Source organism: Microtus pennsylvanicus, chromosome 2 (genome assembly GCF_037038515.1).
Source record: "Microtus pennsylvanicus isolate mMicPen1 chromosome 2, mMicPen1.hap1, whole genome shotgun sequence".
Lineage (NCBI taxonomy): Eukaryota > Metazoa > Chordata > Mammalia > Rodentia > Cricetidae > Microtus > Microtus pennsylvanicus.
In genome coordinates this window covers 108,563,295-108,704,364 of record NC_134580.1, presented here as the reverse complement: position 1 = coordinate 108,704,364, position 141,070 = coordinate 108,563,295, and the positions used below count along the sequence as shown (strand labels likewise).

Sequence of the window (141,070 nt, the reverse complement as noted above, 5' to 3'; positions counted from 1 at the left end):
GTACTCGCATATCTGAATAGCTAGGGGGTAAAGCCTCCGCAATACAAGCCTGGCAGACAAGGGAGTAAGGGACACAAGGTTTAAGGCAAAGTGAGGTAAAATGACCTCAGACTGTCTTATCCTCCTAGTCCTAAAAGGCATGTGAGGAGTAGTGCCCACAGGGTCCCACGTAAGGCTGTAATACCACGCACCCTTGCCCTCCTACAGCACCCATGAGCTTCTGTACCTGTCCAACAGCACCTGGATGGTGAGCTGCTTATATCTGTATTTTCCTTGGTTAAGGATCCAGTTGGCATAGTCCCGTTTGCCAGGGATCTGCAGACCATGTCTCCTGCCCCTTCCCCTACCATGCCCAGCTGTAAACACCCTCACAGTACGTATGAGGATACTGGCTATAGGTCAGAGGGATCCCAATGTGGTAGTCCCTAATAGCATTGAGCACTCGCAGGTCCTGACACATGCGCACAAAACTGTCAGGTGGAAATCTGTCAAGGAAACACTTTCCAAAGGAAGCTGCCTGAAAAGAACCAAAGAGCAATGGGGAAGAATTTCCCTTGCTGCCCAACCCACCCCATTCCCAGCACACCCTCCCCCAAAACTCCCTCCAGGCCAACCCTGAGCAGACTCTTTTGCATGTCTGGCTGGTGCTCATGTCCTGCAGCTTCAATGCACTGCTGCACAGCCTGGATGAGTTGCCCCAGCTCCTGGATCTCCCGTAGGTACTCATCTGCTTTCTGGCTCTCTTTCTGTGGGAGGAGGCCCAAAGATGGAGCGTCACATAGAATACCTCACTGTGGCTCCTAGCCTCTTGGGACTATGTAGTTCAAATGGAAATGATTTGGAAAGGCTGAACAGACCCTATCTACTCAAGCTACTGGAGGAGCCCACGACTGCTTATTGTGTGGGGATGGGGTGGGGGTGCTTGATACCTCCTAATAGTAGCACCAACTTGAGCCTGGGCATAGTAGGGATGCCTTGCCCTTCCCAGCCTGTTAAATGCGCTAGCCGTTGTCAGCTCAAGTCAGTATCTTACCTAAATCCCTCCCCTGCCAGGTGGCCCCTAGCGTATCATGGGTGCTCAGGCAGGGGCGGAGGCTGGTCTAGTGAGAAAGAGGACAGGAGAGAACATCATGGGGTCTTACAAGTCGGGCAGACTTACCTCATATTCCTTCTGGGCCTCCAACAGTAGTGCTCCAGGGGCCATTGAGGCAATTTTGAAGATCTCTTCGCTGGCCACTAGGGGAAGAATTTTTGAGTAGTGATGAAGAAGCATGAAAATTCTTAGTCTTGCCCCTAATACCCAGATCCTATTTTGGGCCATTGTCATAGGACAGCGTGGTAGTCTGTGGTCAGGAACACTGTACCCTTGTGGGAGCCTCACCTGGGACTTCATGTAGGAATTCATGGGTGCTGCGGGAGAAGATGCGGACCCCATCAAGCTCCGGCACTAAGTAGGAGTCCTCATCTAGCACAAACCTGAGTTTAGTCAAGGCAGCTACTCAAAGACAGGGCAACTCCCCTTTCCCTCCCTCTTCCAGCCCACACAGGAAGCGTTCCAAGGATACTGAATGCTTTCAGGCGCATTGCCCACCACCATTAGCCGTCTCTCCCAGGCCACCACAACAGCTCTTTCCTTGCTTCGAGGACGGCTACACCTATAGACAACATCGTATACACATGTGGGACACTCAGGACATCAGAGCCATGTCTTCTACATCATTGCTTACACCCCTTTTCCTTGGAGAGCCCTGAACATACTGTGTCCCTTAGCCCATTTCTCTGGCTACATAATGGCCCATCTGTTTCCCCTCTCACTTTTGCACTACCAGTCAAGTGGCCCACAGAGGACCACGGTTTCCTTTAAGGGTTGGCAGAGAAGAGAATGCCAAAGCTCCACTTAGAGTCTGAACGGAAGGCAGGATGACTCAAGCCCAGCCTTAAAGGATGCCTCCTCACCAGACCATCTGCTTTGGGGGTGCCCGGATGTTGCAGTTGAACTCGCACAGCTTCTCCTGAAATGGCACAGCTTGTCATGACCCTGTCCCAGCAGTCATCCTGCTGTTCAAAAGCCATGACCCTGTCCACAATAGCTCTTCCCTTGTTGTTCCAGAACCACACCTTGAGTGACGCTGTCCCCATCCAGATGTAGCCTGTGTCTGTGAAGAGTGCCAGGTAACGATATGTGAAGGATACAGCCATCTGTAGGAAGCTGCTCACTCCTGGGGCTAAGCCAGCAGGTGTCTGGAGCAGGGGCAGGAAGGAAACCAGATAAACTAACTTCCCAATGCCTTCCCACTGCTTGGCCAGCTCTTCCATTTTATTCCCACTTAGGTTCTCACCACTGTGGAGCAGGTGGCATGATCCAGGAGGTAAAGATCAGGCCCTACAGCCAGAAGAATGTGTGCCACTCGGTCGTGGCACAGTGTGGTCCAACATGAGGGTGCACTTTGTAGACCTGTGGCAGACAAGAGGATACTCTGGGGTGACCAGAGTCCACCGTGTCTGTCTCTGCTGGTCCCAGTCTAGAGGCACATCTGTGGTACTGAAGAGCTCTCTTAAGTATTAAGGCTTACTTGGCACCTCTGGCATCCGACGGAGTTTGAGGTCACCCACATTGGCACTCAGGGTAAAGCGATAGGCCCCTGTGAGGATGGCCACCCCAGAACCAAACTCAGTATGAAAGATCCGAGCATCCAGGACTCGGTTCTGAAGCACCTCCTAGCAAAAGGGACCATGGGTTAAGAAATCTACAGGTGATGAGGTCCACCTTCCCTCCTCAGGCTCCTGTGGCCCCTACATTGCCCATGCTGAAGTGCCTCCGGAAGTCTCCATGAAGCCCGTAAACTAACACTGCACCATCTTCTTGTACACAGAGCAGCTCCTCCTCCGCTGACCAGCCGAGGGCCACCACAGGCCCGCTCTTCCACTGCAGAGGAAAGAGGTTCCTATGGATTTCCTTGGAGTCAGCCAGCCCTGCCCATCACACTGTAGGGACAGGTCCTGTGCTTACCAGCAGGGTGGCCAGTGACATGCCAGAGGCAGAGTAGATCTCCAGTACTGGTCGCATGCTGGCAGCTTTCTCTTTTCTCCAACAGTTCCGTAGCAGAGCTGCATTTTGAGAAGGGACTTCTGCCTTAGATCCTCAGGGCCCAGGTGAGGTAAGCCTCTTGGATTAGTTCCTCACGCCCAGCCCGTGGGAAATCAAGCCTCATGAGGACCCAAATTAAAAGCATTTTAGCAAGGTAAACTGGCAGAGAACAACCTGAACCATACCCCGGGATCCCACAATACATAGTAATAGTAGAGGGGCGACATACCAATGGGACCTCCATAGGGAGCAGCAGCCACCAAGCAATCCTTGAGTTCCTCCTTCAGGTCCCAGTCCATGCTGTACAGTTCATATTTCCTGTGCACAGAGATAAACAGAGATTAGCTTCCTCTTGATCCTATATCTAGACAGAATAAGCCCCAGAGGAATGCCTAAAGCTGCCATTTGTTCTTGTAGTAGAGGTAGAGCAGGTAGTAGAGGAGAGTCCTCTTATAACACACACACACACATACATGCATACATGTATGCACACAAGCACGCACGTATGCACGCAGGAGGCAGAGAGGGGAATGATAAGACTAGAGACTGACCATATTACACAGGCCTGTGAACTACAGGTGAGGTAGCACAGGAAGGATGTGACTTTTGAGGCAAATATACAATATTGGTAGGAACAACTGAGATGCACAGGACACGTACAAGACACTGAAAAGGTGCTAAGGTTAGGTGCTGGCTCTGGCTGGAAACAGTAGGAAAGTGAGACCTTCAGAGGAGACCTCTCCTATCTATTTCTGGTTCCAGTGATGAATGATATTGTGCTCTTTATGTTTAGGGGTCAAACTACAGTTAGAGATGAAGCCAGTTGTAGAAGTACTGAGTTGACAGTGCCTCAAAGATACCCAAAATGAGCTCTTCAATGAGATAGAGCTAGAGAGGGTCTGGCTGATGGCGTTCTGTGAATCTTGGCTTACGGGAAATGATGAAATCACAAGCTTGACAGGAAGACTGCAATGCTACGCATGTGTATGCATGCATGCTGAATGATAAGGAGTTGAGGCTTGAAACATGCTATCACTGGATGGATCCTCCTGCCTGTTTCTGCCCCTCTTCCCCTTTACCCTCTGCACCCTGCTCTTCTATCCCTCTGCCCCCTGACCCCAGCACTTCTGTCCCTCTGCCCTCTGACCCCTACCCCTCTTCCCCTTTACCCTCTGCACCCTGCCCTTCTATCCCTCTGCCCTCTGTCCTCTGCCCCCTGCCTCTGCTTCTGCCAAATTCTGGGATTGAGGACATGAGCCACTAAGCCTGGCACGACTAGAATCTTTTAAAAGTTAAAATTTATAAATCAGGATACACAGACCTTGTCTTTAATAAAATAAATTAATATTAAAAAATAAAATATTCTAGTTATAATAACAATAAAACTTTTAAGATATTTAAGAATAAACTTCATGAAAAATGCAATAAAACCATACCAAATTTTCCTCAAAGATAATAGAAGACATGAATAAATTTTGTAAGATGACCCACAAATGCACAACTAATATTTCTTTACAGAAATGTATACATTGACTCTAAAGTTCATGGTTGGAAAAGGGACTCTTTGAAACAAAATAGTGGAAGCTATTTAAGAGCATTCAAAAATATAATATACACACATACATCCATGTTTATCATATATAAAACATACTATAGAAACTAATTAAAACTGCTGTTTGGGGATAGAAATAAGAAAACAGATGAGGGGCTGGAGGGTTGGTCACAGTTAAAAGCTCATACTACCCATACAGAGAACCCGAGTTCCTTCACTACCCCATCACTCCAGGGGACCTTATTCCCTCATCTGCATTGAGGGCACCTGTACTCACAATGCATGTACCCCCTATACATACTTTAGAAATAATAAAAATAATTATCAAAAAAAGAGTCAAGTACAGTAGTGCACACCTGAGAGAGTAAGGAAGGCAGATCTCTAAAAGTTCAAGGCCAGACTGGTTATATAGTAAGACCCTATCTCAAAAACGAAAACCTAAAACAAAACCAAAAACACATCAATGAAAGAAAACAGCGTCCAGAAAAGATCCAGAAATTGAGCATGATAAAGATGGTGCTTCATACTGGTCCAAAACATCCTGGATGTTGGCAGTACAGACTAATACCACCATGCCCGGTTTATGCGGTGCTGAGGACTGAGACCAAGACTTCAAGTATGCCAGGCAAGCACTCTAAAAACTGGGCTACATCCCCTAGCCTGGTCCAGTTGTCCTTTTTAAAAGAAACGTTTTTGAGTGAGTGAGTGAGTGAGAGAGAGAGAGAGAGAGAGAGAGAGAGAGAGAGAGAGAGAAATTATACCCACTTGAGATGGCTCAGTGGTTAAAAGCACAGGCCACTCTTGCAGAGGACCTGGGTTCTGTTCCCAGCACCCACATGGTGGCTCACACATGTCTGTAACTCTATTTCTAGGGGACCCAACACCTTCTTCTGGCCTCCATGGGCACTAGGCATGCACATGGTACACAGACATACATGTAGGCAAAACACCCATACACATAAAATAAAAATAAATAAATCTTTTAAAACAAAGAATGAGAACATCAGAGTTTTGGAATTTTTGTTTTTAGACAGGGTCTTACCCTGTAGCCCAGACTGGCCTCAAACTCAAGTTGATCTTCCTGCTTCTATCTCCTTCATGCTGAGACACATAGTGGCTTGAAAATTTAAAAATTTTACAATACATATACATTTGATATTTCATTACTAAATTCGCTGAATGAAAATATGGGAAAAATATTTTTCATTCAGACCTAGTGTGCCAGTTACAAACTGACGGCCAATCCTTCAAGCCTTTCTTTCAGTAAGCCCAATGTGACTTTCTCAGTAGAGGGCGCTAGAAGAACACTAGACCAACACACAGAACAAGAATTTGAATGCTTTCTTGTTGCTGCCTGCAGCCATTGGGTATAAAGATACCTGGTGGTGGCGCTCAACTCCACTAATGTGAATACACTGGAAAACACTGCCTAGGCCCTGATTACTTTCTCAGGGCTCTCTGCAGACACTACACTCCAACCTTTCTGTTCATATCGGCCATCCACTTGTCTGTACACCTTCATATCTGGCTATATACATATTTTGTATACTAGTATGTTTCTAGCCTTATAAAGGCTGTACATCCAGACTTTGGGTGTGACTTGCCTTAAGGATGCTGTATTCCAGGCCTCCCAACTGTCCCTTTCTCTCCATTCTTGTATGTTCACACCTTGCTTAGACTGGTAACTAATCATGACCTGAGCAGAAAGCTTCTTTGACATGTCTACGATAATCTCTTGTAGCTATACAGTTGCTATTGCTGAAAATCAACACAATTTTAATCACAACAGCTGAGTTTACCAACATAACATATTTTATGTGGAAGTTAGGGTACTGATCAGGAAACAATGGGATCCTGAAACCTAAGTGGGGGTATGTAGTTAGGTCCAGATGAAACTGACCATTTTGGAGCCTCTCTTCCATAGCTTGTATGTCATCTCTGGAACCAGCTACCCTCAACCTGAAAACCCTATCATAATCTCATTCACAGAAGATGTGATGGAAGTTGCCCTGTCCAAGGCTGAGCTGGCTAACACAATGCTGAGTGTTTAAAATATATCCCCACTATGGCACAATTTTCAAGGGTCCAATCTGCACTGGGCTCTGAAGAGGCAGAGATTTGTTCCTATTGGAACAGAGAAACATATGGGTAGATTCACCTTTCTTGCCCATTATGCATTTGCCAGCACTCAGAATCTCTTGACTTATAGACTGCTTTATTCACTATTGCAGAAATCTTCAAAGCACTGCATCTCCTCAATGAGCTCATATTCTCACACAGAGTTAAGAAGTCAGCTCTGGGCCACAGAATCGATTGGTCTTGCCATATATTCTAACCCCCACAGGAAGCAACCAAATGTCAGGCTGTCTGCTGCTATGATAGAGACGTAAGAGAGCTCAGTGGAAGAAAAATTTGATTTGGCTCACAGAATCTGTAGTGGGCTGAATGAGAATGGCTCCTATAGGCTCATATATTTGAATGTTTGGTCCCTGGTTGGTGGAAATGTTTGAGGAAGGATTAGGAAGTGTGGCCTTGTTGTAGATGTGTCTCTGGGGCCGCGGTCTTGCTCTCTTTGCCTCCAACTTGTGGATTATAATGTAAGCTTGTAGCTGCTGCCCCAGCACCATGCCTGCATGCCTGTTGCCATGCCTCCTGTCATGATGGACATGGACTCACCCTCTAAAACTGTAAGCAAGTCCCCAATTATTTTATAAGCTGGCTTGGTCATGGTGTCTCTTCACAGCAATAGAAAAGTAACTAAGGCATTATAAAAAGCTTCAGTACAAGGTCAGACTTCAGCTGTGAGACAAAGCAGAACATCATGGTGGCAAGAGCATGTGGCAGTGGCTGCTTATGAAAGTTAGGAAGCAGGGAAACAGGAGGGGCTGGGGACAAGATACATCTTTCACTGTATGCCTCCAGATACCCACTTCCTACAACTAGGCGCCACCTCCCACAGTTCTACAATCTTCAAACACTATTTCAATTTTGAATCCCTCAACATATGAAAGCATTGATTAGGCCAGAGACCCCATGATTAACTGCTTCCCCTCAAGCCTAGCTAGCAACCAAGCCCCCAAAACATACACAGTTAATGGGGAATATTTTATATCCAGACCACAGCACCAAGTTAACAGATAATGAAGTAAGCACTAACTGGAAGTCAAACTACCCTTAAGAATGGATTCTGCCTTATCCTTTGGATCAGAAACCACTGCAAGAGGCAGTTTTCTCCACAGAACACATGAGACCTGGATCTAAGGGTAAAAGTACAGTAGCTTCTTGTTCTGGAAACTGCGGTCTGTTGGCTTGCAGAGCTGAGTCTTCTAGGGGCTAATGGATCTATCAGGAGAGGCAACAATGGATTTACTGAATTGGAAGGTAAGAATGCCACCTTGAGCTGTTCTGACAACAGGCATAAAAAGGGGGCTTAATTTACTAAAGTGGGTTATTCTTCTTAAAAGGGCAGGAAGGACTATGCCTAAAGTCTGGGGGCTGCTTTGTGGCATCTCTTTGGGTTTTCATGTCCAATAGCAACGGTCAATGAGAAACTTCAAGAACCAAACACAGCAGCATGACTGAAGAAGGAAGGCTTGGTCACTCTACTGGGGAGGAAACAAGGACAAAGGATGTTCTGGCTGGGAGCATAGTTACAGGGGATACGCAGGAGCAGCTAAAAGCTGCAGGTAGCAACTGTGACCTTTTATGACTGATAATAGATACAAGACCGGTGTCACTTTGCACATTTCCTCTATACTAGTGATAGATATGTATGTATGTACACACTAGCCTTTATTTTCTTCCCTTTCTCATTGTACTTCTTATGCAGGATATGGTATACATAAGACAAGGGATAGGTGCATGATTATACAGGGTAGTCAGGTGAAACCTAGGCTTTTCCGTGCAATGACCTTCAGTTCTCGGGAATGCACAAGGTGAAATACAGGAGAAAGTGCAAGGACACTGATTTTCAGGATTTCTGAAGTATCTGAATCATTTACAATTGTTTCATCATGTAATCTTTCACACACTGAGCCTTTATGGAGAATATAGGATGACTCCATGAGACAAGACACAGGAGTCCAGATAAAACTGGGAGCATGGGGCCGGGCGGTGGTGGCGCATGCCTTTAATCCCAGCACTCGGGAGGCAGAGGCAGGCAGATCTCTGGGAGTTCGAGGCCAGCCTGGTCTACAAGAGCTAGTTCCGGGCACCAAAGCTACAGAGAAACCCTGTCTCAAAAAACCAAAAAAAACAAAAAAACAAAAAACCTGGGAGCACGGCTCTGTAGTAACACCAACCTGCCCACTGTGGAACCTTAGCACTCTGCAGCCTCGGCACAGATCCAAGGAGATGGTTCTATATAGCCAGGTATGACAGAGGACAAGAGTAAGAACAAAAATGAACTGTGTGACCATAGCTGTCCTCCTAGATACAGGGGAAAAAATGTCTGTAGCAGATTCTACATGCTTGAGAGGGTTTCAAAGCTGTCTGAACTCAATACTGTAGAGGTAGAGCAGTTCTGCACAGGCATTGGAGGGGTGAGAGAGGCAGGGAGGGGCTAAGGGGGGTGTAATCACTTGAATACAACTTGTTGGAACTGTGAAGCCAAGTGCTCACTTATGCTGCCCCCAAAGCAGCAAGAGCTGGGAAGTACAGGAAGCCATTGGGCCAAAGCTTCCAAACAGTCATTGAATGCGGTCCAGGGGTTTGGAAGCTGCAAAGACCAGGAGGGAAGGAAGAAGTGACTGGCATAAAGGAACTAACTATGCAGGAGGAAGGCAGGGGAGAGGAAAGCAACAATGGACAGATCACCTCCCAAAGCCTTCAAGGCAGACAGTGTTCTTGAGGACAACACATGCCTCCTAGATGACATGGGGAGCAGATGAGCAGAGTGGAGGGGCAGCCTCTCAGGAAAGCCTAGGGTAAAGCTCTCATGAGGACAGGCCATCCCTCAATGTAGAAGGCTACTTACATCCTTCTTTCATTCTCACATCCCAGAAATGGAAAACTCCCGCGCAGTAATACACGGATCCTAGATTCTAATCTGGGAACCATGAAACCTAGTACTTCTCGTAGCCTCCATTCCAGCCCCTGCAGTAATTGGTAAAGACCCTCTGGTTATGCAGGCAAACTTCTGGGGAAGCACTGTCCACCATGGTGTGAAAAGAGCCCTGTGTTTAACAGGCTGGAGATGCTCTGGGAAGGAATATATCAGGTCTAACATTAGGGAGCAATCCAACATTCTGTAGATCCCTAAAGGGGGGCCACTATCATTTCCAAAATCCCGTGTCTCCAACTAACTCAAAACTAAATGCTACTCAAGGACTCTTGGGTATGGCAGCTGGTTTGTAAAATGGCGTAACTGCTGCTGTGGAAAACAGTATGGCAGCTCTAAAAATGTAAACAGAACTCCCAGACAATCCAGTAATTCTATTTCTGGATATACACCCAGAAGAAGTGAAACAGAAACAGAGTCTGAAAGAGGGTTTTTGTTCATTCATTTCTTGCATTTCCTCCCACAAACTAAGCATGTACTCAACTAACCCTTCTAAAGACACACACACACACACACACACACACACACACACACACACACACGTGTTTACAGGAGCAGCATTCTCCAGAGATAAGGGGTGACAGCAACACTGCTTTGTCTAATGGTTTCCTGGTATTAGAATCCAGGGTCCATTTACTGCTGCTCACAAGATTTCAAAAATGTAGCTAGCCTTTAATATTGAGTGCATTGCCTGTCCTCCTGATATCTGCACCACCTGCAGGCTTTTCTGAGCCGCTGTCCTCCATTCTGCCATTTGTACCCCCATGTCACTTACTGACAGAACAGATAAGAAAAATGCAGTACGTACATACAACAAAATCTTTCAGCCTTAAAGAATAAGAAATTATGATATATGCTATAACATTAACCTTGGGGATATTATAATATTAAGTTAAATAATCCAGTCACAAAAAGACAAATGATAGATGTCACTTGCATGAATTACCTAGAATAGTCAAATACAGAGAAAGGGGAGTATTTGTTTAATGAGGAATTTCAATCTAATAGGTACAGAATTTCAGTTTTGTTAGATGGAGAAAACTTAAACTGGCTGTACACCACAGTAAATATATTCCACACTATTGGACAGTAACTAAAAAATGACTCAGATAACGGGCTGGGAAAGTAGCTCAGACGGTAGAATACTTGTCTAGCATGTATGGATCCCTAGGTTCAATGCCTAGCACTGGATAATCTAGGTACAACAGCACATGCCTATATCCCTAACATTTGGTAAATGGAGGCAGGTCATCCTGTGCTACACGAGAGCCTATCTAAGAAACAAACAAACAAACAAAAAACCAAACAAACAAACAAAAAAACACAAAAAAGGTTGGGAAGCCAGCTCAGCAGTTAAGAGCACTGGCTGCTTTTGCAGAGAGTATCCAGGTTCAATTCCCAGCACCCACATGTTACCTTTCAATGTCTGGGGCTGGAGAGATTGCTCAGTGGTTAAGAGCACTGGCTGCTCTTCAGAGGTCCTGAGTTCAATTCCCAGCAACCACAATCTACAATGGGATCTGATGCCCTCCCTCTTCTGGACTGCAGGCATACGTGCAAATAAAGCACTCATACATAAAACAAATAAATCTAAAAATAATAGTAAATAATCTCCTCCCTTTTAAAAAATAACAGGACTACCCAGTATCTAGGGAGAGAAAGAAAAACAAAGAAAAGAAAAACTACAAGAATATTTCCGGGAATATAAAATGTATTGTCATTCTTCTTCCTTTTACAAATTAACTATTTCTAAAGTGGCTGAAACTCAATGTGTTCAAATCCAAGTTCATGGGACTGGGGACACAGCTAATTCATTCTCTAATGTGCTTGCTGCAAAAGTGTGAGACCTTGAGTTTGATTCCCAGCACCACGTAAGATACAAGGCTTGGGGTGCTGGGAAGGTGGAGATGGGAGGATCCCTGCCCAAGGTCCAGTGAGAGACCTTATCTTTAAAAGCAGGGTAAAACTGGGCGGTGGTGGCGCACGCCTTTAATCCCTTTAATCAGGAGGCAGAGGCAGGCAGATCTCTGTGATAGACCTCTGTGAGTTTGAGGCCAGCCTGGTCTACAGAGTGAGTTCCCGGACAGGCTCCAAAGCTACAAAGAAACCTTGTCTCGAAAAAACAAAAACAATAAAAGCAGAGTAAATGGCTCCTGAGGAGCAACCCTCCACCTTCTCTTAAGAGCATGTGAGCCTACATATACCACAAACTTGAGCATAAACCACCACACACCAGTCCATCCTCTTCTCGGCCAAATTCACTTCTCCTTTTTCATCATCTTAAGCTGAGAACCCAAGTCATCCTTGATTACTTGCTCCCTCTCACCCCCAAGTTCAGTATTCCCCGTAATAACTAGGATCAAAGGTTGAGTCCTTATCCTCTGTGTCACGTGCTGGCTGTAAGACCCATGAATGTCAAAGGCAGACTCTATAGTCTATCTTACCCATCGACACATACTGAGTCTGGCAAAGATGGGGTCAAATTAATGAATGGAATCAGCTCAAGTTACAGTTTTAGAATTAAAGTGGCTAAATTTCTAGAACCTGGTAAGAGATGGCCACCACTTCTCTCCTTATCTTTCCAAGTCCAACAAGTTCTTGAGAAAACAAATCCAATGCAAAGATCCTGCCCTTCAGATGGGACTCAGCGAAAGGGCTTCGCTTGTTCACCATTCATTCACTCACCAGAATCACAGATTAGGTCTGGATGAGAATGTGAACTAAACCAAGCACCTGTTCTAAAACATTTCACACTGGTGAATGAACTAGAAATGCTTTTGCATTCTCCTGTTTTAAAAAAAGTCTGGGCTGGTTGGGTGGTGGTAGTGCATGCCTTTAATCCCGGTACTCAGAGGCAGAGGCAGGTGGATCTCTGTGAGTTCAAGGCCAGTCAGGTCTACAAGAGCTAGTTCCAGGACAGCTAGGGCTGTTACGCTGAGAAACCCGTCTCAAAAACAAACAAACAAAGGACAAAAACAAAACAAAACAAAAAAACCCAAAAAAACAAAAACCAATCTGGGCCAAGAGGGCTCAGCTTTGTAAAGCACTTGCGGCCAGCCTGAAGACCTGAGTTCAATCCCCAGATTCCATGTGGTGGAAAGGAGAGAACCAATTCCCCCTACAAGTTGCCCTCCGACCTCCAAACGTTTGTTGTTCTGCATTCGCACAAGCACGCGCGCACACACACACAAAATGTAAAATCAAAAATTCTGTTTTGGTTCAGAGCCTACAACATCCTGTTGTTCTTGGGGGGAAGGGGGAGCGAGGCTTTTCAAGACAGGGTTTCTACACTATGTGTAGTGCTGGCTGTCTTGGAACTCAATCTCTCTGTAGATTGGGCTAGCCTCGAACTCAAGAGGTTCAGCTGCCTCTGCTAGGATTAAAGGCATGTGCTACCACTTACAGAGCCACTTAGTTACTTAACCTGGACTTCCTGTCCCTCAACTTCCCCATCAGTAAATTAGAGCAAATCATGATCCCAATTCTATGTGGTGGGATACTTAAGAAAGTATACATAAAATACAAATACCTAGCATAGCGTCAAGTATATAAGAAAGTCTTATTTGTTTGTTTTTTTTGTTTTCCAAGACAGAATTTCTCTGTAGCTTTGGGGCCTGTCCCAGGCTGGCCTTGAACTCATACAGATCTGCCAGTCTCTGCCCGAGTGCTAGGATTAAAGGCATGCGCCACCACCACCTGGCAGAAAGTATTACTTATTTGCACTCTAGGACATATATACCATCTCCAGCAAGGCTTAACACTTTTAATTGTTTCTATGAGTGCAATGCAGGTAATGGGAAGTTAGCCACTTCTATGATACACACTCACATCTTTTGAAACTTTATGTATGCATGAAGCTAAGATTTCATACAATAAACAGGAGGAGCTCTGTTGTAATAAAGTCTTCTTTGCTTCTATGCTGATTTAAAAGTACTTTAAAAATAATAAATATTTTATTTTCAGTTCTTAGTTTTTTAAGCATGTGTTTTTGGGACGGAGTCTCACCTTGCCCAGGATGGCCTCCAATGTATGAATACAGCCAAAGCTGACTTGGCTATATACATATGTGTGTATATAGTAACATGATTACAGCAGTTAGCTGCTTGTTGACTTTCTTTCTGAGGTAAAGTATAAACTGACCAGTTACTAATCCTGATCCTCCTGTCTCCACCTGCCAAGGACTGGGATAATGGGTGTGACACCACACTCTGCTCACTAGTATTTTCAATGGGTGAAATCATTACCAGTTTCTGTTGATTTCAACTAAGTGTTTCATTTTTCATATTGCACATGTGTCTAGGAGGAATGATGAATAAACAAATGCAACAGATCTCTAAAAATTACTACAAGGCATCGTTTGTCTGGGAAATGCATCACACTCTGAACAACAAAATTTCATTAAGAGTTGGGTTATTAGAATGGTAAACAGCCTCATTAGCAGGAGCAATGTCTTCTACTGAAATACAACAACGGCTTCGTGATCTTCAGATGCATCAATAAAACATTCTTCGCAATTTTGCAACTAGTTGGGCAACTATTAGGTTTTGTTTATTTCTACGTTGCTTTTTTAAAACAGGGTCTTACTATGCTGCCCTGGCTGGCCAGAACTGACTACACAGGCCAGGCTGGCCTGGATCTCCAAACTGCTGGAATTAGAGGCATGGGACACCACAGGCTGGACAACTATTTGACAACAGGCTACATGGATGTGATGAGGGCCTGCAATTCTGTGCGGTTGGAACATGATTTGAGAATGGTTAAGATCAAACTGGAAGCCGCTCAGGGAGACAAACAGAAGTTGACCAATTGATGTATGTTCTACAAGTAGTTTGTACCTTATCTTAGAAAGAAACTCAACGAGACGCTAACTACTGTAATCACGTTACTACTTCAGACTCACAGCTCAGGGCTAACTTCAGTGAGCTGCCAATGCCTAGGGTTCTTCATTAATAGTGCCGGCTAGTCACCCCCTTCTCTCAGCTTTGGTCAGTACTGTCACCCCGCCCGCTGTGGCGATCCCGCCCTCCTCTGAGAGCCCCTGTGGTCTGACTTCAGCAGCAGTTTCCGGAAGGAGACTGGCACTGGCGGTCGCCGCGGGCGGCCTCCCTCAACGTGATCTGAGCATCCTTCCGGAGGCCGACAGACCTCGATATTGGGGTGTCTTCTGAGCTTGCCTCTGTTGGAGCAGAGGAAGGACCAGATTGCTGCCCCTAGGCAACCGTGCGTAAAGTGGCAGACGTTCGAGCTAGCAGCCGGAGGGGCGGACGTCAGCACCCGTGGTGACGGAGGGGGGGGGGGGGGCGAGCGCCGCTGGCTCCGCCGGGGGAGGCTCAAACCAGCAAACAAGCACGGTAAGCTGGGCAGTGGGCGAGAAGGTGGGGCGGCGGGCGGCTCACCGGTAAAAGGCAGAGTCCCCGAGTGGGTTCCAATTCGCTGTGTAACAGTCCATGTCTGGTACAGCTGGCAACTAGAAGCGCCTAGGAAACACCCGCCTGGCGCAAGCTCCAGGCCGCACTTCCGCTTCCGCCCGTCGGGGGTCACGTGGCGAGGCCGCCTTAGCGGCCATCAGCACTGTGGGCAAACCGCACTGAGCTATCGTTCTGCTCTTCGCTCCTACCCGGGCTTCGCGCCCGCCCTGGTGGGCCTAGGCCTGATTCCTATCCTTCACGGCGGCCAACCTCGCTGTCTTTCTGACCCCTCCGGCGTTGCGGGTCGCGCAGGGAGGGACATGGGTGACCGGAAGTGGGAGCCATGAGCATCTCCTCCTGGAGCTCAGATGCTGGAGGCGTTGGCTGGACCACCGCGACGCCCGCATGGAGAGCACTGGGCGTCGAGCTGCGTACCGACAGCTAACCTGGGCACCTGGGCTCTGCGGGGCGGGGTCATTGCAGAACCTACCGCCCTCCAGGGGCGCGGGAACATGACTCTAGATCAGGAGCCCGCCGTCGGCAAGGCGCAGGGCGCCCGGGCCTGCCCTACTGGCCGGTGAATCCCTGGAGCCCGGAGACTTGGTAACTGGCGCGAGCGGACGTGTGCGCACGCGCGGGGCCGCTGCTGACACGTGGCTGGGAGCAAGGGAGTCGCTGCTCGCGCGAAGCGCCATAGTGTAGGCCCTTGGTCCAAGCGACCCTCCACCTTCCCTCCGAGTGTGATGAAGGCTGGTGCTATCATGGGATGCGCCATGCGACCCCACTCTCCTCCCTATTACTCAGAGCAGCCAGGGAGGGGCCAGCGCGCATCTCTCATCTTGGGACAGACTGACCTACCTTGAGTCCCTGCCCTCCCTCAGCTTAGTGGCCTCTCCCTGCAGCTGGCGTCAGTGGCAGCATGGTCTTTTGTTTGGAAAACAAGGTGCCACACCGCCTACTGCGAAGCGCCATGGTCCACTTCCAAGCCTCCGAAGTCCAGCAACTGCTCCACAACAAGTTCGTGGTCATTTTGGGGGACTCCAGTGAGTGACCACTTAGGATGGCATTTCATAGTCCTATATCTGCAGCCTTTTCTTTATGTCTGCACCCCGTATCTTCATTTCCGTCTTCTCCATTTTCTACTGTTTTAGAACACTAGACTTGTATTTTTTTCACCTACGTACCTTCCACGGGTGCCCTGGCATATCATTTGTGCATTATTTTAGCCCATGCTTGTAGCATCTCCATGATTTTCTTAAAAGGAGCTGTGGGTTATGTTGTGTGTTTCCCTGGTGACAGGGCCGGCTTAATTGTGCCCCTTGGGTCTCTTGGGTCACTGTACATATAGGTTAGAGGAGATGCATCTGACTAGACAGAACCGAGCCGAGGTTTTTAAACCTCATCTTTTCTTTTCCTTTAAGTCAGCTCTTGAGCAGCCAAACCCTGGGAAACAAAAGGCCTTCATTTGGAAGGCTCTGAGAGGTACAGAGGCCTGCCTTAACCTTAGGATCCCTATCTCCCTGCAGTTCAGAGAGCTGTGTATAAGGACCTGGTGCTTCTGCTCCAGAAAGACACACTGCTCACAGCCTCCCAGTTAAAAGCCAAGGTGAGAGAAGCTTGGCAACCATGCCAGTGTTGGGTGGGTGCAGACCCTGGCCTGAAAAGGACCACCTGCCTGGCATGGATCTGACCATCGGGGTGGGGGTGGGTGGGTAGGGGGAGCTGAGCTTTGAACAGGATCAGCTGGTGGCTGGGGGCCAGCTGGGCGAGCTCCACAACGGGACACAGTACCGAGAGGTCCGCCAGTTCTGCTCTGTCTCTGGCCACCACCTTGTGCGCTTCTACTTCCTCACCCGTGTTTACTCCGAGTACCTTGAGGACGTCTTGAAGGAACTGTCATACGGACCGGCCCCTGACCTGGTGATCATCAACTCCTGCCTCTGGGATCTCTCCAGGTTCAGGCGAGGGAAAGGGAAATACTGGTTGGAGGAGGAGGTATGGCGCCATCCCTGTGCCCTTGCCCACCCTCCGTGTTACCCAACAGATATGGCCGCTGCCCAATGGAGAGCTACAGAGAGAACTTGGAACGAGTGTTTGTACGAATGGATCAGGTTTTGCCAGACTCTTGTCTGCTGGTGTGGAACATGGCAATGCCTTTGGGGGAGCGTGTCACTGGGGGTTTCCTCCTGCCAGAGGTGAGTGAGTGGGACCCTTCTGGACAGGGATAGGGTGGCTGTCTGGTCAAAAGGAGACCGTTTTAGAGGCTCCACTTTCTCCATTAGCTCCAGCCCCTGGCAGTTTCTCTGCGACAGGATGTGGTTGAGGGGAACTTCTACAGTGCTACACTAGCTGGGAACCATTGTTTCGACGTCCTGGATCTCCACTTCCATTTCCGTCACGCCGTGCATCACCGTCATCGAGATGGTGTCCACTGGGACCAGCATGCACACCGCCACCTCTCACACTTACTTCTGAGCCATGTGGCTGATGCCTGGGGTGTGGAGCTACCCAAACACGACCCTCTCCCAGGTAAGATCTGCCACAGGGTGAGTGGGTAGTGATGTCAATAGGACCTTTAGCACAGAAGGCACAGAGAACCAAATGCAACAGAGGTACCTGTAGAAAGTAGGTGATCCTTTGAAAAAATGGTGGTGGCTCCTGAGTATTCCTCTCTCACTTCCTGGGAGTGGTTAGATCATGGGAGTCACACGACTGTTCATCTCCTGGTTCTTCAGCTGTGTGATTCAGCTGTGTGATTTGAAGGAAAGTGTGCAAGTACTGATTGCAAAAGGCAGGGTCAAGGCCGGGCAGTGGTGGTGCACACCTTTAATCCCAGCACTTTTGAGGCAGAGGCAAGCAGATCTCTATGAATTTGAGGCCAGCCTGGTCTACAAAGTGAGTTCCAGGACAGCCAAGGCTGTTACAAAGAGAAATCCTATCTCAAAAAGCCAAAAACAAAACAAACAACAACAACAAAAAAGCCAGGATCAAAAGACCATACTCAGTGAGATGAAGGAAAGTTAAATTCTTTGTAGGTAGTCTCAGGTAGGAAGCGTGAGGTCAGATAATGGAGGAAGGGTGGTCCAAGTCCAAGTAGTGTTGCAGCGCCAGGAAAGCTCATCAACTGCAGAAGTGAGAGCTCCAGCCAGCTAGCAGCCTGTAGAGCAGAGACAATGTAACCTGCAGTGTCTTTGCAAGTCAGTCTCTAGGTGATACGGTTAGTGGACAGTAGCTCATAGGCTCCTCTCTACCTCAGGGTCCCAGTCTTCTCTGGTTCCAGCCCAGTGCAGTCTTCCCGACCCTGTTCTAGCCACTGCTGTAGGTGCAGAGAGTCCCACTGCTTCAGCTTGGTTTTGAGACACTGCTCTCATTACCTCCCTGCTGAGACCTTCTCTGCTACGGATCTTTTGTTTGCTTGTTAGTCTCTTAGTCCCTGCCGGCCTGCAAAGGAAACATCCTGACTTCATTCTCCGTTTGCTGCTCCTCTGCATCAGGTCACTTGTTGGTAGTTCATCCCCTCCAGCCCAGTACCAGCACAGATGTGCTGGGCTTCAGTGCCAAGAATACAGTCTTTGCTGAATTGGAAGCATGAGTTATCTTAGATGCTATTGTTGCAGCAATAGAAGCTGTGGGGGACACAGAAAGGCCAGGAATAGTCTGCCATTAGGGCTTATTAGCTAAGAGCTGGAACTTTAGGAAGGTGGATTCAGATGGATTATGTACTGGTTCCATTTCCTTTGTTTTGCTTAGTGAGAGAATTGGTCCTCAGTAAATAAAGGAATGTTTGAAAAGGTTGAAAGCCTAGTTTGTGGTACTTCACAGCTTCGGATTCCATCTAAGAACTGGAAATAGCTGGAGATGTGGCTCAGGTGGTAGAGTGCTTGAAGTTGGCAGCATGCATGAAGCCATGGGTTCAGTCTCTAGCACCATTTACAACCAGGCACGGTGGTGCATGCTTGTAACTTTAGCACTTGAGAAATGAATCGGGAGGATCGCTAACTATAAAGTGAGTTTAAGGCCAGCCTGGAAAATATGAGACCTTGTCTCAAGGTGGGGAAAAGGAAGTTAAAATTGTTTAAAGACTTGATTTGAAGTGGGAAGATGGGCAAGTGAGTTTGGTTAGGGAAGATCTGTTTGACCTGTGATAGCCACACTTGGAGTCATCAGTAGCAGAGGGTATGTGAGTGTGAACTAGGAAGGAGACAGCAGAGCCGTGCTCACACTTTGGGTTGGCAGAGAACAGATTGATGGGGAAGCAAAAGTAGTTAAGAACAGAGAAGTGCTTTCAGGACAGGGTGTATTGTTGATGTCATGTAGCTGAACTGTTGGAAAGGAGTGGTTTATTAAGCTTGTCAGACAGTTCTATTTAGTAGGAAAAGCATTGAAGGCATAAAGTATTCAAAAGAGGCAATACACAATTGATGAGGGGAAAAAACACGGTAGAAAACTCTCTGCGATGGTTTAGAAGAAATTGAGGACTAGTTGGAAGGGGAAGTTGGATCTATATATTTGACTAATTTATGATCTGTGAGGATGACTTGGGAAGAAGGAAAAACTAAAGATAAAGCCACTGCGCAGGAGCAGGCATGAAGTCAGAACACAGGCAGACATGAGTAGCCAAAAAAAAGGAACACGATTTAGTCTTGTCTTGTGAAGATGAATGAGGAAGGCTGGAGTAGAGCTCTGGAAGTGTGGATAGACAGCATTTGTGGCAACCTGGCATCCCCGGCCAACTTAACACAATCATCTTATTCCTAGCCCCATGGATTGAAGACTGGCCAGAGATGGATCATCCATTCCAGGGAAGCCATAAGCAGCCTCTAGACTTCAAGGAGAAGCTGGCCTTGCCCCTGCTCCCACCTTTCCATTTGCCTCCTCCCATGTCTTTTCCTTACCCACTTCTTCAGCCCTCCCCACCTCCCTTGTTCCCACCCCTGCACCAGGATGCCCCCTTTTCCCAAGGCCAGCCCTTTCCACCCTATGAATTCTTCAAACACAATGCAATGGAGGACTTCTCGATGCCTTCTAACTTAGGTAGGTACCTCTGTAGCCTCCGCCCACACCTTCCCCAGCCTCCTGTGCCCATTCCCCAGCCTAGCCACCTGTGTTCACATGAGCTTGGGAGTTGGGCGTAGTCACATTAGTCCCTCAGATTGGAACAGCCTCTGTAAACTCATTAATCTGCTCACAGTTCTTGGTCTGGTGGTAAGGGAAGTAGAATCAAAGTAGAATCCCCATCTTCGCAGAAGGGAAATAAAAGTCCAGAGAAACTTACCCCAGAGGAGCAGAGCTATCTGGTCAGAAACTTACTCTGATAATGACTGGTTCTTTTGTAGGATGTGGCCCTGGAATGAACTTTGTGCCTGGTCCCCTGCCACCGTCAGTGTCTGGCCCTGTCTCCCATGGTCAACACCGGGGCCCTGTGGTCCACCGGGGCAAGCCACGCTATGTTTCTAACAACCCCTACCATGTACCAAGGATCGGTGGGGCATGTAGGCAGCGACTCAGACACTCAGACAGACTGATCCACACATATAAACAGGACAGACGGGGACATGCCCATTCGGGAACATGGCCTGGGTAGACAAGATCTTAGGTTGGAACTAGAGTTGCCAATGACCCTGAAGGGTCTGCCTGATACCGGTAGCTGCTGGGCCGGGGTGTTCTTGTCCATTGCTGATACCAATAAAAGCATGGAAGGACAAAGTGACATTCCTGTGTGAGGGAGTGGTTCTCCCAAACCGTGGCCTTAAGGGTTGGGGAAGTTGCCTCTTGGGCCTTTGTGCAAACTATTCAAAATATATTTCAATGAATATTCTTCTAACACAGTTCTATCTTCACAAAAACATATGCAGTAAATATCCCTTGTTATCAGCAAGTCTTTTTGGGACTGGAAACAATCAAGGATTGAGTTAAACTGTCAGTATTTTAGGTGGGATTTCAGATTTGGCTAATTCTAACTTACCCTCCCCATTGTGGTTGTGTATAGTCATGTGTATGCTTAGTACTCATCTCTTCCTGGAGGGAGGAGGACACAGTCTGAGCATGCATTCTTGGCACATAGCAGGCATTTAGTAAGTTGTTAGCACCTACCTGAGAAGCTCCAAATGCAGGCCAAACACCAGTTAGGATCCCTTTATTTACTTGCTACGGTGTTCAGTAAGAGCAAAGCAAACACTGGCCAACCTTTGTTGGTAGTTAGGGGAAACAAGGGCTGACAGAGAAGACACCCAAGGTCATTTTCATTGCAAAGGAGGGGTGGTGGCAGAGTTGCTGTGCTAAACTGGTCACAAAGAAAAGCAGAAGTTCAAGGGCTCAGCTTTGAAATAGGGGAGGGAAAGGGCTGGAGTATGACAGTGATAATGGGGCAGAAAGTGGGTGTTTAAGGACCCATTAAATTTGAATTAAAAGAGTTCTTGGATTCATTTCTGTTCTTGTTAATGAAACCTTTGAAAAGGACAACATCTCACCCAAAGGAAAACAGAAAAACTGGTCAGAAAAATGTTGATCTCGAGCAGCAATCTGGTAGATTAGTAGAGGACGTGGTTAGCATACAGTGGTGCTAAGGAGATGGTCACAAACAGTGTGAGTTAATAAAACCCTCTGGAGAGCCAGGAGACCAGAAGCACCAGCACAGTGCCTGAGACACACGTAGGAATGCCTTTCTTATGAACAAGATTAAAGGGAGACAAAAATGAAAAACTTTTTTGGTTTGTTTTTATAGAGATAAGAATTAAGATAATTTTTTTGCAGAAATGGATTTTTTGTTTTCATTATCAAAAATTTGTTTGTAGAGAAGCTTTCTCCAGCTGCAGGTTGTCTGGTACCTCGTCACTTTCTGCATTTCCTTCCAGAGACTTTTGTATCTTTGATTCTCCAGTGTTGCTGGAGAAACCACACCTGCGATGATTTCCAGGGGAAAAACTGAGTTTTCCAGCCTCATGGGCCTTCTCTGTTCCTGTTCTCCAGAGTCTGTGTCACCTTCCCTCCTAAGCCCTTCTCAGCCTCTTGTACTTGTTTCTTGAATTCTAAACTTGAGAACTCACACTATAAGCCACCTCAAGACAGGCATGCTTAATATTGTCTGCATTCTTCCTATCTTCTAATTTCTGCCCTATATTTACTCAGACTTTCCATGCCACAACCCCTTTGTAAAAAATTACCTTACATTCTTTTAAAGTTTTTTGAAGTAAGATATACACTCACACTTTAAAAGTCTATCCTAAAAATAGGATAAAGAGATTTAATTTTGGTTGTCATACAATTGAAAAGTTAAGAAATAGCCTTATACATGAACTTACATTTCAGTTATTTCCTGGACTCTGTTTTAAGGTATAAAAATGATTAAAAGCTTAAGTTGCCCCAATAGAAAGGCCCACTGTTGGCTAATCAGGACAGAACTTAATTTTCATTGTCTCCAGAACCATTGATTCTCACTGCCTCGTTCACAGAACCATGCTTTTTGAAGGATAGGTCCATTCCATTCGAAGATACTACTGAAAAGCAGTACACTGTGTGTACTCTGGGGGGGGGGACTGCTTAACTAGTGTGTGTGTGTGTGTGTGTGTGTGTGTTGAAGGGGAGCGGTGTGCTACAGCACATGTGGAGATCAGAGGACCACTTTGGAGTCCTTTCACCTTTATGCGGGATCCAAGGATTGAATTCGGGTTGTCAGGCTCGTGCAGCAAGCCCCTTTACCCACGGATCTACCTCCATGACCCAAAGTTCTTGTGTGTGTGTGTGTGTGCGAGAGAGAGTGTGTGCACATGTGTGTGCGCAGGGGGAGGTCTGAGGCAGTTTGTGAGCTTCCTGGCGTCAGTGCTGGGGATTGAACTAACCCAAAGTTCTTTTAAGAAAGTGAAACTACTAGGGTTTTTTTTCCCTAGATAATTTAATGAACTGAAAGATTTCCAATAAAAGCGCTCCCCGGTTATGGAGAGTGTATGTACATCGTGCTGAAATACATCCAGACATAAAATTGTGAAAGTATATCCTTTCTCATCACAAGGAAGTAGAAGTTAAATAGCTATTAGATGTGATGGAGATATTTAAAGTGCACAGTTTGGTAAGTGCATCCGTAAGATTGTTGTCACCATCAGGGTAACCAAATTATCTTATACTTTCTCCCTCTTCTCCCTGCCTACAACTTCCCCATATTTCACTACGTTAGTCTCCAAGCAGCCATTGGTACCATCTGCTAGGATTTTTATATGAATAGAATCATTTGATAGGCATTCTTTTTAATTGGACTTTTTCACTCAACCAAATGAGTAGGATTTAAAAATCATTCCAATCTTTGAATTGATGTTTAAGATGTGTCCTTGTAAAATATGTGTAGCACCCGAAAGCTCTGAAGCTCCACTACCCAAAGGCAATCACACCCACCAGACTAGATCAAACTTCCACGTCGCACCCTTTGCTTATGCAAGCAAAGATATGGAGCTGTTTTTTAGTCACCTATGACTGGATTTTTTTTAATTAAAAAGAATTGTGTATGTGGGTGCACAGACACTGTGTATTTGCATTTGGGAGTTAGAGTTAGGAGTCAGCATTAGGTGTCTTCCTCTATTGTGACAGGGACGCTGACTAAATCTGTAGCTCACTGATTAGCTCATTGGCTTCCCCCCATCAGCTTCAGGGATCCTCTCCTCTCTGCCCTCCTACCCTGCATCCCATCACCATGCTGGGATAGCAGAAACATTCCAGCATGCCTGGCTTACAATGGGTGCTAGGGGTAAGCCTCGCGCCAACTGAGCCATCTCCCCAGACTGTTTAACCAAATCTTTATTCAAAAGAAATTGTTTCAAATCTTCACCATTAAACATAGTTTAGGTTACTATAGGTTTTTGATGAATGACCTTTACCCAGTTAAGAAATTTTGTTTCCAGCCAATGAATGGATGAAAAATAGCAAAATGAGGGCTGTATAGATGGCTCAATGGTTAAGACCACTGGCTGTTCTTCAGAGGACTTGGGTTTGATTCCCAGTAACCACATAGTGGCTCACAACCAGCTGTAATTCTAGTCCCAGGGTACCAGGCACACACATGGTGCACAGATATATGTACAGGCAAAATACACATAAAAATTAAAAGTAATAAAACGAAAAACTCCCAGTTAACATCATACTGACAAAAGAGACTGGATGCTTTCCCCCGAAGATCAGAAAGTATATCCACTTTCTCCATTTCTGTTCAGTGTTGTATTGGAAGTCCCAGTCATTGCACAGGGGATCTAAGTAAAAGTCATAGAGATTGGACAGAAAGAAGACTTACTGGCAGATAGCAGGATTGTCTATGTAAAAAGTCTAATGAAAATTACTTTAAAGGAAATCCAAGTATTATGTGAATTTAGCAAGTTAGTTACTGTGCACACAGGAAGACTTTGTCTCAAAATATAAGAGAAAAAGTAAGGAAACTGCTGGCACGACCACTCCACGATATGGTTACGGTTCTTATTGTAGATATGAGAAAACAGCCAGAGGCATCTGGAAGACTTTGAGAGAAAACAGACTAAAGGTGGCCTGCAGACTGGACATGGCCAGGACTAGGGAATCAGGAGAGTGGGAGGGAGTAGTCGAGCTAAGCAGACATAGAAACTAGAGCATAGGGAGAGCAAGCAGATGAGTGGCGAGAAGAGCCAGACAGTGCAGGAACAGCGGAGCATGATGACCCTTATAAGGGGTGAGTGGCTGGGGGAGGAAAGGGCCAGGAGGCTAGTGTTGGGAGGTTTGAAATACATAGCAAGTGCTTGTAACTAGGGACTGTGGGAGTCTGGAGGCCAGCATGGGCTTTGATATGCAGTCGTAGGTGCATGTCAATGGAACCATGTGCCCCTTCTCCCAGAGGTAAGGGAAATGACTCCTGGTAGACAGGAACCAGCTTGATAAATTCCTGAGGAATGTTAGTTTTACTCTGCCAGAAATCCTCCTATAGTCCATGCTGAGCTCATTTCTGGATATTTGGACAGCCTGAGACCTAACAATGGTGAAAGGAAAGAACAGATTTCCTCAAGTTGTACTCTGGCCTCCACATCTATGGACACACACACTAAATGTTAATTTTTTTGAACCGGAAGTGGTGGTGTACGCCTTTAATCCCAGCACGCGGGAGACGAAGGCAGATGGATCTCTGACTATGAGGCCAGACATACAAGTTCCAGGACAGCTAGAGGTGTCTGAAAAACCAAAAAGGCAATACCAAAATGAAACAAAGACAACAAAACCCGTCACCTTTTAAAAAAATAATTTCTTCAAATTGGTCTAGATATTCAATAGAATCATAGCCAAGCTACAAACAATTTTGCAAACGTTAACAAAGTAATTCTAAAGTTTGATATGAAGCAAAGGATCTAGAATAGCTAGTTAACAAAACTACATTCAGAGGGTAGAGACAGGCACAGATCTGTGGTCTAGAGGGCTGGAGAGATGGCTCAGCAGTTAAGAGCAATGGTTGCTCTTCCAGAGGACTCAGGTTCAATTCCCAGCACTCACATGGCAGCTCACAACTGTCTGTTCCAGAGGTTAAAAGCACTGGCTGCTCTTCTAGAGCACCTGGGCTCAGTTCCCAGCACCCACAGGGTGGCCCACTACCATTTGTAGCTCCAGTTCCAGGAATTCCTTCTAGCCTCTGTGAGCACCAGGCACACAAGTGCAAATAAGACATCCATGCAGGCAAAACACCCCTACACACAAAGGATAAAATAAAAACTTTAAAGGCGAGTTAGTAGAGGATAGACTTAGAAAGTGAAGAAATCACTGCATAGTCACCGGAGGAAAATGCATTTCAGTTTGCAATTCATACCATGTAAATACAGCTCAAAACCCAAAATGTAAAACTTAAAGTTACAAATCTAGGGAAAATAGCTGTAGCCTGTTGTTAGGTAACAAAGATGTTCTAGATATAACATCAAAAGTATAATCCATAGCTTTCTTATTTTAGTTTTTTAGAGACAGGGACTCTCTATGCAGTCCTACCTGCTCTGAAACTCGCTATGTAGACCAGACTGACCTCAGACTCACAGAGATCTGCCTGCCTGAGTGCTGGGACTAAAGGCATGTGGCATCAAGCCAAGCCCATAAAATAACATTTTGATATGCTGTTGCGCCATAAAGTCCAGAGAATGATCTCTGATAGCTGTATTTTCAATTTTGAGTGACAGTTTATTACTCTATAGGAAACCAAAGCAGAAGAATAAGTAGCAGGCTGGAGAGGAGCTCAGTGTTTAAGAGCACTGGCTGCTCCTCTAGAGATTCTGTGCTCAGTTTCCAGCACCCACGGGGTGACTCACAGCTGTGACTCCAGTTCCAAGGGATCCCATGCCCTCTTCTCCCTCTGCTGGCCTTTGTGGACAAGAGAACAGCATATGTGTACAGACATACATGCAGACAAAACACCATACACAGAAAGTAATAAAAAGTAATTTAGAAGAATAAATGGTGGTGGTGATGTATGAGGCCAGCCTGGTCTACAGAGGGAGTTCCAGGACAGGCTCCAAAGCTACAGAGAAACCTTGTCTCAAAGAACAAAAAAATAAGAGAGAAGTACAAGAGAGATCAGCTAACCCAGGTAGCATGCCTTTAACCCCGGCACTTGCCAGGTAAAGGCAGAAGGATCTCTGTGAGTTTGAGGCCAACCTGGTTCTACATAACTTATGTGAGTTTCAGGACAGCCAGGACTAAATAGAAAGACCCTGTCTCGAGGGGAGGGGCAGGGATGGGGTGGGGGGAGTGAACGAGCAAATGAAAGCTAACCATCAAACTGGATGCTCAAAACACCAAGCAGAAATATACTGAGGAAGCCTCAAGTCAGCCAGCTGGCATTCCCAAAAGCAAGAATCCTAGGCAGAACAGTGTGTTTCCTTGGGTGGGCATCCAAATAAAACAAATAGCAACAGAGGTAATGTCATCAAGTCAGGCGCAACATCCAGCAGAAACCAAGTGGGGAAAGTTGAGGCAGGCCATCAGAATACCCAATTGAACATTCTCTCCATAAATGAGCTTCCCATGACTGAATTTTCATTTTTTATGACATGGATAAGCATTAGTAACCTCTATTAAATAGTTTGCCTCCTAGATGGAATCTCAATCCCCTGGGAGACCCTAGCCAAGGCTGACCTTTCACAGCCAGAGCCACATATCCTCTCTCTCTCTCTCTCTCTCTCTCTCTCTCTCTCTCTCTCTCTCTCTCTCTCTCTCTCTCTCTGTGTGTGGGTGTGTGTGTGTGCGCGCGCACTGCTACATTGAGCACCATATTCCCCCCCACGCTGCCCTTTGGGGGATCTCCCTGATCCAGGCCACCTCAATGTGGAGCAGATACAATGTTGGGCAGTTTGGTAACTTCTCTCCCTCCATGTCACAGAAATTAGAGGTCAGTCCACCCTCAGACAAGGGGAAATTGGAAGAAACTTTGAGACAAACTTGCTTGGGTCCCAAATGGGTGTGGGGAGAGGCAACCCTGCTTCCAGAGCCAGCTTCTCCATGAGCTCAAACAACACACGACAATTCACAAGTGTAGTTCATTATAGTGTATTTCATTAAAATGTAAAATGCCTGTTCTCCCAAAAGCTGTTAAGAGAAGGCAAGCCGTAGCTGGGGAGAATGTCTTTACAAATCTTACTATCTGATAAAAGACATGTATCTAGGATTAAAAAAAAAACACCCAGTAAATTTAAGGGAATGCAAACAGTTTGAACACTTAAGGAAAAAAGACAGATTGTAAAGAAACAGATCAAAAGATGTTCAACATTTTCAGCCACTGGAAAAGAGGCAAATACAGACTATAAGAGGTAGCACCATTTGCTGCTGGAATGGCTAATGCAGGAAAGATGGTCTATATGATCCGGCTACTTCATCTTGAAGTGTTTACCCAGACAAAATGAAAACATGCTCATAGGAAGACTTCACCATTGCAATTTCAACAGCTGAAAATGACTCATGTCCATCCATCAACAGGAGAATTGATAAACTGAGTATACCACTCGTTAGAATACTACTTGGTTATTTTAAAGCGTAAACTGTTGGGCTCAGTAGGTGAAGTGCTTAAGGATCAGTTTAATTCCCAGAACTCACGTAAGAATGCTGAGTATTGTGGTGCCCACTTGAATCCAGTGCTGCTGGGGCCGAGACAGGCAGATGCCTGGGGCTGGCTGGCTAGCTGTTCTAGCCTAATGGACAACTCAGGCTATGAGAGCTCCTGTCTCATAGGACACAGCTGGTGTTCCTGAGGCCTCTGTGCATGCAGGCATACAGCAGGAATTACTGATGCGTACACCACTGTCTCCCATTTTATTTGGGGGCCTGACATTTGATGGCAGGGGAGAAACTGTGGTAGAAATAACAGATGTTAAACAAATCTCGTTTAAAACTGTTTTATTGCAGTACCGGGACTCAAACCTTGGACATCACCCATCAGCCAGGCTCTGCCACTGAGCCGCATTCCTTGCCCTAAAAATACTTGAGAGATATCAGTATAAAGGAAGCAAAGGTTTCATTGCAAAACATAAATGGAAATGTTGACTCCGCCCCCAAAAAATTTTACAGAGTTAATCGTATCCAGATTCTCACCAAGGCAGTTGGCCCTCTCAGGATTGTCATCAGCGAGCCCTCCCAGTCTTGGTTTTCTCTTGCTGGGGTAGCCAAGCTGGAGATTTAGGAAAGTAGATGAGGAGGCAACAAAACTGTCACTCTGGTGATACTAGACCTGCTATGTCTCCATGGCCCCCAAGTTTTGCCCCGCTCACCCTAAGGCTGGGTCCAAGCCTGCGGAATCCTGCTTCCCTGGGAGACCCTAGCCAAGGCCGACCTTTCATGGCCAGAACTACAGATCTTCACCGGGGTGCATGCATTGCTACACTGATCACCATACTCCCCTTGCTGGGATTTTGGGGCTCTCCCTGGTCCAGGACGGTTATCACTCCACGGGATGCTCATGGCCTTTGTATCCCAGGCTGAGCGTGGGACTTTATCAATGTCAGGCCCTTCTACACATCAGTTCACCTCAGTGCTTGTCAGCTGCCCTCATGACTCCTCTGCCCCTAGCCTGACAGGGTTTCCAGAGGACACCACCTAGAATTGCAGGTGTCTGCCAAGCAATTCAGGACACACCCCTATGCTAGTGATTGTCCCTGCCTCTGCCCTTGAGTACATCTGAGCATGCCTACCAGTGGTCACTCTCGACTCTGGGCCTCCTTCTGTCGCTTCACAGGTCGCTTCCAAGACCTGGATGCCGAGGCTTCCTCACTCCTCCCTTTGGCCAAGGGCCAGTCACCCTTGAGCACGTCCTCTAGAGTCTAGTCTTAGAATAGTGAGCCTGTAAAGTTTCCCAGGTGCTGCTTGTCTTCCTGTTTCTAGGGACCTCTTTCCTGTCAGTCCCGCTCAGTCAGGCATGCTCATCCGTGAGGACCTAGACACATGCATTTCCCCTCTGACCATCTTTAGAGGCCCTTCTAGGTCCAGACTGTTCCTCTTTTCACCCTGGACCATGAGGCAGTGAGAGAAAGGTTGTATTGGATACACACACACACACACACACACTCAGTATCAGGATACTGTGTTGGTGTGAATCAACTAAGCCATGCCTGATGGGTTTATTTGGCTAAAACCACTGGTGGATCCCAGCCCCTTATGCCAATTCCATGGAAAAAAAAACTGTAGATGAGACGAGGAAGGGCAGGCAAAAATATTCATCCAGTGGTCCAGGACATCAGGTCAGTTGGGACTCCTCTTTCCTCTTGTCCCAACTGGAAAGGCTTAGAACACTTTGACACCAGCATTCCCATTCTCCATCAGGTTGTATTTTAAAATCATTTAAAGTGGATGGCTTTGCATACATTATAGGAATTTCCGGAATTATGTTGAAACTGTTTTTTCTTTGCTGCAAGGTGTCTCACATTAAATCCCACTCCCATTTGCCCGGCGCTAGTCATGCGCGCCATTCTGTTTCTTGCCTTGTTTTCATGCAAAAAGAAATATAATTGTGCCTCTATACGTTTTAAATGCATGCCACGAGAACTGTATTTCATACTAAGATCTCACGACTGCTCCGGTTGCTTCCATCCCCATGCGTTGCCCTTCCTATCTCCTTGCCCCCCAACAACAGCACAGTGAAATCCTCAACCGTATGTCCAGTGCAGTGCCTCTCAGACACCTGTCGCCTTATGGGGTTTAAAATGCAGGCTCTAGCTTAGCAGGCCTAAGATGGAGCTGTCAAATTTGATTTGGGGGGGCAGGGAGTGTTTGCTTTTTTCTTTCTAGACGTGGTCTCATGTAATCCAACCTGGCTTCAAACTCGCTGAGGAAGGCCTTGTACTTTAGTTCTTCATCTCCCAAGTGGTAGACAGGACTATAGGCAAGAACTAGGCAAGAACTGTGTAGTGCTGGAGATCAAGGCTGAATGCTGGGCTAACACTACCAAATGAGCCGCATCCTTAGCCCCTGAGAGTCTACTTTTTGCTGTTAAGTTTTATTTCAAGTGCATGAATGAGTGCTTGCATGCATCTGCACCACATGGGTGCCTGGTGCCCACAGAGGAGGAGGGGCATCAGATCTCCAGGAACTAAAGTTACGGGTGGTTGTGAGCTGACATGTGGGCTCTGGGGACAGAACCAGGATCCTCTTGAAAGAGCAGCAAGTGTTCTTAACTGCCGAGCCATCTCTTCAGCCCCCACAGAGTCTCTATAGCTCTGAAGAGCTAAGGGATGACTATACTGCTCTTCCTGGGACCACATTTTGAAGATTGAGCTCTCCCTCACTCCCCGAAAACCTCTGCGAGAATTCATTTCTTTTCTGGGTTATAGGATGAGTGTCCCATGTGGTAAGGATCGCCCATCTGCTTGCCAGTTTCACTGCATCGCCCTACCCCACACCAGCAGGTCAGGAGGGTGGAAGATGTATTTTGATGTGAGGGGAGGGGAAAGGCCTTTTGTATTCTCACCTGCACTGTGTTCCCTGCCATCCTGTGCATATGGTTCTTGGTTAAAACCTCCTCTCCCCTTAATTAGAATGGTACCAGGTCTCTGGAGTGATGTCCCTGGCTAGATTAGTAAAAGATCCAGGCTAGGTTTCTTAGTCTCTATTCCCACCACAGACTACTCTGAAGTCCCAGCCCTCCAGATATCTAGATAACTAGACACATTTGACTTATGACATCACTAGTACTTAGCTTCATCTCTAATGTGGATTTCTCCTTAGTCACCTGTTAGAGTGATCTGGGACTCAAACAGCCTGGCCTTGACACTGAGGAGTTGCTGTCCTGATCCTGACAAAATAGTCACAGTGTATGTACATACGTATGGACATATGTATGTATGCATGTGTATATAGTGGTGTTAGGGGCTAGTTCAGGCACTTCACCTTGCAAGCCTAATGCCCCAAGTTGAGTGTCTGTTTTATGTTCATGTAGAAAATGAAGTTTAGAAAGACCTATCGGGGCTAGGAATGTAGCTCAGTTGGTAGAATACTTGCCTAAGATGCAGGGAACCTTGAGTTTGATCACCAGTACCAAATAAACCAGGCATGGTGGCACATCCTTGTAATCCCAGCCCTTGGGAGGTAAGAGCAAGAGGATCAGAAGTTCAAGATCATCCTCAGTTACATAGTGAGTTTGAGGACAGTCTGAACTACATGAGGGGTGTGTGTATATGTGGCTCTGTGTGTGTGTGAGTATGTGTGTGAGTGTGTGTGTGTCTGTGTCTGTGTGTGTGTGTGTGTGTGTGTGAGAGAGAGAGAGAGAGAGAGAGAGAGAGAGAGAGAGAGAGAGAGAGAGAGAGAGAGAGAGAAGAGAGAGAGAGAGAGAGATCCATGGAGCAAGAATGTGACAGGACTAGGCTTACAGCATAGTAACCACAAGAATAACAGCATCTCCATGTCTTGCCTTGACACATGGTCCTATTGCAGGGGGAACTACAAAGAAAAAGAAGGGCTGGTTTGGGATTTTAGACACTGAAACTAGAGATGTCTAACCAATAACATACAGAGTTCCAAACTATAGCAGGTTTTGGCCAAAGTGAACCATGATTTAAGGTGCACGAGTGTATGGGTGGCAGGAGAGTTTTTTGGCCTAGAGCTTCTGAAGCAGAGATTTTAAGGTTAGGTATAAAATAGAGTTGGGAAGCAGCAGGGAATGGGTAGGGGGTCGGGCATGGATAAAGACTGTTAGTTGGGCCCTGGCTGTGGGCAAACTATCTAACATGCCTGTCACCTTATCTGGTAACTAATGCTCAAAATTTTTTTGGTAGGGTCATCATAGAAACCACACTCCGAGGAAGTATGGATGATCCAAAACCTTCTGGGATGTGAGCAACTTGCTTGATCAGTTTTGGAAATCCCTGAGTTATTTTCCTACTCACACAGTTTTGTAAGCCTTTCCTGGCACCAGGCTCCAACCCCAAGCATTGCACAAGTATAGTTCACTATTTGCCTAGTTTGAGGTTGTGTGACACAGCCTTCTGCATTTGGTCCACACCATCCATCCTGTGCTAGCTATTTTAGGGCTGAGAGTCTATCTATGACAGAGAATTTCTCTGGACTCCTAGAGAAACTTGCTCCGTCATCAAGCTTCTGGATCAAAAGGCCTTTTGAACTTGAAGAATGTTCTTGAAGCCAAAACAGCTTAACTGCTTTTTGGCCTTACAAAGTATTTTTCATAAAACCAGGCATGGTGGCACAAATTTTAATCCCAGGTCTCTAGAGGTGGAGGCAATAGGATCAGAAATTTAAAGTCATCCTTAGTTAAATAGTAAATTTAAAGCCATCCCAGGCTTCATGAGATCCTGTCTCGAAAACAAAACAAAGTATTTTGTAAATAGATACTAACTTTGGATCATAATAATCCTATGAAAAAATGAAACACACTTAACACTGAGGTTCAGAAATAATGAATTGGCCAAACTGTGGGTGTCTTAAAAGGGACTTGTTCTTTCATAACAGATCTGGAGGCTCCGTATGTGTGTAGGGGTGGAGTGTATGCGGATGCACAAAGCCTTGGGTTCAATCTCTAGCATGCGCGTGCGCACACACACACACACACACACACACACGAAACTTACTACGATGACTGATGATTGGCTTATTTTTCATTTCTGGGAGTTGAGTGAGGTGGGGTCCCCATGGTTTTGGACCAGGACCACCCCTATCTATCTATCTTTCAGTAAGGCCCATTCCAGAGTCTTCTATTCTCCTCCTGGAAGCAGAGAGAGAGGATCCTTGACAAATGTACAGAGTGATAAGACCAGGGTTATGCAAGTGGAAACACCCAGGAAGCCTGAAGCAGGAAAGGCTGAGGTGGCAGGACAAAAAGAAGCTGCCTGGGAGACCAAGTGACGGACGTTACCACTTCTGTATGGGTGTTCTCAGGGGCTTGGTCAAGCTCTTGTCCTTGGCTAAACCATTTGTCCTGTCCATGACACCAACATGAGTTTAAGTTAGATGGCCCAGATGCCAGGCCCCCACATGTGCTTGTGATCGGGGGTTTGAGAACTGAGGGGTTCCACTGCCCTCCCTCCCCACAGGACTCAGGCCTTTGGCCGGGGCTCAACAGACACAGGCAGTAAGATGGGGTTGCCCTTCTATTGGTCCAAGTCCTGAGCATAGCCTGGGTGAGTCATGGAGGTAAGGAGGCCCACGAGGCTCAGCAACGTGGAGAAGAGCAGCAGGAAGGAGGCCGCGAAGAGCAGAGCCGGCAGGGCACTGAGTACCAGCAGCAGGATAGCTGGCAGCAGGTGGCTCCACACCACAGCCACCACAGGCCACAGGGAGCTCAGCAGGTAGGAGCCCGTGGTGAAGAGGGCATGACATAACATCAGGGACAGCAGCAGGTAGAGTATCCCCTCCAGACCCCATAGCATATGCTGTAGAGGTTGCCGCCAACCTGATGTATTCCACCACTGAGACCAGCTCCGGGGCAAGTGGCATGCCCACCAGCGCACCCAGTCCTGACGGGTGACCCAGGCTGACCAGGGCACTGCCCGCTGGGGTCCCTCGCCAGCCCCGATGATATCCGTCTCCACTCGTGGCTGCTGCATCACGGCTGGTGCACCTGTGGACAGGGCCAGGCCAGCTGCAGGGGCAGCTCTGGAGATGCCCAGGACCTCAGGATAGGTAGGGTTGCAGGGGTTAGGAGGATACCAGCACAGGCAGGATTGGGGTTTGAACTGGGGCCTAGGACTTACCTTTGGGCAGAGCCGCCTAAGTCATGATGCTTCCTGCTGTGCCCAGGACAGCCTGGCAGCCAGGTCCCAATCTCACCTTCACTCAGCCCACCATCCCTCAGAGGAGTCCATTATGACCCGGGCTGGGGCGGGGCCCAGCTAACAGGAGCTACTGCATAGTGTGAGGCTCTCTTGAGTCCCTTACTTATGGACACTCTAGGCTAGCAGGAGTGTTCAGTAAACTTCACAGAAACCATTCTCCTTGCTTATATGAAGCCTCCCCCGCTCCTGTCCCTCCTTGATGGCTGCCTCAAACTGCAGGGCTGGAGTTGGTTGCTGTATCCACCCTTTTCTCTGCCTTCTCTTATTGCCCTAAGCCTCAGCCCCAGTTCTCAAATGTCGATACTATGGAACTAGAGGCCTCTGAGGTTAAAGCTGAACACAATGGAGTATTCTACCCTCACCCCATCACCTTACCCTCATGCAGCTCAGCATGGAGGAGAAGAAACCTGGGGAAGCAGAATGGCTGGTGTATTTTTAGAAGGCATTCAGTTTTCGGAGGGCCCTCAGGCCCAAGGATGGAGGCAGAAAGCCAGGCCCAGCAGGGCTAAGGGTATACCAGAGCCTCCCAAGAACAGACCCAGGCCCAGGAACAGCAAAAGCAGTGCATCCTGGAACCTGAGTAGTCCTGAGACCAGCCCTGTGTGGAAGAGGGCAGCTGCCTGCTGTCCTGGACCTTCACCAGCCCCCTGGCTCTGACCCATTGGAAGAAGTCTGTGTGGTGGCAGGATAGGACCTGTGGGCCTGTGGAGAGAGAAGAGGGCAGGTCAAGGCAACTGCTCATCTGTCCCTGTGCTTGGGATACCCACCTGGCAGCCTCCTGTCACTTACCCATGGAGCAGGTCAAAGGCCAGGAAGCTGACCAGAAGTAGGAGCAACAGGGCTAGGCCAGCTGTCGAGAAGACTGTTGGAATTGTCGCTCCTAGTGCCCCCAGCCCTAGGATACTGTCCAGGAGCCGGGGCCAGCTGAAGCCCCAGGGGACACACGAGTCACAGACCTATTCTACCCCTCTCAAGTATCCAGACTGCTGGGAGGGTTAGGGTGGGGTCTATAAGAGCTTTGGGTATGTGTAAGCAGAGCTGGGGCTTGGAAGTATTAGAAAGAGCTAGTGCTAGGAGATTAAGGGATCAGGAAAAAGGAAGACCTTGGTTTACACTCAAAGCTCAAAGAATAGGGAACTAGGCTCTTCGTGGATGCCCTCCACCCCCAACTTCCACTCCACATCTTCACTAAATCCTCCTCACCTCCTCCCACTTGGGTTGACCATTCTGGATTTGAACACTGAGTCATTGTGACTTATTGCCAGGCAGGACCTTGAGTTAAGAACAGAACAACAGTTTGTCGCCTCATAAGCACTGGGAGCCTAGGTGGGGCTTAGCCAGCAAATCATTGTTTACTGAGAACTGCGACTCACCCTTAGTTATTGCCTTGGCTAATGATTTTCTGCCCTGGGGACTTCCCAAGGTTTCTGGGTTGTCAGGAAAGCAGGCTAGCAGCATGACTCCTCGGACTCCTGCCCAAGGGAGGAGAGGCTGCTTCTTCCTGGAAGGTCCTCAGGCTATGTGTCTGGGATGTCATTCAGTTTTTCTGTCTCCAGTTCTCTTCCCTGAACTTGAGTGAGGCCTGCAACTCGGGGGTGCGAATAGACTTTTCCAGGAGGCAACCTAGGCTGTGGGTGGCAGAAGAATGCCATTGGATGTGAACGGAGACTACACTTTCATTTCCCAGCTGCCCAGATCCAAATAACCACACAGAAGCTATATTAATTACAACGTTGTTGGACTGATTGCTCAGGCATACTTCTAGCTAGCTCTTACATCTTAAATTAGCCCATTTCTATTAATCTGTGCATTGCCACAGGACTGTGGCTTACCGGTGAGGTTCTGGCATCTTTCTCCTTTTTCAGCTACATAGCATCTGCCTGCTTGCAGTTTAGTTTTCCCACTTACCCATATTCTGCCCTGCCATAGCCCAGGTTCTTTATTAACCAATGGTTTTAAAACATATTCACAGCATACAGAGGGGAATCCCACATGAATTGGATGTTTTAAGCACTGCAGTTTTGGGAGATGTTATGGTTTCAGAAATGTTACAGAGAACTGGGCATGGTAGAATATGCCTTAATTTCAGTGCTCAGAAGGCTGAAGCAGAAAGATTGTGACTTTAAGGCCAGCCTGGACTATATAAATAGGTGCTGACTAGAGAAATTTAAAGGAAAAAAAAAGACAGAGGTTATGAACCTAAGAGGCCTACAACATTGTGACCCCAAGTTATTCAGAACCAGGAGTCTGTTCATGTGTCCCAGGCTGCTCTTGAAATCTCCAGGTAATGCAGGCTGCTCTCTAACTCTTGGCGATTCTCTGCCTCCTCATTGTGAGTGCTAGGATTGCAGACATGCACTGCCATGCTTTGCATACACTTCTAATGGGAAGTTAAGGCTGCCACCTAAGAATGAAATTAAGGAATGAACATGAAATAAACAGGTTGATCACCATCACTGGTGACATTTATTGAGAATAAACGTATTCCCACTGAATCTATGGGGGCAGTGGTTACAGAGCTACTAAATACATGGACAGTCTGGGGATGAAAGATGAGTGAAGTGACATAAATTTAAGTATTACTCATACTTTGAAGGAAAACTGATGGGGTTGGGATAGGGGAGACATTGACGTTATAGCCCCCAGAAAAAGGAGAGACTGAGTAAGAATGATAGAAAGGACATTGAGCTACCTCCCAGGAGGCCCTCCCCAAAGACCCAGAGCCGGTGGTCTTGGCATGTTTGGTGCTGATGGACCTGACACTATAGAGCCAATGTCATTTGCCCTTAACTCATTCACGAGTTGTCCTTCCACTGGCTTTTGTTTGCCTGGGAACTGTGTTTCACATATAGATTTGTCTATAGGGACTTAGGAGATAGCACAGGATCCTGTTTTTGTTTTCTGTCTAAGTCTTCATTGCCTTTGTAAATGAGAAAATTAGCATTTAGGTTTTAAATTGCCAGTTCTGGTGCAGCCACAAGATTGCATCCCTGAACTATGAAATTGAGAGTCACGTCCCAAGAGTCCTACAAAGAGGAAGTTGCCACTCTGCAAGGGATTGGGGCTGGGGTGTGCAACTAATACTCCTTAAGGTTTCCTGTGCCATGTTGTGTATAATTTGTAGGGGAGTTCTACTTGAAGTTTTCTCAATTTTTTTCATCCAATAATAATTTATAAAGTGATCCCCATGTGCCAGGTCGTGCGCCTATTGTTGGATTATGACTCCTAAGACAGACTAGGAGCTCTCATGCAGATGTTCTGCTGAGAGCTTGGAGTTGTCTTCAGAAGGAAAAAATTAAGAGATGAGAAAGGAGAAGGACAGGGTAGAAAAAAGGGTAGCACATGGTCTTGTCTGGGATCCAGCCTCAGCTTGACTTTGAAGATAGCTCTGAGAACAGTCAATTGTGCTGTAGAGTCGATCCCGTTATACCAGTCAGCCATTGAGGAAAGGGAAGAAAGAGAGAGAAGTCGGGGAACTGTAACTTTTAGTGTAAAAGCAACTTCTGTCTGCTGAGGGCTCTTGTTTGTAGAAATCAAACAGCTATGATTTATGCATTGCAAACAATAATGAGGGTGAGTGCAATGTTGGTAAAAGGGACCTCATGGGGGAATCAACAGCTACAGCAGTCGATCTCGTAGTAAAAGATTCAGCAAATCTGGATGATTTGTATCATGTTCATCCGTGAAAACTATTTGATTTAGGGCTGGAGTAGAGCCTGGTGGTTAAGAGGTCTTCCCACTCTTCCAGAGGAGCATAGTTCAGTTCCTAGCACCCACATCAGGGGCTCAAAACTGTGCGCGACTCCAGCTCTAGGGGATCCAACACCATCTTCTGGCAACTCTCTCTCACACACACGCACATACTTAAACCTCAGAACTGGTTGGCTCTATGGAGCTAGTCTCTAAGTCCTTGGAATATCCTATTCAATATAAGTGTCTATTTGCACAGAAGTCTTGAACTACATCAAATAGTCTATGCCAACAATATGATTTTCCTTGGGGACATAGACCAGAAATCAGGATTACCTTGGCCTTTGGAATGTTTGGACTATCATCAACCAACATAGGCAGTCAACTGTATCTGTATCTCCAAAAAAGTTCTGGACTCCAAAGGTTCAGTGAATTTTTCTTACGAACAGTGCTTGGTGCATGTTGTCTCACATACTGCTGGAAGGATTAGGTACTGGCAACCCGATTCCATTTTCATATAAACAATGGAAGCTTATACACAATCTTCCCTGTACCCTGCCGTGTACAGTCTTCTGTTGTGGGTTTTAATCTGTCCGCAACCTTTCTTTGTCATAATCTGTGAGCATTAGTATAACCACTTTGGGGAGTTCTTCTGATAAACCATTGAAAAAGAGAGTGGTCGGGCTGGAGAGATGGCTCAGAGGTTAAGAACACTGACTGCTCTTCCAGAGGTCCTGAGTTCAATTCCCAGCAACCACATGGTGGCTCACAGCCATCTGTACTGAGATCTGGCGCCCTCTGGCGTGCAGGCATACATGGAGGCAGAATGTTGTATACATAATAAATAAATAAATCTTAGAGAGAGAGAGAGAGAGAGAGAGAGAGAGAGAGAGAGAGAGAGAGAGAGAGAGAGGTGTCTTGGGGACTCCAGAACAGCACTGGCATCCAAAGTAGGATTCACCAGGACAGTGCTGAGTCGCTAAAATAGGATGGGATCACGAGTTGAGAGAAAGGACAAGAGGGAGAGACTTTGATTCCCAGATGGCTACTTAGTCATCCCCAGCTTGGAAATGAAGCAGCCCCATGATCAGTTGCTGGAGGTCAAAGTTATCAGTGGAATTTATTGATGACAGCTAACTCCTGGGGGAGTTGTTTAGGAAACTGTCCAGAAAGTAGAATAATTAACCAAAACCCCAAAGAATTGTTTTAAAAAGTTAACAAAAGTAGAGGATGAAGAATATTTGAAAGTTAGTTTTAGAAATTTCAAATAAAATCATAAAAGCTTTTTCTGAAGCAATGAACTTTATTGATGTTATTCAAGGGAATGGGGCTTTTCAAGCGCCCCCTTCTCTTATGGAGGCCTGGGATGAAAATTATGACAGGGGACATATGTTGGGGGTTGAGTTGGGAGAGGAACGCCCCAGCAGCCAAGGGCCTTATTCCTCCTTTCACGTTCTTCCTGGCGGGTGGTCCAGGCCTCCTTATTCCTTAGAGGCCATGTGGATCATAAGCTCCACCCCCTGCAGTTGTAGCTAAATTCATTGTCATTCCAGGAAATGAACTTGACAAAGTTGATATTCAGAGCAATGTCAGCCTCAGCATCAAAGATGAAAGAGTGGGTGTCACTGCTAATATCACAGGAAACAGCCTGTTCTTCCTCATATAGCCCCAAATGTCCTTACGGCCCTCTGGTATCTGCCTCACCACTTTTAAAAAACAATTTTCAGTTTGTTTTCTGTCTAAGGGTGTTTTGCCTGCATATATGTCAGTGCACCACGTGTGTGCCTGATGCCTGAAGAGATCAGAAGAGGATACCAGATCCCCTGGGACTGGAGTTACTGAGGGTTGTGAGTCACTTTGTGGGTTCTGGGAATTTAATTCAGGTCCTCTGTGAGAGCAGTAAGTGCTCTTAATCACTGAGCTTCTTCACCATCTTCTTGATGTCTTTGTACTTGGCAGCTTTCTCAGGTGGCAGGTCAGATCTACAACACACACACACTGTGGTTAGGAATATTGAAGACCATGCCAGTGAGCCCCTGCTCAGCCCTGACATGACCTTGCCCACAGCCTTGGCAGTGCCAGTGGATGCAAGGTTGATGTTCTAGGCAGTCTCACAACCGTCACACCACACTTTCCCAGAAGGGTTATCCGTGTGTGTGTGTGTGTGTGTGTGTGTATGTGCGCGTGCGCGTTTGATGGTAGTGATATCATGTGCTGTGGTCATGAGTCCTCCAATGATGCAAAAGTTGTCACAGATGACCTTGGCCAGGGGACATAAGCAGCTGTTGGTACAGGAAGATTTGCTGACAATCTTGAGCAAGTGCCATGCTTCTTTTGGTTCATTCTATCACAAACATGGCAGCAGCAGGAGAAGAGTTAGAGAAGATGACCTTTGCCTCCACTCCTCAAGGGGCCCTAGACCTCTCCATGGTGGTGAAGACACCAGTTGGCTCCACTGGTCTTTGGCACCAGTGTCACCCCATTTGATATTGGCAGGATCCTGCCACTGGAAGACTGAGTTGTCTTCCCATTGATGACAGATTTCTTATTCTCAGTTGTGATTATTCCAGGGAACTTGCTGTGGGTGGAATCATACTGGAACATGTAGACCATGTAGTTGAGGTCTTTGATGGCAACAGTATCCACTGAACCAGAGTTGAAGGCAGCCCTAGTGACCAGGCTGAACAAGGAGGATGAAAGAGCCTAAATCACAGAACTTTTAACAAAATGGGTGTGGTGAGAAATACATTCCTGTAATTTTAGTACTCTTTAGGCAGAGTTAGGTGGATCAGATGTCCAATGTCATCCTCAGGTGCATAGAGACCTGTGGTAGTTTGAATGTAATTGACTCCCCTAAGCTCATAGGGAGTGGCACTGTTAGCAGGTGTGGCTTTGTTGGAATAGGTGTGGGCTTGCTGGAGGAAGTGTGTCACTGTGGAGGTGGGCTTTGCGGTCTCTTATGCTCAAGTTATGCCCAGGGTCTCAGTTCACTTCCTGTTGCCTTCGGGTTGAGATATAGAATTTTCAGCTCCTTCTCCAGCATCATGTTTGCCTGCATACTGCATGTCCCACCATGATAATAATAGATTGGAATTCTGAAATGTAAGCCACCCAATCAAATGCTTTCCTTTGTAAGAATTACTGTGGTCATGGTATCTCTTCACAGCAATGGAAACCCTAACTAAGACAAGACCAGTCTGGGCTACGTAGAGCCCATATAGTCCTACCAGCTCATAGTCATGTGAAATTAAAATTACTGGTGCTTCCTGCACAGGAAAAGATGACATACATACAACCAAAAAGGCAAAATGGTACCAGAATTTTGCTTATTCATTATATTCTTTGTTTTAATGTTTCATTTTGAGATCAAGGCTTGTTATCCTGCCCATGCTTTCTTTGAACTCTTGATCCCAGCTTGTCCCTTAAACTAAAATCTCCTTTGGACAGCTGCCCCACCCAACCTACTAGGCTGTTCCCTGAAACATATACTTGTCCCTGTGGTACCCAAAGATCCTACATGATGCTCTTGGAGATAGAGACCATGCTATGCATGGGATGAACTTTATATACTTTATGGTATAAACTTGCCATTGTATCCCTGGGATGGATCATCATCATTTGAATCTGTGTTGAGGCCTCTTGCCTTGGCAGTCCCAAATGTCCAGTGGCCAGGGCCGGAGGCAGTAGCCTAGTAAGAGAGGAGTATGAGAAGATGCAGAGCAGCTCAGGACCAAGAGGGGCATGGAAGGAGGGAGGAGGGGCTGAGTCTGAGATGTCCTGTTGCTGGTACTTCTCTCTCCCCTCCCCTCTTTCCAGCTCTCTCTGGGAAACCTGGTTGAGAGTGGGGCTTCTGGTGGAAGTCCAGAAACCTCTGCCTTTTTCAGATACTGGCCTGCAATGCAAGGATGCACTGAGTCTGCTCTCTTGCATGTGTGCAGTGGCCCCGTGTTCACAAAGTCTGTGATTTAAAGCCCAGCCCGTTAGCGTCTGCTGTCAACCTGATGCGTCAGAGAGGAAAACCTCAACCAAGGAGCTGCGGAGATAAGGCTGGCCTGCAGGGAGTTGTCCTGATTGTTTGTGCATGAGGGCCTTGCCACTGTGGGCAGCACCATCCCCTGGACAGGTAGTCCTGGGCTTTATGAAAGCCAGTTGAGAATGGGCCTGATAGCTAACCAGCAGGGTTTTTCTCCTGTTTCTATTTCAAGCTCCTGCTTGAGTTTTGCCTCCACTGCCCTGGATGAATCTACAAACAAAAATAAATCTTCTCTTTCGCAAAGTTGCTTGTGGTGTGTGTTTTATCAGAAGTTTCCTTAAACATCTCTATGCCTCTCTTTGAGGAGACCTGGGCCTAGCACAGCTGCTCAGGTGGGGGTGTCAAAAAGGGATTTGGTCATGCCTTGGTTCTTGGTGATCACTCCTTTCTCAGAGTTCCCTGCCCCTCTCTCTGGAGTGTCACGGTTGGAACAGATGGCAGGGCTTGTTCCCTTGGAGTGGTCGCTTCTGGAGGTGGCCTTAGTTCAGGAGCCCCACACGTGGCCTTATGCATATCTGCCAGATTCTGGTTTTGTGAATGCTGCCAGAGAGGTGCCGACTTGATAATGAGGTTATTTAATTTGTTTACATAGACCGTGGCCCCTGTACCCTTTTGGTAGGGGTCCCAGGCTCCGGTGGGCAACACTTCTTGTGGGGATGCAAGCAAAGGCAGAACCACAGAATTTTCTTTTGGGCGGGTGGCTCAGGTCCTGGGGAAAACAGGGGTCCGAGGACTTGTGGAGGAAGATAAGAGGAAGAGGGGAAGGAGTTGGAACAGGGAGAACAGGGCGCCCATCAAGCTTTGGCCTCTCGGTTCTTGACGCCAACCCTCCGGTTATCAGCTCTGGCTGCCTTCCTCGAGTTATGTAAGCTCCAAAACGTGGCAGCCCAGGGAGGGAAAAAGAGAAGGGGCGGAACCGAGGGTGGTGGTGACGAGGGCAAGAGCTGCCTCTCTACACTCTATGGGTTGGTTGTCTTTGGGATTAATGGAGGACTTCTCATCCCTGCCTCCCCCCCCCCCCCCCCCCCCGCAGCCCTGAACCCTCATTCACTCCCGCTGTTTTCTAGCGGACTTTTCCGGTTTAGTCCCACACACCTCAGCAAGGCACCCGAGGTTCTGGATAGAGTTTCCTTTCAGGTTGTTTCCTCTCCAAAACTGTGCTACCTTGACCACATCACCTAGGCGCCGCTCTGAGCCTCGGTTTGCCAGTCTGTAAACTGAAGTTTGACTAAAATTCAGAGCACGTGCAAAGCGCCTTGCATAGGTGCCTGCGGTGGGATGGGCGCGCGCAGTCAAATGGAATGTGCGGTGGCTTCGCAGACTGTGACGGGCCGGGCACCGGGGAGGCTGCGGCACTGGGTTCCTGGTGCGGCACTGGGTCCCAGGGCAGCCCCCAGCCCGCCGCCGTCGCAGGGGTTCCTCGCGGCTCACCCGAGTCCGCCGCCACGGAGGGACCTCGGGGCTCTCCCCAAGCCGCCCGCCCCTCTCCAAGGAGGTCGGATTCCGGCGAGTGGCTGTGGGCGGGCCAGAGGCTGCAGAGGGGCGTGGGGCGGAGGAGAGGGGCGGGCAGGAAGGGGCGGGGGGCTCCGCGGGCGCCCGCAGGAAGGAGAGAACCCACCGAGAGCCTCAGCACCGTGGGCTCGCCGACCCTCCAGCTATGTGGGGCCTCTTGCTCGCTGTGACTGCCTTTGCGCCTTCCGTCGGTCTGAGTCTGGGGGCGCCCAGCGCTTCAGAGCTGGGCCTGTCGCCGGGCTCAACCCTGGCCCCACATAGCAACTTTACCCAGCCGTCCACAAAGGCAAATGGTGAGCTCTGGGACCCACGGTCGGCTGCTGGGCAGGTCAGACCCACTCCCCCAGCTGAGTCCTTCAGCCCGCTCTGTGAACTGGGACACACATACACAGCCCTGTGCAATGGCTGCTGACTCAGCAACCCCATTCTGGTCAGACCTAGTCAGCAGTTCCAGGGCAGGCCCAGTGGGATGCTGGCTGCCCCAACTCCAGCCTTCTCTTTTCACAAAGGAGGAAACTGAGGCCAGAATCTGGAGGAGCTCAAGAAAAGTGAAGAGACCCCAGACTAAAATGGGCAGAGTCAGCCTGTGTAGGAGAGTGTTTAACGCCAAAGACTGGAGGGGGAAAGAAAGGGCGGCGAGGCTGCGTAGGGGGGAGAAGGGTCACTGGCTCCTGATGGGTATAGGCACGCTGTCCGGCCTCCCAACTTCTTCCTGTAGGAAGTCGGAGCTTTGAGGCCAGGCAGGTAGGCCAAGCACGGACTTCAGGACAGGAGCTGAGGCCTAGTTTGAAGCTAAGGATGGCTTGGAGGATGGTCGGGGGAGGTGCAAAATCAGAGGTGGGAGGGAGCATTCCTGCAGAAGGGACCAACTGGGGCAAGGTCTAGAGGTTAAACACTGATCTCTAAAGTGACCCGTCTCTAATGGCTCGACATCGCTCTCCCCTGGATCAGAGTCGGAGGGCACACTGTCCAAAGATGTAGCTGTGTAAGAAGGAAGCACCAAGGATGTGACAAGAAAGGCAGGTTGGGAATAGGTGTCAGGACTTGAACGCCCCGTTAAGACTTCGGTGATTGCAGTGACTGTCCCATATGCTCTAATGCCTTCTTGGGCTAACGGACCTTTCATGACATCCCCCCACCCTTCATTGCCTCCCGGTACCCTAGAGACCTCAGAACAGCATGTCCGGCTGCGAGTCATCAAGAAGAAAAAGATCATTGTCAAGAAGCGAAAGAAACAAAGGCAGCCCGGTCCTTCAGTGACTGCCAGGCCTTCGGTGACCACCAACCCAGCAAAGACCCCCACTGTCCCTGAGAAACAAGAACCAGGTATTGCCTTTCCGGGAGGGCCCTGCCTAGCATGGGAACATGTCAGACTCATCTCCTGAGCTGCCCCGGTTCTGCCCTTTCTCTAATCCTGTCTTCTTGTTCTGTCATTACCCCAGGATGCCCCCCTCTAGGCCTGGAGTCCTTGCGTGTTTCAGACAGTCAGCTTGAGGCCTCTAGCAGCCAATCTTTTGGTCTTGGACCACACCGTGGACGGCTCAACATCCAGGTCAGCACCCTTAAGTGCTCCTTCTCTCCCCTCATCCTAGCCCTTGTCTGTTGGTCCCTCTGGTTTGATGACCATGACCTTTTGTCCACAGTCCGGTCTGGAAGATGGCGATCTGTATGATGGGGCCTGGTGCGCTGAGCAACAAGACACCAAGCCTTGGCTTCAGGTGGATGCTAAGACTCCTGTCCGCTTCTCAGGAGTCATCACGCAGGGCAGAAATTCCATATGGAGGTGCGGCAGGCTAACTCTTAGCCTGGAAGTGATTGGTGAACAGACACAGACGTACTGCAATGACGCTGCTTGAACAGTACCTCTGCATAGTATATAACTGTCTAATAATAGTTCTCTTTATCTCTGACCAGGTATGACTGGGTCACATCATACAAGGTCCAGTTCAGCAATGACAGTCAGACCTGGTGGACAAGTAAGAATCACAGTAGTGGGATGGACATGGTAAGTGTCCCCATAGTGACTGGGACCGGCCAAGGTGCTAGGCTAGGCTAGAGTGAGAATTCTCTGCATATAAAAGACAGATACCCACTTAGCTCCAGGAGAAAGTTGGTGTTTTTGCAGTGCCAAGGACTTTGTGCGTTCACAGGGCAGTTTTTCACCTAGCACAAGCTCCATTGGGATAGCCCCATTAACCACACCATGGGGTAGGTGCTGCAGCTTCCTCCTGGGCCACTCTTTCTGACCATGAGCCTCTGGCTTTTTTACTTCTTGCCTGCTCATGGCTCTGGTTTTCCGTCTCATGGACCTCTTTTATACAAGGCTGCAGAATGGGTATGTTGCTCTACTGAGCTGAGACCGTGTTAGAAAACACAGCTGCCCAAAGTGGCCCACTAGCAGGAGCTAAGGAAATTGGGGTCCCTGTTTGATAGCATGTATGTCTCCAGCTGAACCCACCAGGGAGGGTTGGCTTGTGAGTGTGGGAGCCTGAACTCCATCCCTGGATCTTGGGCCAGTATCAGGTCTGAGCATCCTCAGCAGGGACCCCCATATCTCCAGGTATTTCCTGCCAATTCAGACCCAGATACCCCGGTGTTGAGCCTCCTGCCGGAGCCTCAGGTGGCTCGCTTCATTCGTCTGCTGCCTCAGACCTGGTTCCAGAAAGGTGCACCTTGCCTCCGGGCAGAGATCCTGGCCTGTCCAGTCTCAGGTGGGCATCTGGGCAAAGGCTGGAGGGGCAGGACCTGACTTCAGGGACATCCCATGAACTTAACGTTTACCTGGAACTCACTTCCCACCAGATCCTAATGACCTGTTCCCTGAGGCCCACACGCTGGGATCTTCTGACTCTCTGGACTTCCGGCATCACAATTATAAGGCCATGAGAAAGGTCAGACACAACCACAGTGACCCAGAAAAGAGGCCTGTCCGTTTCTTTGCCGCCAGGGCATACTGACTGTGACTACCCACGAGTCTCCTGTCCCTATGTCCCACTCTCCTCCGTTTCCCTTGATCCCTAAGTTCTGCTCCAGCTACCTTTGTCATGGCACCACCCCTTTCTGTCCCTCCTGACCCGCTGTGCCTTGTCCGGATCATGCCATGTTACTCCCATCTGTGTGCACCCCTGGCTCTGTAAGTCCTTCCGCGGTTACTCGTGGTCTGACATCTGCGTGTGACTGCCCCATGTCCCTCTGCTGCCCAGCTGATGAAACAGGTGAACGAGCAGTGTCCAAACATCACCCGCATCTACAGCATCGGGAAGAGCTACCAGGGTCTGAAGCTGTATGTGATGGAGATGTCAGACCAGCCTGGCGAGCATGAGCTGGGTACTGTTTGATGGCATGGGGGGAGGCGAGCACAGGGCAGGCTGCAGTATGAGCAAGCTCTGAACTTCCATGTGTTTCCAGGAGAGCCTGAGGTCCGCTATGTGGCTGGTATGCATGGGAATGAGGCCCTGGGGCGGGAGTTACTTCTGCTTTTGATGCAGTTCTTATGTCAAGAGTTCCTGCGAGGGGACCCGCGAGTGACTCGGCTGCTTACTGAGACACGTATTCACCTCCTGCCTTCCATGAATCCTGATGGCTATGAGACTGCCTACCACAGGGTAGGCCACCTGGAATGAGGGCCTCCCTGTTCCCTCTGCCATGGTACACAGAGCCTGTTTGACTTGAACAAAGCCCTTTCTTGGCAGGGCTCAGAGCTGGTGGGCTGGGCAGAGGGTCGCTGGACCCACCAGGGCATTGACCTTAACCACAATTTTGCTGACCTCAATACACCCCTGTGGTATGCAGAAGATGATGGGCTGGTACCCCACACTGTCCCCAACCACCACCTGCCACTGCCTTCTTACTATACACTGCCCAATGCCACTGTGAGTATTTTGGGGACGGGGTGAAGGGCAAGGCCCCTTGTCTCTGTGTGCACCCCATCCTCACCTGTCCTTGTCCAGGTGGCTCCTGAGACATGGGCAGTGATCAAGTGGATGAAGCGTATTCCGTTTGTGTTAAGTGCCAACCTCCATGGGGGTGAACTTGTGGTGTCCTACCCTTTCGACATGACTCGGACCCCGTGGGCTGCTCGCGAACTCACCCCTACACCGGATGATGCTGTCTTTCGCTGGCTTAGCACCGTCTATGCTGGCACTAATCGGGTCATGCAAGACACAGATCGCCGACCTTGTCATAGCGAGGACTTCTCCCTGCACGGCAATGTCATTAATGGAGCCGACTGGCACACAGTTCCTGGGAGTATGTGCCCGAGAGTGGAATTAGTCCCGTCTCCATAACTACCTTGTCCCATAATAGTCTCTTGTAATGTGTAGTACGTGTCAAGCCCTACCGTGGGTGTCTCTCAAGAGCACTGGGAGAATGGGGCTACCTAACACTCCAGTGTCTTTGGCACCCCCAGGCATGAACGACTTCAGCTACCTACACACCAATTGCTTTGAGGTCACTGTGGAGCTGTCCTGTGACAAGTTCCCTCATGAGAAGGAGCTGCCTCAGGAGTGGGAAAACAACAAAGACGCCCTTCTCACTTACCTGGAGCAGGTGGGATCTGAATCCCCAGTTCCTGGCCTCCCCGAGTTACCCCTGGCCAGCCTGCTGTCCCGGAGTTGTGCTGGAACCTGGGCACCAGCAGTCTTAACTGGCAGCAGGTTCCACAACATTGTGGGCCACGTGTGACGTCAGATTGTCTTGGAATGAGCTGGACAAGGAAGGGCAGCTTGCTAGCAGGCTGGTTTCAGATGTTCTAAGGCAATGGAACTAGAAGCCAGGACAACCCGAGGCTAAGGAATGGTCCCTAGAATTGTCACAAACCTGTCGTTATCAGGATAGCTTTTCTCAAAAGATAATAGTCAGATGTGAAAATTGCCTTGGCGCAAAGTATTACATCCCTCTGCGAATGGCTCTATAAGAACAGCTTCCGTGGATTCTCCAAGAAATCTTTCTAGTGTAAGATGGCTCAGCAGGTAGAGGCACCTGCTGCTCGGCCTAACAACTGAGTTTAATCCCTGGGATACACGTGGTGGAAGGAAGGAGAGAGCTGACTCCTACAAGTTCTCTGACCTTCACTCATGTGCCATGGCATGTGTGTACCCACATACAAACATAGACCCACACAAAATAATTAAATGTAAAAAAAATGATTTTTTTAAAAGAGGATTGAAATTTAGATCCCAGCACCCATGTAGCCAGCTGAACATCCCCATAAATCCCTGTAACTTCAGCTCCGAGTTGGGTAGACAAGAATTGCTGAGCCTTGCTGGCTTCCAGCCTAGCCAAGTGTGAGCTCCAGGTTCAAGGACGACCCCGCTTTAGAGAAACAGCTGGAGACTGACAGACCCTTGATGCCCTCTTCAGGGCACCTGCTCATACCCGAGGGCAAGCCTAAAAACAGTGCCATCACACTGAGAAAGCCCAGTTACACCTGACTAGACCAGGGGTAACTTAGAAATTAGGAGATATTTTTTTTAAATAAATTTATTTTATATCCCAGCTGCAGTTTCCCCTCCCTTCTCTCCTTTGCAGTAGAAATTTGTCACCTAGGATCATAGTATAGACCTGACACCTTGTCAGGCTTGCAAGGCGACAGCCAGAAAGCTAATGAAGTCTCGCTCTTCTGCAAAGGGAAAAGTGTCTTTAATTCTTTTGGTTTGTTTGCTTTTTAAGTCAGGGTGTCACTGTGTAGCCCAGGCTAGTCTCAAACTTGAAATCCTACGTCCATCTCAAGGTTTTGATAAACTTTTATACAGACTGAGATGACTCACACCTGTAATTCCAGAACTTGGGAAGTGGAGGCAGGCTCAGGGATCGAGGCTTGGCTTTAAAGCAAAAATCTTCAGCTGGGCAGTTAGAGCGTGTATCTTTAATCCCAGTACTCAGGAGGCAGAGGCAGGTGGAAGGCTGAGTTTGAGGCTAGCCTGGTCTACAGAGTGAGTTCCAGGACATCCATGGCTACATAGAGAAATCCTGTCTCAAAAATCACAAACAAAAAACCCCACACACAAAAAACAATAAACAACAACAAAAACCCACTTAAAAAACTTCTGCTGCACAGGTGCGCATGGGCATTGCAGGAGTTGTACGGGACAAAGATACAGGGCTCGGGATTGCGGATGCTGTCATTGCTGTGGAGGGCATTAACCACGATGTTACAACAGGTGTGTGTGGTAGAGGGAAGAGCTGGGGCCCTTTCGACTGGTCCAAAGTTAAAGAACCCTGAACCCATCTGACCTCTCTCGTCTCTCCTGTCAGCGTGGGGTGGCGATTATTGGCGGCTGCTGACTCCTGGAGACTATGTGGTGACGGCCAGTGCTGAGGGCTACCATACAGTGAAACAACATTGCCAGGTCACCTTTGAAGAGGGCCCTGTCCCCTGCAATTTCCTACTCACCAAGACTCCCAAACAGAGGCTTCGAGAGCTGCTGGCATCAGGGGCTAAGGTGCCCCCAGACCTTCGGAGGAAGCTAGAGCAGCTGAGGGGACAGAAGAATTAACGTCTCTAGCTGAAGAGAGCCACATCCTTGGACAGGCTGGACCTGTTCAGAACTGAGGGAGGAAGGGGGTGGGGAGAAAGGGTAGTAGAAGAGGTACTATGGCTTAGTAAAGCTTCTGGTGCCTGAGAGTCCTGTTGTCTCTGTGTTCCAGGTCCTTCTCCGGGGTCTGCATGTACACACTAGCCGGTTGTGTACACAGACAATCCCACCTGAGCTCTTGTACCTGGGGCTCGGCAGAGTGATTTACTTCTGCCTGTGTTTTTCTGCCATGGGTGTTAGTATGTTCATTAATGATCTGCTTGGTGTCAAGTGTGCAAGCAGTCAAGGGTCGGTGGTGTCTGTACCCAGCCTTCTGGGCTTCCAGTTAGGAGGGGACAGGTAATATACACTGTGAGCTATGCCAAGGTGGAAGCCGGTTTGGTAGAGGAGGCAGGGTGGTTACACACACAGGAAATGCAGGTCTGCAGTGACTCAAAACAGTCAGGGATGTAGTCGAGATGGTTTTAGGAATTCAGATGAAGGTAGACCGGGCATAGGATATGGATAAGAACTAAAGATCAGGTGAAAGCATTTGAATTCACTCCAGCTATTTAGAGTACCAATAAATGATGGCTTCTTTCCTGCTAAAGGAGGAATCACATTGTGAGCCAAGGATACAGCCTGTTACAATAATTCCAGACAGAATTTTCATGTTAGAAATAAGTGTACTAAGATATTGAAATTACTGGATGATGTAATAGGAGCAGCGGGGCTGTGTCCCCGGCACCCCGGCCGCCTGGCTAGCTTATGCCCCGAAATAACAACACACAAACTGTATTCTTTTAAACACTGCCTGGCCCATTAGTTTCAGCCTCTTAACCCATTTCTAATAATCTATGTAGCACCATGAGGTGCGCTTACCAGGAAAGATTCAGCATGTCTGACCTGGTGGCTGGCTGCATCGCCATCTGCCTCAGAGAGCAGAGCTATCGCATCTGCCAGGGAGAGGGGAGCGTGGTGTCTCTGAGCTCACTTCCTCTTCCTCCCAGCATTCTGTTCTGTTTACTCCACCCACCTATGTTCTAACCAATAAAATGGGCCAAGGCAGTTTCTTTATTTTTTAACCAATGACCTTCCTCCATCAGGATGAGAAAAGGGGAAAGGGAATTTTACACAGAAAGCAGGAAGTTAATCGCTTTCATTTATTATTGCTGCTATTTAAAGTTTTCTTTATTTAGTGCCACATGCAGGGGAAATCAGAGGACAGCTTCGGGAGTCAGCTTTCTTCTACTACATGGGCCTCAGCCATCAGACGTCATCAGGTTTGTCACCTGCTGAACCACCTTGCCTGTCTCTGCTTCAGTGTTTGTAAATCTGTATTTGGCTATGTTGATGCTGAATCTAACTAACTTAGCTGTCAAGGAAATCTATAAAATGTAGGTAAACTTCGAGTCCCTTAGTCAGATAAGCTCCTTTTAGCGGTGGGCAGTGGCTAATGCAGACTCATTGCTTTTGCACTCACGAACCCACAGTGGCTATGGTCACCTGCACAAGGGCAAGCCAGTCAACATTCCAGCATGGAGGGGCAAGAGGCACAAAACCCCGCCCTTAGCTGAGGTATGTCTCTGGGTGTCAGAAGACAACCTGAAGGAGTTGGTTTGTGGTAGGTGCCCTGACGAGTGGAAGAAAAGAAAACCAGGAAACCCTCAGTGTCTTTGAGTGTCCGCTGTCTTCCCACACCTCTCTTGCACCTTCCTTCTCCTCCCTTCCCTGTTATCTTAATATTAAAGCCTCACAGTTTTAAGAACCCAATCAAGATGGTATTCACCATTGGGCCTGGAGAGATGGCTCAGTGGTTAAGAGCTTTGCCTGCTCTTCCAAAGGTCCTGAGTTCAATTCCCAGCAACCACATGGTGGCTCACAACCATCTGTAATGAGGTCTGGTGCCCTCTCCTGACCTGCAGGGATACGTGCAGGCAGAACACTGAATACATTATAAATAAATCTTTAAAAAAATGGTATTCATCATATACAAGAGACAAAACAAAAAAAGTCCAAAATATATCAAACTTCCGAGCATCTCTTTGCCTCTACAAATAATTAAAAATAAACTGAACTGGGCTGGAGAGATGGCTGACTGCTCTTCCAGAGGTCCTGAGTTCAGTTCCCAGCAACCACATGGTGGCTCACAACCATCTGTACTGACATCTGGCGCCCTCCTCTGGCGTGCAGGCAATGCATCGAGGCAGAATGTTGTATACATAATAAATAAATAAATCTTTAAAAAAGTAAACTGAACTGTTGGATTTGGGAACAAAGTTTAAAAAAGGGAAAAGCAATAAAGTGTGTGGCAGAACATGGGGCCGCATGTTAGTTTGGAGGTTTCTGTACTAAAGGGAAGAGCTTTTCTTTCTTTTACTTCTTTTTATTTTTTTCCATTTTTTTAAAAATTTTTAAAGCAATGGGCTGGAGAGATAGCACAGAGGTTGAGTACTGACTGCTCTTCCAGAGGTTCTGAGTTCAATTCCCAGCAACTACATGGTGGCTTACAGCCATCTGTAATGAGATCTGGTGCCCTCTTCAGGCCTGCAGCCACAGATGCAAACAGAACTCTATATGCATAATAAGCAAATAAATAAAATAAACCTTTATTTTTTTTAAAGGATCCATGATCCTCTACTCCCAAGTGCTGAGATCACAGGCTCATCATAACTGGCCTATTATATGAAACGACCAGTGTAGGTAAATCAGCAGATTCAGAAAACAAATTACTGTGTAGGGAAGGGCACAACTGGGGAGGAGTCTGAGAACAAAAATAAATAAGGTTTTGTGTTTGTCTTAGTGGTTCTATTTTTTGTCGTTCCCAGCTCTAAAACTGAATGTGTTGATCATGATATATACCTTTACAACTATATTGAAAACCATTGAACTGTATTGTTGAAACGAGTGAATTATAAAGTTGCCAATTTTATCTCGAAGCTGTCACAAAAAGTCTACACTGGAGGATATATAGTGCATAAAAAAATTGTTCGTATGACAAGAGCACTGATGAGATGCCAAGGGAGCAGAGCTGGGGAGAAGCGGGGTTCCTGCACACCATGCAAGTGGGACAGATGCTGAAATACTGCGGAATGGCATTGCAGTCTCCATGGTAACCACTGAGAAAGTAACTCAAAGAAAATATTGAAGGGAGAGCTGGGAACTCAAATGGTACAAAAGAAAGCATTTTAACACAGGAGGATTTAGAGAAAAGGAACAGCAAAGTGGTATCTGCAAATCTCACAGCTTAAATGAGTGGATCTCTTCCTCTAATTACACAGTGACTCAAAAAACACATTGTGTAGCTGAAGAGATGGCTCAGTAGTTACAAGCAATGGCTGCCCTTCCAAAGGTCCTGGGTTCAGTTCCCAACACCCATATGACAGCTCACAGCAGTCTGCAACTTCAGGGGAATCCAAAGTCCTCTCTGGCCTTTGTGGGCACACACATGGGGCACAGACATACATGCAGGTAAAAATACTCTTACACATAAGCAACTTTTAAAAAAACCACATTATGGGAGTGATTTTTCTGAGAAATGCTGTTTAAAGTTTGCCTTAACAAATCAAATGTTCATTCAACCTGTAACAAAGTTAACGCTGTGCTCTGAGAGTTTTTAGAACCCTGCAGTCCCTCTGTTGACACACTGGGTACTTGGCCTGTTTAGAAATAACTGACCTTTAAGAATAACAATGCAATCAATCTTATGATTTAATTAACACCTACAAGCTCCACTAAACGCATAGCTTTGATTTTACTACATCCCCTGTTTCTTTGTGATCCATTCTCGCCCCTTACTCAGAACAATGCATGCTTGCTTCAGATGTGGTGGCTGAACCTAAGACTATCTGCTGGAAGCGGTGAGGCACCGAAAGCAACTGCCCCCGCAAATGTTGAAAGCAACAAGTAGACACAGATTGATAACATCTGATTGCAAGTTTCTGAGTCAATAGGTTCAGAAAAAACAATTCCTCCCTTTATGAAACTCCTGTAAAAGTTCCTCATTCTTTCTGTGTATTCATCTGAAGTATTAGTCTCAAGAAATAAATATTAATGTATTTTTGTGCTCAAAATGAAACCTATTTGGAATCAAGAGCGAACATGACGAAGGTGTTGTAAGACTATGCTATATGTCTCCAGCTCAATACTCCCAAGTTAGCAAAGGCATTAAGACCATAGGCTCAGAATTTAACGCTAAGCCACTACCTAATAAGGTTTGCATGCAGGAAGGCTTGGGGAAACACAACCAATATATTGAACTGGTTCCTCCGGATTCTGTGAAGGTACAGATGTTTTAAAAATCATATTTTTGTAAGAAATTCAAGTGTGTGAAAGTAGGTTGTTAATTCAGACCTAGTCAGAAGGGGCCATTTCATAAACAGTGTCTCTATGGTTGGGATAATGGGAAGTTTAGTCATTCCTGTTAGTCTGTTGAGCTCATTGCTTGTTCTTTATACCTGTCATTTCATTATTGAAGCGATGATTATTTTTTTTAAAATTTATTTATTTATTATGCATACAATATTGTCTTGTGTATATGCCTGAAGGCCAGAAGAGGGTACCAGACCTCATTACAGATGGTTGTGAGCCACCATGTGGTTGCTGGGAATTGAACTCAGGACCTTTGGAAGAGCAGGCAATGCTCTTAACCTCTGAGCCATCTCTCCAGCCCTGAAGCGATGATTATTATTAATTTATAATTTTTGTTGAACTTTTTTATCATAATTGTATTTTTCAGTTCTAAAGCTTTTGTTTGGTTGGTTTTTGTTTTTTTGTTTTGTTTTGTTTTGTTTTTTTGGTTTTCGACACACGGTTTCTCTGCAGCTATGGAGCCTGTCCTAGAACTCTCTCTGTAGACCAGATTGGCTTCAAATTCAGAGAGATCTGCTTGCCTCTGCCTCCTGAGTGCTAGGATTAAAGGTGTGCACCACCAGCATCTGGCTAGTTCTAATGTTTTAATTAGCTTATTTCATACCTCTGTTCTCACTCTCTCTTTGTAAAAATTCTTTCTTCTTTATCTTTTCTTTTCTTTTCTTTTCTTTTCTTTTTTTTTTTTTTTTTTTGTGCCTTCCAGGAACTAGCTCTTGTAGACCAGGCTGGCTTCGAACTCACAGAGATCCACCTGGCTCTGCCTCCCGCGTGCTGGGATTAAAGGCGTGCGCCACCACCGCCCACATCTCCTGCTCTTTCTTTGCTAAGGCTGTTTTTCATTTTGCTTCAAGTGTACTCATACTTATTTGTCAATCACTTTAAAATCATCCCTGTTAATTATATTAATTCTGTGTTGTAGTCAGAGTCCTTTTCTAGTCAAGATTTTTTTAATTTGTTTTGAGACAGGGCCTTACTCTGTCTGCCTGGCCTGGAACTTGATATATAGGCCTGACTGGCCTCAAACTCACAGTGATGCACTTGCCTCTGCCTTCTGAGTACTGGGATTAAAGACCTGTGCCCCCATACCTAACAGCTTTCTATTATAACTAGCTTTTTTCTGAGGGATGATGGGTGCTTTGTCAGATGGAGGTAGAAAATCCAGGTTCCCCACATCACCAAGGTTGGTTCCTAAGGAGCTGTTTCTTTTTACTGATAAGCAAGGGTAGTAGTCTGGCTCTAAGTGTGATCACCTGTGACACACCCTGGTGTCAGGGAAAGGCTAACTATGGGCTATGGTTCTGACCCTTCATTAGGCTTCTGACAACACGAGCCCCAAAGGAAGACAGAAGCACTTCCTGGTGAACAGGGGTGGGAATGCTGTCCCCCCACCCCCACCCCGTGGTCTTCTCTGAGAAATCAGGAGACAATGTGGTGGGAGGAGGCTTCACTGGTTGGCATGGATGGACATCACAGGTCTTCACTTGATCTTACCTGACACTGCTCCCTGCAGCTTCAGGAGGGTGAAAAACTACGCTTTCTACCCGGCCTTTGCTGGTGTAGCCGGAAACAGGACAGTGTCGTCTGTGGAGTGAGCCGCGAATACTGTTTAATTCCTCTCTCCAGGGTTTTGTCTTAGAGCCCTCCTTCCCCATTAGCTCCCCTGCTCTGGGCTTCTCTCTCAGCACTTACCCTCCCAGAACATTCTATCTTTGTTCTCTGGGCATTGTCCCATGTCCCTTTTCTGTCATTTCTATCATCATCTCTATTAATCAGTGGTACCTAGAGCTGTCTAAGGGGGAGTGCTCATTAAGACGCTGTCTCAACAGTATGGAGGAAGAAATAGAGCGAGCCGGTTCCATTTGGTTTTATTGTTTTTGAGTATCCAAGGGCCAGGAGAGCAGGGCTTGATTGTCTAGGGGGACAGTAAGATCACCATCTCTTATCCTACCCTGGGGACTGACAGAGGTCACCTGACCTAGAAGGCAAGAGAGAAGAGAAAGGGATTTCAGCCTGTGTGACTGTGTTGGAGACAAGCTTTTGATCAGCTTTTAGTGATGTCTGTAGAACTAATGTAGACACTGCTCTGTGGTTTTGCCAGTTTGACACAAGCCTAGACATATCTGGGAAGAGGGAATCTTAACTGAGAAATGAGATTGCCCCTGGGGCATTTTCTTGCCCCTGGGGCATTTTCTTGGTGATTGGTATAAGTATGAGAGGGTCCAGTTCACTGAGCTAAAGGTCCTGAATGCTGTAAGAAAGTGGGCTGGACAAGAGATGGAGAGCGAGCCCGTAAGCAGAACTCCTCCTGCATCAGCTCTGCATTCGCTCCTGCCTCTAGGCTCCTGCCCTGCTTAAGTTCCTGCTCCAATTGTCCTCAGTTGTTGTGAACTATTCCTTTACACTGTGTGAAGATATACCACTGTGATTGGTCTAAGAAAAAGCTGAACAGTCGATAGCAGGCAGGATGTCCGGACACAGAAGATGCTGGGAAGAAGAAAGGCAGAGTCACCAGCCAGATGGAGAGTCAGCAGCGTGGGCAGAACAGAGTAAAGGTAATAAAGCCATGAGACAAAAAGTAGGTTGATAAAACAGGTTAATTTAAGTTATAAGTGCTAGTTAGTGACAAGCCTAAGCTATCGGCCAAGCTTTCATAATTAATAAGAAGTCTTCATGTGGTTATTTGGGAGCTGGTTGGCGGAATAGAAAGATATGCATGCACTTAGTGATAGAATTTGACCTGGGAACTGTAAGCTGAAGGAAACCCTTTCCTCCCCAAGCTGTATTTGAGGACAGCAATAGAAATCCTAACTAAAACTGACAGTATTATCACCCTTCCAACAACTGACCATTGTTGAGTCAAGTGCTTACTTGCCATCTGCGTCCACTTCTGTAGCAGAGCTCTGCCGGCCTCTTCTAACGTCACAAGAGGATGCATGCTCTTTGCTTTTCAGTGGCCTAGGATACATCCTATAAACTTTACCTGTAGTAAAAGCGGTGTCTTCACCACTCAGGAAGTGGCGATGGCACAAAGGAAGGCCTAACTCCTTTTCCTAGAGACACTAGGCAGATGGGCACAGTGCTTCCCCCAGATTCTCTTTGCCAGCTGTTCAGTTGGAGCTTCCGGCTAGCCCCTGCACAAGCGGAAAAATCCACTGTCCTACTTCCTCCGACCTACCCATGCTGAAAAACCTCTGAACAATGCAATGGTACCCAAGTGCCCACCCAGGGGCCTAGTTTTTGACCATATCAGGGCACAGTTCCAATTCCTGGCTGGCAGGTCATCATCACTCCTTGCCTAAGATCTATAAAACCTAGCTCAGAGGTGTGACTTCTCTGGCCTCATTCTCTGAGGCCTGTGAACCCATCCAGGAGTTGTTTTGTTCTCAATAGGCCTGTTGTTATATTTGTAATTGGCTTGATCCGGCTTACTGCGTCAGTAGGAAAACATTATCTGGGGAAATTTACCTGGGAAAAAAACACATCTAGGTGCTGAAACCTGGGAGGAGTTGAGCGCTCAGCAGGTGGGCCAGGTGTGGTGAGGCCGCTCCTCTCTATCTTTGCCTCCACCTGATTTTCGACTTTTTTTCTTTTTCTCTTTCTTTCCTTTTTTTTGTTTTGTTTTGTTTTGTTTTGTTTTTCAAGACAGGGTTTCCCTGTGTAATAGTACTAGCTGTCCTGGAACTAGCTCTTGTAGACCAGGCTGGCATCAAACTCACAGGGATTCACCTGCCTCTGCCTCCTGAGTGCAGGGATTAAAGGCGTGCGCCACCACTGCCCAGCCCTGACTTTCAACTTTTGACTTATGGTAAATTACCCATTTCCCAGTCATGTTCTAAGAGGCACCAGGTGCCTCATCCAGGATCCAGGACCCCAGGTCCCCTGCCAAGCTCCAGCTACACCAGGGCAAACCTGTGTCAGAACAGAGACAGTCTCTGGGAGTCTTTGGGTTCAGAAACATGCTTCCCAAGGCTACTCCACCCCCACTGTTGGACTCCAGGCTATCTCAGTCTTTCCCTAGTCTTTGGTTTCCGGCACAGGCTTAGAAATGGATAACACTGAGTATAAACCCAATCCTCAGTCATCCCTGGGGTGTCTGTTGCAAAATTTATCCAAATTGGGACTGTCTCAGACCATCCACCCAAGGCACCTAGTTTTCCTTTGTTTTGTGGCCTGGCCTCACTATACTCTAGATAACCAGTCTACATGGTAACTGTGGGCACTCTTGACCTTAACATTCGCCATGACCCTAAAATGTTTCTACATGTGCTTGGGCAAATGGTCTAAACTCCCTCGTGTCTGGGCTTTTGGGAACTGTGTCCTTGTCCTGTATAGCTGATGTTTCACAGCCCAGGTGCTACCAGCACGGATGGCCACGCTGGCAGACCCCTTAAAACCCAGACCTCTCCCAGGACTGAGCCTCCAGAAACTCTGACTCTCTCTCTCTCTTTCTCTCATCAACCTCCAACCCCAATCACCCCCTCCTTATCACCCTGTCTTCTCCCCTCCTTCTGCCCCACCCACTCCAATACCCCAGGCTTCCCTCTCCCCCATTCCTTCTCTCTTTTTCTGGTTTCCAACCTCCCACTGGCCTAAACCTCTTCAAGCATCAGCTATAGCCTATATACCATCAGATAATTGATCTAAATGGCGGCCTAATGGCTCTCTGGACCCTAATGTTGTTCAGGATCTTTACACCTTTTGTGACTGCACGGGAAAATAGAGATCTTTTGTGTCTCTGTTTTTTTCCTTTCTCTGCTTCAAGCCCTCTCTGTAGGCCTCTTCCTCACCATCCCACAGTCCTCCTTGCTTTCAAGTCCTCAGCCCCTCCCCCTGACACTTATGCTTCCGAAACTGGAACTCTGGCCTTCTCCCGAGCAGATGATACCCTAACCTCCCCCTCCTTCCGATTATCCGTTTCGTTCCCAACAATCTCCTTCGTCCACCACCCTCCCCACTCCTCCACCCACCCGGATTTCACCAAAGCCAGACAGACTAGCCTCTCTGACCTTGGCCCTCACTCCCCTCCCCCACTTCCTCCTCTCCACCTAGCCTGTGGTACTGAGGAGCCTGCCCAAGCCCACAGCTTCTCAGGTCACGTCCCTCAGGTCTGACCTTCAGTGGCTGCTCTAGTCCCCACTGCCCACAATTTCAGGAGCCCCTCGCCCTCTCCTTGCCCATCTGGTCCCCACCTGCACTCACTCCAGTGTTAACCTTGCCCACTCTACATGGCCCAGTTCAGCCCAGCTTGGTGAGGAGGAGCCACTGTCCCGGCCCAGCCTCCTCTACACTCCTTGTCCCTCTAGGGACCACACTTTCCTTGGGTTCATGTGTATGTTCAGGAGGGGAGTGCCTTGCTCAACCTCTCAGGGTTGTCTAACCTGAGCCACTCCTTCCCTAAGCCAGCCTCCCCTCAAGGTGGTACCCTTTGCCAACCCCCTTTGAAGCCCTCCCTTCTTCAATTCTGCCACCAGCTCAGTCTTCCCTGATCCCCAGGGATTTCCCTTTCCCAGGACTCCCCTGGACCCTCGGTTTTCCTTTGGTTATTCAGGGTCACCCCCTTCTATAATAACACCATCAATCTTCCATAAACAGCCATCTGGACACTCCCAGGAGGGTTCTCTGATGTAACCAGACCCTGTCTAAAAATCTCTCGTCCACAATCTCCCCATTCATCTCCCTATGATTCCAGTAACGCTGGTTCTGCAGCTAACAAAGTTTGTGATAATATGACAAAGTTTTTCATAAGCCTGACTTGGGCCGAACACTCTGTGTGGTCTTTCTCTAGGTAATAGTGGACATGGCTTTGGCCTCAGCCCTTACAGTGTCCGGCTGAAGCATGGCTGCCATAGCATACTCAATTATTACAAATAATAAATCATCCAAGCAACTCCAGAAGGCCACCGAGGACTCAGCGGAGTCCCTAGCCTCTCTCCAACCCCAGATCACTTCAATAGTGTTACAGAGTCACAGAGCACTGACCCTCTTCACAGAAGACAAGGGAGACACCTCCAGGTTCCCAGGGAAAGAATGCTGCTGCTACACCTATGAGTCTGGCCAGAAGAAACTGGGAAAAGACCTCAGGTGGTATGAGCAATCCACTTCCTCTCCCTGGTGGCCGTCCTCCCTTTCTGCTTGGCTCACCCTATTAGGGGACCAGTTGCTCTCATTTGTCTACTTTTCCTTCTAGTCCCTTGCCTTCTCTGCCTCCTCCAGGAACTGATTTACAGTCTCCAGGGCGGCAGCTGACCAGATGCACCTACCTTCGCCTGTACCTCCCTTTAAACACCAGCCCACTGACTCCTGACTCCCTCTCCCCATGCCAGTAGGAAGCTCCAGATCTGAACCTGTGCCCATATACCCAAAGAGGTCAGGATGTTCCTTGGTAGCTTCTGGCTTGCCCCTGCACAAGCTGAAAACCCCATCTGCCCTACTTCTCCCATCCCTGTCCATGCTGAAAAGCCTCTGAACAAAGGAATGGCACCCAAGTGCCCACCCAGGGACCTCACTTCTGATCATACTTGGGCTCAGTCCCAGCTCCTGGCTGGCATGTCATCGCCCCTTGCCTAAGGTCTATAAAACCTCCCCACCTTAGCTTTGAGGCCCGACTTCTCTGAGATCAGTGAACATACCTGGGAGTTGCTTTGCTCTCAATAGGTCTGTCGCTATACTTGTAATTTGGCTTGATCCAGCTTATTGCATCAGCAGGGAAACTTATTATCATAAGATAATGGAAAAAGACATGTCACCAACCAGAATACTCATCCCTCCATCTTGGTTAAGCACAGGCTAACTCTGCGTAGTTGTTTCCTTCTCCCAGGTATTGCCCATAGCCAAATGCGAGCTGCTTCACCCAGGTTACCACTCTGGCAATCAGCAGCCAATTACCAGGAACACGGGAATAGTAAAGCTATATCTTCTCACAAAGAAGAGCCTACTGTGGTACCTTGCGGCCTCCAGAGCTTGGAGATGACATTATGCCAAATTGCCCCCTGCCCTTTCTCTTCTTCCAGAGAGAACTTTCATGCATATCCAAATCTCTTCAGGCTCTGCTTCCAGGATCTCCTACCTCAGATTATAGTGCATGCTGAATAAATTATGGATAACGGCAATGTAGCACCGTCCCATCGGCTATGTGGAGGGAAGGGAAGGCCTTGCTGGCTCTTTCTCCTGCTACTGCAGGCCCACATCTAACACGCACCTCTCCTCACACCTTTGATACTGAGCTGCTTCAAGGGGAACCGGATTTGGAGTTCTGTCAACTTTAAGCATAGTGATGAGTTTTTTCATCGCTATGAAAAACTTTTTGGTTTTCAAGTAAAACCAACATTACCTCACTCAGCGAGATGTCCGACAGCCTTTTCTGGCCTGGCCTGACTCTACAGAGCTCCACGCTGGGGAGGCAGTGGGAGACCGACTCACAGGCCTGCCAAGTGTGGGCATTTGCAGCAGCTGCTCCACCACATTGCACCCGTGGCCAGTTTGTCTTGGCAAGGCGAACCTCTAGGCCCGGTTTCTTAAGAAGGAAGGGCTCCAAGAGTGGCCCAGAGAAACCAGCTTTTTACCACAGAAGCCAACGTTGGTCAGATTTGGATAAGGACCAGTTCAAAATGGTTGGGTTCTCCCCTGAATGGGTTCAGTTCTGGGGGAGGGCACGGATGCACAGAGGGAGCAGGCTCATGATAGCTACCAGGGCTCCATACAGCTGAGGTTCCCACCATTCCAGCCAGCCAACAACACACTGAGACAGCCTTCATTCTCAGACTGGCATAAGAAGGGTGAGAACTAAGATGCTAAAATGCTGGGCCCTGGGGCTGGAGGGAGGAGTCAGTGTTCAGAGTGAATACTGACCTTACAAAGGACGCGAGTTCACTTCCCAGTACCCATGCTGCAGGTGGCTCGTAACTCCCTCTCCAGGGGCATCTAACACCTCTGGCCTCCTTGGGTACACACACACACACACACACACACACACACACACACACACACACACTTTCACATACACCATAGAAAAGCAAAATAAATATTTAAAATGCTAAGTCTTAATGAACAGCAATCCTGTTATTTGATGGTATTTTCCCTTTCCCTTTTATATGCATGGCTTCTTTGTTCTCAAGGAACAAAACAATCAAAAGGAAAGAAGGCAAAAGCAGTCTTGTTCTGTTACTCCCTTCTGGGAAGCCTCGTCTTTACCTTCGTAGTCATGAAGTCTATTCTGTTCTATCTCCTGCTGAAATCTCTACACTCAAACCCTCCCACTCATCCTCATGCCAAGCAGTTCCTGTAGCTACAAACCCAGAGCCCCTCCTCTCCCCCCCCTCGGGTGCTGACACCCTATCAGAGCAAGGTGAGGTGCTTGGACACCTTTGCGCAGCAAAGGGACACAGGGACTTCGAGGCAGGTCACCCACAGGGATCTTCTGGGTCTCCAACAGAGGGGACCAAGAGCTATGTAGAGCACCTAGCTGGACTGGAATCACAGTCAGAATGGGACAGTAAAAAGATGAGCCACAGGGAGGCCGAATGACCATGAGCAGTTTGTTCTCATGTTTCCTCCTCCCTGGATTCCCCAGAGGCACCAGAAGCTAGCATGGAAAGAAAAATCGATATATGTGTAGATTTCTGTATTTTGCTTCCCAGAAGTCATAGAAACACATATTTTTATGTGCCAAGAGGTAGGAAGAACAAGAGCAGGAGAAGGAGAGGAAGAGAATGGAGCCTCATATTAGCAATTAATACGCCTGGGCAGAGGGCATGCAGTGATCCACCATTAAACACACCATTAAACACACCATTAATGCAATGGCTTAAGATCAGACATATAACTAATGTGATTCAACACATTAACAAAGTCATGCAGAAAATCACGGGATGATCTTAAGATATGCAGAAAAGTATTTTTTAAAAAAAATTTGGAACTCAGTCATAATTTTAATTAAAAAAATTAGATTTTATGATAACTATAAGCCAAACACAATACTTCATGGTGAAACACTAAAAGTCTGCCGTCCAGGATCAAGAATAAAGATGTTCACTGCCACTGCTTTTATTCACCATCAAACTGAAGATTCTAAGCAGTACATTTAGACATGAGACGGAAATGAAAATAAAAACTTCAAATGTTTGTAGATCAAATACTCATATACTCTATTGATAAATTATTACTAACTGAAGTGTGTTGCTGGATATAAAGATTATTTAAAAAAATCAGTTGTGCTTCTAAGTGACATTCACTTAAGCATTCATAACAAATACCTTCAAAATGAAATGTACAGGGGCTGGAGAGATGGCTCAGAGGTTAAGAGCATTGCCTGCTCTTCCAAAGGTCCTGAGTTCAATTCCCAGCAACCACATGGTGGCTCACAACCATCTGTAATGAGGTCTGGTGCCCTCTTCTGGCCTTCAGGCATACACGCAGAAAGAATATTGTATAATAAATAAATAAATAAATAATGAAATGTACAATTATATACAATACTTCATGTGATAGATGTGCAAGACTATCATGAGAAGTCTTTAAAATATTTTTTAAATTTATGTTTTACTTTTTGACATTATAATAGAATTACCTAATTTTCCCCTTCCCTTTGTTTCCTCCCAACCCTCCCATATAACTTTCCTTTCTTTCCTTCAAATTCATTAATCTCTACTGCAATGAGATGGAGGAAAGACAGAAAGCTTAAACAATAGAGCTGGGCAGTGACTATTCATTTAAAAACAAGCACAGTTGGTCCTTTGGTCACAGCCCAGATGATTTAGCTGGGTGTGGTAGTGCACCCCTTGAATCTCAGCACTCAGAGGCAGGCAGAGCTGTGTGAGATTGAGGCCAGCCTGGGATACATAAAGCGATCCTTACAAAAATAACAAATAGACCAAAGAAAAAAAATCAACCAACCAACCAACCAAACAAACAGAAAACCAAACACAGCTAATAATGCCATGGAAGAGAATGGGCGCATGGAAGAACAGAGAGGTAAGGACTCCAGGGTCCACATTTATGGTCCATGCTGCGCATTCATCAGGCTCTCATACTGATGGTCTTTTTGCAAACATTCTGCTCCATCATCCACTGGTTGTGGCTGTCATCACTGTGGTGATAGCAGAAGGTAAAGTGAAAAGGCATGCATAGACTGGAGGATGGTGGCTACTCCAGGCAAAGGAGCAGGACTTGAGAATCACAGACCTGAAAAGTCTCTTCTCTAGGGGAGAAAGATGCTGTGGACTGTGTCTGTTCCCTGTGTGGAAACATCATCTTAGAGAAGATAGAACTTGGGTCTATGTGAACCACCTAAAACGTGTTCAATACTTGTGTCTTCACACACACACACACACACACACACACACACACACACACCAATTAACAAACAAATAAATATAACAAGAAATTCAAAATCAATCAACAAATAAATATAACAAGAAATTCAAAATCAACCAATCAATCAACAAATAAACATAACAAGAAATTCAATATAAACCATGTGCCAGGTTGGTAAGACGGTGCAGTGGGTAAGAGCACCTCCATGCACCGCTGGATTCCACCGTGGAAGGAGAAAACAGACTTCTGAAAGTGAGTTCTGACCTCGACCACTGCACTCATACTGTGACACGCGTGTGTGTGCACACACACATATACACACAAACACACACACAGACAAATAATAATAAAGTTTTTATTTTAAATTAAAACATTAGTTGTGTCAGTGGGGAACAGACCATGGAGATCACTCTGGCAGAAGGATGTGTATGTTTCAGGTTTCTCATTTTGATGTAAACTACCTGGAACTGGTGTGTGTGTGTGTGTGTGTGTGTGTGTGTGTGTGTGTGTGTGTGAAGGGAGGTCATGTAAACTCAAATGGCGCAGTGAGTCCTGAGATGGGACCACTGAGGAAAGACAGATATCATATCTCATTTTATATCGATCATGGCACCTGACCCATTTGGGGGACCAGATGCAATCACCATCGTTACCAGTTGTCTCCTGTACAGATTACAGTCTGTAGAGACCTGGCCTTGAAGGCTCGGTTTGCTAAGAAAGGCTTGGGTAGACAGTCTTTGCTTTTCTATGTGGGCTTCCATCCGGGACAGCATGGGAGGCCAAGCACTGAGGGCGGGGTGACACCAATCGTGCATCCCAAGGGAAAGGAACCCTAGATTCTGTTCAAGAACACTAGAGGCCAAGTGGAGACCTCCAAGGACAAGACCAGCCTACCTGCTGTGACAAGGATATTTTCCCAGAAGGCTGCAGGGCATTGGTGTAGGGGGTTGGTAAAGACAGGGTTTCCAAATGCCTGAGGTCAGTCTGGGCATTGAACTTACTAGATAGTGGAGTTAAAGGGGGGAAAAAAACCTGGCTTTCAGAAGGAGAGAATGTGACCTTATCTAGGAGTGTGTTTCAGGGTCTGGGAGCCTTCTGGCACTCTGGGTGGGTGATTTGGCCAAGGAAATTACTATGCTCCTTTTAAGCTCTTAGGTAAAGCCAAAAAGGGGTCTGGGGAAGAGGCAAAGGGGGTTAATGCGATTTGGAAGGGCCTCCTGGGACCCACAAGCCACCCACCAAGCCCAGGTAGGTCCTCTAGCCCCTGAAACCAAATTTCTTTCTGCACCCCTACTAACATCTAGGTTAGTATTTTTTTTTTGTTTTTGGAGACAGGGTTTCTCTGTGTAATAGCTCTGACTGTCCTGGAACTCACTCTGTTGACCAGGCTGGCCTTGAACTCACAGAGACCCACCTGCCTCTGCCCCCCAGTTGCTGGAATTAAAAGCGTGCACCACCACCTGACTCTAGGCTAATATCTAACATAATATTTAACATGTTATGCTCCAGTTTCCAGCGATGTCTTGAAACCCTCATCTTGGTCTTGGCCAAGATGTACCAAGTTCTACATTCCTGATCTACGTTGGCCCCATACAACACTGTTGGGACCGAGTTCATCTAGGAGACACAAAACAGGGGCTGATTTCTCAGCTGATCACTGGAGATGCCTTAAAAGCCCGAGACACAAAGTTGCCCAGGAGCATGGATCAAAGTGGTCCTAGGAGAGCTGCAGAGCCGCTGAGAAAAGCAGACCAAGGAAGCAGGCGAGAGAGGCCATGTGGCCACCTGCATCTGGTTTATTGTTCTTTTGTCCAAACTCAGCAGAGTGTGAGGCCACCAAGGGGCAGCCAGGCTGATCTTTGGGGCCAACTAGAGTTAGGTGTGTGGTGGTAGGGGACAAAATTCATGAAACATCCATTGGGTAAGAGTCAAAATTCAGGAGGCCCGTCTGTGCATCTTCCATGCCGAAATCCCCCACCGCAAGGAGGCGAGATGGGATCTGCATGAATGTGCTACTCTCAAATGAAGTGGGGGCAGTCACTGGGGTCCAGTGGCTTGTGGGCAGCTCCATGGGAGCCTGAATGGGCCTCCTGAGATGGCTAGACGCCACCTTGTTCACGAGAGAAGGTGGGCTGCAAGGCCAGGTGAGGTGAGTCAGATGCAAGCAGGACCTCGTCTAGATCACCTCTCCCTGAGCTGTCCTCTTTCCTGTGGTTCCCAGTTCTTGCTCATCTTACCAACATCTCTGGTCTTTACAAAACCCATCTCTTACAGAGGAACCAATCCAGTGGGTAAGGCCCAACATCCCAACACCTCCCTATGATGCTCTCTTGCCAAGAGCATCCTCACAGTGCTGGGCTTCTAATGTGCCCCAAGAAAGGGAGGTAAGTATGAGGGTCTATGGGTATGTGGGGCCCTTGAGCACAGAGGCGAAGGCCTCTTCCTGTGTATCCCAGGGACTGAGGTCTACCCAAAGTCTTGACCCTATATCTGTTTGTGCTGCCATCCCAGCCATGAACGTGAATCCAGAAGGATCTCCAGTCCAGCCTCATTAGGGACAGCACCTGCAGACCTGGTGGGACAAGAAGGAAAGAAGAAAATCTTGGAGGAAGGTTGGCTGCAAGGGGATAGGAAACCACTTCCTTCCATGTTCCCTAATCAGCTATCTAGAAGACAGGCAGAAGAAAGGAAGATTTGGACCCCAACTCCCCAACCCTGCCAAACCTATTCCAGGGCTAAATGAGAGAGAGAGGGAGACTGAGATGGACACCTACCATAATTAAGAGTATGCCAGGCCCTGGAGCCCCCGGGCTGCAGAGTGGAACTTGTCAGTATCTTCAAAAGGCTGGTCTGTGGTCACCAAGGAGAGAGGGAAATAAGCCTTCTGTGACCTGGTGACCTTACCTGCATGTTCTTCTCTGGACGGAAGACAGAAGGCAGGTATATAACACCTTCTTCAGGCTGTCAATCTATCTGGCCCTTGTTTGGGACCAGCACTATAGATGGAAAGGTGAGGGGCGCCACTTTGGTGTCTCAGGATGTACAGCCTACACCCTTGACTTCTTTACTTCCCCGACCTCTGTGCTTCTCTTCTAGGTTGTCCCCTTCTTCCCCCCAACCCCATGTGTAACATATAACTGTGTGTCTGTGGTGTATATATGTGCGTGCAAGTGGGCCAACCTGTGCATGTGTGTGGTGAAGGCCAGAGGTTGGCTCTGGGAGTCTCTCTCCACTTGATTTCCGAGACAGGGTCACTCATTAAAACTGGAACCTGCCATTATTTTCCAGGTGGACTTACTGGCCAGTGAGTCTTGAGTATCTGCTTGTCTGGCCCAGGGCTGGGGTGACAGGTGTGTCCCACCACACCCAGCTTTTATGTGGAAGTTAGGCATCTGAACTCAGTGGTTCATGCTTGCACAGCAAATGCTTCGCTCAGATCATCTCCCAAGCCCAGACCCACCTTCTTCAGAGGGCCTGTGCCAAGGTGAGGAAGCAAATGGATGAGGACCAGGATAGTAAGGAAAGGCAGCTTCTGGGGGAACTGATCCATATATACAGCAGCATCCTGTCTGTCACCACAGGTGGGAAATACACCATTCACTGGTTCCCACCCCACTGGTCCCTTTCCTTCAGCTGGCAGGACTCTGGAGTCATGTCTTCCCCATCTCTCACATTTTAAGCTGCACACACACACACACACACACACACACACACACACACACACACACACACACACACGTTAGGACAAAATATCCGAAAGTTGGAAATAAGACCAAGAAAAGGGATGCTGTGCCTTTAAGGGGTGGAAGTTGGGAACAGGGTCCTGCTGTATGACCCAGGCTGGTTTTAAACTTTAGATCTTTCTTGGCCTTTTAAGTTCTGGGATCCCCAATTCCACCTTCCTGACATGGTGGGCAGGCTGCCAGGCCCACCCAATGTTCGTTTGTGTTCTGGGGAATCAAAACTGTGGTCTTCATGTTTAAGAGCTTTAGCCTCCGAGCCATCTCCCCTGGGCCTCACCTATTCTTTTTTGTTGTTGTTGTTTGTTTTTCGAGGCAGGGTTTTTCCTTAGCTTTTTTGGTTCCTGTCCTGGAACTACCTCTTGTAGACCATGCTGGCCTTGAACTCGCAGAGATTCGCCTGCCTCTGCCTCTAGGGTGCTGGGATGAAAGGCGTGCGCCACCACCGCCCTCATGTATTCTTTAAGTCACTTAGTCACCCTGTTAGCTCATTCATGAGTTAAGTTTTTTACATTTATCTATATGACTTATCTTCCAATGCCTTGCATATGGGTTTCTATATCCTGGCTTTCCTCTCTACACACCTTGCTGGGGCTTCCTCCCCTAGAAAAGGAATTAATTCTTCAAACCCTGCTTGGGCAAGCCCTTTCTCGACAGCAGTTCATACTGTGGATGGCACACCAACCAGTCTTCTAGCCCTCTTCCCCTGTATATAAGTTTGGAATTAGTTGAACCACCACCTCAGAGGAACAGTCTGCAGAGGGAAAGAACTCATTCTATCTGCAGAGTAGGGCAGAGCACAGCAGAAAATTTCCAGACCACGGTGGGTTGCTGCACCATCCTCCACTACAGTCAGTTTCCCTGGTGGTCAGGTGGATTCTCTAACTACTGTGTGTATTTGGCATCCTTAGTTGTCTTCTTGTGCTTCACACTCCTTCCAGTGACCCCAGAGTCTCATAGAGAAAATCTTAGGGCTCAGAGGCCTTTCTGGGTGCTGTCTACAGTTTCCCAAGTTCATCCTGCATGGGGTTGAAGGATGACTATGGGTCTAGCACAGAGGCTTGGCTTCCTTGACTATTTTGGCCTCAGCAAATCATATCATATTTAGAAGACGACATGAGTATCTCTTCCTAAGCCCCAAAGATATTCCCAGGAACTAATGCCCAAGATGAACGTTCTTTTTAAAGATAAATTTTGTGCCTGACATGGTGCTGCACACCTTTAACCCCAGCACTCAGGAGGCAGAGACAGGTGGATCTCTGAGTTTGAGGCCAGCCAGGGCTTGTCTCAAAAGTAAATAAATAAAAAATAAAATTTGTGCTCTAATAAATTTGTTTTCTTAGAAGATTCACTGTATAGTTCAGTTTACTGAAAACTGGATGACTATCACCATTTACTAGCAAACACGGATTCTCCCCTGAGGAATGACCATTACTATCTGGGAGACTATCCTGTAGGGCATGTTCTACCCCAGCCGCTGTCAGCTCACTTGTCCATCAAACTGCAATGAAACCTTCGAGAGGTTTCTGCACTTGACGGGGGCCTTCTGACTCCATATTCACCTAAGAATCTAACTCCTGTTTTTTAAGCACCGACTATGGGGTAGGTGACAAAGCCAGGCGCTGAGCTCAGGGCTAAGCTCTGCTTTGGGTCCCAGGAGATCCTTCCAGACATCCCTGTATCATCATCAACGCCTGCCAGTCTTGTGAGCTTGACAATCTCATCTAGCTCTGCCCCCCGCTATCTCTCCCAACTCGGACTTGCTCTATCCCACATCCTGTTACTTTTACCTCCTTCCCCACAGCTGAGCTTCCAGTGACTGTTTGGGTGGGGAAAGCTCTATGGGCTGAAAGTATCTGCTGCCTGTGTGTAAAACGAGAGAATGTCCCTTTCACTACTGGACACAGGAGGGGAACTCGTTCTTAATTCCTAATCTGTACATCGGGAAAGGGGAAGTTGGGCTAACCCTTATTCAAGGTCAGTGCCCTCTTGTTCATTAGATAACCCAGCATCAACGTGGTAAGTCCCTCTGGTAGACACAGGAGAAAGACATGCAACCTATATGGCTTCCTTCATCTCGTAGGGTTAGGTCTTTGTTCTAGGTTCTATTGAACAGGGCTAGACTACAAGGACTTTCCACTTGGGATTTCAATCTCCTTGGCCAAGGGGCCAGTTGAATGGGTCTAGACAAAGGCACAGCTAGCTTTAAGGGTCAAGGTTCAAGTGGAGTTCAGACGGCCTTCCTGGACCCCCACAGAACCTCTTGCTGGGCCCTGCACAGGACACTGTGATGACCACTGTGAGGCAGCCTTGATTGCTCACCTGGAAGCCCTTCTCTGTGGGCTCTGGGGCAGGCCTGCGATGGGGAGCTGGGTGGACGCAGCACAGGGGCGAAGGCGCTCCTCTGTTTGACAGCGGAGATCATGTTGACAGGCGAGAAGGAGAAGACGCTGGTGGTGGGGGCAGCGGCCGGGAGGGACATGGAGGAGGCAGCCGCCAGCGGGGGGCTAGAGGGCATGACTCCGGGGCGGGGCGAGGAAGGGGCAGGTGCAGCAAGGAAGGCAGTGGGAGACACAACAGGAAGACAGCACCAGAGTGAGCAGCAGGGTTGGGGTGCCACGTGGGCAGTGAGTCCCGTGTGGGTTGTTGACCAAGGCTGCAGGCTCAGACCTCCCTGGGGGCTATGGGGGTCCTGAGAAGACCAGGACAAGATAATGTCTAGAGGTAAGATGGGAGCTGCTGGGTGCTGGACCAGCTCTGGCCTTTGCAGGTGTTCTGAGCACCATTTTCAGGGCTCGAGATGACAGGATCAGGCCCAGGGAAAACGAAACAAAAACAAGTAGTGGGCAGTGCTCTCAAAGATGGGAGATAAAAAAGAGATGGAAAGGTGGAATTCCTGCTGAACGCCACTGGAGCTCTGAAACGCTAGGAAATGTTTATGGGGCTGCGCTGCCAAGGCTACACTCAAAGGTCAAGGGTCACATCAAAGCCGGAGTAAGTAGACAGGGATGAAGTTTTAGTGTCTATGCAGCCTATATGCACCCTCCTGTCTAAAGCTGCTCTACCATGAACGACAGCTCACACAAGCCCCTAGTTCATCTCTACTGAATGTTCCTATGCAATGTGCCCTGCACTTTGTTTTTCTGCTCCCCAACCCTGGGCACTGTTTCTTCCACTTTAATTCAAGGCCCTGCCATCTCCAGCCTAGACCCCAGGAGCCTCTTGTATCTGCTAGGGCTCCTGTGTAGCGCATCTCAGTTCCACCTTCTATGTTTTCATCTGAACCAATTCCCGGCTTTGCTCTTCTAAAGACCAGCAGGTAGGATTTTTAATCTTCTCCAACCAGCAGGCAAGGGACAGCAGGTACAGACTTCCTAGAAGAAATCTGTGGCTGAGAAGGCTACTTTGACATCAGAACACCCATTCGCTGACTGTGGGTATAAAAATGATTGCAATAGTATCCTATTCTCAACATCCTTAGCCTGCGGTCACCATCTCCTAGAGAAAAATGCTCAGTGCTTCCTGGTAAAGACCTGGGCATTACGGAGTGCTTAACACCTATTATATAAAAAGGAATATTTGTGGTATCTGTCAAGGCCCAGAGAACTAATACCCACATTTTGCAGAGTTAAGGAGCTCTGAGTAGGACAATTCTGACGACATTTTAGGGACATCCTGGCAAACTCAGGGAGGATGACACTTTATGTAAGTGTGTCACAAAGCACCCCACACTCAGAGGAATGGATGTGGACCCGAGTGAACACTTTCTGAGATGGGAACAGGCCTAGGTAGCGCCCCGAGTGACCCTGCTGAGGGTGAGTGACTTTGGAAGTTCTGGTCTGGCTGACTAGGGTGACCCCAGAGAGACTGTGCACTGGGGCAGCCCCCTTTCACTGCTGACACACTGCTGTGTGTCTGGAAAAGGGCGAGAGAGTCAAACACAACGGAAACTAGAAGGCTGGGAGGTCACGGTCTTAGAACGAAAGGGATGCGGAGTAGTAGAAGCTGGCTAGGTGCCAGGAGAGACTGGCCTGGGTGGGAGGGAACACAGGAAACAGCCTGTGTGTACTCTGGCTTGGGGGGGACATTGGGTTCCGCAAATTAAGTCAAGGTCAAAGGAGAGTGCCAGGCTGGATTTGTAGCCAGCGAGAGCAGCAGCCCTGGTAAGGAAAGCTAGGCAGGGGGCTAGGCGGTTATTTTAGGTAATGAAAACAGACGGGAATGGAGAAGCAGAAGGGTGGGAACGGCAGGTAGAGCCACAAAAGCTCCTTCTTTGGCAGATGTCACTATTTCTCAGATTCAGTAGTGCCCCAGGCCCTAAGGGACAACCTCTCTTGTGACTGGTAGAGGAGTTTTTGCTGGTGAGAAAGGGTGCACAGAGAACCCCCAAGCTTAGTGCTCTCACCATGTGGATTATAATTACCCTCCAAGCAGTCATCGGTATTGCAAGAGACTAGCAGGCAGTGTGAAATGCCCATCCATCTATCAGAGAGCTACCTTAACCCAAGATGCCAAGTAACTACCGTTCAGATTGGGCCTGCAAAATCATAACATTCTTTCTGAACTTTGTCTGCTTTTCTAGAGACATATTCAGATAGGAGAGCTATCTGAGGTGGGGCTGGGGGGTGTTGTTGATCTTGTTTTACTGAAAGGTGCAACCTGTTGAACGTCTGTCAGCTCCTGGCTAAAACACTCAAGTCTGAATTCAGTCCTGATCACAAGGAATTCTCGTTTTGCCTGAACCATCTGGGAGAACATGAGAGACAAGGCACTCAGAGGGACGGGACAGGAATAAGTGTTCTATGGGTGAGGGGGTGAGGAAGCTCCTCCAGGGCCCCGCCGAGCCCCTAGGGGCCGCCACTCGGTCCACCGTTTCCTCCCCTGCCCCAGGAAGTGCTGCTGAAACCCGGAGCCACACATCCCGGGGCTGCGGGGCGCTGGAAGCCCGAGTCTCTAGAGTTTCCTTAGGCTTCCAGCAGGGGCCGCCAGCCTCCTCCCGAAGTCCCGGCGAAGGACCAAAAGGTTGCTGTCCACCAGGTTTCAGCACAGGTCCCCCTAATTAAGGGCGGCTCCACAATCATGGGAGGGCTAGAAGCGATGTGTACAACTGGGGTCAGCAAAGAGGGCTTAAGGTGCAAGAAGTTTGGCCCCAGGATCCCGGGGCTCCCCGAGGAGTGAGGCAAGTCCCCAAATCAGGGTGTGGGCGAATGGAAGGAGGACTGAGGGCTCTCCATGGCTAGTTCAAGGTCCACCCGCATAAGGCAGGAACTAAAAGCCTTCACCCCAGGATGGGCTGCAGGCAGGGCTAAGTCTATTCAGCATTCCCAGGCTGGACCCGCCCCCTTCCTGTGGGCTGGGGACACTCACTGGCGAAAGGCGAGGTTGCAGTGGAGCCATTAAGAAAGCTAGGGGACCCGGGCACGCCGAGGCCAGTGACACTCGGCGCACCGTAGCTGCCGAGACCAGCTCCAAGGCCACTGCCATAGCTGCTCTGCTGAGAGCCAGGGCTGGGCGCGAACCGGGGCGACGCGCTGCCGCAGCTGCGGGCATAGCCTGCGGGAGAGTGGCGGTTAGCCTAGCTAGCGGCGCTGGGTTCTTCTGGTGCACCGCAACTGAGGGTAGGGGTGGCGACACGCACCCGGCTCCGGGGTGGCATCCCCGACGGCGATGGCCAGGGGGCTGCTGAAGGCGTTGATGCCCACGACGGCGGGGTGTGGGTGGCTGGGGGCCAGGGGTCCGAGGGGTGCAGGTGCGCGCGGGGCGCTGTACAGAGCCTCAGCCACGTCCGCCGCACGCTTCAGGAGGAGCTCCTGCGAAGACAAGAAGGGGGCACGGCCGGGGCAGCGACAGGCGCGGGGTCAGAGCCCCGGGCCCTAGTGCTGGGAGGCGGGCGGAGGCACCATACCTGGTTACTGCTGGGCACTCCGTACAGGGCCTCCGCCAAATCAGCCGCCCGTTTCAGCAGCACTTCCTAGGGCAGGGGAGGAGACAGAAGGAACGAGGGGGGCAGCTCCTGGGGGCGCAGCGGGGCCCTGGAGGGGCTTTCTCACCCCCTTGCCCACTGGACATCCTTATTCCCGACCCACTCCTCTGATTACCTTAGGCAGCCTCTCAGGATCCCCCGGGTGTCTGGGAATGACTTTTTGTAGCCTCTGGAATCCGTAGTCAATGGTAGGCTCATTTAGGGCTGCGGAGAACGGCAATATTTGGAAGACACCCCTCCCGGAACAGAACTTACCTCCCCCAAGTCCAGCTCCATGTTGCCCAGAAACCCCTCGCTCAAGTATCAGTGAACGTCAGGGGAGTCATCTCGGTTCCTTCATTTTATTTGGTCAGAATTAACGCAACAAATATTTACTGAGCCAGGCTCTGTGCCAAGCTTGGCATCAACACACACACACACACACACACACACACACACACACACACACACACACACACACACTTCTATACTTTTATACGCAGGATTTTTGCATTTGGTCATATCAGTTTGCCATTAAAAAAACCTGAACAATCTTTATTTATCATGGATCAGGCAGCTTCTCCGCAACAAGCAATTATCAAGGTTTGCATGCACCTCAGGAAAGGGAGGGGCCAGAACCATGGGCTCTCAGGAGGGCACAGTGCTCCGCCCCTGACTCTTCCCCCTCTTCCCCTTAAGCGCCTTACTCCTCCCTGGTCTCAAAGCGCTTTCTTCACTTCCAATGCTAGACTTAGTCAGTTTCCTCTCCTTTCCCCAAAGCATGAAGTGCGCATTTTCTGGGCTTGGCGCTAGCCAGTCTTCTACCAACATCTCCCGCCCTGTTCCTCTATAGTTATAGCTTAGCTACTTCAGCACAGACTCCCAGGGGTGTCAAGTCCTCTACTCTGTAACTCCACCCTCCACCCATCCTGGGTTCGCAGTTCAGGATATCTGCTACTTGAGGGTATCCTGAGTCCCCAAGCCTCAGTGAGTATGGGAAGAAGCCAGTGGCTTGGCAGGGGGGGTCCAATGCAAAAATGGCAGTGAATTAGGATTTCCACCAAGAGTCAAATGGAACCCAGTTTTCAGTGCATCCCCTTGAGCCTTGTGCTAACTGTTCACTGAGGCATTGTACAAGGGTGTGTGTGTGTCTGTGGGCTCACACACCACTGTGTGGATGTAGAGTGAAGCCTGGAGGACCCAAAATACCCAGAAAAAATTTGGAGAGTGTGAGTCCATTTGGAAGCATCTTCGAGGTAAAAAAAATCGAAAAAAAAGAAGACAGAAAGAAAAAACCCGCAAAGAGGTTCTGAACTCCAGAGTACAAGGCTAGGAGGGAGAGACATCCCTTGGGGAGAACACTTGAGGTAAAAGTTGCTTCCAGAACCTCAGGAAGAGAAACACAGGCCAAGAGGAAAAAGAACTTTGAGAGATCACTTAGTAGGAGTGGGCGAAGGTGTGGGGGGGTGAGGAGCAGCTGCTTAGGGCATGCAGTGCACCCATAGATTTCTGTCACCCCCTGCAACTGTGTTTGAGTTTTGAGCTCAGAGGGCTCTGTGATCTTAGTCCCTGCTTCAGCTGCCTTATTCCTTACCTGTGTAGACAAAGCGGCCGGGGGCTCCTTTACAAAACTGCTTGGACTTGTAGGAGAGGGTCACTTCTACCACCCCAGGGATGTGTCGCGGCGGCGTCTGCACCCGGATGGCGTGGGGAGTGATGAGCTGTGAGAGGAGAGGGGAGGCCTGCAGGTCTAGTCCTGTGGGGAGGGCTTAGCCCTGAGACTCGAGGGAGACCACAGGGAGACCGGCAGGGGTTGGCCCACCTCGCTCCACAGGAGCACGCTGCCAAACACGACCTGCAACCCGTCGAAGAAGTTGTCTCCGATGATAATGACGGTGGCGCCTCCCGTGGTCCAGCCCTCCCCGGGGCTGATGGCCTTGATGCAGGGGGTGGCAGCTGGGAGGTAGGAGAGGACCCAGGTCAAGGGGCTGCACCAAGATGGAGACTGAGGTTGGCCAGGGCTGGGCTGGGAGTCCTGACCTTCAGAAGGATCCAGGCGCCGGGCCCTGCGGCCATGTTTGGAGTTGTTGTGCACAAACATGTTGTCAGACACGGCCAGCACGTGTCCGTCCACACTCACTGTCGTGGACACCACCACCTGTGTGGACAGAGAAGACAGTCTGGCTGGGGCCCTATTAGGGAGAACTAGCACCTTGAGGTGGGTGACTGGAATTCAAAGTGTCCTTAGGTGAGGGGAAGTTCAGTTGGGTGGGGGCTGTGCTGGTAGAGTTGAATCCAGCCGAACCAGGTGACACATCCCCGAGATGAACTGACCTCTCAGGAGCTACAAAAATCAAAAGCCCTGAAAAAGTTGTAGCTCCACAGGCAGAGAGAACCGTCCGTTGATTTTTGCACACCCGGGAACGCTATTCAGTATCATTCAAGTTTGGAGACTGGAATGCCTTCCTAAAGTTGGGGCTCAAATCAGTTACGGAACCCATCAACAGAAGCCCCCACTTTATTCTGGGCAGGAAATCGGTGCTGCCTTCTCCCTACCCCCTGCTTTGGGAGGGGTGTGCAGGTTGGGGAGGTGCTGAGGGCAGCTGTTCGCAGCTTCACACTATGCAAATTACCTGGGTCGTTAATCATGTAAAAATGTCACAATTAGCATCTTCTTAAGTGGGACTCTAATGAAGCCTCCCTTGGCAGCCAGCATAAGTTGAGATGGAGCTGCCCCACCCCCAGCAGGCACCAGACCCTGAGGCTCAGGGCTAGGCAGAGATCTGCTCTGGCAGGGTCACAGTTTTCCCTTCACCTATCAGGAAAGGGTAGATTTGCATGGGGTGAGAGGGCTTTTCCCAAGCCTACCTGGAAGCGGCGCATGTCTCGGGGATTCCCTGCATTCTTCAAGCAGTTCTGGTTGCATTTGAGAAAGAATTTGAGGAAGAACCTGAAACAGTGAGGTTTGGAGGCTCAAAGGTCTGGGGGTTCTGTAAACAGATGAAGATCATGGCTCCCTGCCATGCATCCTCCTAGCCCAGTGACACCCCTTGTTTGCTTACACTCAGGTGCTCACTCCATACTCCTATCTCAAGCTGTGTGCACACAGGGTGCCTGAGATGGACCAATCACCAGGACTACCTTATTACACAAATGCACACACTGCTTATTTGTCTACAAAGTGTATGTATATTTATACACCTGCGCAGTGTATATCCATCACAGAAGGTGCCAATCATAAATTCTACAGTATATGTGTGTGTACCTATCACACATACTATGTATATTCCACATGGAGTTATGCTTACATATGCCCAATACCGAATGTAAACCTTCGACCATGTATATCTGTCATAGTCTGTGCCCACCATACACATTATATCTGTAATACAACACATCTCCTACCCAGATGACTGTCACCTACACAATATGTACTCAGCATAAACTGTCTCATTACAGATAATACATATGCTTTATTATTACTCGCAAGATATAGCTATAACATAAGCATATATTTCACATATGGCCTATACTCATCAAACATGAGGCTGGGCAGTGGAGGCACACACCTTTAATCCCAGTATCTGGAAGGCAGAGGCAGGTGGATCTCTGTGAGTTTGAAATTAGCCTGATCTACATAATGAGTTTAGGCCAATCAAGACTACATAGAGCCATGCCATGATGGTGCACGCCTTTAATCCCACCACTCGGGAGGCAGAGGTGGGCAGATCTCTGTGAGTTAGAAGCCAAGCCTAGTCTACAAGAGCAAGTTCCAGGACAGGCTCCAAAGCTACATAGAAACCTTGTTTTGGGGGAAAAACAGGAAAAAAAGAAAAGAAAAAAAAGACTACATAGAGAAACCTTGTCTCAAAACAATCAAACACCAAACCAAATCGCCGGGCGATGGTGGCATACACTTTTAATCCCAGCACTCAGGGAGGCAGAGGTGGGCGGATCTCTGAGTTCAAGGCCAGCCTGGTCTATAAAGCGAGTTCCGGAACAGCCAGGGCTACACAGAGAAATTCTGTCTCAAAAACAAAAACAAACGACAACCAAACAGGCAAAACCCTCGGATTCTGAGTAGAACAATGCATGCGTGAGCCTATTCCCGTCATGTGTGTTATGTATCCATCCCTCGGGGCATATGAATAGCAAGAATATAGAAAACAATACACCAACCGGGCAGTGGTGGCACACGCCTGTAATCCCAGCACTGGGGAGGCAGAGGCAGGCGGATCTCTGAGAGTTCAAGGTCAACCTGGTCTACAAGAGCTAGTTCCAGGATAGGAACCAAAAGCTACGGAGAAACCTTGTCTCGAAAATTGAAAGAAAAAAGAAAATAATGCACCTACTTGTGTTGTATATGATTTTAAAAACTGTCACTGAGAATGACATCCCCCTCAGCAGATTCCTCTTCCATAGATTTTATATTCATTATACATAGAAAACCTTACATCGGGGAACACACACTTACCATATACACATACCCCATGCAGATATGCAGATTAGCTTCTTTGTTTGTTTGTTTTTGAGACAGGTTTTCTCTGTGTAGCCCTGGCTGTCCTGGAATTCTTTTGTAGACCAGGCTGGCCTCAAACTTGCAGAGATCCACTTGCCTCTGTCTCCCAAGTGCTGGGATTAAAGATGTGTGCCACCACCACCCAGCTCTTTTTTTCCCCTTATATAACTGGTAAGCAAGAAACAACAACAAATACCACAGCATATACCGTGAAGAGGTTAATCCTCCAGTGTTCCAAATAGCTGGCAGGAAGCCACACATCAGTAAGCATGGACAAAACTCTAGCCACTGGAAATGCAAATACTATAATGTATTTCTTTGCCCTCTGAGACTCTGCAAGCATCTTTGGGCATGCCCTACAAGTAGAGGGCAAGGGCTAGGTCCATGGAGGGTCTTGGCATGCAGCGTAGCTTCCTAGGCATCTAGCGGGCTCTTCTAGTTAGTGTTCCCAATTTACTTCCAGTTGTTTGGAAGGCATTTTTACTATGCTGTTTCTTACAATAAACAGCACATAAGGGTCTAAAATTAGGGTGATATTCTGAAATAGTACATATTGTAGCTACCTATATGCTGTTTATACACAGTTCTCATCTGTTAAGACATTGTATGAAATAGATGCCCTAGAGCCTCATACATACATAGTCCTCATACATACCCCACACTCAGATGGGTAGTATCAGCTCCCTAGGCAAAGTACAGGCTGGTTCATTAATTTTCAGCACACAGAATGCTTTAGCAGGGGCTAGAAGGAGGGAAACATCTCAGACTGGACCACAGTCCCTGTGCTGAGAGGACTGATGTTAACTCCTGAATACCATGGATGATATGGCCAGCATGGTGGTGGTGGGATGACCCAAAAGGTACTTTCTTAGTATCCACACTTGCTCATGGTACCCAACTCCCAACCCTGTAGAGCTGAGAGGGAAGGTTCCTGGGATGTGGAGGGGATGTGGATGAGAGGTGGGTACCACAACCAAGTGCTACTCTGTGCACTGTTAGCTGGAGGGGTGTGAGCGTAACCACGGTTTTCAGAAAGCATCCAGACCAGCAACATTGCAAGGAAACTTGCTAGGAGTGCAGAAGCTCAGGTTCCGCCATATCTAGACCTGCGGAATCTAAACAGCTTTGTTGGGGCCCAACGTCTGTGTTCTCTAAAGTCCTCTATAGCACTGAACCTCTTGAATGTGGTGAGTCTCAATCTGAGACATACTGCAAGTATGAAATACACATTGGATTTCAAATACTTCGGAAGAAAAGATAATAAAATAACAACTCACCCCCCCCCCAAAAAAATGCTGGATGGTAGTGGTACACACTTTTAATCCCAGCAATTGGGGGGCAGGAGCAGGCAGATATCAGTGAGTTCGAGGCCAGTCTGGTCTACAAAATGAGTTCTAGGACCGCCAGGGTTATACAGAGAAATCCTGCTTCCAAAAAGCAACCGCCCCCACAAAAAAAAAAAAACCACCTCAGGAGTTAGCTGGGTATGGCAGTGCATACCAGTAATCTCAGCACTCAGTGGGTACAGGCAGGAAGATCAGGAGCTCAAGGCTAGCCTCAGATACACAGTGAGTTTAAGGCTAGCCTGAGCTACATGAACTTCACTTCCCCCCAAACAAATCTCAGTCATTTTTTATCACATTGAAACAATAATAGTTTAGATACATTGGATTAAAGAATATATGTATATATATATATGTATGTACATATATTCATCATTAATTTTACCTATTCTTTTTTAAAGAAGTTGTAACTAGAAAATCTTACATGTGGCCTGCATTGTATTTATATTGGATAATGCTGCTATAGAGTGTTAAGTCAATAACAATGCCCAAGAGTCTCTGATAATACTATTTCCAGTGAATGGGGCAGCTGCTCTCTGATGTTAGAAACTGACTGGTTAAAAAAAAACCTGATAAAATGATAATGAAGCTGGTTGGGAAAGGTAAATAATTTTTGTTTGGCAGGGAAATTTTTCAACTTTGTGTCCTGTGGACATTATCAACTTTGTATCTAACCTGGCCATACTTCAGCCTTTTTCACACACTCCCCGCCTTTCCCTTCCTCCCCTTTCTCCCCCTCCTCTTCACAGTTATGTAGAAATTTCTTCCGAGCCTGCTTGTTACCCCACTGATTACAGAGAACATCAATAGATTCACAGTCACGGTCTTTTCCCATTTGAAGATTGAGCTTTGGCAACAGCGAGGGTGCCACCCAGTGTCCCTGCCTCCCAAGGCTGGAGCCAGAGGACTGCTGGTTGGGAGGAGGAGGACGCTGAAGAAAGGGAATGGGAACCCATGTCTGTAGAGGCCGGGTGTGGAGATGGGGAGCTGAGGGAGGGAGGGTTCAGGAACCTGGTGGGAAGGACAGCTTCAGAGAGACAAATACACATGGGGACAAGGGACCCGAGCATCTAAAACACCATCAGGGACTCGGGGCACAGAGGTAGGTATGTATACATGTTTTATTGAGGATTTGAAATCCCTGCTCATCACTCCACCCCTAAAGCTGTGTCCTCTGTGCAGCACTCCATGTCCCTGGCTCCACAGGGCTGGAGGGAGCTCACAGAAGCCCTTTTCTCTGACTGAGGTGGGTCCCAGGATGGAGGAAAAGAAGACAAGGCCAAGCCCATAGACCCCAGCAGAGTGAGCATGGGACTATACCTAGTGGCATTATCTCACAGACATCTCTGGGGACACATTTCATCTGGATCTCCAAGAAATTACAATAAGAGAAAGGCCACACCCCAGGAGCTGCCCTTGGAATTAATGGGAGAAAATACTAAAAATATGAGGTGAAAATAAAACACTTCATAGAGGAAACAATACAAAACCCTGAAGCAAATCCATTCTAAGCAGCAATTAAGTGAGCGCCTGGGACTCTGGTAGGTCCATCACTTTTTATTGTCTTGTTTCATTCTCTCAAAACTCTGAGGTGGTAGCCGGGCGATGGTGGCGCACGCCTTTAATCCCAGCACTTGGGAGGCAGAGGCAGGCGGATCTCTGTGAGTTCGAGACCAGCCTGGTCTACAGAGCTAGTTCCGGGACAGGCTCCAAAGCCACAGAGAAACCCTGTCTCGAAAAACCAAAAAAAAAAAAAAAAAAAAAACAACTCTGAGGTGGTGTGTAGATCTGTGACCGTTCCCACTGTACAAACAAGAATCAAGTTAAGCAAGAATAAGTTACACAAAATAATAAGCCTAAAGCTGGGACGTGAACTTCGGTCTCTTTGAATTTCTGCGGCTGACAAGAGTCCCTGTAGGCGGGGATGTCAGAATCCAGGGTTACCCAGTTACAGGGTGGTGTGGCAGGACTCTGCAGCCCTGAGAGGTGTCCTACGCAGGGACCAGTAGATCTAAGCTATTCCCTCAAGATCTCCATTTGCCTGTAGTGTGGGCCTTTAGATACTGTGACTGTGGCTTTCAAATGGTCTAGACTAAACACGCCTGAATAAGATGAGCTAAGATGGATGATTTTTGAAGCTCTTTGAGGCTCAGTATCTATTTGCATCTATGTTCAACACTCTCCATACTAGAGAATGTGATTAAGGTTGGCAGTGGTGGTGCACGCCTTTAATCCCAGCACTCAGGAGACAGAGGCAGGCAGATCTCTGAGCTTGAGGCTAGCCTGGTCTACAGAGTGAGTTCCAGGAGAGAAACCTTGGTCTTGAAAAACAAAACACGGAAAGAAAGAAAAGAAAATGTAATTTAAAAAACAAAACAGAGAAGAGCTATGAGCAGCACTCATCCACTTAATAAAGCATTTGAGGTAAATATGCATCAGGACACAGATGCCTGCGATTTAAATGACAAGCCAAGAGCAGGCATGGCGGTCATACCTTTAGTCCCAGCACTCGGGAGGGAGGCAGAGGTAGGCAGATCTCTGTGATTTCCAGGCCAGTCTGGACTACACAGAACTACATAGTGAGACCTTGTCTCAAAGAAAACAAAGCAAAACAAATAGCAGACTATCTCAGGCATACCTACCTTCCTATATCTGAACTTAGTCTGGTCTTCCTAATCATTTCTCCAAAGACTTTTTATTCCTTTGAATAAACACAGCTCAAAATGGGATTAAACTGGCCCTTCTTCATCAGTGGAACATTCCAAAGAAGCAAGGTTGGGCTGAGAAGGAATCATTTACAAACACTAGACTCACATATGGTCTCTTAGGAGGGCAGTACTGATGAGGAACCCTTTCCAGCACAGTCTTCATCCAAAGAGACACTCAACAGAGAGGGAGACGTGCGGGCCATGCATGACCGCACTGTTGCATTTGAGACTCACCCACAGCTGTCCTGACTGCTGGCCGTTAAAGGGCTCATAGCTGCCCTTTAATAGTATTTAATAGTATTGGGACTCCCCAGCCTATCCTCCCTGTCAGCAGCTCACGGTCAGTGAAGTGGATTGGCAGTCACCAGACAGATCAATCTTTGAGGCCTTCATACTTCAGACCACCCCGGGGCATCGGGAAGTTTGACTTCCTTCCCAGGCTCTTGCTCTTGCCTTACCACGTCTCCTTTACTCTTTTTTTCTTCTCGAATATCTCTTCAAATAACTCCCTTTCACGAAAGTCCCATCTCACTGTCTACTTGTAGAAATACGGCTAAGAAGTCGGGTCCCACAGACCTAAGGCTCTTTCGGCTCTTTTCTCCTTGCCTCCTCCATCCCGTTCTGAGACACTGAGGGCACCCACTTTCAGTGAGAAAACTGCTCAGTAACTCAAAGACCTGGACTGAGAGCCAAGCAGAGTTCACCTACAGGACAGCCAGGAGCATAGAAGGTGTCTAGATTTCAGTGCCATCTCACTTCCTCCGGAGTGACACCCACTAGCCACACGCAGTTACCGAACCCTTGATGCATCGTGACTGGGGGCTTAATATTTGAAACTTTATTTCACTTTCACTAAAGTTGCTTTCACGCGCTGCTGTGGCTGCCGTATCGGATGGTGCAGATCTGGAAAGAGAGTGTAATAAATGATACACAAGTTGGGACAAGGTGTTCAGAACAACAGTGGAACTCATGAGAGTCTCGAGCAGATTTGGAGAAAAAGACGGCATGAAACTGCAGATGTATTTCTTAGTACAAGGTGGCACTATGACCTGGGATGGGGATTGGAGTTCTCTGCTAATTTTTATCCTAAAAGCCTTGTGTTTGAGGCTCACGAACCTCCGTAGAAACAGAACAGCATCCAGAGCAATGCTTTCCTTGTCTGCTTCACCCCACCCCCAGCTCAAGTCCACACCACAGAAGCTGAATACCCGTAACCCCATTTATTCACCCACTCTGAAGTAGATATGACATCCACTCCAAAGTAAAATATGACTGATCATATTTTACGCGTCTGTTACAGGGGATCTAGAGGCCAGCAAGAGTTTTTCCTTTGCCGCTGTTGTTGGACGTGCCGGGGATTGAGTCTGCGGCCTCAAGTGTTCTATCTAGGCAAGTGTTCTACCACTGAGCTCCAGCTCCATGCCCCTCACTTCATTACTTAGGCTGGCCTTGAACTTGTGATCTTCCTGTCTCAGTCTCCTGAGCAGCAGAGAACATAGGCCTGTGCCAATAGGTCTAGCTTCTGAACAATATTTTTTTTTAAAGATTTATTTATTTATTATGTATACAACATTCTGCCTTGATGTATGCCCGCACGCCAGAGGAGGGCGTCAGATCTCAGTACAGATGGTTGTGAGCCACCATGTGGTTGCTGGGAATTGAACTCATGACCTCTGGAAGAGCAGCCAGTGCTCTTAACCTCTGAGCCATCTCTCCAGCCCCCTGAACAATATTTTAAATCACTTACGGTACATTAAGAAAGAGAGAGAAACTCAAAGTAAGAGCAAAGGCTGGCACAACACAGTGGCGGGTGTGGCAGGACAATCTGCCAAGTATTTCACGCAAGAGCCACCTGTTCTGCTTGCCAAGGGTAAGAGTTTCTGCAGTTCTTATTTGCTCTTGAGCACTGGGTCTCAGAGGACCTCAGAGAGAGAAGCAAGAGGCAAAGGGAATACAGCTTTCCAAAGAGTCGTGGCAGGAACGGCACGTCTGTCCAGTGGCACCCGAGGGCAGCCGTAGGTTAGAGTGTAGGGCTAGCTTCATTTCATGAGTGGCTGGAACACTGTGGGCTGCCTTACTGACTGTGATACCTGGAAGGGCTGGTTTGATTCCAGAGAGAAGCAGACCCTGCAGAGATGAGGCCAGAGTGAATGCAGAGGTAGACAAAAGTAGTTGAGGCATCCATGGAGGTGGCCCAGGCTCCTTCCTGAATTTGTTGACCATAGCGGTCAAGACAGAGTATCTCCAAGGCCATAGCTACCTGACAGACCTGGGCCTAGTCTCCCCACCAAGATCCCCAACTAGAGTAGAGGTGGCTGCTGTGCAGATGGGCTAGGGGACTATAAATAGCCAGGACGCATACATTAGCATGCCAATGCACCCGCACCCCATCCTCTATGCTAATGGCCCACCATGCGCCTGAACACCTTCTGTTCCCCTGCATGCATTTGCATGCACAATTAGCATAATCTTGTATAATTAATGAACAGCGTCAATTTTAGCTCCTAAGTAATTTGATTAACATGTTGATGGGGCACTTACTAGGCTCTCCAAACCTCAGGGCTGGGCATGGGGCCTGAGGAGATGGGGAGAGGGGGTGGAGAGATGCTAAGAGGTCCCCAGCTGTCCATGAAGAGTTGTGGGGACCCCACTCTTCCTGAATTGGGCCTGAGGGAAGGGGAAGTTGAGAGGTGGATAATTGATGGCCTCTGGGTTCTTCACATGGAGTTGGGGGGACCAGCTGGGCGCACTAGCAGTGGCTGATCCAAACATGAAACTTATCTGTGCTCATATGGACACAGGCACATACATGTATCTCTTACATGTCCCCCTAGCCTGGAGAATCTTATAAGAATGCAAGATGTTGGACTCTCCACTAATCCTCTCAGAGAAGGAGGGTGACTTTAGGGGTAAGATGGAGTTATGAAGGGGGAGGGCAGGCTTAAGTGGTGTGTCCCTCAGCCTTGACGGTGGGAAGCTGGGCTCTTGAGGTACAAGACTTTGGCAACTCTCTAAAGAGTTAATTGGGAGGTAGGGAGGGTGGTGCTGGCAAGTCCAGGGATCTTCTACAATGTACCAGGTAACTTAGGGTGGAAGGGACAGAAAGAAGGCTGCATATAGCCCCTTTCTATTTACAGAAAGCCACTGTTCCAGCCCAAGACACACCAAAGCCCCGAGTCAGCGCACAAACTAATAGCTGCCATCCTTCTGCTCATCTAAGACCATGGCTAGTTAGAGTCAGGACAGTCGTCCTTGACTGAATGTTCTGCTGCCATCTAGGCTCAGGAGCCTTTACTATCTGAGATGATCTAAAGGCTGGGCAGGAGGAGCAATAGGAAGAAGTGGTAAGATGGCAGGCATGTGTTGGGCATTGGATACATACATCTCACTAACTTCACATGGCCTCTCCTTTACAGCATCGATATTGCTCTTCTTCCTCTTCCTCTTTAGTGAGTGTGCATGTGTGTGCAAGCACGTGTGTGCACGTGTGTGTGTGTAGGCAGAGGACAACCTAAGGAGTCAACCTCACGTGCCATCTATCTTGTTTATTAAGACAGGGCTTCTCACTGGCCTGAAGCTCAGAAAGTGGGCTAGGCTGGCCGGTCACTGAGCTCCAGGGACCTGCCCACCTCTGCTTCCCTGGGATTGAGAGTATAAGCCTGTGCCTTCAAACCCCGCTCTTTTGTGTGGGTTCTGGGGATTAAATTTATTTTAGGTCTTGGTGCTTGCACAGCAAGTATTTTACCAACTAAGTTATCTCCCCAGGCCTCTTTAATATCCCTACAAAGTGAGCAACCAGTCAGACCTATTTTACCACATAAGAGACTGAAGCCCAGACAAGAGAAGCATGGCTCAAGTCACATGACCAGACAGCTAAGGCAGTTTGAGACCCAACTACAAATAACCCTTCTGTGGTGTTCTGAATGAGAACGGCCCCCGGAGGCTCACATATTTGAATGTCTGGTTTGCAGCTGATGGATTCTTAAGGAAGAATTAGGAGGTGTGGCCTTGTTGGAGAAAATGTGTCACTGGGGTGGGCTTTGCAGTTTCAAAAGCCCATGTGAGGCCCAATCTTTCTGACTCCACTTGAGAATGAGGTGTGAGCCCTCAGTCACTGCTCTGGTCCTATTGCCTGCCTACCCCCTGCCTACCCCTTGCCTCGAACCCCACCACCATGACCATGAACCAACTTTCTGAAGCTATAAGCAAGCTCCCAATTAAATACTTTCTTTCATAAGTTGCTTTGGACATGGTGTCTCTTTACAGCAATAGAACAGTAACTAAGACACCTTCATTTAAATCAAAACTTAATATTCAAGTTGTAGATAGCCAATACTATAGATGCTTATCCTGGATCCCTAAACAGCGTGTAATTTCCGAGGGAAGAGTTGCTCCACATCATTGATAAACCAGGGGGTCCCTTCTTTTGTTTTTAACGTCCCTCAAATACTCTGATCTGTGAAAAGGATTAGGGGGGAAAGGAGGAAAAACCATCGAAAGGAATGGGCAGAATGGTTCAAGACTCCCACGTCTGCAGCAGGACGTGAACAGAGGGGTCCGGTTGGAAGGGCAGAAGAAGACAGAAGCTACTGTGGGCTTATTTTGGGACTGGGGGGCAAGGAGTGTTGCATTTACTACTGTATCAGAAATATGGATAATTCTTTTTGGGGGGCCTCTAAAGCCTTTCTCATTGACTTATACCCCTTAGGCTATGCTTGACGTAGGGGTTAGGATATAAGGGAATTAAAATTGATCTCTGCCAGGTGGATGAGACATGACCTACTTCCTCAGTGTCACTGGAACACCACTCACTGGGCAGCAGGCACAACCATATGGCAGGAGTGATCACAACAGGGAAAAGAAGAAAGCTTTGTCCTCCAGTGGGAAGCAATCTTCTATCCTCAGCCCCAACCTAGAACATCCTAGCCAATCATGCAATTGTTCGAAGTCTTAGAGCTGTGATACTGGATACAGTATCTTGTGTGGCTATTTAAATCTGACTGGAGGGGTGCTAGAGAGATGGCTTCACAGCTAAAATCACTTCCTTCTTTTGAAGAAGACCTGGAATCAGTCCCCAGTACCCACACGATAGCTCACAACCACCTTTAATTAAAGTTCAGGAGATCTGATGCCCTCTTCTGAACGCCATAGATTCTTACACACTTGTGGCATATACTCACACACACATAAATATAAAATAAAATTTAAAAGTTAAATCTGAATTAGCTATAACTAAATACAATTAAAATCTAGGTGCCTAGCCACAGCAATTAATTTCAACGCCTTTGTGTGGTACTGGCTACCATGTTGGGTAGTCTTAAGACCCTATTCTCTGTTTCCTCTTTTAAATTTCATTTATTTGATTGATTATTTATTTGCTTGTTTGTTTAAGGTGCATGGATGTTTTGCCTACATGTGTATCTGTGTACCATGTTCATGGAGGACAGAAAAGGGCATTGGACTCTCTGGATGGGAGCTATAATTATTAGCTGCCATGTGGGTGGTAGGAATCGAACCTGAGTCTTCTGAAAAGATGAGCCATCTCTCCAGTCCCTCTCTCCCTCTTACCATTATGCAGTACATACAACTAACTTGTCTTTAAGTTCACTAATTTTCTTCATTACTATGAAATGTTTAAGTAATTATATTTTTGTCTCTTCAACTGCTCTGTTGGGGTTTTCTAGAAGCATGGATCATGTTTAGATCTCTTTCCCCCCAAACACTTATAATAGTGTCTGCCTCACAGCAGGTGTTGGCTTATGATGGAATTAATCATAAAGTCAGTGCACACATTTAATTCCAGCACTCAGAAGGCAGAGACAGGTGGATCTCTGTGAATCTGAGGTCAGTCTGGTCTACATAGCAAGTTCCAGGACAGGCTCCAAAGCTACAGAGAAACCCAGTCTCAAAAAATAAAAAAGAAAAAGAAAAAAAAAAGAAAAAAGAATGCTGACTGCTCTTACAGAGGAAGGAAGGAAGGAAGAAAGGAAGGAAGGAAGGAAGGAAGGAGGGAGGGAAGGAAGGAAGGAAGGAAGGAAGGAAGGAAGGAAGGAAGGAAGGAAGGAAGTCAGGAAGAAAGTCAGGAAGGAAGTCAGGAAGGGAGGGAGGAAGGAAAGAAAAAGAAAAAGAAAAAAATGTGACTGCTCTTCCAGAAAAATCCAGGTTCAATTCCCAGCACCCGATGACAGCTCACAGCTGTCTGAAAGTCCAAGATCTGACACCCTCACACAGACATACAAGCAGGTAAAACAGCAATGCACATAAAAAAATAAAAATAAATGAATTATTAAAAATATCCCCCCAAAAGAATCAGAAATTACTGTAATGGAGCCTGGGGATATGATTCCATCGATAAAGCTCTATGGCAAACATAAGGACCTGGGTTCAAACCCCAGCACTCACATTAAAAACCAAAACAAAAACCTGATCTCAAAATAACAATCAGAGAGGGATCAGTTGGAGAGAGCACTTGCTGCTCTTGCAGAGAACCCAGGTTCAATTCCTAGCACCTACATGGTGGCTCACAACCATCTGTAACTCTAGTTCCGGGGGATCCAATGTCTTTTCTGATCTCTGCTGGCACCAGGCACACACATATGGGATACACATACATACAAACAGGAAAAAAGTCATACACAATATATATATATATAAAAGATAACAAGGTGAATTGATTTTGAGGAATGACATTTGAGGTTGTCCTTTTTCTTCCCCATACACACACACACACACACACACACACACACAACACATATCACACATGCACACACACACAACACGTATCACACATGCACACACACATCACACACATCATGCTCATGCCACATACACACACTCACACCACCCGATAGGATGAATTTTGGTCTAAAATCCCTAGTTACTTTTAGTAGGAAACTCTGTAAAGTTTGCTCAGGTTAAAGATGCCCATCACAAGGACACAGAATGTTCCCACAAATCAATACAGCAATGACAAAAATAATCACAATCAACTTTTTCAGAACTCTGGGTTTTGTTTTGCTTGTTTTCTTGTGGTCATTATTTTTTTTTTGAGACAGGTTTTTAAATAGTCCAGGCTAACCTTGAACTTGACTATATAGCCAAGGATGGTTTTGAACTCCTGATCTTCCTACCTCTGCCTCCTAAGTGCTGAGATAATAGGTGGGGTAACATCCTGCACGCTAACATTTTCACAACTCTGAAAAGTAATAATTTTTGCAATATTTATTTAAGAAGACTGTCTGAATTTTATAAGAACAAAAAGCTTGGCAGTGTTTAAATAGCCCTATTCAGAAGTCTCACAACTATGACAACTCAACCAGTGAGGAGTGGGTGGGCTAGCCTCTGACAAGCTGAATTCCCCAGCAGTTGTCACTCTTTGACCAGTCTGGTGGCCCCAACAACCCTATTTATAGACCTTATTTTACTCTTTTCAAAGCCTGTCCTGTGGAAAAGCCCTACGCACAGGACGTTTGCACAGTCAGCTGCTGGAGGCGGCAACACTCTCTTTGGAAAGCAAATTTGGCCAAATGGTTTTTAAAGAGAAAGAATGGGGAAAGTAAAATGTCTACAAGTGACTCTGAAAAGTTCCAGCACATTCTGAAGGTCTTAGAAAACCATGCCTGTTGCGGGGAAGGACACACACCCAGGGAGGGTCTGGGAGGGTCCTGGTCTCATCTCTGGCTTCCTGCCCAAGCAAGAGGAGATGTCTAAGGCAGAGCGGTCAAATGCTAGAGCAACAGTGTGCCCTGACACACAGTCTTCCAACAAAGAGCAGAAAACCTGTCTAGTTGAGCTGACCACTAAGGTGGTACCAAAAACTATGGTAACTACTCATCATAGAAAATACAAGCTGGAGAACTGATCCAGAAAAGTCACAAAACAAAAACCCTACCCAAAAAGGCAATCGTGACAAAACCATTAGGGGATGTGATTTCCAGAGGGTCTACATTACATGACCAGAATACTTGGTTTTCAATGAATAATTGTAATATGTGTAAAATGATAGAAAAATGAGACTATCCCTCAGGAAGCCCATGCTAGACTTCCTAGGCAAATAACTGAAAGTATTATTATTAATAATTATAGAATTAAAGGAAGCCATGCATAAAAAAATCAAGAAAAGAATGAGAAAGATCTTTTACATTCCAAAACTGCATCAACAAAGATAAACAAATAGGTTTTTATAATGTTAATTGTGGAGTTGAAAGGACATGATTGAAATGAGAAAATAGCTCAGGTGAAAGAGAAAATAGCAGTGAACTTGAATGTAGGCCAGTTGAGATTGTCTAGTTCAGGGGAAGGGTGAAGGAAAATGAAAAAATGAACCAAGCCTTTGAGACTCACAGAGCATCCTCAAGCATGTGTGGTATATACTGTGTATTCTCTCTGAGAGGGCAAAAGAAGGGAAAGACTTAGAAAAAAGGTTTGAGGAAATAATGGCCTAAACACCCCAAATTTGATGACAAACTTTATTGAGCACATCCAGGAAGCTCAGTGAATTCCAAGCAATATTTAGACACCCCACAGACACGTCAGGCTCAAACCATCCCAAGGCAGAGCCGGAAACAGAATCTGAGAAAGCAGGTAGACAGAAATAACCTCCTATGGGCACAGAGTCCTCAGGAAAGTCAGCAACGGACTTCTCAGCAGACAAGTTAGCAGCCCAGAGACACGGAGATGACATGTTATGCTGAAGGAAAACTGTTGGCCAAAAATACTGGCAAAATTTCTCCCTCAAATATGAGGAGAAATCGAGACACTTTCAGGTAAACAAGAACTGAAGATTCATCATTAACAAATCTGTCATGCAGGAAATAGTAACAGAAATCCTTCAGTTTGGAATGATAAGAGTTTTGAATTACAAGACAGCAGTAATTCAAATTCACACGAAGAAGAAAATAACAGGTAAATATAAAAGACAGCACACATGTAACCATTTTGGTTTTCACCTACTTTAAAAGACTGGTATGGGGTCAGGAGTTACAGTAATGACCTGGTGTGCACACACGTGAGTGTAGGGGATATAGGAAAGCCCTGGTGTGCACACATATGGAGTAGGGGATATAGGAAAGCCCTGGTGTGCACACATATGGAGTAGGGGTTATAGGAAAGCCCTGGTGTGCACACATATGGAGTAGGGGTTATAGGAAAGCCCTGGTGTGCACACATATGGAGGTGGGGGTTATAGAAAAGCCCTGGTGTGCACACATATGGAGGTGGGGGTTATAGGAAAGCCCTGGTGTGCACACATATGGAGGTAGGGGTTATAGGAAAGGCCTGGTGTGCACACACGTGAGAGTGGGGGATATAGGAAAGCCCTGGTGTGCACACATATGGAGGTGGGGGTTATAGGAAAGCCCTGGTGTGCACACATATGGAGGTAGGGGTTATAGGAAAGCCCTGGTGTGCACACACGTGAGAGTAGGGGTTATAGGAAAGCCCTGGTGTGCACACATATGGAGTAGGGGGTTATAGGAAAGCCCTGGTGTGCACACATATGGAGTAGGGGTTATAGGAAAGCCCTGGTGTGCACACATATGGAGGTGGGGGTTATAGAAAAGCCCTGGTTACCCTTGAATAGAAGCAGGGGTTACTGGGACATAGGAACACCCTTCAGCGTCACCCTTCTTTTTCTTCTTCTTCTTTTTTTTTAACAGGGAATCTCAGCTCCAGGCTCCCTCCTGCCTCCACCTCTTGAGTGCAGCAGTTCTAGGCACGCTCCACCACAGCTGTTTTATGTGATGCTGGGGATCAAACCCAGGGCTTTGGGCATGTGATCAACTACACCATCAGTTCTCCAGTGATATTTGCTACAACTATTCTTAAAATAACGTTCATTTTTAAATGACATTATTATAGGCCTGTACAACCAGGACCTGCTTAAGACTTTATCTTACTGACAATGGGAGACTGGAAGAGGAGAGAGAGCTTGAGACTATACTGGGACATTGCTATCAGTATTATAAACTGTCTTACTTTATTTATTTGTTTGTTTTGTGGGTGTACATAAGCAAAAGTCATTTTCCTGGTCTTGGAACATTATTTTTGTTTAGTGCATAGATTAAGCTGATTTTGGCTAAATTGTATTATTCTAAATTTAAGATGTTTAATTATAATTCTTAGAGCAACTGCTATAACAACAACTACAGCAGAATTAAAACAGTTCATTGGAAAATACACATTTAATACAAAAAAAAAAGCAAAAATGGAGGACTAAAGGAACAAAGAAGATAGAAAACATATCCAGGCCTGGTGGTGTAAGTCTTTAATCCCAGCTACTTGTGAGGTTGGAAGCAGGAAGACCACAGGTTTAAGACCCACTTAGGCTAGGGTAATATGATCTAGTCTTAGGGCAAAAAGTAAAAAGGGCTAGAGATTAACATTAGTGGAAGACCATCTATCTCATATCACAAGGTCCTAGATTTAATCCTCAATATCAAATACAAAAAATGCAAAAATTCCCTGCCTTATCAGTAACCACATTGAATATAAATCAATTAAATGCCCCAATTTAAAGGCTGAGATTGGCAGAATGGATTTTAAAAAAATGATTCAACTGTATGCTATATATGTGAAACACACTTCAGAAAATAAAAGGATGGGAAAGCTGTACCATACAAATTCCAGCCAAAAGAACGCCAGACTGGTGGTTCTCATACTAAACAGATTTAATACCAAGTAAAACAAAAATTGTTGTGAGACACACAGAAGATCATTTTGTAATAAATGTGTAACTGTCGGTGGAAATAACAACCACAAACATACACAGCTCCAAAGTACACATAGGGGGAACAGTCCAGCAATAATATTGGTGACTTCAGTTCCCTGTTTCAGGAATAGAGAGAAGACCCAGGCAGTGAGCTAACAGGGACACAGAAAACACTGTAAATACATAAACCTAAGAGGCCATCTGACAAACAGACATTCTCCTCAAGTGCACACAGGACACATGATAAACAGACATTCTTCTCAAGTGCACACAGGACACACGATGAACAGACATTCTTCTCAAGTGCACACAGGACACACGATAAACAGACATTCTTCTCAAGTGCACACGGAACATACAATGAACAGACATTCTTCTCAAGTGCACATGGGGCATACGATGAACAGACATTCTTCTCAAGTGCACATGGGGCATACGATGAACAGACATTCTTCTCAAGTGCACACAGGACACACGATAAACAGACATTCTTCTCAAGTGCACATGGGGCATACGATGAACAGACATTCTTCTCAAGTGCACATGGGGCATACGATGAACAGACATTCTTCTCAAGTGCACATGGAACATACGATGAACAGACATTCTTCTCAAGTGCACTGAATTTTTTTTTTAGCATAGCTCATGTTAAGCCATTTTAAAAGCCCCCTTTTAGGGATCAACACCCTACAAAGTTTACAAAGTATGCTCTCTGTCCACTGTCCATATATATATATATATATATATATAGAAATTAACAGTAGAAGTTCACAAATATTGGAGTGAAATAACACACTTGTAAATCACCAGGGAGTCAAGGAAGACCTCACAAGAGAATCAGAAAATATTTTAGCTAACAAAATGAAAACAGAACATACTAAAACTTCCGCGATTTTGCTAAAGGAATGCTTAGATAAAATTTCATGTAATTTATGTAGTCTACATGTGCTATAGTTTTAAAAAAAGAAGAATACAGATCTCAAATCTTTAACATAATCTTTAAAAACTGGGAAAAGAGAAAACTACACCCGGTGTAAACAAGAGAAAGGAAATAAAGATTACAACAGAAATGAACGAAATAGAGAGCAGAAAATAGAGATAATTAAATAAAAGTTGGTTAATTTGTTTTGTTTTCTTAAGACCCACAAAGCTGGGGGTGCGATGGCTCATGAGGAAAAGGCACTTGCCAGACCAGCCTGAGGATCGGAAGTCCAGCCCCAGAACACTGAGGAATGACTGGGCCCAGGGAGAAGTCGATAAAGCATTTGGTTTCTCACATCACACAGCTCTTGAAGCAACCAAGGAGCATGCTGCAGTGCTATGTGGGGTTGTGCCTTTTATCAAATTCCTCTCTGATGTGGACCACAGCATCCTTTTCCATGTTAGTTTCTCTAGTGCCAGAGTAGCGTCTCCTCCAAGTCCCGTTGCAGCAATTCTGACACAGCTGCAGGTTTGACCACAGCCTTCCCAATGCACGTGCCAGAACATGGTCACCATCAGCAGGGGCTAGCTCACTGCTACCCTCTCCTGGGGGAGGAGTTGGCGCTGTTCATGCTGCCAAGAAGACAGGAGCCGTGGTGCAGCTAAAGGCAAGGTCTCATTCAGTAACCCAGAGAAATAGTTCAGATAATGCTTATCAAACAATTGCAGTCAAAAGTCTAATTATGGTGGTTAGCAATGTGTAAGACCATCACCACGCTTTATTTAGTCACTCTGTCATGGCATGTCATTTGTTTTCTGTGTACTGTAGGACTTGGTTATTAGATATCAAAATCACAGAGAATAAAAGATATAGGCTCGTGCTAACAGCAGCAGCAGCAACAACAAGAGCAGGATGAGAGACCAGGCTACACCAAGTTGTCTTCTGGCCTCTACTCTTGCATGGTGGCATGTGTACCCTGACACCAACAGTAAACTTAAAAAACTCAGAGAGTAACAGAAGTGACAAGCACTCAACCGACAAAGAAAAGAGAAAGATCCACGCTGCCCAAGCCACGATTAAGACAGGTAATGTCATAACCTGTCTGCAGCAGGAGAAACTATGGGAGGACAGCACGGACAACTGCACACTAGACCACACAGATGACATGGCAAGACTTCAAAATGGCTCAACGGGAAAACAGAATCATGATGCCGGGTTTAATTAGCTCTTTAAACACCTTTCACAGAAATCTCAGGCCCAGATGGCTTTAGTGCTAAGTTCCACCACATATTCAAAGAGAAATACCAACCCCTTACAACTCTCAAGAAACTAGAAGTTGGACCCCCATTTCACATCCTATATAAAATTTTTTTTTATTTTTTTTCTTTTTGGATTTATTTATTATGTGTACAGCCTTCCATGTGTGCCCGCATGCCAGAAGGGGGCGCCAGGTCTCATTATAGATGGCTGTGAGCCACCATGTGGTTGCTGGGAATTGAACTCAGGACCTCTGGAAGAGCAGTCGGTGCTCTTAACCACTGAGCCATCTCTCCAGCCCCCTCCTATATAAAAATTAACTCAAGAGGCTGGTGAGATGGCTCGACGGTTAAGAACATTTGTTCTTGCAGGACCCGCATAGTGGCTCATATAATGTATGTAACTCCAACTCCAAGGAACTCAGCTTCCTCTTCTAGCCTCTTTTGGCACCAGGCATGCATGTGGTACACAAACATACATGGAGGCAAACCACTCATACACATGAAGTAAATCAATCTAAAAAACACACAGACAATACTAAGTATTGACGAGGGTTCAAGAAAGCAGAGTCCTCATACATTGGCGAAGGGATAAAAGCCTTGGACATCAATTTGACAATGTTTCAAAAAGTAAAACAGTTAACTTACAATTTTTTACTTGAGTTAAAAATATTTGTTGGGTACATAGAGCCTCTTAGTTTTGTTTATATTTTGGAGCTAAGGTCTCTCTATCTTGACCTGGAACTTGAAGGTCTCCTGTTTTGGCCTCACAAGTCGACATGAACTACTGATCTCATCCATAAAATGTAGTACATGAAGCCTTATATTAATATAATTCACAATAGCTCAAAGCAGATACAGCTTGGCTCTTTATCAACTGATGAATAGACAAATAAAAGTAGAACTTTATAGTAGAATGGTGTTTGGCAAGAACATGGCATGAAGTGCTAATGTAAATTATCTGTATGAACCTTGAAAACACTATACCAAATAAAAGAAGCTGGTCACAAAACACCATGCACTGTAGCTGGTGAGATGGCCAGGTAGGTCAAGGCGTTGCCATATAATCCTAAGGACTTGTGTTTGAGCCCAAGAGGACCCACAAAAGGGAGAGAGAAGCTGACTCCACAAGTTGTCCTCTGACCTCTGCACGGGCACTGTGGTGTCCAAGTTCACACATACACACCACGCACACAACACAACAGCAACACCCATGTGCTGTGTGATCCCATTTATATGAAGTATCCAGAATAAGGAACCCACAGACGCTGAACATAGGTTAGTGTCGGCTAGGAGCTGGGGCTGGGAGAATGAGGAATGGCTGCTAACAGTGTTAAATCTGTTTTAGGAGCTATGCTGGTTAGCTTCTGCCAACCAGACCCAAACTAGAGTTACCTGGGAAGAGAATCCTCGGTTGAGAAATCGCGTCCATTATACTGCCTAAGGGCAATTCCCCAACCACCAGTCTAGCTTGCAGCTCTGACTCACTTGATCTCACAAGCTGCCCAATGCTAGCCTAGTGCCTCCACCACTCCAGAGCTCCTGGATGGATGAGGCAGAGACAGACTCCAGTTCAGCCCACATCCTTGCTCACCGCCTCCCTGCTTCATTCCAAGAGCATAAGAATCCGCCTCAGGTTTGACCTCTAGAGAGACTTGGTGGTTCAGAAACAGGAGCAACTACTGCTTATGTAAGAGGTGAATAGGGCTTTGTTTGGAGGGGGTCTTAGTTCCCACCAAGGACTGAACTTTAGGAACAACAGAGTAGTTCCTGGACCCGTTACCTGGCAACAAACTGCGAAATAGGCTCCTGACCCTGAGATCATCATTTGTTTTTATAAGGAAAAGTGGGAACGTTCAAGGGCTCACAGCTGAGCTTCATAATTACTGTGGGGAGTGGTAAGGAGTCCTCCTAAGGTAAAGAGCAAGGCACTGACCCTGGACTGATACCTGTCGGGTTTATCAGACTGGAGAATGGCTAGCGTATCCAGGCCCTGAGCAGGGCTGGGTGCTGGAGACCTCCAGGGACCAGGTGCTCTTCCAGAGCTTGTCAAAGTAGGAGAAGCCTTTCCATCAGCCAGATATCCTCTGAGGATGGCCAGCTGTAAGGTGTCATGGAAATGTACTTGAGAGGGACTAAAATGTTGTTTTTAAAGGAAGGGGGAAATAGCTCTAAATCTAAATTCCTCAACTTTTTAGTATTTGTGGTGTCATGGTCCCCATTAGGTCTATTCTCAGACTAACGTTTCTATTGGTATAGACAAAACACACAGGGCTATAAATGTAGTTATCAGTTCCCGGAGTGGTAACGTGGCTTTATACTTTACTAATTGAAGATATGATATGATTATAACAATGACTATAATTTTGGAGCACACTGAGTATGACAGTTTAAAATAGTCACAGCCCCTCTATACTTTAACATGAAAACTGATTATTTTGGGGGCAACAAGATGGCTTGGTGGGTAAAAATTTTTAGGAGAGCACTAATCCCTGAAGGTTGTACATACACACACGAGAGAGAGAGAGAGAGAGAGAGAGAGAGAGAGAGAGAGAGAGAGAGAGAGAGAGAGAGAGAGAAAGAAACTATTCTGAAGACAGTTATATATAGTGCGAACCCTCCAGTGTCTGTTGTTTATTCCACTCATTGAAGAGAACACTGAAGTTTAGCAAAAGTCTTCCCAAGCTAGAAGTCGTATAAAATATTTTCTCATTCAAATTTGCTCAGAATTCTGTTTTTGGACCCAAAGAGGTTCTTGTAGAATTCAGGCTAAGGATTCCTCAGTGGGTGAAGAGCTAACAGCAGGAAAAGCAAAGCTCTGTGGGGTGTGAGGGGAAAGAATTCAGAGGGCCACAAAAGTTTATCCACAGTGAGAGACAGAGCTGGGTATCATATCCAGAAACAAGAATGCCACATTGTCGCCATAGGACTGGCTTTTCTGTCCTAAACATCTTCAGCTTCCTACCACCTCAACCATGGTGCGGACTCTAAACCACGGGTGCTAGAGAGTGGAACTGAACGGAGGCAATGAGACCCTTGGTTGATAGTTGCTTCCTCAGCTATAATGTAATGCATATAATGGAAACATTCCCTCTCCCCCAGAAGCAGAGCCTTGTAAGACTAGGAAGCTCGGGAAGTTACAGAGATCACAAGTCCTCCTCTGTTGTATAAGCAAGAAACAATTGGTGGGTACAGGACTCTATTTACTATACATCATATGTGAATCTCCTTACTATGCCCCCCACGCTATATATATATATATATATATATATATATATATATATGAATATATATACACATTAACACATACATTTACACACACACATATATATACATATACATACATTTACACCCATTTTATATCTCTATCTATCTAGTGAGAGAGAATGAGAGAGAAAAAGAGAGATGAAGGGTTGAAGGCAGGCACAGGTATGCCTATAATTCCAGTACTTGGGAGGCTGTAAGACTTTATATCAAAAATAAAAAAGGATTAGTGAACCAAAGAGAAACTACAAACGCCTATATACAGCAATTAGAATCCAGAAGAAGCTGAAAGGACAGAAAAAAAAATTTGAACAAATAATGGTTAAAAAAAACCCAAAACGTTCTAAGTATAGCCAGACATGGTGGTGAAAGTCTTTAAGTCGGTACTTAGGATGAGTTCCAGACCAACAGATCTGCGTCGTCAGTTACAGGCCATCCAGACTACATAGTGAGATCCTGTCTTTAAAAAAAAAAATCTAAATATACATAAAACTTTAAACTGAGATCCAAAAAGATCAACACACTCCAAGCATAAGAAACATAAAAAGCTCTGGGCAGTGGTGGTGCAGCCTTTGATCCCGGCATTGGGGGAGGGGGAGAGGCAGGTGGATTTCTGTGAGTATGAGTCCAGGCTGGTCTACAGTCAGAGCCACACAAAGAAACCCTGTCTCTAAAACAAAACAAACACAGTAGAGTCAGGACTATTACACAGAGAAACCCTGTCTCAAAAAACAAACCAAAACAAAACAATAACAACAAACAAAATGACAGGGCTGGAGAGATGGCTTATACGTTAAGAGCACTGGTTGCTCTTCCAGAGGCCCTGAGTTCAATTCCCAGCAGCCACATGGTGGCTCACAATTGTCTGTAATAGGATTTGAGGCCCTCTTCTGGCATTCAGAACACTTATACATAAAATATAAATAAATATTATTTAAAAAGTCAATGACGAACATAAAGGTAAGCTAGGTAAAAGACAGAAAAAAGCCTCAACGAGCCAGGCAAGAAGGCTCATGCCTGAGCTACATGACGGTGCGAAGCAATTTCCTTTCTTGAGGGAGGAGAGAGCCTCCGTAAATAAAACGTGCACGTCTCAGATACCCGAAGCTCACAAAGTCACACAGCAGCAACAACTGCTGAGAAGGAGCCACTGCCTGCTGCCTGCCGCCTGCCGCCCGCCGCCCGCCGCCTGCCGCCTGCCCAGCAGCCTCCAAGTCCTGCACGGAGCTCTGAGTGTGTAGCTTTCTGCACTGGGTGAGTCTTGGTGATGAAGCCGCCTTTGAGTCACCTGTGCTGCCGTAGATGGCCCAGGTAAACTCACTGGTCCACCAAGCTAGACTCGAGTAGATCTGGTTCTTTGGTCTATAGCCCCAGGGCCTTATCTGGGGTCAAGTCTGTTGGTATCTCCCCAGGAAAAGTCACAGGACACAGGAGTCTGCTAAAACAAGCAAAGGGGAAACGGAAGCCCTCCCCTTGAGGGTGAGGTGGAAGTTCATCTCCACAGCTGACTTGACAGGATCTAGAGCCACCTAGGAGACAACCCTCTGGGAATTTCTGTGAAGAAGTGTCTAGATTAGGCTAGCTACAGGGAAGCTTCACCCTAAATGCAGGCTGTATGCTGAGGTCACAGACTAGATTTTTCTCTAAAAAATTGAATCTCTTGAAGAAATTGAGATGAGAATTAATACTTATGTCTGTGTCTCAGCTGCGCCGTTCAGTCCCACCGGCTGCCTCCAGCTCCCACTGTGGCGGACTGTATTCTTTGACCTGGGAACTGAAAGCAAACCCTTCCTTCCTGTTCTTGCTTTTGTCAGGAGTTCTGTCAAAGCCACAGGAAAGTCACTAACACAGAGGAGAACAGAAGAGGGCTGCAGAGATGGCTCAGTGGTTAAGAGCACTGACTATTCTTCTACAGGACCCAGGCTCAATTCCCAGCACCCCTCTGGCAGCTCACAACTGTCTATAATTTCAGTTCCAGGGACCTGACACCCATGGCAAAACACAAAAGCACAGAGAACAGAAGAGCCAGTACACAGGGGAAGCAAACAGCAAGACGGGCAGACCCAAGGCTAACCATGCTGATCACACAACATGCAAACAGTTCAAATATCCCAACTAAGAGGCAGATGGTGCTGGCATGGTTTTGTCATGCCTATAATCCTAGCACTGTGAAGGCAGAGGCAGGAGGATGCCCTGAGCTCAAGGCTAGTCTGGACTACACAGTGAAACCCAGTTAAAAAAATCCCAAACCAAACCAAAGCAAAATAAGTAAATATACAACGGGCAAGTTTTATCATAATGAAAATTTAAAAACACCCACGTTTCTTTATAAGCAATGCAAATGAGGGCTTGCAAAATTGTTCAGTGGGTAGAGGTTCTTCTGTGCAGTCCAAGACCAGAGTTCAATCCCTAAACTCTACGAGGTGGTAGGAGACAACTCCCAATCATTTTTCTCTGACTGCTGCAGGTAAGCATGGCACACAAACAAAATAAATGAAATGAAATAAAAGACAGGTAGTATGATTATCTAGGGTCAAAGCAAATTTTATGATATGAGCCAATGAAACAAGAGGACGTAATAATCTCAAATTATGTACCTAATAAATTTTCAACCTGTATGAAACAGAACTGACAGAAACCCAAGAGAAATACACACAGTAATAATGACTTATTTATTTATTTATTTATTTATTTATTGAGTTAGGGCCTCAAGTAGTCCAGGCTTGGAACTTACTGAGGATGACCTTGAAGTTGTGATCCTCCTGCCTCTACCTCCTGATTGCTGAGAGATTACAGGTGTGCATTACTACACCTGGTTCCAGCATAGTGCACCGGAGGTAACCCAAGGCGCCCTGCATGGTAGGCCAAGTTCTACCAACCAAGCTATGGTCCAGACTAGCCAGTAATTTTTTTTAAAAAAAGATATATTTACTTATTTTATGCATATGGGTGCTTTGCTTGCATGTATGACTATGCAGAACACGAGTGCCTGGTACCTGTGCAGGTTAGAAGCCAGGCCATCAGATCCCCTGAACTAGAGTTACAAATGGGTTATGAGCTACAACATGGTTGGCTGGGAACTGAACCCATGTGCTCTAAAAGAGCAGCCAGTTAACCATTAAGCCATCTTGGCAGGCCCTATTCAGTGATGTCATAACCTTCTTTTAACTATAGAATAGGCAGAAAATCATTGACGATATATGAACATTGTGAATCTACTTTCATCTGCCCAATGTTTATTCAACTTTATCCATCAATAACATAATACATACTGTTTGCATAGACAAGCAAGAAATTTTTAAAGATATGTTATACCCTGGCTCACAAAATAATGCTTAATAAGTTCAAAAGGATTCAAGGCATACAAAGTATGCTCGCTGACAACAGAATTCAATGGGAAACTAATAATGGAGGGATCAGGTGTGGGAAGTCCTTCTGTATACGTGTTGCTTGTATTGGTTAATTAATAAAGCTGTTTTGGCCAGTGGCTAGCAGAATAGAGCTAGGCAGGGAAACTAAACTGAATGCTGGGAGAAAGAAGAGAGTGTCATTGAGACGCCATGTAGCTGCCTGAGGAGATAGATGGTGGAACCTTGCCGGTAGGCCACAACCTCGTGGTAACGCACATATTAATGGAGACGGGTTAATTTAAGATATAAGAGTTAGCTAGAAATATGCTTAAGCTATTGGCCAAACAGTGTTGCAATTAATATAGTTTTGTGTGATTATTTTGGGTCTGGGCGGGTGGGAAAGAAACAGCAGCCTTCACCAACAGGGATCCTAGAAGCATCTTCATTTTTTTAATTTTTTTTACTCTTTGAATTACATTGTGTGTGTGCATGTGAGAGAGTGTGAGTGTGTATGTGCGTACACACGCACATGCCAAAGTGAGTATGTGGAGGCCAGGGGACATTTTGTGTGTATTAGGGACTGAACTCAGATTGTCAGGCTTAGTAGCCTTTACCCATTGTGAGTCCTGTCACCAGATCCCATGTTTTTAGATAATGGACAACACATGAGTCAGACAGATCTCTAAAGGGAGATTAGAAACATTTTAAAAGATTTATTTTATGTGTATGACTGTTTTGCCTGCATGTATGTATGTACCTGTTGCCCAGACAGTTGTGAGTTGCCATGTGGGTACTAGAATCACACACTTGGCTCCTCTAAAGAAGTAGTCAGTGCTCTTAATCACTGAACCGTCTCTCAAGCTCTGTGAAATTAAAAACTGAATGAAAATGGAAACACAACTTACCAGAATGTTTGGTATGTCACTAAAGGAGTAGCTAAGGAGAAATGCGTCACTCTGAAAACCTACTTTAGATAAATCAATGATTTAGCTTATGACTTAAGAGGCAGAAAAAAATGGGGTTGGAGAGATGGTTCAGTGGTTAAGAGCACTGGTTGCTCTTCCACAGGAACTAATAAGACTCTAGGATCCACATGGCATTTCATAACTATCTGTAACTCCAGTCCCAGGGGGAACAACACCCTCTTCTGGCCTTTGTGGGTACTGCACACATGTGGTGTACAGACACACATGCAGGCAAAACACCCACATATAAAATAAAACATAAAGAGCTGGGTGGTGGTGGTGCACACCTTTAATCCCAGCACTCAGGAGGCAGAAGCAGGTGGATATCAGTGAGTTTGAGGCCAGCCTGGTCTACAGAGTGAGTTTCAGGACAGGCTGCAAAGCTATACAGCAAAACCCTGTCTTGAAAAACAAGATAGATAGATAGATAGATAGATAGATAGATAGATAGATAGATAGATAGATATCAGAAAAAGTACAGGAAGTTAAACAAAAGTAAGAAAATGCATATCAAAGTAGATATCAGTAAGATATGAACTGGGGATATGGCTCAGCTCATCTTGCCTGCAAAACACACACACACACACACACACACACACACACACACACACACACACAGACACGCATGAGCACATATGAAATAAAAAAAAAATCCCTGGAGAAAATCACCCAGAGTTGGTTCTCTTAGAGCAATAATATAGGCAAATCCGTAGCCAAACTGACTAATGGAAAAAGAGGGAAGCCACAAGTTGACAGTATCAGAAATGAGCATGGTTACTATGAACAGTAGGAGAACATTATGAACAGCTTTATAGCAAGATGAGCTATTTGTAAGAAATGAAAAAACTGTTAAAAGATACCAATCACCAAAATTCATTCAAGAAGAAATGGATAAATTCTTTTTTTAAAAAATTGGTTTGTTGGGGCTGGAGACATGGCTCAGAGGTTAAGAGCATTGCCTGCTCTACCAAAGGTCCTGAGTTCAATTCCCAGCAACCACATGGTGGCTCACAACCATCTGTAAATGGGGTCTGGTGCCCTCTTCTGGCCTGCAGGCATAGACACAGAAAGAATATTGTACACATAATAAATTAATAAATATTTTTAAAAAATTGGTTTGTTTGCATGTACATGTGCACGTATGTGCAGATGCATACACAGGGGTGGTGGTTTGACTGAAAATGCCTCCCATAGCTCGTACATTTGAATGCCTGGTCTCCAGTTGGTGGAACTGTTTAGGAAGGATTAGGAAGCATGGCCTTGTTGGAAGAAGTGTGCTTTGAGGTTTCAGGAGACTTGTGCCTCTCCCAGTGTGTTTTTTGCCTCCTGTCTGTGGATCAAGATGAGTGCTCTCAACTGTTCCTACTGCCTTTCTTTGCCTCCTGAGTGCTGGGATTAAAGGTATGTGCCACCATGCCTGATCCAAAAATATATAGTTTGAGGAGAAAAAGAGCACCATGAAATTTAATGCTGGCGACAAGGCCTCCAACAAGGGGATGAGGGGATTAAAGGGTGGCCTGACCCACAACAGAATAAAGGGAGGGATGTCCTCAGGGTAAGACCCCACCCAGCTAAACTTCCTATTTTTGCAAGAAAAAAGGCCTACGGAATTATCTGCTAAAATCAAGACAAACAAACAAAAACAAATGAAAGCTGTGGCAAGTGGATTCAGAGTTCCACCCCAAGATGGCGGCCAAACTTGGAAGTGTCATTCATGTGACTTCACAGTCCTGGAGGATCCACGGGATTAAGGGGAGCTGCTGAGGCTAGGCAAAGGGTGGCAGGGCAGTCCCTGCATGAATGCCCTAAGAAGCCATTGTGTGAAGCTAGGCAAGCGAGCCCTGCATTGCGCTGGAGACCCTAACATGTTGTGGGATCCCTGCCAAGGAAAGCTTCAGACAGGGAGTAGAGCCAGCCCAAGAGAGAGAAGTGTTCTGTAGCCAGCAAAGCTGCAAGGGTGGAACCATCTAAGTCTTGATTTCAGACATGGAGCTACAGGATGTGGAGTTTACCTTGCTTGGTTTTGGTCTTGCTTTGGTCCAGTATTTCCTCACTATGCCAATTTCTCCCTTGTGGAATGGTCATTTGTATTCTGCACTATTGTATTTGGAAGCATGAAATTGCTTTTTGATTTCTACAGAGGATTAGAATTAAGAGACTGTCTTCAGTCTCAGAAGAGATTTGAATTTTGGATTTTAAAGACAATGGGGACTTCTGAAGTTGGACTAATGCATTTTGGATTGCGATACTGTCACGAACCTAGGGGTGGGCAGGGAGTGGAATGTGGTGGTTTGAACGGAGCCACCATAGGCCCATATGTTTGAATACTTGGTCCCTAGTTGGCAGAACTGTTTCAGAAGGACTAGCGGCTTGTGGTCTTTTGGAGGAAGTGTGTCACTAGGACAGGCTTTGAGTTTTCAAGACTCCTAGCAATTCCAGCCCCCCCTCCCCTTCCCCTTGCAGATTAAGATGTGAGTTCTAAGCTGTTTCTGTCACCAAGCCTTGGCTCTGCTGTCATGAACTCTAACCCTCTGAAGCTGCAAACCCAACGAACACTTTCTTTCATAAGTTGCCTTGTTAGTGGGGTTTTGTCACGGTGATAGAAAGCAACTCAGACAGCAGGCCAAAGACTGACATCAGGTGTCTGCCACCTTACTTTTTGAGACAGGGTTTCTTACTGGAATTTGGAGCTCACTAATACTGCTAGCTAAATTGGCCAGAGAGCCCCAGAATCCCCGTCTTTGCTTCTCTACGGATGGATTATATGCTTGTACCATCAAGTCCTGGTTGTTGCTGTTTGTTTTACATAGATGGTGCAGATTCAGCTCAGGTCCCCAGGCTTTGGCAACAAGTACTTTATCAACTGCTCTCTCTCCTGAGCTCCAATAAAAAGATAAATCCTTACATCAGTTAAAGGAAACTTCAGGCTAGGTGGCTACACTGGTAAGTTTTGTCAAATATTTACAGAAGAAGTAATCACAATTCTACACTAATTCTTTCCAAACAATCAAAGAGGATGGGCATGCAAGAAAGCTCGGCAAGTAAAGGTACTTGTCAAATCTAACAACCAGAGTTTGCTCCCCGGAACCCACACGGTAGATGGAAAGAACTGCTTGTCCACACACATGCACACACATACACAAATTAGTAAGTGTAAAATTTGTTTTTAAAAACCAAAGAGGATAAATACTTCCCAATGAACCCAAGAGATATCAAATATTCATATGATACTCAAATATTACCCTGATACTAAAAACAAACAAATAAATTACAAGAAAAAAATGTAAGTATTGATTATAAAGACAGTTGTAAAAAAAAAATAGAATCAGGGCTGGGAATGCAGCTCAGTTGGCAGAGTGTTTCCTTTCAAGCATGAAGCCCTGGCTTCAATCCCGAACACCACATCGTCTGGGCTTGGTGGCACACACCTGTAAACCCAGCACAGGGGAGGTGAGGGCGGATGATCTGGAGTTCAAGTTCATCCTTAGTTACATAGAGTCCAGGGCCAGCCTAGGCTACAAGAGACCATCTCAAAACAAAGAAACAAGCAAGCAAATTACTGGGACTTTTGAGATGGCTCAGCTGTAAAGAGTACTTGCTGCTCTTTCAGAGGATTTGAGTTCAGTTCCTAGAACCCATGTCTGGTGCTCATATAGCTTCGCTCCAGGGACTCTTACGCCTTCTTCTAGTCTCCATGGGCACCCACCAACATGTGGCACACTGATACACAGACACACATACACATAAATAAAAATAAATGCTTAAAAAATTTAAATTAAGTTAAATATTCTAAACAAAATTTATTACATTGAATTCAACAGCATATTAAAATACGATACATATTTTCATATATACAAGTACAGTTTATTGGACAAAATGTGGGATTAGTTTAATATTAGAAAACCATCTAATGTAGTTTAGAATACTAAAGCAAAAATTTTAGATCGATGATGACTCAATGATTAAAAGCAAGTATTGCTCTTGCAGAGGACTCAGATCCTAGCATCAACATCAGGCGGTTAATAACTAACTGCTTATAACTCCAGTTCCAGGTGACCTGATGCCCTTTGGCCTCTTTGGGTACCCGCACATATGTGGTCCATATAAATTCAACCAGGCACATACACAAATGTAATTTTTGAATCATAAAAGTATGATTATCTTTAATAGATGCAGAAAACGTATTTGGCAAAATCTAATATCCATTTGTATTTTCTGGTCTTTTTGAAAGAGAGCCTCACTATGCCCTTGCTGGCCTGGAATCCCTATGTAGAACTATACTGGCCTTAAACTTCTGGGGATCCTCCTACCTCTGCCCCAAGTGGTAGGATTACAGGTGTATGCCACCATTCCCAATGCTAACACAACTTCTTTTTCCTTTTTTATTTTTTAGATGTGTGTGTGTATGTGTCAAAGAGCACATGTGGAGGTCAGAGGAGCTCTTGTAGAAATCAGTTGGCTCTCTCCTCCCACAATACAGGCTCCAGAGATCAAGCTTGGGGCGTCAGGCTTGGTGGCAGGAACTTTTAACTACTGAGCCATCTTGTTGACCCAATACCCATTCTTCATAAAAATGCTTAGTCACTAAAGCAGTAGGGACTTCTTCAACTTGATAAAGGACATTTATGAAAACCTTACAACAAAGTCTAAGTGTTCTCCACCCAAGATCAAATCACCACTACTAATCAACTTTATTTTGGAAAATATACTCAGAATATTCAGAAAAGAAAAAAACAAAGGTGTTTAAATTAGAAAGAATAAATTGACTTTATTTTCAAAATGGCAGGATTGTGTATGTAGAAATCAGATGGACTCCTCCAAAGCCTCCTAGAACTAAATGAATGCCTTTGGTAAGGCTGTAGATTATTAAATCAATAGACAAAATCATTTGTGTTTAGAGCAACTGGAAACAAACTTAAAGTAGTATTTACAGTAAATTAAAATAATAAAATAGAAACAAATCTAAACAGATGTAATAGAAACAAATCTAAACAGATGTAAAGTATCTATACTCAAAACTGAAAATATTAGTGAGAGTAAGGAAGAGCTAAATAATGAAATATACCTGTAGGCACACTAGAAAACTCTTCATTGTCAAGATAATAACTTTCCCCAAATTGATCCAGAAATCCAGTGTAATATTCTAATCAAACCACTGGGCCTTTTTCTCTTGGAGGAAAAAAATAAATAAACCACGACTATGAAGCTGGCTCATGGGTAAAAGTGTTTGTTGCACAAGCCAGAGGCTTACACTCAATCCCTAGAGCCCACCAAAAGGCACACGCATACTAGCAGTAAAAATGTTTTAATTGGTAAACTGAGTCACAAGTTCATATGGAAACGCAAAGAATGGAGAAGAGCCATACAAATGGAACCATCAAGGACAAGAGCTGGCAAGATCGCTCAGTGGGTAAAGGGGCTTGCTACCAAGTCTAATGACCTGATTTAAATCCCTGGGACCCACATAGTGGAAAGAGAACTGATTCCCACAAGCTGTGTGACTTCCACAAGTGCACATACATAAAGTAATAGAATTATTTTAAAATATATGAAGGACGAATGTAGGGCTTACATTCGCCAGCTTCAAGGGTTATGGGCTGGAGATAGAGCTTGGTCAGCACAGTGCTTGCCTGGTATGCATGGTATCTGGATTTGGTCCTCAACATGTATAAAACAGGGGTGGTGGTATACAACTGTGATCCCAGCACTTGGGAGGTAGAGGAAGAAGGATTAGGAGTCATCTCTGTGTCCATAGGGAATTCAAAGCTAACCTGAAATCCAGGAATCTATCTCAAAAATAAATAAGTATGTGTGCGTGTGTGTGTGTGTGTGTGTGTACAGCAAAGAATAAAGTCAGTGTGCCAGGGAGAGTCTTAAATAAATAGTGCAGTAATAACTGAATATCTCCTGGGTGGAGAAGACAATAACAAAAAGAAAAATAAAGAAAAGAAAAAATCCAAACCACTTAACCCACCCAATCAATCAAACAAAAACATTTTGAACCAAGACCTCTCATCATCTATAAACATTTACTTAGGGGCTGGGGATGTAGCTCAGTGGGAGAGCCACATGCCTAGCATGCACAAGGTCCTGGATTCTATACCTACCACTGTAAAAATTAGGTTGGGACCGGAGAGATTGCTCAGTGTGAGAGCATTGGCTGCTACTGCTGTGGACCCAGGCTTAGTTCCCAGCATCTATGTGGCAGCTCACAACCATCTGTAACTCCAGTTTCAGGGGATCTGATGCCCTTTTCTGGCCTCCTTGGGCACCAGGGATATGGTATACTTACATACACGTAGTAAAAACACTAATATGCATACAATATAAATAAGTAAATCTTTTAAAAATTAACTTAAATGGAACACAAACTTAAATATAAAGCCCAGACCTGATGTGGGATTCCCCTCTGTGTGCTGTGATTACTGTTAATGAATGGAGAAACTGGCTTGGCCTGTTGATAGGGCAGAACTTAGGTAGGCAGGGAAAACTAAACAGAATGCTGGTGGGGGGGGGCAGAGTCAGAGAGATGCCATGGACCCGCCGCCAGAGATAGATGTGCTGAAACTTGCTGGTAGGCCATGACCTTGTGGTGATATACAGATTAATAGAGATGAGTTAAATTAATATGTAAAAATTAGCCAATAAGAAGTTAGAGCTAATGGTCCAGGCAATGATTTAATTAATACAGTTTCTGTGTGATTACTCTGGGTGTAAGCTAGCCAGGCAGCCAGGAAGAACAAGCAGCCCCCTCCCTCCTACACAGACCCATAAAATATAGAGGAACTCAGCTAGGACAACAAACACACAAGCCACAAAAGAAAGAATAAACACACATTAAACTTTCTTTGAATGAGTAAAATGCATGTTCTTCAAAAGGCATTACTATGAGATTAAAGACATAGACACAGACCGGGAGAAAACATCTGCCAAGTGTCTATCTGATGACGCATTGCTTCTACAGGGGATGGAGAACTGCCTGACTCAATACCAGGAAGAGAAGCTACCCAGTTACAAAGGAAGGCGGCGTTGCTTCTCTGATTTCTTTCTCAGTCCATTTATCAGCTATACCAATTTTGGGCACGTACCCAAAGGAAGCAAAATCATACCATCAGGACATGTTGCTAAACTATGTTCATAGCAGCATTATTTGTAAAAGCCAAAACCTAGAGATAACCGAGATGCCTCTCAACTGAAGAATGGATAAAGAAAATGTAGTATGTTTACATGGAGTGCTACTCAGCTGTAAAAAATGATGACCTCATGAAATTTGTAGGCAAATGGATGGAACTAGAAAGAAGTCGTTCTGAGTGAGGTAACCCAGCCTCAGGAAGACAAACACGGTATATACGCACTCTGGGTGGTTATTAGAAATAAAGTACAGATAACCAACCTACAATCCACAGCCCCAGAGAGTCTAGATAACAAGGAAGGCCCAAAGAGGGATGCAGGGATTTCCCTGGGAAGGGGAAGTAAAAAAGATCTCCTGAGTAAACTGGGGGCAGAGGTTGAGGGGATGGAGGGATGGGAACTAGGAGGAGTGGGCTGGGTGGGCTGGGTGTGGAAGGTGGGTTGGAGGCAGGATGGAGGTGGAGAGTAACTAAAAAGACATCTTGATGGGGTTATTTTTGGGTTATGGAGAAACCTAGTGCCAAGGAAACTCCCAGGAACCCACAAGGATGACTCCAACTAGGACTCCGAGCAATGGTGGAGAGGGTGCCTGAACTTTGGTCACCTAATGTAAGCAGATTGGTGACTTCCCTAACTGCCACCAGAGATACTCAGTCCAGGAACTGATGGAAGCAGAGGCAGAGATCCATAATCACTGAGCTGAGCTCCGAGAGTCTTGCATAAGAAAGGGAGGAGGGATAGTACCAGCCAGAGGCGGTCATGATGGGGAAACCCACAGAGACAGTGGACCTTAGCTCGGGAGAGCTCATAGTGGCTGGACCAAGCGTTAGAAGCCTGCATGGAACTGAACTAGGTCCTCTGCATGCACGTGACAATTCTGTAGCTTGGTCTCTTAGTAAGGCTTCTAAGAGTGGGAGCAGGGCCTCTCCCTGGCGCTTAGCTGGCTTTTGTAATCTGTTGCCCATGCTGGATTACCTCGCCCAGTCTCAGCGCCTCAACTTGATGTGCTATGCTTGTGCATGCCCATGGAGGCCTGCCCTTTTGTCAATGGAGATGGAGGAGGAGTGGATGGGAAGGGGGAGTGGACGGGAGGAGGTGAGGGAGAGGAAACTGGTTGGTATGTAAAATAAATGAAGGGCTGGAGAGATGGCTCAGAGTTTAAGAGCATTGCCTGCTCTTCCAAAGGTCCTGAGTTCAATTCCCAGCAACCACATTGTGGTTCACAACCATCTGTAATGGAGTCTGGTGCCCTCTTCTGGCCTGCAGGCATACACACAGACAGAATATTGTATACATAATAAATAAATAAATATTTTTAAAAAATAAAATAATGAAAAATGTTATTTAAGTTAAAAAAATTAAAAAATTTCAATTTTCAAAAAAAGTCTTAGTAAGCAAAATTAAAAAAAAAAAGAGGGCAGTGATGAGGATTTGAACAGCAACTTACCAGGACACTGGGGATGGCAGATAAGCGCATGAAGAGATGGCATCGTTAGCACTTAGAGACACACGGATTAAAGGCACAAGGAGAGTCTACTATCAGAACAGCTGAAATTAAAACTAGATCTTTCTAAGCGTTAATGGGAATGCAGAGGAGCCATGATGCTCAAACACTGATAGGAATGCCAAACGGTGCACGCACTTGAGAAACAGACTGCTGCCTACGACACCAAATACGACCACCACAGAACTCCTGTTCTAGGCACTGACCCCAGAGAAACAAAACATCATCCATATGGTAAATGCAGGGGAAGGTTTATGAAACTTTATTTGCAATACCCCCAAACTAGAAACAACTCCAAAGTCCACCAAAGAATGTCAAATATTGTCAAATTCATACAATGGAATCTGACTCAACAATATAAAGAAAGGAATTACCGACTCATGCCATGGTGTGGACAAACCTCAAAGACTTGAGGCAAGTAAAATAAACTAGACAAAAAAGATCACATACTGGACTCCTAGACTGGCTTTGAACTTGAGGCAATCCTCCTGCCTTAGCCTCCCAAGTTGTGGGATTACAGATTTACTTGGTGAACTGCATACTACATATATATTTTATTGTTTATCATTACTTCTAAGTAAAACTATTTTTAAGATGAAGAATAAGGAAACTACTTCTAGTGTCCTTATAATAAAAGGGAAGTCATAACAAAAATGAACGATACTTAGCACTGAGCCAGTCACAGTGCTCCATTTCCCCAGCCCCTGGAAAAGAGTTTTAAATAGATGGTAAATGGTGATTTTATAAATAAAGAAAATGGTAAAAAAAACTAACAAACATCCAACTTAAGAGGCTAGCCGGGCAGTGGTGGCGCACACCTTTAATCCCAGCACTCAGGAGGCGGAGGCAGGTGGATCTCTGTGAATCTGAAGTCAGCTTGGTCTACAGAGTGAGTTCCAGGACAGCCAGGATTGTTTCACAGAGAAACCCTGACTTAAAAAGCCAAATAAATAAATAATAAAAAGCTTGAAAGGAATAATATAAACCCAATGAAGCAGAAATTAATGTACTGCAAAACAATAGACACTGGAAAAAGATTGACAAGACTAACAGTTGTTTGAAAATAAAAAGTACTGGAGAGATGGCTCAGTGGCTAAGAGCACTGGCTGCTCTTGCAGAGGGTCCAGATTCAATTACCAGCACCACATGGCAGTTAGCAACTGTGTGTAACTCCAGTTTCAAGGGCTCTGAGGCTCTCTTCTGGCCTCCACAGGAAGCAGGCACACACGTGATGCACAGACACACATGCAGGCAAAATACTCCAAAAACAAACAAAAAAAAGTAATTTAAAAATATTTTCTTCTTTATTCTTCTCTCATACAATACATCCAACTGCAGCCTCCTTTCCCTCCCAGGCCCACCCCTACTCTTCTCCCTCAGATCCACTGCTCTTGTTTCTCGGCCTCCCAGTGATATCAACTAACCATGGCCTAACAAGATGCAGTAAGATTAGGCATAAACTCTCATATCAACACTGAACAAGGCAACCTAATGGGAAGAAAAAAAGGTCCCATGAGCAAGCAAAAGAGTCAAAGACAACCCAACTTCCACTATTAGGAGTCCAACAAAAACCCCAAAAGTGGAGGAAAACACACAGTTTGTATGTCGAGAACCTAGTGCAGACCCATGCGAGTCTGTGGTTGCCACTTCCGTCTCTGTGAGCCCCTGTGAGCCCTGAGACCCATAACCAAACATTGGGCAGAGTTCATGAGAACCCAGAAGAAGAAGGGGACGATTATAGGAGTCAGAGGGGTCGAGAGGACTAGGAGAACACAGCCCACAGAATTAATAAATAAAAAAGAGAAATTAAGCAGAAGAATAGGGAGGGGCAACGTACTTCCACAGTCCCAGCAGTCGTGAGGCGAGGCAGAAGGTCAGCTACAAGGCTGGGCCAGCCTGGACTACAGAGTGAAGGTCAGGAGAGCCAGGGCTGCAGAGCAAGACCCTGCCTCAAACTAATAAACAAGAAATAATAAGCAGGCTGATCGGTGGTGGTGCACGCCTTTAGTCCCAGCACTTGGGGGGCAGAGGCAGGCAGATCTCTGTGAGTTTGAGGCCAGTCTAGCCTACAAGAGCTAGTTCCAGGACAGGCTCCAAAGCTACAGAGAAACCCTGTCTCAAAAAAAAAAAAAAAAAAAAACCCAAAGAAAGAATAAGCACATAATGAAAATGTTTGTTTACCAGCAAAACCTAAGGACACAGATATGACACAAACAGAAAGAGGGGAAAAAAGGTTCACAGTCAAAAACTCAGAAATGTATTTATTTATTTAGAGACAGGGTTTCTCTATTATGTAGCCCTGGCTGTCCCAGAACTACCTGTGTAGACCAGGCTGACCTTGAACTTACAGAGATCCACCTGCCTGTTTCTTGAGAGCTTGGATTAAAGGTGTGTGTCACCACATCCAGGCAGAGAAATTATAAAAATAACATTATGAACAACTTTATAGAAAAAAATTCGAAAACTTAGCAGCAATGCACAGATTCCTCCCCATGCAGCTCACTGAAACAGTAAAAGAGGCCTGGAGAGCAGCTCAGTGACGAACACTCCCCTGGCATGCAGGAGGCCCAGGGCTCGAAGAAAAAGGAACAGAAGGCCTAAGGAGTTTTCTGACCAGTGAAAACACACAAACTGGAGACAGATTATAGCAAAATTTCACAGAACAAATCCAAACTCATTCAACAGACAATAAAAAGGAAATCAGAGCCCATTTAATAATTTAATGCTGGAAAATCATGGGTCAAAACCACACAATAAAAGGCAAATTATAAAAAAGTTACAAATCATAGATGAACACAAAAGCAAGCACCTTAAACATGATTGTCGGAGCAGCGAGCACGGCAGATGAAGACAGCAAATCCTCACAGGCTCCCTTACACCATGAGCCATATGGTAGGAAACTTCGTTGACATTAATGGGGATGCTCATAGCATAAGCATGAGACCTGGGTTTGATCCCCGGCATTCATGTAAAAAGACTAGAGGTCACAGACTTCTGTAACCCTAGTGGAGGGGGTGGAGACAGGCAGATTCCCGGAGCTCACTGGCCAGCCTGTCTAATCAATCTATGCACAGCATCTTCAGTGAGATACTATCTCAAAAGGTAAGGTGGAGGAGATGGAGCAAGACACCAGCTTCGACCTCTTACCTCCACATGTGTGCACACAAGTAAAAAACTCACAAAATCCCATTAACGTAATTCAGCACAGTAATGGGTAAACAGATTAAAGGAGAAAAGCTCTATGATTAACTCAAGACGTGCAGAGAAAAGCAACATTTTAAATTCAACATCCAGGGCTGGAGAGATGGCTTAGTGGTTAAGAGTATTGACTGCTCTTTCCAGAGGACCTGGGTTCAATTCCAGCACCCACATGGCAGCTTACAACTGTCTGAAGGTCCAGTTGCAGAGGATCTGACACCTTCACACCAATGCACATAAAATAAAGTTAAATAAACCATAAAAATACTTTAAAAAATAAATAAATTCAATATCCATTCATGATTCAAATGTAAAACCACCCTTCTTAACCCAATGGAATTTAATCAGCAGATAGGTAGCTGGAGTTAGCATTCTTTTATGTTGCTGTTTTGAGAAAGGGTATTAAGTGGTACAGGGTAACCTTGAACTTGCATTGTAGCCAAAGATAACCCTGAACTTCTGAGCCTCATCCCGACTGTGTGCCACGGTACTGTAGCAGTGATACTTTACAAATGTTTTCTTTCAAATCAAGAACGGAGCTGGGTCTAGTGGTCCAGGCCTGTAATCCCAGGAACTTGGAAGGTGGAGGCAGGAGGATCACAAGTTCAGTGCCTGATGAGACACAGAATGAGACCGAGACCAGCCTGAGAAACTTAGTGAGACCCTGTTCCAAAATAAAAAGTAGAAAGAGGAATGAGGAGTCAGTCGTGGGAGGAAGGAAGGAGGGCAGTGAGGAGGGGAGGGAGGGAGAACCCACCCACCAAACATAAGACAACCAATCAAATAACTAACTAAATAAATATATTATCTGCATGCCAAGTAGCCAGGACTACACAGGAAGGCACTATTTCAAAACAAAACAATAAGAATGCCCATTACAAGCCAGGCACGGTGCTTACTCCAGCACTTGGGAGTTTGAGGCTGAAGCTAGCCTGGGTTATATAGGGAGATGCTGTCAAAAAAAAAAAACAACAACAACAACAACAACAAAAACCCACCAAAACTTGGTTTGTTTGTTTTTTTTTTTTTTGACAGGTTAGCTTAGAACTATTATACAGACCAGTCTGACCCCAAACTCACAGAATTCTGCCTGCCTCTGCTTCCTGAGTGCTGAGATTAAAGGTGTGCACCAATATGCCCCGTTTACAGTGCTTATGGTACTCAAGGCTGTACTTGTAGTCCTATATAAAGCAAGAAAAGTCATACACAAAAGGCCTGGATAGTTAAAACGGCTGTTTGAATAAAATGGCATGGACACAGAGAACCAAATGAAAGATCACATATGAAAATCAGTTGCATACCAACAAATAATATGTGGGCATGATGGCTCAACAGGAAGGAATTTCATGCTTAGTTAAGAGTTCAGAGGTGAGGCTGGAGAGGAGGATTCATCAGTTAAGAGCACTGGCTGCTCTTCCAGAAGACCCAGGTTTGGTTCCTGGCACCCACAAGGTGGCTTACAGTCATTTGTAACTCCAGTTCCAGAAGATCTGGCCTCCACACACTGTGTGTGTGTGTGTGTGTGTGTGTGTGTGTGTGTGTGTGTGTGTGTATGCGCGCACGCGTGTGCGCACGCATGTTTATGATGCAGGCAAAACATCTATACGCATAAAATTTAAAAAAAAACTGTAAAAGTCCATGCTGGGTAAGTACAGGCTCTAGGGTTGAACTTGCCATGGTTTTGCTAAGTGGTCAGACTGTCAAAACACCCCCTCATATTTATATTTACACCCATAGACCTGGGCTGATCTCAGCCTTGGTCTGGAAGCTACTTCATACAGTGGGTTCTAGTCAGTGGAGCAAAACTGGTCAGAGAGCTGAGAATAAGAAACGGAATTCTCAGTTCTCAATGTATCAACCCTACCACCAAGAAAGAGTGTCAAAGCCAGAGTAGTGGTTCTCAACCCAAGGGTTGTGACCCCTCAAAGACAATTGGAAAACACAGATACTTACATTACAATTTGTAACAGTAGCAAAATTACAGCCATGAAGCAGCAAGGACACTAATTTTATGTTTGGGGTCCCCACAACATGTGGAACTGATGGGTCCCGGCATCAGGAAGGCTGAGAACGACTGAGCCAGAAGATGGGTTAATGCTGTGAGATGCTGTCTTTAGGACTGGATGTGGCTACTGTAATCATGAACCCACAGCAGCTATGCTTAGCTGCACAAGATCAAGCCACCCAAAATTCTAGCAGAGATGGGGTAAATGATCTCCAGGCCCCCACTCCTTACTGAGGAGCTACTGTTGTTGGCAGTTGCTGGGAGAAAGAGAATTATTTTTTTGATGATTGGTGTGTTCCTATGATTCCCAGGCCCCAGTGTGTGACCCCCACACTCCCACACTGGTGTACATGTGCTGTTAGTGAGCTGTTCCAAAAAAAAAAAAATACATGATCAGGGCGGTGGTGGTAGTGCACAATTTTAATCCCAGCACTCAGGAGGCAGAGGCAGGCGGATCTCTGTGAGCCTGAGGCCAGCCTGGTCTACAGAGTGAGTTCCAGTACAGCCAGGGCTACACAGAGAAATCCTGTCTCAAATATAAAACAAAAACCATGATGTTGGGGGAATGTTAATGGGAATATGGGTGGATAGATGAGTTGGGATAGGAAAATCAGGGGCAGATACAATCATATTTATTGTACATGTGTATGAATTTCTCAATAATAAAAATTAAAGTTATAATTTAAGATAGGAACAAAATATATAAATGGTCACGAGAAGATATATATGTCTGAGTGGCTCATTCCTTCATCTCTTGAAGTCCTTACTCAAATGCGACATCCCCGGTTAAGTCAACCGTGACCATTCCATTTAAAATTGATTTAAAATTGCACTTCTCCATCATGATTATTTTCACTTGTCCCTATGTCCCCCATTTCCTTCTAAAAGACTTAAACTTTATATAAGTAGATTCTAAAATTTACATGAGAACACAGCAGGCCAAAACATCCAACATTTTCTTGAAAAAATATGACCTAACTCCCTGCACTTTTTTCTTTCATGAGGACAGGTATTTTTGTTTGATTTATGTATTCTTTTATATTTATACATAAAGCCTAAAACTGTTCCTGGGGTCTCTTGGTTCTTGTCTTCTTGAAGAAAAGAATTCAGTCAAGAGACATAGACAATTTAAGCAGAAGTTTATTTAATAAAGTAAGCAAAATAAACACTCCAAAAGAGATTGTAGTGGACTGCCTCAAGGCAGGGAGCAGTCCAGGAGGTTCTGCGGCTTCTGCATTTGGATTTTTAAAAAAAGTTTTCATGCACATTTATGAAATTAAGAGTCAGACTGACGACAGAAGGTAACCCTTTCCCTCCCAAACCTTGGTGGACCAGATCTCCTCTTTAGAGTACTGGTTCCCATGCTCCTCTAGAAAACCCCACACACGGAGGGTGTCAAAGCACAGTTCAGGGCTGGAGAGAGGGCTCAGAGTGGAAGAGCTCTTGTTGCTCTTGCAGAGGATCCAGGCTTTGTTCCAAGCACCCACATGACAGCTCACAACCATCTGTAACCCCAATTCCAGGGAATCCAGAGCCCTCTTCTGACCTCCTCTGGCACCAGGCACACATGTTATGCACATACATATGTACACACAAGCAAAATATCCATACACGTTAAAAACAAAAAGCCACAAGGCAAGTAATAATATAATGATGTCAGGTCTTTTGAGAACATAGACCCTCTGTGAATGCACGTGTGTGGGAAGACGCCCTCTGGCACCTTGAGAACTACACAATGTGGGAAGATGCCCTTTGGTACCTTGAGAACTACACGTGTGTGGGAAGATGCCCTCTGGTGCCTTGAGAGCTACACGTGTGTGGGAAGATGCCCTCTGGCACCTTGAGAACTATATGTGTGTGTGAAGATGCCCTCTGGCGCCTTGAGAACTACATGTGTGTGTGAAGATATCCTCTAGTGGCTTAGCTTCAACAACTCAACTACATTTTCAAGGGTGTTTAACCACAAAGAGACACAGTCTTATCTCTAGCTCCTTGTCTATGTGGTATCAGAATCTGGTACGTGCACTATTTACACAGTGCCTGGTACACAGTACTGATCAATGAGTTATTGAGCAAGTGAATGAGTGAAAACAGTAAGTACATGTGGCCTTGGAAAATTATACAACTTTACTGAAAGTCATTAAAAGCAGCTGCATAAATGGACAGATATTCATTGCAGTATTACTCAAAGAATATTATTACACACTTTGTGTGTGTGTACAAGTGTGGATTTGGAAAATTATACAACTTTACTGAAAGTCATTAAAAGCAGCTGCATAAATGGACAGATATTCATTGCAATATTACTCAAAGAATATTATTACACACTTTGTGTGTGTGTACAAGTGTGGATTGGTGAGAGAATCTATACAAGTAGATTCTAAAATCTGCATGAAAACACTAAAGGCTCAAATGTGCAGTATTCTCTTGAAAAAATACTTAGGGAAAGTGAGTAACTTGTCCTATTTTCTTTTCCTACATCATAATCAATCTATAGTGATTGAAATGACCCACTTCATTGTCAAGGGTGTCTAGCCACAAAGAGACACAGTTGCCACAATGTGGTTGCAGTTTTCTTTAGTTACCTCATCTCTAGCTCCTAAGAGGTCACTAAAACCAACAGGGAGCGGTGGTGTCAAAACATCTGCTGCCCCAGTACTGTACTAGGGAGGACAAGAGAATCATAAGTCCAGTGGCAGCCTGGGTTACTCGGTGTCTCAAAAACAATAAATAACAAGTAGGTAAATAAGCAAATAAATACATAAACAAGAAAAAAACCCAATAATTGAAAAAGAAAAATGGAGGCAAGGCACAGTGGAACATGCCTTTAATCCCAGTATTTGGAAGGCACAGGCAGGCAGATCTCTATGAGTTTAAGGCCAATCTGGTCTATATATATCTAGTTCTGGGCCAGCCAGAGCTACACAGTCAGATCTTGTCTCAAAACAACAGTAAAACAAACAAATAACAACAAACACAACTCCAACTACACAACATATTATTTAGAGATTATATAATCCATGATAACTCGATTTAGAAATAAGTCACACTCATCTCCACGAGAGGACTAGACAATGGTACGAAACAAGAAAAACCTGGTTGCAGTGAGATTTTTAATTTTTTGTTTATTGTTTTGTGGGGCAGGGTTGCCCTGTATATCCTAGGCTGGTCTCAAATCTACCCATCCTGTGGAATCTTTCATGGTTTTTATTTTTCTTTGGTATTTATCATATAGAACATAACATTTTTGCTTTAAAAAAATAAATCCCTTATGTGAGTATTTGCCTGAGTATGTGGACATAAACCACATGTGTGCCTGGTACCCTAGGATGTCAGAAGAAGGAGCTGGATCCCTTAAAACTGGAATTACTGATAGTAGTAACCATCATGTGGGTGCTGGGAACAGAACTCAGGTCCTTGTAAGAGCAACAAGTACTCAACCACTGAGCCATTTCTCCAGTCCCACAGGATAAACTTTAAAAGTAATCTTAGGGGTGAAGGTATAGCTCAGCAGGAGAGTACCACAGAGGCCCTGGGTTTCACCCTTAGCATCTCCAGAATAAAATAAAATGATGTTTATTTGAAAGTCTTTCTAAACACAGCGAAAATCTAGAATATTTTTTTTAATGAAAGACCAGACAAACTTCATCAAAGACAACAGCCAAACAGAACAAACACGAACAGCTCATAGCAAAGAACTGATTTCTTTCAGATAAACCACTAAGAAACGCCAACTCTTAGAGAAAACTTAGCACAAAACATGAACAGACCGTGAAAAAGAAACAAGAGGGTAGGCTCAGCCACTCAGAGAACGAGAAACGGAAGTTGCTGGGACGCGACTGCTCGGTTACTGACGGAGACAGGGCAAGCAGGGGAGCCATTGCTTGCTGCAGCTCTCTGTCACCCTGGTTCCGTCAGGCCTTGGAGCTTTCGCTCCTAAATCACAATCTACAATCCCAGTGCTGCTTCTGTATACAGTCCCTGATGACTGCAATGTCAACTCAGGCTTTTTTCTTTCGATACTCTCTCCACCCCATTCCTTGGGCATTTCCCCCCCTGTTGTCATTGATCCCCTCTTTTGTTGGCCATGTGTCACTAACAAATTCAACACAAATCCTCCCACCCACAGGCAGTCTCCTCTCCAACCTGCTTCTGATGTCCTGCCTATCACTCATCTCCAGCAATTCTTCAGTCCCTAAGTTCCCTCTCTTGTACTTCTCCCCTTAGTCGGCCTGAGTCCCATTTCAGCTCTGTAAGGCCATCTTGCCCAGGCCTTTCACCGTTTTACCACCCCAGCTTTTACTGTGCTCAACTGGCAACCCCTCCCCTGGGGCTCACACAACCACTCACCTGTTCTGCAGCTCTATCTGTATGGCCCAAGATGGCCTCAAAACTAAATTTATGGCCGCAGAACTCGGGCAGGCCCTAGCGCTGCTTGGCAATGACGTGAGATTTCCCCCAGACCATTCACTCTCCTAGACAAACACTTCATCCCCCTAGCGTCTCCCTCTCCATCTTCATCCTCAGCTGTTGACCTTCCTTCTCCACTGAGAAAACAAAGCAATCATAAAACAAAACCAGAAGGCAATCAGAAGAGAGTATCGGCAAGCTCACACGCTAACCCTCTTTAGAGGCCATGTTCTCTGTCTTCTCCACCACCTCCCTGGACCAATGGTCTGGGTTCCCAGACAAACCAGAGCCTCCACCCAAGTACCAGAGCCTACCCCTTTCACTAGCTGCAGGACATTAGCACAGAAATCCTCCCCCCTCTTTCCTGCATGCTGGATGCCTCTCCGGGTATCACAGTGGAGTTTTCCTTGCCCTTACTTGCAATGCCCCCACCTCCAACCTGCTTCTCTGGCCCCTTCAAGGTTGTTCTGCAGTTGTTTCTGAACTCTACAATCCCATTCTCTTTGTACACGCTAGGGAGTGAGCTGAGGCCTGACTGTACTGTTGACATGGGTATCCAGAACTCTAGCAGCCCAGTCCCACAGGAGGGCAAAGCCTTCCCCAGGTGAGGTGGAGAGGGAAGGGTCTGGGTCTGAGTGCTGACAGTAGGTGCAGACCCAGCACCACCACGTCCACCACCCAGTGTTCACGTCCTGAAGAAAGCCCTCCTGCAGAAATTGTTCCTACTGAGGTTAGCTAAACCTACCTCCTTGTTCAGCTGTATGTAACAACCCCGACTGTTTATCTGTATGTAATAACCTCACCTCCTTGTTCAGCTGTGTGCGACAATCTACATCTCCATGACATCTAACTGTGTATGTTAAACACACTGAGTTCCTGGGATGCCGAGGCTCCTCTATGAGACTGAGCACAGAACACCTTTTTCTGTGTGCCCATGTGTTTGTCGTTCCTTCACTGGCTGCCCAGTGAGGTCAGTACCTGGTGCTGTGCAAGCTTGGCAATGCGCCTCAGCTCCACTGAAACAGGACTGCTGAGGTCACGGCTGTCTTCGACACTGCTAAAGCCAACCATCAGTGTTGAGCAGAGCTGGTTACTGTTGCCTGCTGCCTCCACCTTGGGGCATCTTCTGATGTAACCTCCAGGACACGGCACAGCCTTGATTTGACTCTTACCTCACTGGCAGCTTCTCTGCATTCTCCTTTGCTGGTTCTACATCTCCCTGACATCTAAACACTGGACAGCCCCAGTGCAGCCCTCAGAACTCTCCTGTTTTCTATCAACCCTCATTCCCCCGATCTCATTTATTCACTTTGTGTCCACAGCCTGCATCCTTCCCTTAGGACCCCCAATTCTGTTTCCAGCTTCTTTTTAAACCTCCCACCTGGGTGTTTAGTTAGCCTTCCAAGCATGGTATGGCTACAGCCAAACTCCTAGCATTTCACCCTGGCAACTTGCTCTCCCCCAAATCTCCTTTCTAATGAACTTGCTCTTCCAAGTTGATCGGATCTGAAACGCTGGAGACACCTTTGAATGTCACCTCTCTTTGTATCTTTGACTCTCTGGCTTCTCCCCTTATATAACCAAATCCAGACACTACGACAGGCGTGGCAGTGCACATATGTGATCCCAGCACTCAGGAGCCAACGGCACAGAGCACCAGCACCTGGGCCTCAGCAGCCCCACTCTCTGTGTCTCTCCTTAGGTGTCCTTCACCATCCTGTCACCTCCTGATTCCTCTCTGGTTCCTTTGCTAAAGGAGTTGGGGACTGCAGCTCCAGAAAACTTGTCCTAGGGACTTCTCTCGACTGGCATTTCCTTGGTCCCTTGGGAAGTCTCACTGAGCTCAGAGCCACCCACATAGCACCTTAGGAAATCTCTCGGCTTCCACCCCTCTGCCGAATGCTCAGTGGCTCGATCCAGGTCCCCTCCCCAAGCCCGTACCTGTCGATAATAACTGGATCCGAAGGCGTCTCATTCCGGTTGCCACAGCTCTTGCGGTCACAGCACCGGCTGAAGAAAAGACGAAGACAGGAAGAAATGATGGAAGAGTATGAGGGGCCAGGCCCAATGAGGGATCAGGTGTCCTGCTCTGGGTGTAGAATTCCTGCGTGAAGGGGATCTCTTGCAAGAGAAAGCCAGGAAGGGTCTTGGCAAGACCCTTGGCAGCCTAGTTCTAGGAATGGGGTTAGCTGTGAAACCTTGGGGTTAGCTGTGAAATCCATTAGCAGTGGATCATCTACAGTGTCTCTTCAACGACCACAAAGTGAACCTGCCCCTGTAAGAGGTGTCCTGGCCCAGATGTGTCCAGTGCCGGTACTCCAGGGGCCTTCTCTAGCTTTTTAAAATTATTATTATTTTAATCATTTTTCTTCCAAGGGTAGTCACTGTCTCAAGAACATGTTTCTAAACATATTTTCTTTCCACATATTAGGAACTGTCTCTGAGGCACTGGAGGACTGATGTGTCTAGGGAAGCCCTTCAGGAAATGCTAGGCTCTAGGGTAAAGAAAAGGGGGAGCTACGGGCTGTTTCCTTCTCCCTACCCCCAACTTATCTACCAAAGAGCTGCCTGTGGCATTTCTCATATCTAGGCAGCTTGCTTTCCTCCACCAGGCCCCTAAGTAAATCCCAGAGCCCTCTGTGTTGCCCAACCCAGCCCTGTTCCCATCCTCCCAGAGAGCTACTCCCTGGAGCTTTATTAGTTAAGCTTCCAGTAGCAGTAGGAGGCCTCTCTTGCAAAAACACTTAGAGAAGTCACATAAACAGGCCAGGCTAATGGGGCCTCAAGGAGTCTCTCTCCTGCCCATGCTTCCCCAGGGACCTGGTGGTTGTTGTGAAATAGAAGAAGGTTTGACGGGGGGGGGGGGGGGGGGGGACCTGGGCTGCAGCCCAAGGAGGTATACTGTCTTGTCAACGTCAAGGTACATCTGGAGGTACCACCTTACCTGCACATGATCTCGTGAGTGAGCAGCACTCGGCACATTTCAGGATTCTTGTCCTGCCCCTCATAGATGATAGCCTGGGGAGGAGGAAGCATGCAGGCTGGCGGGGAGGGAGGCTCCTCTCAAGTCCCCGTGGCAAGCACAGGGAGCCTATGCGTCTACCCTGGTGACTCCCAAACCCAGACCCCGGAGAGGTCCCACCCCAGGAAAGCTCATGTTCTTTGCCCCGATCTGAAGAGTCCAGGGGTGGAAAGCAGGAACCTGAAGCCTGGCTGCTCAGGGGGAGGACAGCCTTCTACCCTCAAATAGGACCGTCACCTAGGTGACAAGAATGGCGCCAGGTCTGTAGATTCCCTGCTGGTGGAGCAGACGGGCTCCTGGTCCCACCCTGCCTTATGCTCCTACCCTCACCCACTCCTAGCATCTCCTTCTCCGTGCAGGCTGCTCCATGCTACAGAGGGCTTCCACCTCTGTTCATGCATACTGTCCCTTTGCAATTCCTGCCAACTAACAAAACCGACCACCGAGCTGCCTCTTCCCCCCTCCCTATCACTTCCCCAGCTCAGACCAGCACGTTGCCCTTGGACTATTGGAGCCCCTCTCGCACAGTCTCCCAGCAGCCCCTGTCCTGAACAAGAAGTGAGCTTCTCGAACTGCAAATCTGGCTCCCTGCTCTAGCCTCTGGGCCTTCCAGCCTTCCTCTGTCTGTAGGTTCTTTTCTCTGTAGGCTCCCACACGCCACCCAGTACCACTGCCATTGCTTGGCCCACCTTCCCTGTCAAAGTGACCAAGAGCTTTCTGGATATAAGCCATTCTGCTTTGGTCTGGTGGAGGCTGCTAGAAGCACCTGTCCACACAACAGCGTGCAAGTTGCCGCGCGTCATTCCACATCCACTAATCTGGTCCATTTACGAGGCGAGCTCCTTCTCCCAGTATGTTTCTGAAAGGCCCGAGACTTGGGCTGCCTCTCAGAGTGCATCGGGTTGCTTTCCCTGAGCTCCTTCCTGGGACCAGCGTATCATCACCATGCTGAGTGTCTACAGGACGAGCTCTGGGGCCGCACACGGGTCTCTTTTCTGACCCAAAGCACCCATCCCCCTTTGCAGCTGGTGGTGACACTAGAGGACTTCCTCTGGAGAACTGCTCTCAGTGGAGTTGCCTCTATTGTGTGCTCTTGCCTTAGGCATGGTCCCAACTGACTGATAAGAGAAAGCAAAACATCCAGTGCCGTTTCTATTCTACTAATCCCTGGGAATTGGGCTAAGGCTGAACTCTACCTGAGACCACCTGCTTCCTGGGTTTCTTGCTGTCCTGATCCCTTTCCTCTCCTCCAAGGAGGGCTTTTCCTCCTCACCAATAAACTACACGCCCCTGATTTTGTGCCTAAGATTGGGTTGCTAAGGGGTATGACTTAAGGGAGGGCCTTTTTATAAATACTTTCTTTTCCAGACTGGAGAGGAAAAGCACAACCTTCTTGCCATAGGCAGGGAGCTGGGAGAGCAGTGAGAGTAAAGCCACAAGAAAGACAGAGGGGTTAAGAATGTTTACTCAAACCAAGCCTAGGATGGGCCCGAGCATCCCCCAGGCTGGCTCACCTGCTTCGACATGGAGTCAATGAGACGCACATAGAGGTCTTGCTCTGTCCGCAGTCCTAGGATGGGAAGGTAGAAAGAACTTGCTGTCAGGGGAGCATGAGGAGGCCGCAGATGACTATACCCACACTGTCTCCAGCCCTGATTAGGGTGCTTGTGTCTCAAGGTGCTTTAGTACCCAGACTCTGCTTACCATTGTTATACACCAGCCTAAGGCGGTAATGGATCCCATTGTTTGTTTTCTCTGTCCCAGGCTCCTGCAAGGACAAGACAGGAGGATGTTCAAGCGCTCAGGGCCTTCAACTTCCTTCACCCGTACCCTCCTTCACCCGTACCCTCCTTCACCCGTACCTGCCACCGAATCCCACTGTCCTTCTTTGCCTTCCAGCCATTCGCCCATGCTTTCCTACTCCTCTTCCCAGGGTGCGTGTGCGTGCGTGTGTGTGTATGTGTGTGCGCACGTGTGTGCGTGTAAGCGGCAGGGCCCCTGCAGCCCTCCCATCACTCCCAGTGCTAGCCCCAGGCCAGCCCATGAGCCTCTCACTCGATCCTTTTCCACGAAGTCGATGAAGGCTGTGCGCTCCACCTCCACGGGCTGCCCCTGCCGGTCGTACATGGCCAGCACGAAGTGGAAGAAGTTGGACTTCCTGAGGTTGGAGGGGGGCTGCTTTTCAAAATGTGCTCTTGCCAGGCCCACGCCACTGTGGGAGGAAAGGAACTGGAAAACCACTGGAAGGGCCCTCCAGTGAGGAAGACCCCAGGGGTTCTGGCCAGGCAGGTGGCTGGCCAGGAGTAGGCTCTGACATGCCAAGAGTTTGGACAAGAGGTTAAGTTAGATGGGTCCAGGTCCTTCCATCCTGGACAGGACCATATCTGTTCCATAAGGAGGCCTCCAGTGCTGAGGATACCCCAGTGTGCTTCTTTGAGAAAAAACACCACAGGTGCTGCATGAAGGCATCCTGCCAGGCTTCTCTCTGGGACCCACATTCAGGAAGGCTATCTCTAAAATCAAGTGTATAAACGGTAAACCAATTCATTGTACTGTCCAGAGGCATTCGGGACATCAAAGGGGACCTATGAGGTTCTGGAATGAATTTCTCATTGAACCTCAACTTTCAGCTACGGCTTCACTGAAACTATGGCATTGCCTAGGACACGATGTCCACTAGACTACCAGGGACACTGACCTGGTTCCAGGCTATCTGTCTTCCCATCCTACACCTTGGGCAATGGCTACAGATGGGGAATACACTCTCTGGGTGCAGAAGGCATGATTCCAGCTTCAAGACAGCAAGGCCTCTAGACAGGAGAATCTCCTAGTTTGGCCTTACAAAATGTTTTCTCCTGGCTCATCAGAAACCTTGTTCAGAAGCAAGGAGGAAAAGAACAAGACCTTGTTTACCAGATTGCCCCTAAACTCTAGTGAGGCACTAAACTCCGTAACACACAGCACGTAACATTGGAATTAAATGCCTGGAAGAGGAGGGAATTCACAGGCAGAGGGTTGGAACAAGGGTCCAAATATGTCATCGTGTAAAAAACCAAAGGAGGAAATATTGTTTGAGGTTTTGTTGTTGTTGTTTTTGGTTTTTTGGCTTTTATTTGGCGTTTTGGTTTGGTCTTGTTTTTGAAATAGGGTCTCTGTAGTCTAGGCTGGCCTGGAACTCACTATGTAGTTCAGGCTGGCCTCAAACTTGCTGTGATCTTCCTGCCTCAGCTTCCCAAGTGCTGGGATTATGGTATGAGCCACCACACCTGGCAAAAAAAAAAAAAAAAACAAAGGATAATTCTTTTGTGGGATATGGGAGAGACTTACAGGTACTGTGGCTTTCCCAACACCCCAGGGACTATAAACTCAGAAACCGGAAGAAGCAAGAGAGCAGAACAAAGAGCCCAGAAATAGCTGTAAGGGCAAGTCCCAGCGGGTCAACACTGGGTAAGGGATGTCGCTCAGTTGGGAAAGTGACTGCCTAGCATGAAGGAAGCCCTGGGTTCAATACCCGGTGCCATAAACAACCAGGACTGGTGGTGCACACCTGTGATCCCAGGACTCTGGAGGTGGAGACAGGAGGATTGGAAGCACAGCCTTGGCTACATAGTGAGCTGGAGGTGAGCATGAGATACAGGAGACTCTGTCTCAAAAGAGAGGAAGGAGGAAAATGAAAGGAGGTGGAAAAAGTGGGAAGGGGGCTGGGGAGTTGACTCAGTGCTTAAAACGCTTGTCACATAAGTGTGAGGACTTCAGAGCCCCAGAACCCACAAAGATGCTGAGTGGATATGGCGTTGCTACAAAGGCAGGGACAGAGGGTACACATCACAAGCTGGCTAGCTAGCCTAGCCATATGGATGAGCCCTAGGCTCAATTAAGAGACCCTGCCTCAGTGAGTGAGCTGGAGAAGGATCAAGGAAGACATGAATCACGGGCAGCCACATGCACACATATGCATGCACACCCTTGTACATACATCACATATACATATTCATGGGGATGTAGAGCGAGGAGAAAAATGTTTGCATTGGACGTTCCTGCCAGACTGTGTAGGAATATGAACACTAGGAAAAGTCCAGACTTTCTTCTCCAGTCCGGGCATTCCAAAGCAATGCTCTTACAGGTTTCCCTATCTTCTCCCTAGAAAAGAGTGCTGCGGCCACACTGCTGGGAAATGTGATTCACAGCCCACATGGGAGTCTTTAAAGGCTTTAAGACACCCTACAGAATGGAGTCTGCTTCAGTTTGCTCAGGCTAGTATTCCACATGCATTAGGTCCCTAGACTTCAAGATGATGGTTCCCAAGGATTCTGCCTCTTGATACTCATGTGCCTAAGCAGGTTCCTCTCATAATGTGTTTCTGCTGGCCCATGTGGCCAAAAGAATATAACAAAAATGACAGCACATGCCTTCCACATTCGGGTCTTGAAAGCACGATAGCCTCTGCCTTATTCTTTTCCTTGACTCATTACACAGAGGAAGCCAGCTGCTAGTAAAACCCAGTGCCCAGGACTACGGAGGTGGCTCAGTTGGTAAACTGTGTGCTTTATAAGCATGAGGACCTGAGTTTGGACCCTAGAACCAACACAAAAAGTCAAACGTGGTATTGTATGCTTGTAATCCCAGAGATGGCAAAATGGGAAGCAGAGATAGGGGAATCCCTGGGGCTTGCTGGTCACTTGGTGAAGTCCCAGGCCAGTGGGACCTCTCTTAAGCAGAAGGTAAAAGGTGCATGAGGAGTGACAAGCAGAGGTTGTCCACTGACTTCCACACATATGCACCATGCATGAACACACACTCATGCGCACGCGCACACACACAGACACACACACCAGCATCCCAGATGCACATAGGCATGCTTCCTTGACAATGACTACTAAATTCATTGCTATATAATATTTTCTTCTACATAATTTAATCAGGAGCCAGTGAGCTAGCTCAACGGGCAGAAGGCTCTTGCTGCCAACCTGAGTTTGATCCTAGAAAGCCACATGGTAGAAGGAGAGGACCAACTCCACCACTCTAAGTGCATATAGCACATGTGAGTGAGCCCCTCCCACACACACACAAATAAATAAATGCAAGAAAGGCTTAAAAAAAATCAACTTACTATTTTCTTTGACTTCATACTAGGCCATAGTATCAAGGCTTTCAGGAAACGGGTCAAATGCAAAATGTATGTTTTCACTCATACAGAGTATAGTAAATTTAAAAAATGAACTGTTCTTTCTCCTGGATCCATCTTGGGAGCCACAGTAGCCATGGGAATAGGTGATCTAGGAGGCAGATGTGATAAATCCTCTTGTCTCCAGAGTAAGATGACAGGAAAGGCGCCCAACACTCTTCCCAACCAGAAGACCCTTCTCCAGGGGTATCGTCCTCTGTCCTCTCTCCATTCCTCCCCATTTCCTCCTGGCTAGCTTGCCTTTCAAGTGGGGACTTGACCACCCTCTGTGGGCTTCTCAACCTGGCTGAGAGGCTGGGGAAGCCCGAGGAGAGCTTGAGATCACAGCAGGTCTCTGATTACTATGGATGAATATGCTAATGAGACATCAACTCTGAACTCCACCCTCCTGCTCCCAGGGCCAGGGATGGTTTCAAGAATCATCAAAGGGAACAGATGACAAGGGGGTGGCCTTGTAGAGCAACCCCATCACTGCTGCCCTTTATTCCTATGCTGAGTCTGGGAGGCTCTCAGACAGTGGGGAGAAAGTAGACAGGAAGGCCTTGGTAGAGGAGAAGTGGGTGTTGAGAAAGTACAAAATCCCCAGGCTACTCAATAGGCCTTTTCTGTGCAGAAGCCCTTACCAGCTCAGGGCTTCTAATTTGGTCTAGAGGAAACTGATGGTGACCTGCATTTCCCTAGACAAATGTCAGTCAGTCCAGAGTCCTGTCTATCCCCTGCTCCTGATGGTCTCCTGAGAATCAAACCCAGAAGTCTTCCTAAAGGCCAGGCTACACTCCCTATGCTGGGCCTGCCCTCCCTATAAACAGGATTACTCGGGAGAGAGAACACAGGGATTAAGGAAGGGGAACACAGGTTCCTCTATGGGATGTGGGTCAGTATCTGGTGCTAGGGAGTGAGACACAGAGAAACTAAGCCACCTCACCTGTCCCATGGCAGCATCTCACTTCGCCTAGCTCTATTCTTCCCAAGACAGCCTAGAGTAGCACCCAACCCTTCACCCTGCTTAGGTGCACAGGCTTCCATGGGGCATTTCCCCATATTAATGACAGTCTTAGCCCCCATCAGACCAAAGCTGGCCAGCAGAATGGAAGAACTCCTGCTAGGTGCATCCTCCGCTCCTTGCCTGGGAAGTCTCCAGTATACCTCAGTAGTGCCTCGGCCAGTAAAGTGAGAAGACTGAAGTACAATGGCAAAAGACTTTCTGAAAAGAGTCTAGCATTTTGTATGTTCAGGACACAGAATAATACAAGGAATGTGCTATACAGAGGAACCAAAAGCAAAAGAAAACGGAAGCGGGCTGGACCGTGTCTCCCTTCCCTGGCTGTCCTCTTTGCTCCTGTACCTGTAGCTGCAGTAGAGGATCAACACCTGTTACACAGGACTGCAAGCTACAAAGGAAGAAGCCTGGGGAGGAGGAAAGGAATGGTTTTTTTTTCTTTTCTCCCCTTGGGAGAAGCTGCTGCTCTTGTCATGAGAAAACAAACCACAGTTAAAGAACGGAAACAAAGAGATGTACTAGAACGATGCACAAAGTACCCAGTAATCTGAGAATCCCTATGGCCACAATCTGGGCGTACGCATGGGAGCTATAGGTAGCACTGAGTGTCCTCTGCTCAGAACAAAAGACACAAACGAAGGTCGGTGTCTTTGGTTTTGTGCTCTCCAAAGTGGAGTTGTCCAAGACAACCACTGGAGGGTGGGAAGAAACTTGGAGATGCCTACTGGTACATACTCTTTATCTAAAATAAAGAAAGATGGAGGGATAGGAGGATAGAGCCCCTGAATCCTGGAGAGGCAAGGGGTTCGTTTACATTCTCCTAGAAGCACAGAACTTCCTGTGACAAAAACCCAAATATCAACAGCTTTTTGGATTGATTCAAGGAACTGCAGCGGTAGAGGGTGACCCAGAGAGCTACCACTGTAGGCAGCCAAGCTCCAGCCTATGGGGAACTATGAAAACACACAGGACGAGTACTTCAGACTTACCCCACCCGAGTCAGGGACGCAGTTAGGCACTGCCACCTTCTAAGCCGCCACCTCCTCATCCAGATCATGTATTGATGTGTACTTGCATGAACATATGTGTATGTGTGCCCAAAGAGACCGGAAGAAGGCATCAGTTCTATCAGAGCTGGAATTACAGGCATTTGTGAGCTGCCTGATGTGGGGGCTGGGATCCACCCTCTAGTCTTCAAGATTGAGAAGCAAATACTCTTAACTACTGAGCAATCTTTCCAGCTCCCGCTGCTGGGTTTTGTTGTTGTTATTGTTGTTGCTGCTGCTGCTGTTTTTCTGTTCTCCTGGCTGCCATGTGTACTTGTGGGGGCAGAACAAGCTCTGGCCTTGTCAAGTTTTCCAGCATTAGGAAGTAGACACTAACTGCGGTAGACTTTTGCCAACCAAGGGTACTAAGAAGGTAAGCATCGGTTCCAACGGTCAGCCACCCAGAAGCACTGGGTATGAAGGAAGTCAGCAGAACTTTAGCCCCTGGAGCCCAAGGGCAGCTCTGGGTTTATGATAAATATGGGTGGATATAAATATGGCTGGAGCCCATAGTTAGTGATATTTCATTCTCGTAGCAACATAGGAAACAGCATGTACCCTTTTCAGATAAATGCTGCTGAGTGACAAAAACAGTCACACAGCCATTTTTATAAGAATCCAAAATAGCCAGGTGGTGGTGTTGCATGCCTTTAATCCCAGCACTAGGGAGGCAGAGGCAGGTGGATCTCTGTGAGTTCAAGGCCTACAAGAGCTAGTTCCAGGACAGGCTCCAAAGCTCCACAGAAACCCTGCCTCAAAAAAACAGACAAACAAACAAAAATAAATATAAACAACACATCCCCTCAGTTTCTCAGAAAGGCTGTTGCAAACACAATGTCAAAACCCTGTCCTTTAGGCTCTGTAGGGTGTTGAGGTGATAGAGAACTCACTTCTATTCCAGAGAACCCAGACTTGGAAGCCTTCACGCCAGGGTTTCCCACCATGTCCCATCTTCTGTTCTCACACAGGCCCAGGATTAAAGGAAACTTTCTCGGACACCAGAAAGAACTTAGTTTGCCCAGATATCTTGGACCGAAGAGTCCTGCTTCGCAGCAAGCTTTGGTATGCAGAGATTTCCTGAGCACTGAGTTGGGACTTTGAGGTCAAATGAACAAGGACAGCGTGACCTTCATAGACTGGGCCACTAAGGTGAGTAGCACTCCAAAGCACACAGGGAATCTAGCTGGCATAGCAAGGCAACAAAGCATCTGTTACTATGATTGAGCCCACCCAGCAGGTCCCTCGAGAGGTTCCCCTGCAAGGCTAAGCAAGATGGCCCAGGGCTCTTCTCCTGGCATTCAGAACTCTCTTAACAGACAAAGCCCCTGTTGCAGTCTCCGTCTCCACTCACAAACCACTCATGCCTGATCATATGTTTACTATAAATAGCAATTTAACAATAGCCACCTGCATCCCTTACAAGGCACCCCTGGGGGCTTCTGCCTTCCGGTTTCTGCCAAATGTGAAGTCTGGTCTACCTGACAGCCCATGGTTCTGAGCAGTAGCACTTTGGCTTGAGCCTGAGTCATCTTCAAGTCTGAGATGCTGGGTAAAGGGACAGGGCCTAAAGTCATCAGCATCGGAAGCAGCTCTGCTGACCACCCTCTAGTTCCATCAACAGAAGAAACAAAAACGTATGCCTCCCAATCTCATCGCTGGTCTCCGATCTGCCTCAAGTTCTTCTGCTCAGTCCAGTCTTCTCTTCCCTACTCTGCCATGGCTACACAAGTTCCACGCTCCTTTCTTCCACAGCCTCCCTTCCTTTAAGCATCCCACTGGTGCCCAAGCTCTCTCTCTCAGGCATTCTCTGTGCCCAAGGGCGGATAGTGACCATCATGCTGTGCCTGCCTCCAGCCGAGACCCCTTGGCCTAGCCCTGCCCAGGCCCTGATAGGCTCAGAGCCTAGCCATGATGCATATCAAACATAAAAGCAATGACACAGAGGGGCACACCCACCTCAGTGGTTCCCACGGAGGGAAGGCCTGGTGGCTAATGGCAGCTTCCCAGAACCTGTGTGTGGATGAATCCGCTGAAGAGGAGCTTTGGGTCAGTGGAGGCTTTGGGGTCCCCCTTTCTACTGCTCAGTACAATTCTATTAGTGACCCATGTCTAAATGGCAGGCAGGATTGGAGGTTACGGGGGGGGGGGCACTCACTCATGTGCTCTAGCGCTCCCCTGCCACTGACTACTCGCCCCGGGTTTTCTTCTCCCTACCCTCTTACCATCCACCCACAGGCCTGCCTGCCAGCCAGGTTCCAGGATGACGAGCAGCTATTAATTATTAAAGCAAACAAAAGCATTTCCTAGCAGGGAGGCTAGCCTACAGCTGCTTACAGGAAAGACATCCCCAGCTGCCCTTCTTGCTCCTGTGCAGTGACTGCCGGGTAGAACGGGCTGTCCCGCGTTTCTGGGACTACTGCAGGAGTAGCCCCGGCCTCTCTAGACTCCCCAGTCCAGGAAACACACCAGAAGGATGGAAGCGCTGCCCTAAGTGTGCCCTAATCCCACAGACAGGCTGACTTGTCTGAAGAGGAGGATGGGGAATAGCCTGGGGCTAGGTCTCAGAGAGGAATTCCTATTGGTCAGGTCAGGGGCAGTCCCAGCAAAGGCTAGGGGTATTGGAGCAGAGGTCCCTGTTAGGGAGCCCCCTGCAGGGAGAGGAAGCCTTCTCCACAGCCTCCCCTCCCCTTCCTGTGAGCTGGGTGTTCGGTTCCAGTTCTTTCCCTACATCCCATGCTCAGAATCTTCACGTTAGCAGGGCCTCCCTCACTGATCATGGCGAGCCTTCCAGACCTTTCCCCCTCATCCACTTACTTTCTTTAAAGTCTTGGCATTTTTGGAGCGTCTAAGTTGTAAAATTGCAGAGGGGAGCAGAAGGATGTAGGGCAATTGCTGGAACATACTGAGGTGAAGAGAGCGCCTGATAGGGAAGGTTTTTGGACCAGCTAGGTGGGCTACTTAAGCCTGTGGGTGCTGTGGAAAGAAGGACAAATGGGCTGCCATCTTTGCCCTATAAGAAAGCCTCAGCTGGCAGGGCCAGCAAAACAGGGATAGGCAGAGGCCAGCAGGGCCTGGCCTCTAGAAAGCACCGTTAGGTTAACATTAGGAATGGCTCCCCTGGGCAGGGAGGCAGGGCATAAACAGTCAGGTGGGGCTGGGTCCTCAAGGCTTGCCGAGGCTCTATTCAGTGGGTGGGATTCTAAGGGCTTGAGCACAGTTTTAAGAGAAAGCAGGTCAGGCAGCCTTGCTCACTCTCCAACACCACAGGCCATTATCACACAGAAGCTAAGAACGAAAGCTGGGTGGACGGTGATGAGCCCTGAATGCCAACTATCAGGGAGATGGGGATGTGCCGGTGACAGCATCCTTAGCACTAATGTCAGTCTGGGCAGGGTGGGAGGGCACAGGGCACACACAGAGAGGTGCTGTGACACAGTGGGTCACCTTTTCTTTAATTAGGGCAAGGACATGATCAGAGAAAAGTGCTTTGAAGTCTGGTGTGGTGCTGTGTACTTGTAATTCCAGCACCTGGGAGGCTAAGGCAGAGTTGGAGGATAGCCTGGGCTACACAGTGAGACCCCACCCCCACCCCAAAGTACCCTGAAAATGAAGCTTTGGTGAGTAGGGCAAGGAAGATAGTTTGGAGGAAGTGGTGAGTCAGAGGCCAGGACCAGGAGTCTTGAGTTATCCTTCGAGCCAGGGAGAATGGGGCATGGGAGCTTAATTGTTAAAAGTGGTATCTGGGGACACTGGGATTGAGACCAGGCATCCAAAAGCTCTGGAACTCAGGTGGTTGTGGGTAAAGTGAGGGAGGTGTGGGGAAATGAAGCCAGGCAGGAAATGGAGATGAAGTGGAGGATGGAATATAGATGTTTCTGGTTATGTTTTGGGATGGGAAGACCTGAGCAGAGAGGCCTGACTGAGGGAGAAGATACACACAGGAGAAACAACAAGCACTGTGGAGAGAATTGAGAACCAAGAATTAGCTTCCCCTCTGGGGCTGGGAAGAGAATCACACACATGCTTTGAAACCCTCAATCTATGTCCTTCAATGGAGATTTCAGACATGGGGAGAAGCAAGCTCAGGCCTGAAGAACATTCTGTTCAAACTTCAGAAGGCTTTGGGTTTTAGTTATGTGGCCTTGGGGACCCAGAATAGACACACTCAAGAACCTTCTCTGTGTAGACCGCGCTGTTGGTGAGCAGGGGGTGGTGATGATGGAAGTTTCATCCCCAGATTTCTTGCCCCATCACCCACCTTCAGAATATCATCTTCTGCTTCCCTCTCATCTAACCTGCTGGCTCTGGGCAGGCAGAGAGCAGAGTCTGGAAGAAACGGGGACCTCCACTCTAATACGCTCCACGCTGTAACTTCCCACAACCATCTCAACTTCAAGAAAAACCAAACCCAACGGAAAAGGAGGCACACAGAGTTATAAGCATTAGAACAAGACAACGTTAAGGGGGAAATGGGAGGGAAACAGATTATCATACCCACAGCAGTCATGTTAAACAATTGTGACTTGTGTTTCCATACTCTCTAGTTAGATCACTCTTAAAACTTACTGGCTCACCGGCAATATCGTTTCCTGTCCTGGAGAGATCACTCGACAAGAAGCCCAGTGCTCTCCCTGAAGGCTGTGAGACAGCTGTGCAAAAACACTGCAGCCCTTGGTCCTCAAAACACTCCGAGTCTACCGCTGGGTGAGGCTGCGGTGCACCCCAACTGATACCTGAACAAGTTTGGATATGTGGATCAGAGTGGTGTGCCAGCCCGGGTCTGATTTGACAACCTCAGGTTGAGGTCCTTCAGAGGATGGGTAGCAGCTATTTAAACTTCCCGGAGACCCAGTGCCCACCCTGCCCTGGCTGTCTGCCGGGACAGTCCCAACCTAGTGCCAGGCACTATGAACTCCCGATCCGATGTATAGCCTCCAGTTCATGTTGTATGATTGCAGGGAGTGTTACAGAGACCGAGTTCCAACGGCTGTTGCACAACTGGGTTAACAAGCCTTCAAAGTCTCCATGCAAATCCTGGAGTCCATTCCTTACTGAGGTCTCCTCCCTAAATCCCTATGCCTCCCCCTGAAAAGTAACCAGAGTGGATTCTGCTAATTCCCAAGAGCTTCCTGACTCCCTCAGGATCTACCCTCGCACACACACCGACAGAGGAGTCCAGGCCCTATTCTCAACCCCAAGCAATTCTGCAAGACCAACTGCCCCTCTTCCTTAGCCACTCTTCAGCCCCACCCACATCTCTGGTCCTACACACCACCATGCCCCAACTCTGAGGAGCAAGAAAAAGCAAAGAGGCAGAGTTTCTTGCCTTTCTTGTCGGGTAGCCGCGGACTGGACAAGCGGAGCAGTAGAGACTGCCCAGCAAGAAGGGACTGGACATCTCTAGATGGCTAGTAACTTGGGTCAAGGCTCAAGGTACGCAGGCGGATGCGACACCTCCTTCAGAGCCCTGGACACTAGTAAGCAACCTCGCATCATATTCTCAGGAAGAAAAAGTCAGTCAGGCTCAGGGTGAACAGAAGACTTCGTTGGGACGGTCAAGTGTTAGGATTCCCTCCATCCCTTGCTCCAGTAGCTAAGGCATGTTCGAAGAAGGCGACACGAAGCGGTCCAACCAGAGTGCTAGGTCGGGTGGGGCTCTTACCTCTGCGCCGCGGTGCTGGAGTCCAGGATGCCCGCGCTCTGCATCCAGGAGCGCACGGAGCCCAGGCTGGAAGGCAGCAGCGGCTCCTCTTTCAGGTGGAGCCCACCGCGGGGCAGAGTGTCCTGTGCGGGGAACATAAGGACCCGTAGTTCGTGGGCGCCCCCCACTGCCAAGGATCGCTTCCCGCCGAGGCTGTGGGCGTCGCAGCTCAGCCCGACCCGACGGCACCAGGAGCCTCCAGGAGCGCAGCGCTACACGGAGTTCCAGAGCCTCAGTGCACGCTCGCCTCTCGGGTGCTCTCTCAGTGAAAGCGGGTCCCCGGGCGCCGACGCTGTTCCCTCCCCTCCCGGGGCGCGGGGCGGGGAGATGGAGGGATTCCCCCGCGGCCTGAGAGCCGGTGAGCAGACTGAGAGCGGAGCCCGCACCCTCGCACGGAGGCGCCCCAGAGGCGCGCTCTGGCGGCTGCCCAGCGCCGCGGTCGTCGGAGGTGGGGGGGCCGAGCGCCCCGCGAGCTGCCCGCCCTTCCCCCCGGCCTCCCCCCGCCCGCCCGCGGCGCCCGCGCGGGGAGCTGATTACCATCCGAGAGGGGGAGACTGCGGCCGTAGAGCTTGGCGGCGGCGACGGTGGCGGCCGGGGCGGCAGCAACAGCAGCAGTCGCGCGTCCCGGGGAAGAGCCGGGCCGGCGCCGGGCCAGCAGACGCAGCCGCCGCCAGGCCCCCGAGTGCCCCGGCGCCCCGAGCCTGCCGCTGCCCCGGGCGGCAGCACCTGCAGCAGGAGCAGCAGCAGACCGGCCGACTCCCCCCGGGGCCCAGTCCCCGGGCTTCCCCGCCGCGGTCGCCGCCGCCCGCCGCTCCCCGGGGCCTGGCCGCGGGCCCTGGCCATCCCGCCGCCGCCGCCGCTCCCTGGGGAGCGGGAGTCGAAGGGAGGGAGCACCGGCAGGAGGAGGGCTGTCGCAAGCGGGTGGGCCCAGGGGACTCGGGGCCAGGGGAGGCGGGGGCGGGGCGCGAGGCCGGCCGAGGGGCGGCCAGGGACGTGACATCATCGGGGGAGGAGCGGCCGGGCTGGGGCCTCGGCGGCGGGGCGGACCCTGGAGAGTCGGTAGCCGGGCTGGGGGCCACGGTCTGAGAGAGGCGGCTGGAGAGCCCGGGGAAGCTAGCCCGGGCCGGGAAGGCGAAGACAGAGAGGGCTGGGGGCTGCGCGGCGTAGGAGCCTGGTCTCAGCAGTTCAGCTCATCACAACGCGCTTGGGAACCACCACGGCCTCAGGGTCGCCACCAGACGAAGCTCCAGCATCTTTTTGATTCTGTCTCCTTCCCCTAGTATGCGCCGCTCTCTCCTCTGCCAAGGGTTGAGTCTGGGAGTTGCTGCCCATTTGGTACCTTCTGACTTTTCACTGGCCCTCTCAGCACCCTCAGAGAGAACTGACCTCGGTTTAACCTCTGCGGCTTATTGCTCAAGGGTCTCAGTGTGTGGTAGGTGGCGGGACCCCAGGCTAGCTGAACTCCTATCCTTATTCCTGTCCTTGGATTACCCAAACTCAAGTTTACATTCCCAACTGCGCCTTTCAGATACCTCCTGACTTCTGATGGCAAGTTGGACACGTGGGACTCAAGCTTAGGGTTAAGAACCCAGCTCACCTCCTTTCTCCCCAGCTTTTCTTTCTGATTCCATTTTATTTCTGCACAGAAATCATCTGGCCTTTGACTTTGTGGCATAGCCTTTTCTGTGTTCCCTGCGGGCTATCAACAAACCTTGGATCGGATCCCAGAAGTTTCCCTCAGAACAGCATAGAGGGAATAGGGGACCAGCCCTGCCCTTGCTGTTGCTTGCACGCTCAGATCTCCATCCTCCTCGGGGTGGGATGGGACATGCTCCGAGTCAGTCCTTAATATCCGGCCTAATGCTGACCTAGAGAAAGGGTCCCAGGGACACTTTTGGGTCTTCTGTCTCCCCAGAGTTCTTCTGCCTCTTCTCCCGGCCTCTTCTCCTTTATGTCCAATTTTTCATCACCTGTCACCTTTGAAAGAGGAGGAGGGGACACTGCCAGTCCCACCCAGACTTCTCAAGATCTCAGTTTTTACCCCAGGTAGAATTATCAAAAACAGGGCTCTGAAAATGAATTAGCTTCCAATCACCCTCCGCATCCCTTTGACTGACTCTAAACCTTGCCCCTTGTAGTATGGCTCCTGGATCAGCAGCAGTGACATCGATAGTTTGTTAGAAATGTCTGACATTGACAGACTTGAAGGCCCTCCCAGACCTATCTGAGAGCCTGCCTCAGAAAGCTTGCTGGGATCGCACATGCCAGCTGCTACCCTGCCTAAACTTCCCATTCTTAAAAACCCCTCCCCTTCTCCCCACCTCCTCCTGTTTTTGTGGAAGTTCGCAGAAGCACTCCACTGAGGATGCTTTGCCAGTCTTCAAAGCTTCTCCGGGAAGCTCCCAGTCTGACTCCTCCCTGCTCTGGCTCTGCTTTGACTGCGTGGGCTCTTGGGGTTTCAGGCCCTCTGATCTCCTTGCGGTATCTACACACCACATCTCCTCACCCTCCCTTTTTTTTTTCTTCAAGAGTTCGTGTGTTCTCCAAGGCTCCTTCTCTAAGGCTGTCATTGGAAAGACCACATCCTAGCCTGGGCTTCTGTCTCCCTTCTGGCTGTGCTGACCATCTAATGGGAAGATTAGAGCAGGGTTGGACCATGGGACAGGAAAGGAACCTGCCCCAGGAAGAATCCCCAGCGTAAGAGACTCTGCTCCTAGGCCACAGTGGCACAGTTCAGTTCCCACATGCTCACCCTCACAAGCTGTGCACCCCCTGTGTGTGTGTGTCCACATCACCCCTTCCTGCTGCCCACAGGTTTTGGAGCGGGGGATGGGGGTAGGGAGTAGTCATCTCTGACATCTTTCTCTTCCACCTACAGCTACCACTTAGTCAGATCTTCCACGCCCTTCCCTCTGCCCCAGCCGAGGAATATCTCTAATAGGAACACCGTTCAACACTAGATTCCACCCTGCTTGAAGGAGCTCCGTTCCCTGTTCTATCGTCAGCTTCGTCTGTCTCCATCCTTCGCCTGCAGGTTTTAAGTGTCGCTGTGTATAACCTTCTTAGGAAGAGTTCAGTGTCTCTCGTGGTTCCTCACACTTAGGGACCATTTTAGGAACATTCCTGGCTGATCCAGTTTCTCCCACCAGACAGTCTTCTTGCTGTGTCAGCTCCTTGCTTGCCTGACACCAAGATCCGTTTAACACACTCTGGGCTGTCCCTTTACTCTGCTGTCGCCTCCAGCAGGAAGACTTGAGCATTGCTTTTCTTTCCGAGGCAGTGTTGTCCCTGTGCCTGTTTATGCTGTTGCATTATAACTTTGAAGAATACATTTGAGGGACAGGT

At 47.2% G+C, this 141,070-nt stretch overlaps 6 protein-coding genes and 1 pseudogene across 13 annotated transcripts in view; 2 read left to right on the top strand and 5 right to left on the bottom strand.

Annotated features, from left to right (window-relative positions):
- Positions 1-15,255, bottom strand: part of Vps16 (VPS16 core subunit of CORVET and HOPS complexes) — an 18,006-nt gene extending 2,751 nt beyond the window's left edge. The window contains exons 1-15 of one of the 4 annotated variants that reach the window (XR_012909708.1): positions 15,096-15,255; positions 3,318-3,406; positions 3,011-3,108; positions 2,798-2,926; positions 2,574-2,718; positions 2,340-2,455; positions 2,119-2,241; positions 1,957-2,012; positions 1,566-1,655; positions 1,382-1,476; positions 1,160-1,236; positions 615-746; positions 390-517; positions 227-262; positions 1-49 (exon numbers count right to left, since the gene is read on the bottom strand). The exon at positions 1-49 is cut by the window's left edge and continues 60 nt beyond it. Coding sequence is in view for 3 of the 4 variants with exons in the window: in XM_075962160.1 (XP_075818275.1) it covers positions 1-49; positions 227-262; positions 390-517; positions 615-746; positions 1,160-1,236; positions 1,382-1,476; positions 1,566-1,655; positions 1,957-2,012; positions 2,119-2,241; positions 2,340-2,455; positions 2,574-2,718; positions 2,798-2,926; positions 3,011-3,108; positions 3,318-3,406; positions 15,096-15,148 (1,416 nt within the window). In the remaining variant the exon portion in view is untranslated. Of the gene's footprint in view, positions 50-226; positions 263-389; positions 518-614; positions 747-1,159; positions 1,237-1,381; positions 1,477-1,565; positions 1,656-1,956; positions 2,013-2,118; positions 2,242-2,339; positions 2,456-2,573; positions 2,719-2,797; positions 2,927-3,010; positions 3,208-3,317; positions 3,407-15,095 lie in introns of those variants that run through there. The other 3 variants (XM_075962161.1, XM_075962160.1, XM_075962162.1) reach the window with 3 other exon arrangements.
- Pced1a (PC-esterase domain containing 1A) lies at positions 14,769-21,519 on the top strand. 3 transcript variants are annotated; one of them, XM_075962166.1, is made up of 8 exons: positions 14,769-15,050; positions 16,010-16,150; positions 16,634-16,713; positions 16,824-17,062; positions 17,152-17,302; positions 17,390-17,636; positions 19,866-20,141; positions 20,444-21,519. In XM_075962166.1, exons 2-8 carry the CDS (start codon positions 16,027-16,029, stop codon positions 20,689-20,691), a joined length of 1,365 nt encoding a protein of 454 aa, XP_075818281.1. In that variant the 5' UTR covers positions 14,769-15,050; positions 16,010-16,026; the 3' UTR covers positions 20,692-21,519. The 3 variants fall into 3 exon arrangements, with proteins under 3 accessions (XP_075818281.1, XP_075818279.1, XP_075818280.1); XM_075962164.1 differs by lacking the exon at positions 14,769-15,050 and adding an exon at positions 15,572-15,710; XM_075962165.1 differs by lacking the exon at positions 14,769-15,050 and adding an exon at positions 15,612-15,710 and having other exon boundaries at positions 15,989-16,150.
- Positions 21,520-33,670: 12,151 nt separating this feature from the next.
- Tmem239 (transmembrane protein 239) lies at positions 33,671-34,126 on the bottom strand. Its single transcript, XM_075963830.1, has one exon. The coding sequence runs from the start codon at positions 34,124-34,126 to the stop codon at positions 33,671-33,673; it is 456 nt and encodes a 151-aa protein (XP_075819945.1).
- Positions 34,127-34,818: 692 nt separating this feature from the next.
- C2H20orf141 (chromosome 2 C20orf141 homolog) lies at positions 34,819-38,505 on the bottom strand. The gene is made up of 3 exons (XM_075962703.1): positions 38,488-38,505; positions 35,144-35,310; positions 34,819-35,056 (listed from the first exon to the last, which is right to left on the bottom strand). Exons 1-3 carry the CDS (start codon positions 38,503-38,505, stop codon positions 34,819-34,821), a joined length of 423 nt encoding a protein of 140 aa, XP_075818818.1.
- A 1,020-nt stretch (positions 38,506-39,525) lies between these two features.
- LOC142844354 (glyceraldehyde-3-phosphate dehydrogenase-like) lies at positions 39,526-41,090 on the bottom strand (annotated as a pseudogene).
- Positions 41,091-43,657: 2,567 nt separating this feature from the next.
- Cpxm1 (carboxypeptidase X, M14 family member 1) lies at positions 43,658-50,213 on the top strand. Its single transcript, XM_075962159.1, has 14 exons — positions 43,658-43,882; positions 44,754-44,915; positions 45,032-45,141; positions 45,233-45,372; positions 45,504-45,594; positions 46,150-46,300; positions 46,392-46,480; positions 46,793-46,916; positions 46,998-47,194; positions 47,282-47,461; positions 47,540-47,837; positions 47,998-48,137; positions 49,648-49,750; positions 49,845-50,213. Exons 1-14 carry the CDS (start codon positions 43,735-43,737, stop codon positions 50,084-50,086), a joined length of 2,175 nt encoding a protein of 724 aa, XP_075818274.1. The 5' UTR covers positions 43,658-43,734; the 3' UTR covers positions 50,087-50,213.
- Positions 50,214-65,145: 14,932 nt separating this feature from the next.
- On the bottom strand, positions 65,146-138,658 carry Ebf4 (EBF family member 4). 3 transcript variants are annotated; one of them, XM_075962157.1, is made up of 18 exons: positions 138,263-138,658; positions 137,687-137,808; positions 126,849-127,005; positions 126,498-126,561; positions 126,308-126,363; positions 124,716-124,789; positions 123,713-123,781; positions 77,357-77,438; positions 76,529-76,646; positions 76,311-76,444; positions 76,083-76,209; positions 74,625-74,713; positions 74,432-74,497; positions 74,165-74,336; positions 73,894-74,079; positions 70,849-71,046; positions 67,561-67,636; positions 65,146-67,358 (listed from the first exon to the last, which is right to left on the bottom strand). In XM_075962157.1, the coding sequence occupies exons 1-17, from the start codon at positions 138,566-138,568 to the stop codon at positions 67,566-67,568; spliced, it is 2,091 nt and encodes a 696-aa protein (XP_075818272.1). In that variant the 5' UTR covers positions 138,569-138,658; the 3' UTR covers positions 65,146-67,358; positions 67,561-67,565. The 3 variants fall into 3 exon arrangements, with proteins under 3 accessions (XP_075818272.1, XP_075818271.1, XP_075818273.1); XM_075962156.1 differs by having other exon boundaries at positions 76,311-76,646; XM_075962158.1 differs by lacking the exons at positions 65,146-67,358; positions 67,561-67,636 and having other exon boundaries at positions 71,041-73,614; positions 76,311-76,646.
- Positions 138,659-141,070: the final 2,412 nt, after the last annotated feature.

Coding starts and splice junctions, on each gene's coding strand:
- Pced1a (XM_075962166.1), top strand. CDS start 16,027: ATGGTCTTTTGTTTGGAAAACAAGGTGCCACACCGCCTACTGCGAAGC. Junction 16,151..16,633: donor GGTCATTTTGGGGGACTCCA/GTGAGTGACCAC, acceptor ATCTCCCTGCAG/TTCAGAGAGCTGTGTATAAG. Junction 17,303..17,389: donor GGGGTTTCCTCCTGCCAGAG/GTGAGTGAGTGG, acceptor TTTCTCCATTAG/CTCCAGCCCCTGGCAGTTTC.
- C2H20orf141 (XM_075962703.1), bottom strand. Junction 35,057..35,143: donor GCCTTTGACCTGCTCCATGG/GTAAGTGACAGG, acceptor CTCTCTCCACAG/GCCCACAGGTCCTATCCTGC.
- Ebf4 (XM_075962156.1), bottom strand. CDS start 138,568: ATGGCCAGGGCCCGCGGCCAGGCCCCGGGGAGCGGCGGGCGGCGGCGA. Junction 127,006..137,686: donor TCCAGCACCGCGGCGCAGAG/GTAAGAGCCCCA, acceptor TTCCTCCCACAG/TGGCGTGGGCCTGGCAAGAG. Junction 74,498..74,624: donor ATCCTGAGAGGCTGCCTAAG/GTAATCAGAGGA, acceptor CCCCTGCCCTAG/GAAGTGCTGCTGAAACGGGC.
- Tmem239 (XM_075963830.1), bottom strand. CDS start 34,126: ATGCAGCAGCCACGAGTGGAGACGGATATCATCGGGGCTGGCGAGGGA.
- Cpxm1 (XM_075962159.1), top strand. CDS start 43,735: ATGTGGGGCCTCTTGCTCGCTGTGACTGCCTTTGCGCCTTCCGTCGGT. Junction 45,373..45,503: donor GGCAGAAATTCCATATGGAG/GTGCGGCAGGCT, acceptor ATCTCTGACCAG/GTATGACTGGGTCACATCAT. Junction 46,301..46,391: donor CCTGGCCTGTCCAGTCTCAG/GTGGGCATCTGG, acceptor ACTTCCCACCAG/ATCCTAATGACCTGTTCCCT.